Raw genomic sequence first — 102,567 nt, 5'->3', positions numbered from 1 at the left:
GATTTATTTCAAGTGTGCTGGTTTGACTGGCTGGTTCAATAGTAAAAAATTAATTAATGTAATCTAACATACCAACATGCTAAAGAAGAAAACTCATATGATCATATTAGTGATGCAGAAGAGCATATGACAAAATCCACCATTCATTCTATGACTGAAAACTCTCAGCAAACTAGGAAGAGGGGAGAACTTCAACTTGATAAAGAACATCTACAAAAAAACCCTGCCGCTAATGTCATACTTAATGATGAGAAACTGGACACTTTACCCTTATGACTGGGAACAAGGCAAGGATATTCCCTCTTACCACTCCTACTCAACACCTTACTGGAAGGCCTACCTAGTGCAATAGATAGGAAAAGGAAATAAAACCTAAACAGATTGAGAAAGAAGAAATAAAACTGTATTTGTTCACAGAGATGGAATTACTGTTTACATAGAAAGTCCTGAAGAATCAACAAAAAACTTCTGTGAATACAACAACATCACAGCACACAAGGTTAACAGTATATAAATGTGGACTGCTTTCCCATAACACCAGAAAACAATCAGAATTTGAAATAGGGAATTCCCTGGCAGTCCAGTGGTTAGGACTCCGTGCTTTTACTGCTGAGGGCCCAGGTTCAATCCCTGGGGTTGGGGAACTAACGTGCCACAAGCAATGCGGTGTGGCAAAAAAAAAAAAAAGTACCATTTACAATAGCACACACACAAAAATGAAATAATTAGGTATAAATCTAATGAAATATGTACAGGCTCTACATGAGGAAAACTACAAGACTGATGAAAGAAATCAAAGATCTAAATAAATGAGGAGACAGTCCATGTTCACAGACTAGAACACTCAACATTATTAAGATGTCAATTCCTTCCCAACTTGATCTTAGATTTATGTAATCCTAGTCAAAATTCCAGCAAGCTGTTTTATAGATATTAACAGATTGTAAGACTTATATGAAAAGACAAAAGACCTAGAATAGCCAACACAATACTGAAGAACAAAGTTGGAGAACTCATACTCTCAACTTCAAAACTTACTGTAAAGCTACAGTAATCAAAACAGAGTGGTACTGGCAAAAGAATAGACAAGTAGATCAATGGGACAGAATACAGAGCCCAGAAATAGACTTCCACAAATACAGTCAACTGATCTCTGGCAAAGGAGCAAAGGCAATTTAATTAAGAAGAGTCTTTTCAACAAATGATTATGGAACAATTGGACATCCATGTTCAAAAAAACCCTGAAAACCAAAACCCAAAAAACTTTACACAGACCTTACAACTTTCAAAATAATTATCTCAAAATTGATAATTATAGCCTAAATGTAATACACAAAACTATAAAACCACTATGACAAAACATAGGAGAAAACCTAGGTGACCTTGGGTTTGGTGATGAGTCTTTAGCTATTATCCAAAAGCACAATTCATGAAAGAAAAAACTGATGTTGTACTTTATTAAAATTAAAAACTGCTCTTCAAAAGGTATCATTTATTAAGTAAATGGCAACATAAGCTACAGACAGGGAGAAAATATTTGCAAAACACACATCTGAAAGAGGACTGGTATCAAAAATATATAAAGAACTCTTAAAACTCAATCAGAAAACAAACAAGCTAATTAAAATATGGGCAAAGATCTGAATACTTCATCAAAAATGATATAAAGACGGCAAATGAGCATTTGAAAAAATGCTCAACACCATATCGTTAGGGAACTGCAAATGAAAATAATGAGAAACCACTACACACCTGTTCGAATGGCTAAAATCTAAACACTGACAACACTAAATGTTGACGAGGATGTGAAGCAACAGGAACTCTCACTCATTGCTGGTGGGACTGTAAAATGGTACAGCTGCTTTGGAATATAGTTTGGAAGTTTCTTACAAAACTAAACATAGTTTTACCTTATGACTCAGCAATCACACTCCTAGGTTTTTACTCAACTGACTTAAACCTGAGATTCCACAGAAGCTGCATTCAAATGTTCACAGCAGCTTTACTCGTAATAGTCAAGAGATGGAAGCACCAAGATGCCCTTCAGTGGGGAAATGGGTAAACAGACTGTGGCACAGTCACACAGCAGTAAAAAGAAACAACTTAGGATACATTTAACAGATGGAAGAATCTCACATTATGTTGAGCAAAAGAGCCAGACACAAATAAGTACATAGTGTGTGATTCCATTCACACGAAATTCAAGAACAGACAAAACTAATGGGTGTGGGTGGGAGGACACAGGTGTACTTGACTACAAAGGAGCTCCTTCCGAGGTTACAGTAATGTCATGTATCTTTATCTGGATGTTAGCCATGGTTGTGTATGTGTGTCAAAATGCACAAAACTGTAAATTTAAGATTTGGGTATTTTACTCTCTGTAATTACATCACAATAAAACTGATTATTTGGGAGGGAAAAGTCAAGATAGTGGTTATTTTAGGGAGAGGTAGAGCGCTGTGATTGGGATAGAGCGTTTTGTGGCTAGCAAAGTTCTATTTCTTACTCTGGGGGACCATTTCAAAGTTGTTCTTCTTTTAAGAACTTATAAAGCTATACATTTGTTTCATGTACTTTTCTTTACCTGTGCTGTATTTTACTATAAAAAAGTACAAAAACTTAACATCCTTTCAAAGGTGTCCATTTCATCACAGGTTGGGCTGGACTATATAACCTCTAAATAACTTCTAAACTCTAAAACTGTGTGATTCTATATTATTACTATGATAAAACTCAATGAAAATATTCTAGAGCATTTTCTATTTAATGATCTTTTGAAATACCTAAATATTTAAGAAAATAATATGAAAGATTTTCTAGACCAAGCAGATGGATTAAAACTTTTTCCCCAGAGACTTCCCTGGTGGTCCAGTGGCTAAGACTCCCCACTCCCAATGCAGGGGGCCTGGGTTCAATCCCTGGTCAGGGAACTAGATCCCACACACCACAACTAAGAGTTTGCATGCCGCAACTAAAACATCCCGCGTGCCACAACTAAGACATGACTCAGCCAAATAAATAAATATTAAAAAAAAAAATTTTTTTTCCCCCAGATTTAATTTTCTACTGTAAAGAACAGAAACCACATCGACGTCCTACCTCAAATATATTTCTAATTCTTTCTCATCTTTAAGTATGTGAATGATAGTTTTCTGGACCAAGAGCCACTGGGTGTCTGGACTTCTCAGCACTATCTCCTGGTCATAAATCCCTGGAAAGTACAACCAACGTAAAATCACCAATTAAGGTGTGTACTGACATTTGTCCATACAAAGTAGCTGTGTCTGTAATAACCAAAACCTAACAACCTGAATGTCTTTCTACAGGTGAATGCAGAAACAACTTGTGGAAGGAATATCCATATCCATACAATGGAGCGCTTGCTACTCAGCAATAAAAAGCAATGAACTATTGAAATAAGCCACATGAGCAAATCTCAGCATAAATTTCCATTATGCTGAGTAAAAGAAGCCAGACTCCCTCCCTCAAAAAAGAACATACTGTGTGATTTCGTTCAAATGAAATCCCAGAAAATGCAATCTAGAGTGACAGAAAGCAGATTAATCTTTGCCTGGAGATGGGGGGTGGTGAGGCAGGGAGGGGTGAGAGGCAGGAAATCACAAAGAGGCACAAGGAAAATTTTGGGACTGATATCTTCACTCTCTTGATTGTGGTGATGGTTTCATGGGCATATATGTATGTAAGATCTTATCAGACTATATACTTTAAGGTGCTTTGTTTTTAAATAATGCTGTACACACAGATAATTCATCTCCCCCTCCACCCTCTCCTATCTTCTGATCATATTGTCCTCATAAGGCGAGGGAAAACAGAAAACACCACCATTCTAACCTGCACTGACGGCAAAGCTTGTACTGACAATCTTCCTTTGACCAGGGTTATCGAAGTTTTGTTTAAACAGAGGTAACAATACTTTTAGAGAGAACAGGTCTGCAAAGCAGGATCCAAAGTACCTGGGTCCTGTCCTTCAGAGCCAGCACATCACGTATACCTGGGCAATGTGCACAGATGAGAAATGGAGGCAAGGAGCCCTGTGCTAGCACAGGCACTATACTGCACACAACACTAAACCGGCATTGTCTAGTACACAGTCAGTAATATCTTCAGGTTGAAACACTCTAGTGAAGCACCCTTGACTGTTCCGAGGACCTCTTTAGCTTATGCTATGCAGGCCATGTGGCCTAACCGGGGGAAGGCTGAAAGCCTGCTTTGCTTCTCTCTTCCCCAATCCTACAACAGATGAGAGTTTACCATTCCAGTTTGAGGAAGGCTGTCCCAGGAGAGCCAAGGCCATCCCAGGAAGGCCGTCCCAGGAGGGCCGTCTCTGGTCCCAAAGACTGGATCACACTCGGCATAGACTCCTGTCTCAGATCTGTGCAGGTCAAGGCAAAAAGCAAGGCTGGGCTACCTTCCCACTTGAGCTAGTTCACAGGAAGCAACCTTGTAAAGAAACTCCACTCTCCTGGAAGCTCTACCCCTATTACTGCAGCCTAATTGTCCTATAACATGACCAATTTCTATCTGCAGTGGGATACAATGTAGTCTTGTATTTAAGATAACCAAAAGCCAACAGGCTTCACCATCTGTGACATCTTCAAGATATGAGGGTAAGTGGAACTCTATGTGGAACAACAAAACTTTAACACAGTAGACTCAACAACGTGAGAGAAACTACAGTAGGGTAAACACTCGAGCGATGTGCAGTACAGCACTGATTAACTTTATAAAAAGATGTAAACTGCTTCTGTACAAAAACCTCTTTGAGTCCTTTATTAACGTTTGGAGATGTGTGGTACATACAATTAACAGCATCACACCAGCTACAGAAGTACAGATAATCAAGGATGTACTTCAGAACAAAGATCTTCGAGCAACTTACGGTGTTGCCTGCTCCGAACCTCCACAAAACCCAGCTCTGACACACGCAGGACAGACAATATAACAATTTCACTTTGAAATGGTTCTTTAAAAAAATCACAAGAATCGATAGTTCAAACCCTTTAAAGTGAGACGTGGCAGGTCTCTCGGTGCCATGGCACTGCTTTAGAAGGCCAGCGTGGGCATCTGAAGGTCAGAGTAAGGACCGACTGGGGTGAGGGGAAGAGGTTCGGTTTTCAGCGTAGAGAGAGAACAGATGGTCTGAGTGGGTACTTTCAGTCCAGACTCAGTACGGGTCCTGCAGGAATCCAGCAGATAAATACAGTTTATCAACTGGGAAGGCCGAAAAACGCCAGCCAGTCACTTGTGTCACTGATTCCAACTGGGAGACACTGATGCATCAGGAATCATGTACGACACAGTAAGTGTAAGAGGGAGACGCCTGAAAGAAAGCCTGGAGTCCACTGTGTCAGATCAGCTCTGATCCTTCCGTGTCACTGGATGCTATGGGCCCCTCTGCTTTCGAGCGTTGAGTTAAGGAACGCTTTCTTAATTTCAATGTTCTGCTTTGAAAATAACCAAAGCCCTCCCCCACCCCCAACACCATTCTTCATAAATTCTGTTTCCAAAGTCCTGATTCGGGGTCTAGACTTTTTCCTTTCGCTTCAATTTTGACACCTTCTTGACAGTCCCATTCTTATTTAGAAGCTTCAGGACACGATCTTTGTGATCTAAAACCTTAAGCATGGAGTCTCTGGCCTCACTGATTTGATCCATCACAAGTTTACACCTCTGCATATTCCCCTGAAACAAAAGACATGACATCGTCAGTCAGTAATTTTCGAGACAATGTGGCTTTTAAAGAACTTCTCACCTTTGGATTGAGCCATTTTGAGGCTTTCACACAGAAAAAATGTTTTAGTGTTTCTTGATAATGCAGGCTGAAGTAAGTAATAGGTTTTTACTAAAGACATTAGTGGACGAGAGAGGGAAAGGGAGAATAAGGAGAGGGAAAGGGCTCCTTCAAACCTGTATTAGTTCATTTATTCGGTGTAAATCATCATCAGTTGCTGCTTTTTTCTTTGGGATGATCCCTTCCTGTAGGTTGGTGAGTCTTTCATAAACATCGTGTTCTAGATTTGTCTGCAACAAACAAGAGGGAGGGCGTCATGACCTCAGAGATACTTCTGTCAAACTCAGGCGAACAACCCACCCTGAATCACCTGTGTAAACTGGTATCAGATCTGTTTGGGTGATAAAATCATTTCTCCCAATGACTCAGATGCAGTAAAGAAAACTGATCAACAACAATTTACATTACAATTTGCCATAATTCAGAGTCCATCTTCCAGGATAACTTTTTTTTTTTAATTTATTAATTTTATTTATTTATTTTTGGCTGCGTTGGGTCTTCGTTGCTGCACATGGGCTTTCTCTAGTTGCAGCGAGCGGGGGCTACTCTTTGTTGGGTGTGCGGGCTCTAGGTGCGCAGGCTTCAGTAGTTGTGGCTCACTGGCTCTAGAGTGCAGGCTCAGTAGTTGTGGCGCATGGGCTTAGCTGCTCCGCGGCATGTGGGATCTTCCTGGACCAGGGCTCGAACCCGTGTCCCCTGCATTGGCAGGTGGATTCCCAACCACTGTGCCACCAGGGAAGCCCCCAGGATAACTTTATTTATTTGTTTGTTTGGCCGCACCGCACAGCACGTAGGATCTTAGCTCCTCGACCAGGGATCAACCCCGTGCCCCCTGCAGTGGAAGTGCAGAGTCTTAACCACTGGACGGACTGCCAGGGAACTTCAGGGAAGTTCAGGGAAGGGAACTTTTAAATTCTGCCAGGAATTCACAATTCCTCTGAAAAACAAGTCTATAAGTTTCAGAGGGACTTCCCTGGTGGCGCAGTGGATAAGACTCCGAGCTCCCAATGCAGGGGGCCTGGGTTCGATCCCTGGTCAGGGAACTAGGTCCCACATGCATGCCTCAACTAAGAGTTTGCATGCCACAACTAAGAAGCCCACATGCTGCAACTAAGGAGCTGGAGAGCTGCAGCTAAGGAGCCTGCCTGCCGCAACTAAGACCCAATGCAACCAAATAAAATAAATAAACAAATAAATATTTAAGTTTCAGAGAAATATGCTTTTATGCTACGTAAAAAAACTAGCCATGGCACTACTTTAAAAACAATACTCATAAAAGACAATGTTCTTCAGATCACTGCTACTCCAAAGACGGAAAAACTCTGTGAGGTTATTATTTTGATCACTTCCTCTTTACCTTGTTGAAGGAAGGATTCCCGCCTAGGGTTATGGAAAGGGCTGGACACCTAACACGTGGGACAGATGAGATCAACAGCAGTTTACTAGTCAGTATACTCACAGCCCAGGGGAAGAGGACACCGCACACCACGCACGGCCACGTGGGGGTTGCACTCCATGACAAGCAGGGAATGGAGTGAAGGAGTAGGGGCTGTAGGAGGCAGGCACTGTAGTATCAGGAGGGAGTGGTGCCCCCCTGGTGCTCCCGGGAGGAGGTCACTGGCTTATGTGAGTATCGCCAGCTGGCAGAGAACTGAAGCCCTCTTCAGGAAGAAGTGGGAACTGTGCCTGGTCCCCGCGATAAGGAGCAGTGAGGAGGAGGAGCTTACACAGTTAGGTCATCTGGTGCCCCCTCTTTTTCAGATGTCACGGCCACACGTAATACTGAACCTTAATTGTACATCTCACAAACTTAAGTTGTTCAGTACATTTCACTTATGGGGACCAAAACTAAGATATATTTAGATTACAATTACATCCACAGAATAGATAACAGTAATTATAATATCACACAGCACACATAAAAATTCTACCATGACCCACGTTAACTGGGAACGCTTTGGAATCACTCTAAAGAAAATGTTCTATGAACTCAGATGTCTCCACCATCCATCCTTCTTTTCAGCAGGACGTAACAACTGCTAGAGCGCCACCTACCAGCTGCAGCAACTGGGCAGCACAGAGGTGAACCTTCCAGCCTTGGGCACGACACGATACTCCTTTCTGATTAGCTATTTCCTGCAGCATAGCTTTCTTCTCCTCTGGAACCATAAAAAAAAAGAAAAAAAAAGTATATTTCAATTTTTATAGAGCTAAAGTCATTTGTGTTCAAGCCGCTACTTTATTAAGAATTTTACTTAAATATCTTTAAGTCATTGAAAATACAAGTCACAACATGAATAAAAGCTCTGTTTGTCCACACCAGAAGAATTCTTTAAAGACTTACTCTGCTAATCTAGTGAGTTCAAAAGAGAGTAAGTTAGTACTCTAAACTCTTAAATGAAGGAAATGGTCTTTAGTGGGTTGGAGCCTTGCTCATGTGTGATGCTGGCCAGCATGTGGAGAGTTCGGGCATGAAGCTTAGAAGCTCCGTGGTGTCATCTAGATCTTGGAGAAATCACAGGGATCCAACTTGAGTCACATTTAAATGTAGGTAGAAAAGTCCAGTAACCAGCACTGTAGTAAAATAAATATGAATTGTATCATTTGGACTGGGGAAAAAAACTAGGATTGAGGGGCACCTGTCAAAGGTGAGTTTAGCTGTATCTGTGAAGTTTTAATATCACTGTTTAACTAGGACTTAAAATGTAATTACATAGTACATGGATAATTAAAAATACATTTTTTAATTAAAAAACTTATTTTATTATTTTAAAAATTAATCTTGAAAAAAACCCTACCTATATGTTTGTCAAAACCGATACAGTGTACAATGCCAAGACCAAACCGTACCGTAAATGATGAACTTTGGGTGATACTTGTATGTCAGTGTAGGTTCAGCAGATGCAACAAATGCACCACTTTGTGGTGGTGTTGACGGTAGGGGAGGCTGTGCATGTTCGGGAGGGGCGGTGGGGGGGACATGGAAGATCTCTTTCGATATGGTTGTGAACCTAAAACTGACGAGCTTTACTTCTCAGAGCAATTAAAAAAAACCTGTCTACTAGGCAAGTATTAGCATGAATGGGATGAAAGAATTTTAACCTTTTTGAGAGAACTGTAGGTTCACATACAATTGTAAGAAATAATACAGGGAGATCCCGTGTACTTTTTTTTTTTTCATCTTTATTGGATTATAATTGCTTTACAATGTTGTGAATCCTGTGTACTCTTTATCCACTTTCCCTCAGTGGTAAGATCTTGCAAAACTACAGTCAATATCACAACCGTGACACTGACAGAGTCCACTGACCCTATTCAGATTTCACCAGTTTTAGATGGACGTGTATATTTCATTATGAACATTAAAAAAAACTTTTTAGTTTCACAGAAGTTGCAAAGATAGTCTAGAGATATATCTGGTAAGGGACCTGTATATAAAACATAGGAAGAATTCTTACCACTCAATAATAAAAAGACAAACCAATTAAAAAGGGCAAAGGATCCAAAAAGACATTTCTTCCAAAAAAGCATATACAAATGGCCAACATCACATGAAGATATTCAACATCATTAGGCATCAGGGAAATGTAAATCAAAACCACAGTGAAGTACCACTTCCCACCCATTAGGATGCTGTAATAAAAAAAAGAGTAAGTGCTGGTGAGGATATGGAGAAATCAGAAGTATCATCATGCACTGCCGGTGGGAAAAATGTATTTGCTTTGGAAAACGGCCTGGGAGTTGCTAGAATGTTAACTATAGTTATCAAATAACCCAGAAGTTCTATTCCTAGGTATATGTCCAAGAGAAATGAAAACAGATGTTCCCGCAAAAATGTAGACACATGGGGCTTCCCTGGTGCTGCAGTGGTTAAGAATCCACCTGCCAATGCAGGGGACGTGGGTTCGAGTCCTGGTCCGGGAAGATCCCACATGCTGCGGAGCAACTAAGCCCGTCAGCCACAACTACTGAGCCTGCACTCTAGAGCCAGTGAGCCACAACTACTGAGCCTGCACGCCTAGAGCCCGTGCTCCACAACAAGAGAAGCCACCACAGTGAGAAGCCCGCGCACCGCAACGAAGAGTAGCCCCCGCTCGCCGCAACTAGAGAAAGCCTGCGTGTGGCAATGAAGACCCCACGCAGCCAAAAATAAATAAATTTATAAAAACAATGTAGACACAAATGATCACAGCACCATTATTCATAATAATCAAAAAGTGGAAACAACCCAAATGCCCATCAAGTGATGAATGGATAAATAAAATGTGGTATATATCCATAAAATAGAATATTATTCAGCAGGAAAATGGAATGAAGTACTGATACATGCTACATGGATGAACCTTGAAAACATTACACTAAGTGGAATAAGCCTGTCACAGAAGACTGTATAATATATGATTCCGTTCATAGGAAATGTCCAGCACTGGGAAATCTATAGAGATGGAAAGCAGATCAGAGGTTGCCTAGGGTTGGGGGTAGGGAGGAGTGAAGATGGCAGGATTGGGGATGATGGCTAAGGGTTGTCGAGTCTCTTATTGGGGTAATGAAAATGTTTTAAAACTAACCGTAGTGATGGACGTGCAACTGTGAACATACTAAAAATCACTGAATTGTACATTTTAATAGATGAATTGTATGCTACATGAATTATAGTTCAATAAAGCTATTACTGGGGAAAAAAAGATAGTAAAGAGAGGTCAGGTATTTCTCCTTCACCACTGTCTATATCTTAATAACTGTAGTACAGTATCGCACCCAGGAAACTGCCACTGATGTAAAGTGAGTATATGCCATTACATCATTTTAGATTTATGTGACTGCCACCGCAATCGAGATTCAGAACTATTGCATCACCACAGAGATCTCTCCTGTGCCACACCTTTATGGTCACACCACCCCTGCCCCATGATTAACCCCAAAATCCACTAATTTGTTCTCTATCTCTATAATTTTGTCACTTAGAGATTGTTATATAGATAGAATCACATGATATGTCTTCTTTTTTTTCTTTTTGGTATGTGTCCTCCTAAAATTAGCTTTTTCCACTAAGCATAAGCACAATGCCCTTGAGATCCATCTAAGCTATTACATGATCAATAGTTCTTTCCTTTCCATTCCTGAGTAGTATTCAATGGCACTATAGTTTGTTTAACCGTTTAATGTCATTTGTGTTGTTTCCAGATTTTGGCTCTTACCAAAAAGTTGCTATGAACACCTGTGTACAGATTTTTGTGTGAACACAGGTTTTCATTTTTCTGGGATAAATGCCCAGGAGTGCAACTGTTGGGTCATATGGTAAGTGTATGTTTGGTTTTTATAAAACTGCTAAACTTTTTTTTTTCCAGAGTAGCTCAGCAATGTAGAAGAGACAACTGACTTGTGACATGACAGTGTTCTTCTAAGCTGCTTCCCCAGTGAAACTGGGGAAAAATTTTAAGTAACGCTTTAAACCTCTGGGAAAGGTCCTAAGGGCAAAGAGCAATGCAGAAACGTCTACTCAAGCAAATCTACTAAAATGTGCAAAGAACAGGAAGTCTGTGGTACTTAACCCAAGACTGCTCCCTCTCTCCTCTCTCCAGCTCAGAGGCGGCGACTCCCTTCCAGATGGCTGCAGCCCACAACACGGAGCTCCCTCTCCTCCAGCTCCCAGGAAGACGGCTCTCCTCCCAGGAGGGGCAAGACAGTTCTCATCCTGCTCCCTGCTCCCTGCTGCTGAGGCCAAGTCCCAGGCGAGTCTAACTGACATGGGGGCTCCCTTCTTTTGCTCAACCCCACTTGTAGGATGGAGACTGCACCTTAGGCAAGGCGTGCTGAGAACACTGGGGCCCCAGGAGCCCTTCTCCTGGCTTGTTAAATGGTGGCGTCACATTAGGAGAGGCAAACCAAGTGGACAGACCCCAGGCTACTCACTCCTCTTCGCCTACACTGAGTGCTCACCTCCTAGAGCAAGGCGTTACTCGGAGAAAAGGCTGTCATTGTCCCACCCCCACCTCCAGAGCCCTAGGCTCAGAGCTTCTGCCTGGAGGGAGAAACAGGCCATAGCACAGGAAGCTTCTAATCTCTTCCCAAAGGCGGTGGCTCCATTTTCAACAGAGTGCGCAAGTTCAAATGCTCCCAAAAGCAGTGGAGAGTGTAGTGAAGGTGAGTAAGAGGAAACGTGCAGACCCAGTGAACGACGCAGCCTAGACTGTGGGCTGACCAGTTTTCAGGAGAGAACAAAGAGTAAGACAGCTGGCAGGAGCTCTCCTGGGGGAAGCACAAACACCAAACACTGACCTCAGAAGCCGTTCTGGCAAGGAGCTACAATACAGCTGGATTAGTTTGCAGAGGAATTTGTGTTTAAGGTCAAATTCCAGTACTGTGTTCTAGTAGATCAAGTGGCAAGCAAGTAGCGGGGTTTATCAGTTGGATGTGGTCAGGGAAACAGTGGGGGAGAACCCTACTAATGCCACTGTCTTCCCAGGTGACTTGGGCACCCAAAGCTGTGCCTCCCCAAGGAGTAACGTCAGAGGCTTAACACTTGGTGGTGTTGGTGGGGTGCAGGTGATTAGACTTCACGAAAAGAATCCAGCCAGTCACTAAACAGATAAACAAGCAAATAGCAAATAACTATAGTGGGTCTTGGAGGAGATGGGGAGATCAGTACCAAGAGTTGCTACAATATAGTATCTAAAATGTCCAGTTTCTAACAAAAATTATGAGGCATGCAAAGAAACAGGAAAATATGACCCATACACAGGGAAAAAGAAACAGGCACCAGAAACTGCTTGAGAGAGTGACCAGATGTCAGATTTATCAGAAGAAGATTTCAAAGTAGCCGCTATGAATAAATTCACAGAATGAAAAGAAAGCATGAGTAAAGAAGTAAAAGAAGGTATGATGATCATGTCACATTAAATAGAGAATATCTGTAGAGAGATAGAAATAATTTTTTAAGAAAAGAACCAAATGGAAATTCTGGAGTTAAGAAGTACAGTAAACAAAATGTTAAAAATCTACTAGAGGGGCTCAACAGTAGATCTGAATTGGTACAAAAGAGAATTAGTAAAGTTGAAGACAGACCAACAGCACTGAAGAACTGAAGTGAGAAAGAAATGAAGAAAAATGAACAGGGCCTCAAAGAAACATGAAACACCATTAAGAGCACCAAAACATGTATAAGGGAGTACCAAAAAGAAAAGAGAGAAAGGAGGAGAAATATTCAAAGAAAAAATGGCTGAAGACTTCTCACATTTACTGAAAACCAATAACCTATATATACAGGAAGCTCAAGGAACCCCAAGTATGATAAATGCAAAGATACAAAAAGACATATTATAGTGTTATAAAAATGTTGAAAGTCAAAGTTGAGAAAATCTTCAAAGGAGCAAGACAAAACATGATGCATCATTTACAAGATAACCCCAATAAAATCAGTAGCTGACTTCTCTAGAGAAACAATGGAGGCTAGAAAGTAGTGGGATAACATTCAAAATGCTCAAAGGAACATATGAGAGATCTAGTTCCTCTACATCCCCATTTGGCATTATCAGTATTTTTAATTTCAGTTATTTTGGCTGTGCTGCGTGGCTTGTGGGATCTTAGTTCCCTGACCAGGGATTGAACCCTGGTCCCCGGCAGTGAAAGCACCAAGCCCTAACCACTGGACTGCCAGGGAATTCCCTAATTTCAGTTATTTTGATAGGCAACTCAATTTAAGTTCCTCTAATGGCTAGGGATAAACGCTTTTTAAAAATTAAGTTTTACTGCTTTCTGTTCCAGAATCCAGTCAAGATACCACAGCACATTTACTTGTCATGTCTCCGGAGGCTCCTTTTGGCTTGATGGCTTCTCAGACTTCCCTTGTTTCTGATGACCTTGACAGTTTTCAGGAGTACTGGTTGACTATTTTGTAGGATGACCTTCTAGTTAGATTTGTCTGATGCTTTTGTTAGGATTAGACAGAGGTTATAGATTTTTGAGAGGAGACATAGAGAAGCACCATTGTCATCACTGATTCATCACTATTGAAACTGACTTTGATCACCTGGCTGAGGTGATGTTTGTCGCATGTCTCCACTGTAAAGAGAGAGAGACACCCTCTTCCACCACACTGCACACTTTGGAACAAAGACTCTACATAGCCCACACTTAAGGACTAGGATTTATATTCCCTTGGACATCTTCTCAGGTGCTTGCCATCCATGTATCCTCTTTGGTGAAATGTCTCTTCATGCCTTTGTCCATTTTCTAACTGGATTACTGTTTTTATTTACTGTTAAGTACTGAGAGTTCCTAATATATATCCTAGACATGAGTCCTTTATTAGAGATGTAGTTTGCTAATATTCCCTCCCAGTCTATAGCTTGTCTTTTCATCCTCCTAATAGGGTCTTTCACAGATAAAAAAAGGTTTTATGAAGTCCAATTTATTGATTGTTTTTCTTTTAGAGATGGTGTTTTTGGTGTTATGTCTAAGAATTGTTCACCATGCCCTAGGTTTTGAAGACCTTCTCCTAGGTTTTTTTTCTAAAAGTTTTACAGTTTTACATTTAAATCTATTATCCGTTTTGAGTTAGTTTTTGCAGGAAGTGTGAGGATTAGGTTGAGGCCCCCCCCCCCGCCAACCTAACATACGGATGTCCAGCATTGTTAAAGAGACTCTCCTTCCTCCATTGAATTCCTTTTGCATTTTGGTCAAAAATCAGTTGAGCATATCTGTGTGAGTCTATTTCTGCATTTTTTATTCCATTCCGTCATCAACACGTCTATCCTTCTGCAAACACCATGCTGTTTTGAGTACTGAAGCTAAAGAAGATTTGTAAGATTTCTCTTGTTTTTCAAGATTATTTTACCTATTCTAGTCCCTGTGCCTTTCCACATAATGTTTAGAACAAGCTTTACTAAGTTTACAAAAACCTCTGTGATTTTGGTAGAAATTGTAGTAAATGTATCGGTCAATCTAGGGAGAACTGACATCTCTGAGTTTTTCTAATCATGAATGCTGTATGTCTCTTCATTTATTTAGATCTTCTTTCATTTCTTTCATCAGCATTTTTCAGTTCTCAGCAAACACGTCCTGTACATGTTTTGCTAGATTTGTACCTGAGTATATCACTTTGGGGGGAATAATTGTAAATGGCATTATGCTTTTAATATGTTTCCACAACATTCCAGGTATCTAAAATTATAATTGATTTTTTTCATGTTGATATTGTAGCCTGTGACCTTGCTGAACTTATTTACTAGTTTCAGGGGTTTTTGGTAGAATCCTTGAGATTTTCTATGTAGACAATGATGTCATTTCCAAATAGAGAGTTTTATTTATTCCCTTCTAACCGGTATAGCCTTCTATCTCTTTTTCTTACTTTACAATGTGGCTAGAACTTCCAGTTCTATCCTAAGTAAGAGTGGTGAGACAAGACAGTCTTATCCTTTTGCTAATCTCAGGTAGAAAGCGTTCAGTCTTTACCATTAAGTATAATGTTAGCTCTAGTTTTTTTGTAGACTTTTTATCAAGTTGAGGAAGTCTTCCTCCTTCTCTATTTTTGAGTTTTTATCATGAAAACGTTTTGAATTTTGTCAAATTTTCTGCATCAATTGATATGATCATGTGATTTTTCTTTAGCTTCTGTTGTGGGTTGAATTGTCCCTCCAAAAGATGTTTAAGTTCTAACCCTTGGTACTTGTGAACGTGATCTTATTTGGAAGAGGGTCTTTGCAGATGTAATCAAGTTAAGAAGTCATACTGAATTAGGGTGGGCCCTAAATCCAAAGAGTCAAGAAACACAGGGAGGAGTGCTCTGCTGGAGATGGGGGCAGAAATCGGAGTAATGCAGTAGCAGGCTGAAGAATAACTAGGGTTTCTGGCAACCACCAGAAGGTAAAAAGAGGCAAGGAACGATTCTCTTCTACAGCCTTCAGAGAGGGCATGATCCGGCATATACCTTGATTTTGGACTTCTGGCCTCCAGAACTATGAGAGAATATATTTGTTATTTTAGGCCATCCACCTTGTAGTACTTTGTTATGGCAGCCCTAGGAAATTAATATAGCCTGTTAAAAACAGTGAATTACAAAACAGTGAACTACACTGATTTTCAAATGCTGAACTAACCTTGCATAGCCGTAACAAATCCTACTTGATCAAGGTGTAAAATTCTACTTAGATATTGCTGGATTCAATTTGCTAACATTTTGTTAAGGATTTTTATATCTACATTCATTAAGGAATATTGATATGTAGTTTTCTATAGTTGTACTCTCTCTGTCTTGTTTTTGTATCAGGAAAATATTGGCTTCATAAAATGAAGTGTTCCCTCCTATATTTGAAAGAGATTGTGGGAAACTGGTGTTGATTCTTCTTTAAACATTTGGTAGAATTTCCCAGTAAAAGTATCTGAGCCTACAGATTCCTGTTTGGAAGCTTTTAAATTATGGATTCAACTTATTTAATGGTTATAAGACTATTCAGATTGCCTGTTTCTGATTGAGTTTTGGTAGTATGTAGCTTTTAAGGAATTGGTCTACTTCATCTAAGCAGTTGACTTTATGAGCATAAAGTTGTTTGTAGTATTTCCTTATGCTTTTAATGGCTGCACAGTCTTAGTAATATCCTGTTTCCTTCTTTTTAAAAAATTTTTATTTCATGTTGGAGTACAGTTGACTAACAATGTTGTGTTGGTTTCAGGAGCACAGGAAAGTGATTCAGTTATACATATACATGTATCTATTCTTTTTCAAATTCTTTTCCCATTTAGGTTATTACAGAATACTGAGCAGACTTGCCTGTGCTATACAGTAGGTACTTGTTGGTTATCTATTCTAAATACAGCAGTGTGTACATGTCAATTCCAAACTCCCAATCTATCCCTCCCCCCCACTCTTCCCTCCTGGTAACAGTAAGTTCGTTCTCTAAGTCTGTGAGTCTGTTTCTGTTTTGTAAAGAAGTTCATTTGTATGTTTTTTTCCCCCCACATATAAGCAATATCATATGATATTTGTCTTTTTCTGTATGATGTACTTTGCTTAGTATGATAATCTCCATCCATGTTGCTGCAAATGGCATTATTTCATTCTTTGTAATGGCTGGGTAATGTTCTATTGTATATATGTACCACACCTTCTTAATCCATTCCTCTGTTGATGGGCACTATGGTTACTTCCATGTCTTGGCTATTGTAAATACTGCTACAATGAACATTGGGGTGCATGTATCCTTTCGAACCATGTTTTTCTCCAATATATGCCCAGGAGTGGGACTGCTGGATCATATGGTACCTCTATTTTTAGTTTTTTAAGGAACCTCCATGCTGTTCTCCATAGTGGCTGTACTAATTTACATTCCCACTAATAGTGTAGGAGGATTCCCTTTTCTCCACACCCTTTCCAGCATTTATTGTTTGTATATTTTTTGACAATGGCCATTCTGACTGGTGTGAGGTGGTATCTCATTGTAGTTTTGATTTTCATTTCTCTAATAATTAGTGAGGTTGAACATCTTTTCATGTGCCTCTTGACCATCTGTATGTCTTCTTTGGAGAAATGTCTATTTAGGTCTTCTGCCCATTTTTTGATTGGGTTGTTTGTTTTGATGACACTGAGCTGCATGAGCTGTTGGTAAATTTTGGAGACTAATTCCTTGTGAGCTGCATCATTTGCAAATATTTTCTCCCATTCTGTGGGTTGTCTTCTTGTTTTGTTTATGGTTTCCTTTGCTGTGCAAAGCTTTTGAGTTTAATCAGGTCCCATTTGTTTATTTTTGTTTTTATTTCCATTACTCTGGGAGACGGATCAAAAAAGATACTGCTGCAATTTATGTCAGAGAGTGTTCTGCCTATGTTTTCCTCTAAGAGTTTTATAATGTCTGTTCTTACATTTAGGTCTTTAATCCATTTTGAGTTTATTTTTGTGTATGGTGTTAAAGAATGTTCTAACTTCATTTTCTGACATGTAGTTGTCCAGTTTTCCAGCACCATTTATTGAAGAGACTGTCTCTCTTCCACTGTATTGTACTGTCTCTCCTCCATTGCCTCCTTTGTCATAGATTAATTGACCACAGGTGCATGGGTTTATTTCTGGGCTTTCTATCCTGTTCCATTGATGTGTATTTCTGTTTTTGTGCCAGTAACATACTGTAGTAATGACTATAGCTTTGTAGTATAGTCTGAAGTCAGGGAGCCTGATCCCTCCAGCTCCATTTTTCTTTCTCAAAATTGCTTTGGCCAATTCGGGGTCTTTTGTGTCTCCATACAAATTTTAAGACTGTAGATTCCCTTGGGTGGTATAGTCATTTTGAGAATACTGATTCTTCCAATCTAAGAACACAGTATATCTTTCCATGTGGTTGGGTCATCTTTGATTTCTTTCATCAGCATCTTAGAGTTTTTGGAGTACAGGTCTTTTGCATCCTTAGGTAGGTTTATTCCTAGGTATTTTATTCTTTATGATGTGATGGTAAATGGGATTGTTTCTTTAATTTCTCTTTCTGATCTTTTGTTGTTAGTGTATAGAAATGCAACAAATTTCTGTGTATTAATTTTGTATGCTGTAACTTTACTCAATTCACTGATGAGCTCTAGTAGTTTTCTGGTAGCATCTTTAGGATTTTCTATGTATAATAACATGTCATCTGCAAAAAGTGAGTTTTACTTCTTCTTTTCCAATTTGGATGACTTTTTTTTTTCCTTCTCTGATTGCTGTGGTTAGGACTTCCAAAACTATGTTGGATAAAAGTAGCAAGAGTGGACATCCTTGTCTTGCTCCTGACCTTACAGGAAATGCTTTCAGCTTTTCACCATTCAGTATGATGTTAGCTGTAGGTTTGTCATATATGGTCTTTAGTATGTTGAGGTATGTTCCCTCTATGCCCACTTTCTGGAGAGTTTTTATCATAAATGGGTGTTGAATTTTGTCAAAATCCTTTTCTGCACCTATTGAGATGATCATATAAGTTTTATTCTTCAATTATTTGTTAATATGGTGTATCACATGGATTGATTTGCAGATATTGAAAAATCCTTGCATCCCGGGGATAAATCCCACTTGATCATGGTGTATGACCCTTTTTAATGTGTTACTGGATTCGGTCTGCTAGTATTTTGTTGAGGATTTTTGCGTCTATGTTCATCAGTGATATTGGCCTGTAACTTTCTTTTTTTGTGGTATCTTTGTCTAGTTTTGGTATCAGGGTGATGGTGGCCTCATAGAATGAGTTTGGGAGTATTCCTTCCTCTGCAATTTTTTGAAACAGTTTCAGAAGGATAGGTGTTAGTTCTTCTCTAAACGTTTGATAGAATTCAACTGTGAAGCCATCTGGTCCTGGACCTTTGTTGTTGGGAGTTTTTAAATCACAGTTTCAATTTCATTACTTGTGATTGGTCTGTTCATATTTTCTATTTTTTCCTGGTTCAGTCTTGGAAGATTGTACCTTTCTAAGGATTTGTCTTTCTTCCAGGTTGTCCACTTTATTGGCATATAGTTGCATGTAGTAGTCTCCTATGATCCTTTGTATTTCTGTGGTGTCAGTTGTAACTTCTCCTTTATCATTTCTAATCTTACTGATTTGAGCTCTCTTTTTTTCTTGATGAGTCTGGCTAAAGGTTTATCAATTTTGTTTATCTTTTCAAAGAACCAGCTTTTAGTTTCATTCATCTTCGCTATTGTTTTCTTCATCTCTATTTCATTTATTTCTGCTCTGATCTTTATGAATTCTTCTAACTTTGGGTTTTGTTTGTTCTTCTTTCTCTAGTTGCTTTAGGTATAAGGTTAGATTGTTTGAGATTTTTCTTGTTTCCTGAGCTAAGATTGTATTGCTATAAACTTCCCTCTTACAACTTTTTTTGCTGCATCCCGTAGGTTTTGGATCATTGTGTTTTCGTTTTCATTTGTCTCTAGGTATTTTCTGATTGCCTCTTTGATTTCTCCAGTGACCCATTGGTTGTTTAGTAGCATATTGTTTAGCCTCCACGTGCTTGTGGTTTTTGCAGTTTTTTATTGTAGTTGATTTCTAATCTCATAGTGTTGTAGTTGGAAAAGATGCTTGATATGATTTCAGTTTCTTAAATTTACTGAGGATTGATTTGTGACCCAAGATGTAATCTATCCTGGAGAATGTTCCATGTGCACTTGAGAAGAATATGTATTCTGCTGCTTTTGTATGGAATGCTCTAAAAATATCAATTAAGTCCATCTGGTCTAATGTGTCATTTAAGGCCTGTATTTTCTTACTGATTTTCTGTCTGGATGATCTGTTCCTTTTTGAAATCAGGGTGTTAAAGTCCTATGTTACTGTCAATTTCTTCGTTTACAGCTGTTAATATTTGCCTTATATATTGAGGTGCTCCTATGTTGAGTGAATATCTATTTACAACTATTATATCTTCTTAGATTGATCCCTTGATCATTATGTAGTGTCCTTCTTTGTCTCTTGTAATAGTCTTTATTTTAAAGTCTATTTTGTCTGTCATGAGTATTGCTACTCCAGCTTTCTTCTGATCTCCATTTGCATGGAATACCTTTTCCCATCTCTTCACTTTAATTCTGTATGTGTCTCTAGATCTGAAGTGGGTCTCTTGTAGACAGCATATATACAGGTCTTGTTTTTGTATCCATTCAGCCAGTCTATGTCTTTTGGTTAGAGTATTTAATCTGTTTACATTTAAGGTAATTATAGATATGTGTGTTCTTACTGCCATTTTGTTAACTGTTTTGGATTTGTTATTGCAGGTGGTTTTTCTTCCCCCTTCCTCTTTGTTCTCTTCCCTTGTGATTTGATGTTGTGTTTGGATTCCTTTTTTGTGTATCTATTGTAGATTTGCAGTTTGCGGTTACCATGAGGTTTTGATATAGCAGTCTATATATAAATCAGATTGTTTTAAGTTGCTGGTCTTTTAATTTCAAATGCATTTCCATTATCCTGCGTTTGTGCTCTCCTCTTCTCACAATTTTGCTGGTTTTGATATCATATTGTGTGCAGATGATTTCCTACCTTTACTGCATGTTTGCCTTTACTGGTGAGCTTTTCCAATTGTAATTTTCTTGTTTCTATAGTAGTTTTCGTCTCTTCTTTTTCACTTAAGAGAAGTTCCTTTAGAACTTGTTGCAAAGCTGGTCTGGTGGTGCTGAATTTTCTTAGTTTCTGCTTGTCTGTAAAGCTTTTGATTTCTCTGTCGAATTTGAATGACAGCCTTGCTGGGTAGAGTAATCTTGGTTGTAGGTTCTTCCCTTTCCTCACTATAAATATATCTCACCACTCCCTTCTGGCCTGCAAAGTTTCTGCTAAGAAATCAGCTGATAACTTCATGGGAGTTCCTTTGTATGTTATTTATTGCTTTTCTGTTGTTGCTTTTAATATTTTTTCTTTGTCTTTAATTTTTGTCAATTTGATTACTATGTCTCAGCGTGTTCCTCTTTGGGTTTATTCTGCCTGGGACACTCTGCGCTTCCTGGACTTGGTTGACTGTTTCCTTTCCCATGTTAGAGAAGTTTTCAGCTATTATCTCTTCACATATTTTCTCAGGTTCTTTCTCTCTCCTCCTTCTGGGACCCCTATAATGCAAATGTTGGTGCATTTAATGTTGTCCTAGAGGTCTCTCAGACTGTCTTCATTTCTTCTCATTCTTTTTTCTTTATTCTGTTCCATGGCAGTGATTTATACCATTTTGTCTTCTAGGTCACTTATCCATTTTTCTGCCTCAGTTATTCTGCTATCGATTCCTTCTAGTGTAATTTTCATTTTAGTTATTGTGTTGTTCATCTCTGTTTGTTCTTTAGTTCTCTTGGGTCTTTGTTAAACATTTCTTGCATCTTCTCGATCTCTGCCTCCATTCTTTTTCCGAGGTCTTGGATCACCTTCGTTATCGTTATTTTGAATTCTTTTTCTGGTAGGTTGCCTATCTCTACTTCACTTAGTTGTTCTTCTGGGGTTTTTACCTTGTTCTTTCATCTGTGACATATTCCTCTGCTGTTTCATTTTGTCTAACTTTCTGTAATTGTGGTTTCAATTCCGCAGGCTGCAGGATTGTAGTTCTTGCTTCTGCTGTCTGCCCTCTGGTGGATGAGGCTAGATTAGGCTTGTGCAGGCTTCCTGATGTGAGGGACTGGTTCCTGCCCAGTGGTGGGTGGAGCTGGGTCTTGTTCCTCTGGTGGGTAGGGCCATGCTCAGGAAGACTTTAAGCTGCGTGTCTGCTGAGGGGTGGGGCTGTGTTCTGCCCTGTTGGTCATTTGGCCTGAGGTGTTCCAGCATGGAGCCTACAGGCTGTTGGGTAGGGCTCATGGTGGCCTCTGGGAGGGCTCACGCCAATGAGTACTCCCCAGAACTGCTGCTGCTGGTGTCACTGTCCCTGTAGTGAGCCATGGCCATCCCCCACCTCTGCAGGAGGCCCTCCAATACTAGCAGGTAGGTCTGCCCGTTGCTTATGGGTTCACTGCTTTTTACCCCTGGGTCCTGGTGTGCATGGGACCTTGTGTGCACCCTCCAAGATTGGAGTTTCTGTTTCTCCCAGTCCTCTGGAATTTCTGCAATCAAACCCTGCTGGCTTTCAAAGCCAGATTCTCTGGGGGCTCCTCCTTCTGTTGTCAGACTGCCAGGCTGGGAAGCCTGATGTGGGGCTCAGAACTTTCACTCCTGTGGGAGAACATCTGTGGTATAACTGTTTTCCAGTTTGTGACTTGCCCACCTGGCGGGTATGGGATTTGGTTTTATAGCGACTGCGCCCCTCCTACCATCTCACTGTGGCTTCTTCGTCTTTGGATGTAGGCTACCTTTTTCGGTAGGTTCTAGTGCTTTTTTTGTTGTTGATGGTTGTTCAGCAGTTAGTTGTGGTTTTGGTGTTTTTTTAAGAAGGGTTGAGCTCACATCCTTCTACTCTGCCATCTTGAGCTAATCTCTGACACAGAATATCATGTGTCAAGCACTGTCTGTTGCCATGCTTGCATATGCAGTAAGCGTACGGTTGTTGTCTGCAGATGTTTGCAGTGCTGTCTCTCCTGTTTCCTTCTTCATATTCATGATTTACGTTCTCTCTCTTCTACCTTCTTCAGTCTTGCTAGAGATTTATTTTCTTGATTTTTCTTTTAAAGAATTAGCTTTTTCATTTTATTTTCTGTTTTCAATTTCACTGATTTCTGCTATCTTCACTGTTTTCTTCCTTGTACCTGCTTTGAGTTTATGTTGTTCTTCTTTTTCTCGTTTTTTGATGTAGAAACTGAGATTGAGATATTTCCTCCTCTGTTTTGATATAAACATTTAGTGCTATAGATTTTCCTGTTGGCACTGCTTTAGTTGCCTTCCACATATTTTGGTATGTTGTTTTTATTTTCATTCAGTTTTAAGTATTTTTAGAAACTTCCCTTTAGACTTCCTCTTTGACCCATTATTTTTAGAAGTGTTTTGCTTAATCCATGGCTTGGAGGTTTTATCTGTCACTGGTTTCTAGTTTGATTCCATTATGGTCAATGAAGATACTTTATATTTTTCTGTATGACTTCAATTCTCCCTAATTCGTTGAGGTTTATGATCCTAAATACGGTCTGTCTTTATATGTTCTGTGTACACTTGAGAGAATATGTATTCTGCCGCAGTTCGAGTGTCCTATAATGTCTACTAGATGTTGGCTCGTGGTGTTCACTTCTTGTATATCCTTGCTGATTTTCTGTCAAGTACTTCTATCAACTACTGAGAAGAGGGTGTTGAAGTTCTAAGTATGACTGCACATTGGCCTACTACTCCTTTCAGCTGTTTTTGCTTCATATATTCTGAAGCTCTCGATTTTTGTTGCCTATATATTTTTAATCAGTATGTAATGCCTTTTTTCATTTCTAGTAATTTCCTTTCCTCTGAAGTTTACTTTTATTCGATATTACTATAACTACTCTTGTTTTTTGATTAGTTTTTGCATTGTACATATTTTTCCACCATTTTACTGTCACTCTACTGACTCACTGTATCTGAAGTTTCTTACCGACATAATATAGTTGGATCTTTTTTTTTAATCCTCTCTGCCCATCTGTGTTTTAATTGGTACTTTCAGACTATTTACATTTAAGGTAATTACTGATATGTTAAGGCTAAGCCTGCCATGTTATTATTTGTTTTCTGTGCTTCTTATTCCCCTATTTCTCTTTTCTTTCCTCCCTGTGAATTACCTGTTTTTAGTACTCCATCTTTATTTCTTTGTATGAATATGACTTTAAAGCTTAGGCAAAACAGTTCAATTAAAGTTTAATAGTCAAGAGACTTGGCACAAGGTGATTAATATGTACATATCCAAACAGAAGATTTAGGAATCATCAGTATTTTCAGCTGTCAAATAATCTTTCTTGAGATAGCTTTTGAAGAGTGAGTTCCAATAAGCAATAAAAATCTTTTATGGCTTAAAATGTTACCAGGGAAAACTGTAAATATTTTCCTGCTACGATATGGAATTCCTGTGGTGTGAAGAAATGTTTGGTGGCTCATATCCTGCTTCCACCAAAGGCCAACATTCTCTGATTTCTCTTTCGAAATCTCACCCTCTTTTCAATCCTCAGGGTGTACTTGTGAGGAAGAAAAACTGGGCAGTGCAGCCACCTCTGTACTTCCATTCAGATAGTGAACTGTCAGGACCTTCACTCCTGCTGATAGGCATTAGTCAGTACCATCCAACTCAGACTCATCTTGAGGCTTCAAGGAAGCTTCCAAGTAAAGTTTATTTGAGGGAATGGGAAATATGACCAATTCCCTGAAAACTTACACTTCTCTGTGCCATGATTATACTTGAGATTAATGACACAAAGTCTATCCATAGAAATATTTGCAGATATTTGCAAAGTACTATCAGACATTTTTATTATAAGTGGGTTTATGAGAATGTTATTGTCAAGTTCAAAACCACAAAAACATTCACTGAGTGCTTGCACTGGACCATTCCAAGAGCTTCACATATGTTGAACAAAAGGTCTTTTGGAAAATACACTTCCTGGGGCTTATCACACATGTATATCTGAGCATCCTGGAACTACTGTGGACCATGTCCAATAACAGTCTAGTATAGCTCTTCCTCAACTACTTTGAGGGCTGAAGAGGTCATCTGTGACCACCTGGGGAGTGGCAACACATGCTGTCATTTATTCATTAGACTGTGTTTCCAGTAAAGTACACATAGCTTTCTGAAGCAAAGGATAATTTTCCAAATTTTATGCTCAACTGTATAGTCTGTCTAAGTTAAACAATAAAGTCTTGAGATTTTATAACAAAAACTTATGGTTCTTTTTGAAACTGGGAAACTGTGATTCTGTTTTTCTATTCTACTGTGATTTCAATATAGCTGAGTGAAAGACCCATTGCAAGTGTTAACACCGAACATTTCTGGGGAAACTGACCTTTGACCCGGACGTCACTGTACCGCTGAAAGTGGTGGTATGCAGCTTTCCAGGGGTTCCGATAGTGACGGAGCAAAGTAATGGGAGGTCTTGGACGCACTGGGACATACCTCACACCTTCTTCATCTATTCAAAAGAGAAGAAAAAGAAGACATTAAATAGCTTACTATCTATTTGCAAAAATCTTCCTGGTACAATTCCTGCAGGTGAGCCGTAAGTGAAATCTGGCTATGTAAACAGCCTCAGGGATGGACCCCTGACTTAAGTGGGAAGCTTCTCGTGACAAAATTTAGCTCAAGTGAGCATTACCGATATACTCCTTGGGAGGAGACTTGCGCTTCTCTGCCTTCACCAGAAGACTCTTGGCAGTGGACTTCTCATCATCAGTGCTGTTTGTCTCCATCATATCCCCTTCTTCTGTTGAAATCACGTGCTGCTGCTTCCGAGGCTTTTTCCTTGGCGAAGCACCGGGTGGTAGGTCACTTGTAGGCATGGACAGGTTGTTAGCCAGCAATGCAAGAGACGGAGACACACTGTTGGTAGCCAGGGGGGGAACTGCTGTCATAGGAAAAAGGGTGCACACATGCATGAGAGCCCAAACACAGTGGAAAGTGTCACTTGATTTCCATCAGTGAGAAAGATGAGGAAGACAGGAAAGAGAGCTAACATTTATGGAGTCTTCTGACATGCCCAGCACCATGCTAAGCACTCCAACTGTGGCAGAGGCTGCCAACTGCTTTCTAATACCGCACATCTTCACCTCCCTTAGCACGAGCACCCCTCACTTTGAAATGGGCACACTGTCACTTGGCTGGAAGACCATATTTACTAGTCTCCCTTACAGTTCATTGTGGCCTTTTGAAATGAAAATACAAGTGCTCTGTAGCACTTTTAAGAAGTTTCCTTAAAAGAAAGAAGGCATGACCCACTCGTCTTCTTCCTGTGACCCTGGAACTCAGATGGGATAGCTGGAGTTCCGGCAGCTATCTTGAATCAAGAGCATGAGGGTCAAATGCTAGGGGTGATAGGAGCCTGGATCCCTAATGATTTTATGGAGTCCACATACCATGCCTGGGCTGTCTGCCTCAGGATTCGCTTCAAGGGAGACAATAAAACCTTACATGTTCAAGCCACTGTTTTTCAAGCCTTTGAGCATTGATTTCTAGGAGATAACCCATTAACTCATATAATCTTAAAAGTAATCTGAGTAAGTAGGCATTATATTATGCCCCAAGTTAAAGATGAGAAAACGTGGCACAAATCACACAAGTAGGAAGTGGGACAGCTGGGAGCTGACAGAGGCAGTCTGGCTTCGGAGCCTGGACTACTTGACTACCACAGTCCACTGCCCCCAGATAAGCAGCATGCTTAGTACAAAGTTAACATCATTTGTCTGGGCTTGTATGGATCATGTACCTGGGGACTCGCAAAGCATGAGAAAGTTCTCCTCAACTCTTCTATACCATATATCCTTGGCCTATCCTTTCCCTCCACCCTTCCTCAGCCACCCACTCTCAACAGTCATACCCTTCACTCTGTCATCACATCTCAATTTCTAGCACCTGACTTTCCAGCCCAAAGATAGCCCAACTATCTTTCTAGGTCACTTCTCTTAGTAACTTACCTCCAACAATTCCTAGACCCCATTAGGAACTATTATCCATTAATCATACCACTTATTTGCTGTCACTCATCCCTCAAATGTCCACTCTCTCGTATCACTGGGTTTTAATTCTCCCATCAATTTTATTCACTTTATTCATTTATTGTCCTTTCTTTTGCTTCATTGTACTCACTGAGCAAAAAGCACAACAGGCTAAATCCAACTCTCCAACCAGTTTGCACCTGTGCAGCTGAGTGTAGCCAGAGAAAAACACACAGCAACGGGCACAGGTGTCCTGTTAGCATGCTCGTTGGCCTCGAGCAGGCCCTTGCTGCTGGACGATCCTCCCGCATCTGCCAAGTCCATTCACCCTCAACACCTCCTATACCACCCTGACCCTCAGCTATGACCCTGCTTTCTATCTTACTGGAAAACACAGAAATAATCAGAAGGAAATGTCCATAAATTCCCACCAGCTATACCCACGTACATGCATTGTGACCAGGCACTTCCTTTCTCTCTGTGATTTCAGCAGACACAGATTCCTTCACATACACAATAGGTCCCACCCACTCTCACCTCCTCAGACATCGCTCCAGGAAGTCATCTCTTTTTCCTGCATCATCACTTCTTTCCCCTCTATTGGATCACTCCCATTAACATACAAAACTCACTTGTCCTGTCTTAAAAGTAACTTCTCCCTGGCATCATTTCCCTTCAGATATTGCCCTTCTTTTTTCTAGCGCTTTATAACAAACTCTTCAAGTGCTGTTTATACTCACTGTCTCTAATAGTTATTTCCCAGCTTTCTCTTGAACCCACTCCCCATCATGCTGTGGCCAATATCATGACGTGGAAACTGCTCTTCTCAAGATCTGCATGACCTTCGTATTGCTAAATCCAACGGTCCTGCTCAGTGCTTACCTTACTTGATCTCTCATCAGTCGTGACCCTTGTCCTGGCTTTCTAGGACCTCATGCTCCATGCTTTGTCCCGATCACTCTGGCCCCTCCACTTAGTCTCCCCTTTGCTAGCGTCGGCCTCCTCTCCCTCCTCAAGATGCTGCAGTGCCCCACGGCTCAGTTCACAACTGCTTCCGTTTTTTTATCGGCGCTCATTCCTCAGATGATCTTATCCATTAAGATCTAACTTAATGGATAAGATTAAAAACTAACTCCTCATGTCTCCCTACACAATGGAGTCCCCCTGCACCCTCCCCTACCTCAGCTGCCAGCAACGCTATGCTTCCATACACTAAGACCAAAAACTTTATAGCTGCCTCTGATGCCCTTCCTCACACACAACATTCCATCTTAATAAAGAAATCCTCTCAGTTCTACTTCAATAATATATCTAGACTCTCACCACTTCATACTACTGGTACTGCTACTACCCTGGCTGAAACCTTCACTGGTCCCTGCAATTAACGCAGCAGCCTCTAAACACACTTCCCTAATTCCACCCTTGTTCCCAGTCTTTTTCCCACAGAGCAGCCAGAGTGGTCTGTTAAAAATGGAAGTGAGCTCAAGTCTCTCTTCTGCTCGGAACCCTCTAATAGCTCCCACCTCCCTCAGCAAAGCCGAAGGCCTTACAGTGGCCCACAGGCTCTCACGGTCTTGACCCTGTTTCTCTGAACTTGTCTATCCCGCTCCCCTCACTTACTGAGCTCCATCTACTGTTGCCTCTGCTATTCTTTGAGCACACCGGGCTTTTACATTTACTGCTCTCTTGGCCTGAAATGATCTTTTTCCAGATATCCTCATGGCCAGCATTTCATCTCTTTAATGTCTCTGCGCAAATATCATTTCCTCAGTAAGGCCTTCCCTTTAAAACGTTCTTAAAAATCACAGCTCCAGCCCTAACTTTCCCTTATATTTTGTCTCTACTTCATTTTATCATCTGTCGCCCTTGCTAGAAAGTAAGCTCCAACAGGATGGAGTTGTGCTTGTTTTGTACAAGGTTGTATCATCAGTGCCTGGTGACGAGCCCTACAGGACAAAGGCCGGTGCAGAGCCTTACAGTTTGAGGAAGGACTACTGCCAACTTCCTAGTACCGAGAGGTTAAGAGGAAGTATCCAGAACGTTGAAAGAGCAGATGAACAGCAAAAGTGAGACCATTTCCTTTCCCCTCCAGGGTTATCCACAGTACCTTTCAACTGAAGTGCTGAGGCTAAATATGGGTGCCATAGAAGGATATTTCCTGGCATAATAAAATGAAAATAAATAAGCAAATAAATACACAGCAGGTTTAAAAACTGTAGACACAGCATGACCACACCTCATAACTGAACAGATGGCATGGGAGATGGGGGCCTTCATGCCGAAATGGTAGGAGAGTAATACTGGGTAACTATGGGACAAACTGACTTGTTTTCCACTTTGGCTTTGTATGAAATTTTATAAATTTCATACACTGAATGTTACTTTTGTAGTCAGGAAAAATAAGATTCCACATAAGTTATTAAAATAACAGAAAACCAAACAAACAAAAAGAAAACTTTTATAGTGACCTGCCTTCTACAAACTAGAAGTTTAGAGTTGAGAAGAGGGAGGGGGTAATGGTAGTTTTGAGATTTTACTAATCACAAATACATTTATTAAGAGACTACTTTCTACAACACAAATCTTACTTTATTGCATACACAAGGCAACAAAAACTGGCAGGGAATACACTGTAAACTAATCAGCACTTAGCTATGATTGTATTGTGAACCCCTTTTACATGGCAATATTTTCTTAATGAATACAAGAAGCTATGTTTAAAGATATTCTTGGGGAAATAATAATCTTTTTCATGATTTTGGTTAGAAAATTAACTACAAAAGGGCAGCAATGTGGTTTTAGTTTTCAAAAGGAGCGTAATGCTTTCTTCTATTTATTAAAAACTAATGAAATACAAATTTCAAGTGGGCATCAAGGTGTCAGGCTTCCTGGCTGAGGGTCACACAAGAGTTGGGACTCCGAGGAGAGTTAGGGAAAGGGGAAGAAGCAACTGCCAGCAAAGAGTATACTGTGAATGAACTTACCAGACACTGGCCTCATGATGTCCACTGGTTCCACTTCTTCTTTAACTTTTATCTCAGGTACTGGAGGGCCCAGAACAGAGGAGAGACTGCTGCCCACAGCCACTGGCGGTGGAGGGGCAGGGGCAGTGGCGGTGATGGGCGGAGTGACGGGAACTGCTCCAGGAACGGTTGGAAGGGCGACCGCTGGTTGTGACGGGGGGCTAGCTGCTGCAATCACGGTCGGGACGGCTGGTGGAGGCTGCTGAGCGGTGGGTGGGACTGCAACGGCGGGCTGATCGTTGCTGTGATGGGGCGCGGTCTCCACAGACACAGTGACTGGGGTGGTCATCGATGCGTGGGTCTCTGCCTTGGGTTTGGCACTGAAACACGAAAGCCAAGATGATGCGGCAAACACAACAAACTGCCTTAACCTGCACCGTCTCAGAAGGTGAGTATTTGTCCAGCTCGTTTTGTACAACACACAGCACAACTAAAACTCTACGCCTTGATTTTAAAAGTCGAACTTTAAGGTAACTTTTAAAGGGAATTCAAAGTTTCAGAACCATCCCCATCGTTTTTATAGGCAGTAATAAAATTAACTTAGGAAAAAAAAGAACATGTTAAAGAAATCGAAGCCACATCACTGAAAGACAACCAATTTTCATTACATGAGTGTATTTTTCCCTCCAAGAATTCATTACTGCGTATGTTGCCTTAGGAGGTTTTTTTTTTTTTAGTAACAACTATACTCACACTTCATATGTCATTTGTAAACCTACTTCTTATAAAACAGGAAACTCATGCACATGGAAAAGATCGAAAAGAATACAAATTGAGAATAACTCCCCTCCACTTCCAACACCCAGCCCTCTACCCAGGGTCACCACAACATTCCAGTATGTTTTACCAGAAATACTCCAGACATCTAAAGTAACTACAAATACAGTCTTCAAAAATGTATATTCTACTTTTTTCAGTTTTATAAGAAGTCATCGATGTCATTACAAATTCTTCTCAAACATTTTTTTTAAGTAAAATATTTCATTTGACAGCTGTAAAGCTTTACTGATTTATATTGCTGCTGCTGAAAATTTATATACTACTGCTGAAAATTTAGAATATCAAAAGCAACACAAGACGATACCCCTCAAGTTCAAGGCCCCAAGCAACAGGACTTATATAGGCAAAAAATTCAATATTGACCAAAACCTCACACCATATACAAAAATGAACTAAACAAGGATCATAAATCTAAATGTAAAAATGTAAAACTATAAAACTTTTATGACTGGAGTTCTTAGGTATGATACCAAAAGCACAAAAAACTGATAAATCGGGCTTCATCAAAATTAAAAACTTTTGCTTTGCTAAAGACCATTTTGAGAGATTGAAAAGACAAGGCAGAGACTGAAAAATATATCTGCAAAGCACATACTGCATATATCTGAGAATATTATGCTAAGTAAAATAAGCCAATCACAAAAATACAGTCGGCCCTCTATACCCGCAGGTTCCACATCTGCAGATTCAACCAGCAGTGAATGGAAAATATTTAGAGACAAAAAATTCCAGAAAGTTCCAAAAAGCAAAACTTGAACTTGGTGCATGCTAGCTACTATTTACACAGCATTTACGTTGTATTAGGTATTGTAAGTAATCTGGAGATGCGTAGGTTACATGAAAATACTATGCCATTTTATATAAGGGACTTGAACTTCCACGGATTTTGATATATGCAGGGGCGCAGGTCATGGAACCAATGCCCTGAGAGGGTACCGAGGGGTGACCGTACTGTAGGACTCCATTTATATGCGCTACCCAGAGTAGTCAAATTCACTGAAAAAGAAAGCAGAATGGTGGTTTCCAGGGGCTGAAATGAGAGACAATGGGGAGTTGCTGTAAAACAGGTATACCGCTGCAGTTTTGCAAGATGAAAAATATCTGGAGATTGGTTGCACAGCACTGGGAATATGCTTAATACCACTGAAATATACACTTAAGATGGTTAAAAAAACGAAAACAAAACACATATCTAATAAAGGAGCTATATTTAGAAAATATAAAGAAGTCTGTAAACTCAACACTAAGAAAACAAATAATCCCATTAAAAATGGGCACAACACATGAATAATGAACAATTTGCTAAAGAAAATATTCAGATGGCTAATAAGCACACAAGAAAATGTTCAACACTATTAGCCATTAGAGACATGCAAAGAAAGCTTTGATGATACACGACCACACACATACCAGAATGGTGAAAATATAATACCCTATGATACCAAGTGCAGGAAAGAATGTGGAGCAGCTATTTCTACAAAAAACCTTCTAACACTAATAAATGAGTTTAGCAGGGTTGTATAATAAAAGGATCTCCTATGTTGCAGGTATGAATTTTAAATGGTCCAGTTACCCTGGAAAACAGTTTGGAGGTTTCTTTTTTTTTTTTTTTATAAATTTATTTTTATTCATTTATGTTATTTATTTATTTTTATTTTTGGTTGTGTTGGGTGTTTGTTGCTGCACACGGGCCCTCTCTAGCTGTGGCGAGTGGGGGCCACTCTTCGCTGCAGTGTGCAGGCTTCCCATTGCGGTGGCTTCTCTTGCTGCAGAGCACCGGCTCTAGGCGCGGGGGCTTCAGTAGTTGTGGCTCGCGGGCTCCAGAGCACAGGCTCAGCAGCTGCAGCACACGGGCTTAGTTGCTCCGCGGCATGTGGGATCCTCCCAGACCGGGGCACGAACCCGTGTCCCCTGCATTCGCAGGCAGACTCCCAACTACTGCACCACCAGGGAAGCCCTGGAGGTTTCTTATAAAACTAAAAATATACATGTACAATGCAACTCAGCAACTGCACTCTACCCACTACCATCTCTACACAACACCACTCTATTTCAGTATTTCATTGAATCTAAGTTGCCAACACCATACAATACACCAATATTTTGTGAACAACGTAAAAATACATTATTTAATGATAAGATATTAACATGCAGTCAATTTAAAGTTATATATTGATTTCAGAGACGTTGACATGTATATGTTTGATCTTACTTGTATCACAGCGTGTTCTGTATGGTTTTCATTTTGTTTCTTTTAAAATTTTTGTTTACTTTTTTCATTTCCATCCTCTATGCCTACACTGTTTTCTGTTTTAACTGTACTTCATTCTGTGATGGTTTCTTCTAGATCTTTACTGAATTCTGTCCACTCATGTGTCATCTCTTTATGTTTTCTCATTTATTCTTGGGAGTCTTTGTTATTTCATCCTTGTGTTATGTTTCATAAAAGTGGTGGCTATTTTGTTAAGTAATTTCTATTCACAGTCAAATATTCTGTTATAAATTTCACCTGTCCCCTGTAAATGTTTTTCTGGTGAGTGTTCTCAGTGAACCAACTAGTATATTTTGTTGCTTTTTTCCTACTTTTTAAACTTATTTTCCCATCAATCCTTCTGTTATTACTCGTCGGTAAATGAGTTGGGCTATTCCAAGAAACAGCCATTTACGTGAGACTCCTTGGGCGTGGGAGGGTAGGAAAACTGCTCTTTCAGCTGGTTGTTTTTCACAATCCAAATACTCTCTTCTTTCAGGTGCCACAGAAACAGACTGCCAACTGCAAATAAAGGCCAGCCTGGGTGCCTGTGTAGGGCCCACCCCACAGCTTCTCTGAACCATACTAAGCCCAGGAAAGAGTCTGCAACAGCCCCTCCTCACCCAAGTTTCTGCACATTTTGCTCACAAGGGATAAACTTTTGTATTGATACATCACAGTGTGCTCTTCACCTTCATGAACTACTTTTTTTCTACCACTTTAAAAGTAACTCCATATGCTGCTTTGTTTTAAAAAAAAAATCTTAAACAACTGAAAATAAGTGTATTACGTTTGCAAAATTTAATATCTGGTGTTGGCAAGAATGTGCAGGAAATGGGATGTAAAAAGGTAGAGTGATTGGAAATCAGAATTTAAACTGCACGTTTACTTTGACCCATCAATGCTACTTCTAGAAATCTACCCGAGAAATGTTTGCAACGAGGCTCAATGATAGATAATGAGATTCACTGTAGTAATGTTTATTACAGTGATAAATGGAAATAACTTAAATGTTCATTAACTGAGGACTTAATTATGGCACCAGCCTATCTGGGAACATCACACAGTACAGGAATACAGTCTCCTTTTCTGGCTTTGCACTTTCCTGACCTCTAAAGATGGTTATGTCCTAAGGTGTGGTCCTTGTACCACTTCTCTATTTATACTCACTGTCAATGGCAGCTTTTCCACTCTCATGGTGTTAAAGCATACATACAACATACCTCAGAGATAATGCAGGCTTGGCTCCAGACCACTGCAATAAAATGAATATCGTAATAAAGCGAGTCACACAAATTTTTTGGTCGCTCAGTGTATGTAAAAGTTATGTTTACACTATACTGTAGTCTATTAAGTGTGCAACAGCATTATGCCTAAAAAAACACAATATACATGCCTTAATTGTAAAAAATATTTTTTTGCTATAAAAAGCTAACCGTCATCTGAGCCTTCAGGGACTCACAGCAGTGACATCAGAAATCAGTGATTACAGATCACTATAGCGGATATAACAATAACAAAAAAGTTTGAAATACGGTGAGAATTACCAAAATGTGACATAGAGACACAAAGTAAGCAAATGCTGAAAAAAAAAAAAAAAAAAGGTACTGATAGAGTTGCTTGATGTAGGGTTGCCATAAACCTGCAATTTGTAAAAAATGCAGTTATCTGTGAAGCGCCACAAAACAAGGTATGCCGGTACCTGCTTTAATTCCCAAATCTTAATCATCAGCATGGACCTCCATCTTCAATTCCAGAATTGTACATACTTCAGAAATATATATCCAGCTATGCACGTGACATCTCCACTTGGGTGTGTTTAACCACTTGGATATCTCAAACTAAAATATCTAAAAGTAAACTCCTGATTTCCCCCTTGCTATTTCTCACTTCAGAAAGGGTAATTCCTTATCCGTAGTTGCTCAGGCAAAAATTGGTAGCTATCATTGCCTCCTTCCCTTTCTCTCCACTCAGTTAGAAAATTCCGACAGCTGTACCTTCAATACATATTGCGAACCTGAACTCTTCTGAAGACATTTACTACCTCCATGCTGGTCCAAGCCATTAAGAGAGTCTAAGGTTTTATCATCTCTTACTTGGTCTCACTGCTTCCACTCTTGTCTTCTTGCAGTTGATTCTCAGCACAGCAGCCAGAGCAATCCTTTTAGAAATAAGTCAAATCATGTCACTCCTATGCCTTAGCCCTCTGATGGCACTCCTGTCTCACTCAAAACAAAATCCAAAAGATTTTGAATGGCCCACAAAGCCCTGTATACATAATCTGGGTCTTATTGTTATCTCTGAACCATTTTGTACAACCCTGCCCCTCGTTCTAGGCTGCTCTCCCTTGCTGCTCCTTGTTCATTCCTAATACACAGACAGTGCTTACTTCGCACAACACTGATATGTGTGACTTTCACATACATACGTGTAACTGTATTCCCCAAGTCCCCCGCCAACACTGTTCGAATTCCAGTTACTAGAGTATATTTATTAACTGTGAGTAACTTCACAAAGTGCAAACTTTGCTACTAGCTCTTCAGTCCACAAATCACTCTGTAACTCACAGACATGCACATCGCACATCACTTCTTCTGCAGGATGTTGCTGACTGGATGATGACTGCACATCTACTGCTCAGTTCATGCAGACAGCAAAGTGTGTAGTTGTGCTGTCTAGTTTCCTAGTGATAAACCCAGGTGAAATTTTACAAAAATGAAAGACTGAAAGAGAACTGGCCAACAGCGATGAAAACGCAGGAAAAAAATGTGACAAATCTAGAAGTAAAATGGGATGTGATTAGAAGATCTGAAAATGGCAACAGCAAAGATAATTTAGGATGAGACCTAGGCTTGTACGAAGCTATGGCATGGACCACACTGAGAAAGTCCAATGAATATAAAAAAGGTGGTAAAGTCACTTCATACCATCTTTTAGTTGAAACTGCAGTAGGATCGGTAAGCCACTATAGTGAAACGGAGTATTTACTTCCATTTTGGATTGAAGACTGTAAAAAAAACCCCACAACAACCCAATCACTCAGACCAAAGTGTTGAATTAACTGCCACATTGAAAGAAGATGGAAATTACAAGGAGGATTAAAAAAACCAAAGAAACCAAAACCTTTTACAGCCAATAAAGGCTGGATTCATTTTTTCAACAGTCAGCACTAATTTGATTAATGTAAGCTATCCGGTGAAGCTGCGAGCACAGATAAAGATGCTGCCGTGGAACGTGCACCCAGATTCCAAGGATTAGTTAAGGCAGATGGTTTGATAAAAGGATAAAGATGTCCCTGGGAGTGATGCTGGCAACAACCTCACATTAAGGAACTTCTGGAAATAATTTACAACACTGAAAAGACAAAGGATAGGGACTTCCCTGGTGGCGCAGTGGTTAAGAATCTGCCTGTCGGACTTCCCTGGTGGCGTAGGGGTTAAGAATCCACCTGCCAATGCAGGGGACAAGGGTTTGAGCCCTGGTCCGGGAAGACCCCACAGGCCGCGGAGCAACTAAGCCCATGCACCACAACTACTGAGTCCCGTGTGCCACAACTACTGAAGCCCGCGCACGTAGAGCCCGTGCTCTGCAACAAGAGAAGCCACTGCAATGAGAAACCCGCACACCACAACGAAGAGTAGCCCCCACTCGCTGCAACTACAGAAAGCCTGCGCACAGCAACAAAGACCCAACACAGCCAAAAAATAATAAATAAATAAATAAATAAATGCATAAATTCTTTAAAAAAAAATCCGCCTGCCAATGCAGGGGACACGGGTTCGATCCCTGGTCTGGGAAGATCCCACACGTCGTGGAGCAACTAAGCCCGTGTGCCACAACTACTGAGCCCACATGCCACAACTACTGAAGCCCGCGCTCACAGTAACGAAGACCCAATGCAGCCAAAAGAAAAAAAAGACAGGATAAAATGTCAGGGCAGACCCAAACTTAGAAAGGAGTATGACAATTCACCAAAGCATAGAAGGACTCTTGCTCTCTGTATCATAAGTTATTCAATGTGAATAAGGGAAGCACTGTTCCAACTACAGTCGTCCCTTAATATCCACCCCCGCGGATACCAAAATCCATGGATACCTGTGGATGCTTGAGATGTGGAACCCTTAGATACAGAGGGCCAACTGTACTCTTGATTAGCTTTTATTTTTTTATTTATTTTTTCTTTTTCTTTTGGCTATGCTTCACAGCTTGTGGGATCTTAGTTCCCGACCAGGGTTTGAACCTGGGCCCTCAGCAGTGAAAGCGTGGAGCCCTAACCCCTGGACCGCCAGGGAATTCACACTTCATTAGCTTTTAGAAAGAAATTAAATACTTTAATTCTTAGCGCTTCTGATGTTCAAATTCCAGTGTACTAAGTAAATTTTAGTTTTACTATGTTTTTCATTTCCCTATGTATTTTAACTGACAGTTAAGAGAATTTTTGATACTTTCACAAATGTTTTTAAGGTCACAGAACAATTATAAATAACCATGCACAGTTTCCGTTTACGTGGTTATTTGCACATTCCTGCACTAATGCACAAAGTGGTGACTGCAAATACTCCTGCCTCAAAGTCTTAGTCCCTGCTCTTTCCTCTGCCTGACACAGTCTGACATCAGGGAGCATGTGGCTTATTCCTCCATGCTCTTAAAGCCTCTGCTCAGAGAGGCCTTTCTATAAGTCATCACCCCTTCCTCCCATCCCTTATATTCCGTTTACACTGTTTTCTTTTTCTTCACATATTTATTATTTCTCTACACTCACTAGATGGCAAACTTAAGGAGAATGGACACTTTATTTCAGTCACTCGTATATCCCCAGATTCTAAAATGATACTTGGCACACACATGGCATTCATACATTTTTTTTTGAAGCTTTATGAAGAAGTAGATCTAAATATATTAACATGGTAAGCTATTACAGATATAAGTATAAAATGCAGTATATAAAACAATCAACAAAATCCTGTTTTTAAGAATCTATCAACCTATCTACACGTGTATGTAGAAAAAGACGTGGAAAGATGCTTAACAAAACTTTAACCAATCAATATTACTGTGGGGAGTGGGACTGGAGAGGGGGGGTGGAGAATAGGACGATTTTCTCTTTATACCTTAAATATTTTTATATTGTCTCATTTTCTTTTCCAAAATATTACTTTTAGAATTAAGGAGATAAAGAGTAAAGAAAACAGAATGTATTAACTATTGTCATGATGCCATTTTCGATAGCAACAAGAACTGGGTGTTCACTATGAGGCAGGCTCTGTTCTCAGTGGTTTAAATACACAAGGAGCCTATGAGGCAGGTGTTATAAGTATGCCCATTTCATAAATGAGGTAAATAAGGATCAGAGAGGTTGAGAAACGTGTCCAGATCTCATAGCTAGAAAGTGGTTCTTTCAGATGCACACACTAGTGGTTCTTTTCAGAGGCGAATGATGTGAAGTCTGCGACATGTATTAGACTTTTCTGTCCTCAATGATGTGCTCACCCTGCAGGCCTAGGCGACCCAGACGTACTCCGCACAGAGCTCTCCACTCGAGGGCTAGCCACTTCAGGAGGCTGAGGAGGAATGAGGGTTTTCCGAACTGCCACTCTGGAAGAGTAAAGAGACAAACCCAGACGGCATTAAAGGACAAGAGCTACACATTTGCTAAGTGTACCTATGGCTAGGTATTTTTTAATGGATTTTCAAATTTTATCAAAGTAATGAAGGCAGATTATTTAAAAAACCAAATAGTACTAAAATGCTTTTAATAACATACAGCAGATCCCTTCCCCCTGCCTCCCCACTTCCTGCCCGTCTCTCTTCAGGAAGCAACCACTGCGACTCTTTTACCTGTTTCTTCTACCTTCTACCTACACATCTCCTTTGTACTTAATATAAAAATTTAGGGACTTCCCTGATGGCGCAGTGGTTAAGAATCCGCCTGCCAGTGCAGGGGACACGGGTTCAATCCCTGGTCAGGGAAGATCCCCCATGCCGCGGAGCAGCTAAGCCCATGCGCCACAACTACTGAGTCTGTGCTCTAGAGCCCACGAGCCACAACTACTGAGCCCAGACGCCACAACTACTGATGCCCTTGCACCTAGAGCCCGTGCTCCGCAACAAGAGAAGCCACCGCAATGAGAGGGCCGCGCACTGCAACGAAGAGTAGTCCCCCTCACCACAACTAGAGAAAGCCCACACCTACAGCAATGAAGACCCAACGCAGCCAAAAATAAATAAATAAATATATAAAACATAAATAAATAATAAAAAATTTAAAAAATAAAATAAAATTTAAATCTGTTTAGCAGTTATAATCATTATTGTACCTATGTATTTATATTGACCTGAGGAACTGAGTGAAAACAGTTGATCAAGGTAGCCAGTGATCAACTGTGTCACACAGCAGAGAGGCCACGCGTGGCTCCGACTGACAACTAACTACTGGAGCTTAGCAATGTGGCAGTCATAAGTGATCTTGACACGCTTAGTTTTGGCAGAGTGGTGCAAGCAAATGCTAGAAGAGTCGGTCTGAGACAAAATGGCTAGAACATTCCACTTTGCAATGCCAAATCATGAATGGATGCAGACACTGATCATAAGACTGCTAACATCTCAAAAAGGTTGACTTCCACACAGCATACTTCTCCTGATAAAAAGACTAAACCACCAACTTATGAAGGAGTCTTGCCAAAAGGGGAGAAAAAGTGAATTTAACGAAGCCTTTACATTCAAGCAGCAACTTAGAGAAAATGTGGAGGAGAGAATAACAAGTGAAACTAGGCAGTGGGGGTAGTGGGTTGAATTGTGTTCCCTAACGTGATCCATCCGAGTCCTCATCCCTGGCACTTGTGAATGTAAAAAAAATAGGGACTTTGCAAATGTAATTAAGTAGATAAGATCATTCTAGACTTAGGGTAGGTCCTAAATCCAACGATGGGTATCCTTTTAACAGAAAGGAGAGGGAGATTTGAGACACACAGACACAGAGGGAAGGCCATGTGGATATGGAAGCAGAGACTGGAGTGACGCATCCACAGGCCAAGCAACACAAAGGACTGCCAACAGCCACCAGAAGCTGGAAGAAAGGCATGGAGTGGATCCTCCAAGAGTGTTCAGAAGGAACCAACCCTGCTGACGTGTTGATTTCAGACTTCTAGTCATCAGAACTGTGAGAATAAACTTTTGTTGTTTTAAGCCACCAAACTTGTGGTAATTTGTTATAGCAGCCCTAGGGAACTAACAGAATGGGGATGCAATCGACAAAGTCAGGGAGAGAGTTGGGAGGGGAGAGGAAAACTCTACAGGACAGAAGACCAAGTTTCTTCAACACACAAACGGTAAGGAAAAAAGAAATGGAGGTAACATATATTAGAAGAGTCTTAATAGACATATCGACCAATCGTAATGTGTGTACCTTATCAGAATACAGACTCAAATAAATAATATAAAACAAAACAAAATTTGTGACATTTGAGATCACTGGAAGTTTGAACAATGACTAAATATTTGATAACATTATGGGGTTGTTACATTTTTTATAGTACGTATTTCAATAAACACATGCTGAAATATATACAAATATATACAAACAAAATGACGTGTTCCCTATGATTTGCTTCAAAATAATATGGTGGAAGGTGGTGGATAGGCATACAGATAAAACATGAACTGATAAGTTAATAACTGAAGTTGAATGATGGGTATAAATTCAGATGTTCAAATTTGTATGTTTAAACCTTCCACAATAAAAAGTAAGAAATAAACAAAAAAGCAAGACCACTCAACCCCCCATCCCTCAGTACAAACAAGCCCTCCAAACCCCTAAAGAGATACACTACTATAAACCCACAGAATGACCAAACTTAAAAAAGAGTGCCAAATAACAAGCGTCGATGATGATGAAGGCGAGGACCCCACTGCTGGTGAGAGTGTAAATGGGTACAGACACCTGGACAAACTGCTGGCGTTACCTGCTGGAGCTGAAAACGAGCACAGCCCACATCCCAGCAAATCCCCTCCGAGGTGCATAACAGCACTGCATTTATGGATGCATCAAAGGTGATGCACAAAGATGTCTGGGGTAACATTATGGCCCTAAACTGGAAATAACCCAAATATCCATGGTTAAACGATGGTATTCTCAGACAAGGGCATTTTATGTAACCATAAGAAAAGTTACAATTATATGCAGTAACATGGATGAATCTCCCAAAACCAAGTGAAAGAAGACGGACTCACACAAAAAATGTATATGATTCTATGGAAGCTCAAAAAGAGGCAAAACAAATCCACAGGGTAAAAAGAAAAACTGGTTAGTAATCTTTGGGAGAAAGTGCTGGTAATGTTCTGTTTCTTGACTGATACAGCAGTTATACGTTTGTGCTAACTCATTACACTGTACATACATTATCTGTGCAGTTTTCTACACTTCAGTGAAAGTGCTGAAAGAAAGAGAGACTGGAAGAAGTGGAGCTAGCAAATAGAGACAACGCCTTCATTTTCATTGCAAACAGGAGCAAAAAAATGGGTTAGAGAGCGGAGCAAAGTGGAAGAAATGACAACAAGTTTATACTTTTTCATGTGAAGGATCCACTAACAAGAAAAAACTGATGGAGGAGAGAGGCAGAAGAGCTGGGGCACTGTTCTCACGGAGGTGAGACAGGCTGCAATCAGGTGCTTTGGAGAGATGCCCCCAGAGCTCACCTCTGAGTGCTGAGCCCGCCACTGAGTGATGGAGGCGGAGCAGGAGACAGGCAGCCAGGTAAGTATGTGATAGCTAGTTCGTGAACTTCTCTTTTGCTTGTTTCCATTTTCCCAAGAAAACAGCAGAAAGAAAAAAGCAGGCGGCACATTCATTAGCTACAAGTGAATGTGGGAGAGGAGGCGTGGAAGTCTGGAAAGCAGCAGAGGTACACGGGTGTCTGGAGGAATGGTCAAGGAGAGCAGACTGTGCTGGCCCGCTGTGAGGTCCCAGGGGAGGTGTGTGAGGTTAAGCAGGACGAGGCAACACGCTGCTGCACACAGGCAAGCGGCACAACACAACTTAGGCAGAACGTTGGATTTTAACTCTGATTTTGACAAAGTGAAGAGGAGGACAGGGAAGCTGAGGCTGTAGGCAAGGAAATGACTGCAACGGACCACAGACTCTGAACCAGGGAGAGCAGACAACGAGGCCAGGAAAGGCAGTGAGGAAAAGTGAAAGGGTGGTAAGGACCAACAGACTGAAGGCTCCCAGCTGGGTCTGGTTGGGAGTCGCTGCCAGGGACATGGAAAGAGAGGCGGGCTGTGGGACCCTAGGGTACAGAAAAAGCTGCTGAGCTTTTGTGCCGTGGAGTGCTAGCACTCATGGGTGTGCCCTGCTGAGGGAGGGCGGATGCAGAGGATGCGTTCAAGCAACTGAGAGGCCAGAGAGCTGGGAAATCATTTCTGTTTACATTAAAGTTGAAGACGGTATGACACAGCCAGACACTATGTACCTTCTGAAGGACAAACACAGACCCCAAATCAAACCTGAATCTGTCCCACAAGGTAGCCACCAGCCACATGGGGCTACCAAGCACTTGAAAGGTGACAAGTGCAACTGACAAGCAAGATTTTTAACAATATTTCATTTAAACTAATTTGAATTTAAAAACGGTATTTGATTCAGTTACTGGAAAACTTTTCAGTGTGTCTGGATTAACCTGGCTATGTGAAACTACTTTTTCAATTGCGAATTTTATGAAATCTAAATACAGACCAGGAAGCATGTCTGCTGTTGAGAAGGACGGGCCTGAAAGTGGCAGTGAGGCCCAAAGAGGACAGCTACCCCACCTCCAGGCCCAGTGACAGGAAGGAATGGGGAGGGACAGACAGCCACCACCCTGGGAGAGTCGAGGAAGTCGAGACCCCAAAGAGCAGGTTCCAATTAAAGCAAGAAGCCATGCTCAGAGAAGAGGTCAGGCCACAGGGGACTCAGATGATGACAGACGATCTCAGAGGGCAAGCAGAAGAAGGGACTTTGGAGGTGACGAAGCATGGGAGGAAGGGCAGATCTCATTTTGTCCAGTGCTGTGAATTTCAAAACATTTATCTTGGTGCCAGTTTGCATCCATTGCCATCTACTGTACCGAGCATTTCATGGTTCGTTAAATCAGGAAACTCCTACCCTTCGGTTCTGGTGATTTTCTATGAATTATTTTTAAGTCATCCCTCTCCTCTTCTCTCATCTGTCTTGCTGAAACCCCATCACTTGGAGGCAGGATCTCCTGAACTGGTTCTTTAAGTTTTTGGTCTTTTCTCTCCTATTCTCTCTCTTTTTGCTCTACTTTTGAGAGATTTCCTCAGTTTTACTTTTCAAGTTTTCTACTGACTTTTTGATTTCTGGACACATTCTTGTTCTCGGAATGTTCCTTCTGTGGAGCACGGCCTTCCTGTTTCATGGATGCAGTTTTCTTTTGTCCTTTGAAGATGGTACTGACAGTGTCTGTCTCTGTTCATGTGTTCTTATGTTTTGTTTTTAGTTTTATTCTCCTTGCCTAGCCTCTGCATCTTCCAAGCTGCTTTTTTCAGTGTGTTCACTGTGGCTTCTATCTTGCATTGTTAGAAGAACCCTCAGATACCTGATATGCTTGGCTGCATGCTCATGATGAGGAGTGGGGGGACTAAAAAGCTGGTTGGAAGCTCTGAGCTTGTGGCAGGGCTTGTTTACTTTAAGGGCAATCAGAGCCCTGTCCTGAGTGTCCTTATACCCCTACTGTCGGTATCCTTAGCTCTTTCCCCTCGGGCTGGAATGGGCCCTAGAAGGAGAGTACAGCCATCTTCTCACTTTCTGCCAACAGAGTTAAATTCAACTGCCAGGGTCGTGTCAGCCACGAGGGAGAAGTCTCAGCACTCCACACAGGCTTGGTCACCTAATCCGTTTTTGGTACAGCACCATGCCCTTCAATGTGCTGGCTAATCCCAGTGGACCATCTACAGAGCTCACTGGGGTTGGAGAGGAGGGGCAGTGCACCCAACAGTGTGGGTAGAGAAGGAAAGGCAGGGCTCTAACCACTTTTCAGACAGATTTCAGCCCAGTCTTTTACCCCCAGTTCTTCCTGCTCCTGGTCCTTTTGGAGATTCACAATTTAAACAAGGATGGTTCTCAGCGTTCTTCTCTGCAGACTTAATGTTCACCTTTTTCACAGCTAAGGGAGCGAGTGAGCACTTGCCTATTTGCTTTCCAGCTTCAAAGTCGTGTTGCTGTTGTGTCTTCTCCTATTCTCCCCATCCCTGTGGGTTTATAATCTTTTTTTAAAAAAATATTTATTTATTTACTTATCCACTTACTTATTTTTGGCCGTACCGTGTGGCTTGTGGGATCTTAGTTCCCCAACCAGAGATGGAACGTGCGCCCTTGGCAGTGAAAGCGTGGCGTCCTAACCACTGGGCCACCAGGAAATTCCCTACAATCTTTTTAAAAAGCCTCTTTACTAAAAGTTCTGTAGGGTTTTGAGAGGAAGATAAATTTAGAAGTGCATATTCCATCTGCCATCTTAACTACAAGCTCTGCCTTGTGTTTTCATTGATATGGTTACAGTGTCATGGACTTACTATTAAGACAGAGACTCTGGTCTCTGTTATGGCAGAGCACATACCTTCCCACCTATGACCCACCAACTCAGAAGCTTATATGACAACACAGAACACTATTTGCTACTAAATATGACCCTTAATACACTTGGGAAACTGTTTGCCCCGAGCAACAATTCATTTAGGACAATGAGGAAAAAACACACAGCACACATTACTGTGCCTAGCTACACAAGCCTGAAGAGTTCCGTTCAAGCTACTTTAGGGGTTCTAGGATTAAACTCTCAGAACCAGAGAGAACTCCTAAAAGTACGTAATACGCAACACATGCTTACAAACTGACACCCAACTGACTCCTGGATTCTTACCATCCTGCAGTCTGAGCTTGGCAAGGCTCTACTGAATAACCCGGCGGTCAAGTTATCTTGGAGGAAACTGAGTTTGCTATCAGCACTGGATTACTGCCTACTGCTTACACCAATTATATCCAGAAGTAGAGGTGTCATTTGGCACTTCTGGGTCTACTCACCCATCTGTGGCAGGTTTCTTCCGGAGTATACTTGGCCGTGGGGACGAGCCCTGGGCTGGAGCGTTGGTGCTCGCGCTCTGGCTGTGAGTCTGCACCCCAGTTGTTGCTGCCGGAGCAGCACTGAATGGGTTGCTAATAGGGCTGGCTACAATCGTGGCTCCATCTGCCAACACCACTGCTGGAGGACAGGAAAGAGCAATGAAGAGAAGGAAATGGAGGTAACATTACTAAAATGTCACATAAGACAAAGAACAACGATCAGACCACCACAATCAAGAGTATCCATGTTAGGACTGTCCAATGTCAAGAAGATGAGGGATAAGGACAAAAGCAGATGGCAAAGTGGGAGAGGTTACAAAGTCTACTGATGCACCATTAAGAACCTCTTTTCTTTGCTCTACAGTCATAATTACTAATAAGTGAGATAAGATACATAAAATATATAGTATACTGCAAGAAATGTTCTGCTACAGTGTTTTGGTGAAATACCACCACCTCTCAATTCCTAATAATGGTACCAACATTCCAGTCTATCTTTACAGCTTTACAAACAACTCCAAAAAAAATCTTAGGGAATTCCCTGGTGGTCCAGTGCTTAGGACTCCGCACTTCCACTGCCAGGGCCCAGGTTCAATCCCTGGGCAGGGAACTAAGATCCCGCAAACCGCGCAGCACGACCAAAAAAGAAAAAAGAAAAAGAAAATCTTGAAATGGAATGAGAACACTAGTCTTATAAGGTGAATGTACTCTCTCAACTAAGAGCTCTTTTAGACCACTTCTCCCCATGTGCAAATGCATGTTAGACTGTTTATGTACGTAGTTTCTAATGCTTACAAAGACCCTGACAGGTAAGTTCTAAGCAACTCATGTTACAAAGAGAAAATTAAGGCCTAGCGAGCTTACTTGAAACCACAAGGCCAGCAAGTAGCAGAATCATGATTCAAACCCTGTGTACCTTTTCCCTCCACACCAACTTCCATGTAAAAAATTAAAATTACCTGAAGTCTTTCCTTCAGGCTGAGGCTGTTGGGTCCCTATTGGTGCAGGCTGAAGTCCTTGGGTGCTGATTGGGGTTGCTGAGTGAATTCCCTGTGTGCCTATGGGGGCTGGCTGGATCCCTGGGGTCCCAATGGGAGCTGGCTGGATCCCCTGTGTACTGATGGGTGCTGGCTGGATCCCTTGGATATGTCGAGCGTGGGACGCATCCACTGTCATCAACTGCATGGGGTTCAGGTGGACGGTGGACGCCACCCCGACTCCAGTCTGAGCTGTGATGGCAGAGTTTGGAGCCTGAGCTGAAACTAAAAATGATGCAAAAAGTGACAAAAACGTTAGCTTTGATTAGCACAGTCCACATAAGGAGAAAAACACTCAAATCAAAACAATTTTTCCACTGTTCAAGATCTAAACTCCCAGTTTAAAAAAAAAGTGCTACATAAACTCTATACGTTGAGGTTTTTTTCCCCCTACTTCCACCAATTTGATACGATCTCTCTGCAGATTGCTAGAAATAGCATTAAAATGAGAAAAAAGCGATCATTTATTAAAAGCCAAATGTGAGCCAGGCAACTATGTAAGTAATTAATATAAAACTTCTGAGATACATCCATGCCTCCAGGTCAAGACTCTTTGCTTTAATTGATAGAACCACTATCACAGGCACTTCTGAAATACAGTAGTTGCGAATTTTAAATTCCAAAATATGCACTGAAGAGAGAATTAACTTGTCCTTTTATCTATCAGGCAAACATATCATCTATTGTGTATATTAAAAACGAACAAACAACAAAACTGAAAACAAAAACATTCCCAGGAAGCGACAAAAACAGAAGGGATTTCTCACTGTGTGTGGAAAGAAAACAAACAAAAGACTTTTCTTCTCAGTCATCAAAACAATCTGGAAAAAGATATAACGTATCCCCATGTTCACTGCAGCATTATTTAGAATAGCCAAGATATGGAAACAATCTGTGTCCATTAGTGGATGAATGGATAAAGATATGGTATATATATCCATACACACATAATGGAATATTACTCAGCCATTAAAGAAGAAAAACCCGAAATACTGCCATTTGTGACAACATGGATGGACCTAAAGGGTATTATGCTTAGTGAAATAAGTCACAAAGAGAATGACAAATACCGTATGATCTCACTTATATATGGAATCTAAAATGCAGAAAACAAAAATAAACCAAGCTCTTGGATACAGAGAACAGACTGGTGGGTGTGACAGGCAGGGGTGGAGAGTGGGCGAAATGGGTAAAGGTGGCCAAAAGGTACAAACTTCTAGTTATAAGATAAATAAGTCATGGGGATGTAACGTACAGCATGACGACTATAGTTAGCAATACTGTATTGTATATTTGGAAGTTGCTAAGAGAGGAGCCCTTAAAAGTTCTCATCACAAGAAAAACAATCTTTACCTGTACGGTGACAGATGTTAACTAGACTTGTGGTGATTATTTTGCAATATATATAAATATTGAATCATTATGCTGTACATGTGAAACTAATATATGTCCATTATACCTCAATTTTTAAAAAATAATCTGACTGAAAACGTTCTATAAACCATAGAGATAAAGGTTTAAATTATTATTATGCATAAGAAAAGTATAGTGAAAAGTTAGTACATGTAAATTTATAGCCACGGTTTATAATTCTTCCTTTGTAAAATACATACATACACAATTTCCAGAGCGTTATAGCTTCTTCCTGAGAAGTGTATCTGTGCTATTTCTGTTAAATAACAGTTTTTGGTCATTTGCCTGCTGTTGAACCTGCAGTCTAGTCACCACTCCAAGCCTTGTTAAGATCCAATCTTATTTCACACTTTGTGTTCTCACTCACACTATGCTCCTGCCCAAACCAAACCACTCTGCTCTGACCACATAGTCTAGCTAATACTTTATTCACAGACAGAAAAGTGCTTTTCTCCAAACCCACTACGGCTCTGCCCTATACTTCCTGAAAGATGCTTTCCAAATGTCACTTCCTTCAGGAAATCACTCCTGACCTCCAACCCTACCTCCTCAAGTAGAAATAACCTCTTACCTCAGAAGCAGCATGGCTTTGCTCAAGCCCCTCTTTTGAGATTTAGCATATTATAGTATCTCTTCATGTCTAATCTTCCTACTAGACTCTAAGCTTGTTGAAAGCTGTTTAAAAGTCAACTTTAAAAATAGAGCCTAGCATAGGACCCTACATAAAGTAGGGTTTCAATAAATATTCAATAGGATACTGTAAGCTGGTTACTAAATCATTTTTTCATTTGTGTCCATCCATGTTTAGATTCACATGTCTGAGAGATAATATATTACCTCTCATCTGCACCAACAATGACAGTTTGATCCTGGAAGAAATAAAGTATTGAACGTACTATTCATTTTTCTGTGTTAGTATCTCTCAGGGCTACGGCAGTGATGAAAGGAGAATCATGTAGAGAAACAGATGACAGGCAGGATCCCCAACACTTGAGACAGTGCTCTTATGAATGGATTTTTACAATAAAGGTTTATATAGAATGACAGTGTCTGCATAGTTGATTCTAGGTCAAGAGAGACTCTGCATGCCCTTTTCAGCTGGCTAGCATTCAGAGAAATACACAGTGGTCATGAATGACCTTCTCCAGAAAAGCAAAATGACTGCACTGTTATACAAGTTATCAATTGCCCAAGGTAGTAGATGAAGGAGAGAACCTGAAGGCAAGTGCTGTTACTGATACAGAAGACTTAAGAATTTTCAGCAATTAGTGTAACACACACACGCATGAAATTTACTTCCTAATTGTCAACATGCTTCTATGATACTTTTTGCATCTTACTTTTGGCAACAATCAATTAAACATTATTCTACTTTATAAGACTGTTAATAAAAAACCACTGTTATGGGCTTCCCTGGTGGCGCAGTGGTTGAGAATCTGCCTGCCAATGCAGGGGACACGGGTTCGAGCCCTGGTCTGGGAAGATCCCACATGCCATGGAGCAACTGGGCCCGTGAGCCACAATTGCTGAGCCTGCGCGTCTGGAGCCTGTGCTTCGCAACAAGAGAGGCCGCGACAGTGAGAGGCCCGCGCACCACCATGAAGAGTGGCCCCCGCTTGCCGCAACTAGAGAAAGCCCTCGCACAGAAACAAAGACCCAACAACACAGCCCAAAAATAAATAAATAAATAAATAAATAAATAAAACACCATTATGAAGTTCCTTTAAAAAGAAAGTTTTGAAAAACAAACACCCCCCACCCCCGGCAAAAAAAAAAAAAAAAATCAAAACACACACATAGAACAATGTAGAGATGGAGGAACCTATTTTCAAAGCTATTTAAACCTCAGTATTGGGACTTGCCTGGTGGCACAGTGGTTAAGAATCCGCCAATGGAGGGGACATGGGTTCGAGCCCTGTTCCGGGAAGATACCACATGCCGTGGGGCAACTAAGCCCATGCGCCACAACTACTGAGCCTGTGCTCTAGGGCCCAAGAGCCACAACTACTGAAGCCCGCGCACCTAGAGCCCGTGCTCCACAACGAGAAGCCGCTGCAAGAAGCCCGTGCAGCTCAATGAAGAGTAGCCCCCGCTCACCACAACTAGAGAAAAGCCCGCACACAGCAACGAAGACCCAATGCAGCCAAAAATAAATAAATAAAATAAATAAATTTATATATATATTTTAAAAAAACCTCAGTGTTTGAAAGTTTTAGACTAGCACTGTCCCAACGAAAATATAAGTCATACATGCAATTTCAGATTTTCCAGTAGCCACATTAATAAAGTAAAACGCAGGCCAAATTAATTTTAATGACATATCTTGTTTAACTCAATATATCCAAAAATTATCATTTCAAAATATAATCACTATAAAAGTTATTAATAACATACTTTACATTCTCTTTTCCATATTATGTCTTCAAAATTCAGGGTACATTTTACTCTTAAAACACGTCTCAATTCAGAGACTAAATTTCAGAAATATTCGATTTGTATCTTGATTCCATAAAATCTACAATTTTGGAAAAAGTAGTTGCATATCACTAAGTTGCTCCAAACATATTTGAAATTTCTCTCATTTTAATTAAGTAAAACAAAAAATTCAGTTCTTCCTTTGTGCCGGATCCCCTTCAATGCTCAACGGCCACATGTGGGCGCAGCTGCAGTCCTGGACGGCATAGCAGACAGGCAATGGCCACAATCTGACAACCTGGCTTTCTTATGCCTGAAGTGAGCTGAGGGTCTCACAGGAAAAGACTATACAAACCCTGAGGTTTAAGTAGTATTGTTTATTCTGGATTGGCAAAAAGAACACTATTCACCAAACTGGATAGTGAATTTTGAGCATAACTGGACTAACATTAAAACACAACAAATAACCCACAAAACAACAGAAGCCCCATAAGAGTACAGCTTTATTTGTTTTTAACTGCACTTCCATTTTAAGGGATAACAAAAACTGTTAACATAATTATCCTCTGGGTGGGATAAAATCATGCTACTATCACTAATAAGTAACAACTTTTTTAGATGTCAGGGATGGTGATTTACAACCTTAAAGCTTCAGATTTCAGCCTTATCTGAATCTGAAAATAGAAGCTAGAGTAATTAAATCTATACTAGAAATATTCACTGATCAATTTCTATCTCATTGCATGCAAAAATTAAAATGTTAAAAGTCATCTTAACAGTGGGGCTCATACCTGGATATTGTCGAATGGTGGACACAGAGCTGGTGATCGGGGTGTAGGTGTGAGCAGCCAGTGGGTATGCAGAAGGTGGGTACGTTGGCAGAAAGTACTGGAACTGAACAGGAACAGATGGTCTATAGATGGAACACAGATAATATGAACCACAATGGTTTTTCTTCTTTCCCTTCAAATGATCCCATCCCCTACAAACTCTTTTTACTTTTAATTGCCATACTAACGTTTCCCAAATTGCATCCCAAACAATTATATCAAAGGATACAGACCTAGAGAGAGTAATATTTTAACATGGATGGACCTAGAGATGATCATACTAAGTGAAGTAAGTCAGAGAGAGAAAGACAAATACTATACGATATCACCTACAGGTGGAATTGAAAATATGACACAAATGAACTTATTTACAATACAGAAACAGACTCACAGACACAGAAAACAAACTTGTGGTTACCAAAGGGGAAAGGGGCAGGAAGGGATAAATTAGGAGTCTGGGATTAGCAGACACAAACTACTATATATAAAATAGATAACAACAAGATCCTACTGTATAGCATATATATATATAAAAAACTGAATCACTTTGATGTATACCAGAAACTAACAACATTGTAAATCAACTGTACTTTGGTAAAAAAAAAAAAAAGAAAAGAAAAAAACTAATAAGTATTTTTATACACCACAATAATCAAACAAGAATATTTAAAAATGATCCAATTCTGAAATTACTTCATGTGCACTCCACCAGGTTCTCACTGTGGGGTGGGAGAAGGGAGATACAAATACAGAATGGGGGAGGTAATGGGGCTGGACCAGAGATACCAGAATGTACTTAGTCTTTAAAATGTTATATACTTCCTACCTCTGCCTGCTGAAAGGGCCTAGAAGAAGTGACAATCCAGTAACAACAAACAGAACTAATGGCTAGATCTTAGTTTCTAAATGATGCAAAGGAACCAGGGCTCCTTGGAGAAATGGCAGATTCCAGGGCTCAGAGGGACCAAGTTCAGGAAGAGTTTCAAGTATCTTAATGTGGTGAGAAGTAAGGAAGGGCTAGAATGACCAGGACATAGCAAAACCCAGGAACTAGTCTGAAGGGGCTCCCAAGGACGAACCTGGAGACAATTTGAGCATCGAAATAGACGACAGTAATAGATTATAATTATGAATAAATAAAACCAAATCCATGAGCCCATGCAGATGTTCAAAAATAAAATACACAGCAAAATAAATAAATGGGGATAGATGAACTTTCTTTACATCAGAATGTCAACTGATAAATATCAACGAAATGATCGAACAAGTCACTATCTTGCAACCATCACATTGCAACCATCAACTGATTCAGCCAAGAATCGTCAATAGAAGCAAAACTACTGAGTGAAAGCTTATAAGGACACTTACAGTCTCAAGGTATTTCCACACAAATTAGTTATTTACAAAAAAGAAAAGTACACCTTTACAACAGAAAAATCTGCCATAACCTTCATTAAGTAATTAATGTTGAGATAACTATTAATGGGACAAAGGGAGAGCATGAGCTCTCTGATGTAATAACAGTGAGAAGAACATATCACCTACTGGTATTCACCTCAAAAACGCACAGCCTCAATCTAACTACGAGGAACAATCCGACAAGCCCAAACTGAAGAATATTCTGCAAAAACAATGGCCTGTCTATACTCTTCAAAAATTTCAAAGTATGAAAGAGAATGGAAAGCTAAAGGATCGTTTCAGATACCTGTACTGTGGTTAAGTAAGAACAGCTTTGTTCTCTAGAGATGAAAATGGAAATACTTAGGGATAAGGGGTCACGATGCTGCCACCCTTACACTCAAAATGGCTCAAAATAAATTAAAAAGAGAAGTACACAAGTCAAAAAAAAGATACTAGAACACTCATCAAAAGGAGAATGAATAAATACAGCACAGTTTCATAAAATTAAAGAAATTACACAATGTATTAAGATTTTCAGGGGGAAAAACTGAAAATAAGGAAATACATGCCATATTTGTGGGACAACTGGTTTCACTGAAAAATCAAAACAATTCGTGCCACGATGGGGCACATTCCCTCCTACCTGTTGTCACTTCGGGTTTCCATAGCCACAGGATTTGGAGAGGCTCGATGTCCGGAGATGGGAATCAGGCTACTCCTCTCTGCAGGGTAATCGGGTTGGATCCGAGGAGAAGTATGTGTGATTTGCTGAGGCACCACCTTAGCTACAAAAAGTATAATCCAATTACATTACTGCTCATATGCTTTCACTGGCATGCCAAAACATTCTTGGCCAGCAACAATCTTAAGAATGCAAATAGTAATAAGAAGCCTGGATTTTTAGTTTTCATCAAAATAAAAAATGAAAAGATGAGTACCTATGGTTCAACTGAATTATTTCAATCCAATAATCCACTGATATATTTACACTGCTATCTGTTAAAGCAGGGTTCAACATTAATACTTCATCAAAAACATCAGCAACTAGGCCCTTTTCCCCTGGCCTGGCTTCTTGGAGACCTTTTTTTTTAAAGGAGAAAACTTAAAAAAAAAAAAAAAAAAAATCAACAAAAATTTGAATACAGAAATGGCAAATACCTTAGATTCTTCTCAGGGGCCCATAACTAATTAGTAATTATGTAGCTAGTAAGTAATGAGAAGGTCATTTTAATTTCCAAGTCTTAGTCTCCTCATCTATGAGGAGGCCTTCTCTAAAAAATCACTTAATTTCTAAAGTCTTCTGAGTGTCCTGTGACTTTGCATAATATTTTACGGCAAAATCAAAATGATCATACAGTTTTCAAATTTAATTCTATCTGTAAAGACCCAAGTCATACGAATGGCAGGCACGCAAACACTGGAGACTGGGAGGACGCCACCACGTTACCCAAGGTGCAGCACACTGAAGGCCAAAGGCAGGCAGCAACCCCCCGGGCCCAGATATTTTCTGAGGGAGGCAGCTGGAGAAGTGTCTGCAGGATGGTGGGTGAGATGCCCAGTCCGACCAGCGAGGAGGGCCTCTGCTGGCTAACGCGGAGAGAAGCTGGCATGATGTATTTTCCATCAGTAGTCAGTCGAGAGGGTGCTGAGGGAAACGTGACTAAGCCTGTGTTTTCACTGTGCCCGTAAAAGGTAGGAGAAAATTATGCTTCCAATAAAAAAGCAGCTGTGTTTGGCAGAGTAGCTAAGCATCAGATGGTAACCACACACACACATGAATCATACCTTCACTTTTTCCTAATTAAAAGGGCCATACATCCTCAATTATTTAGAAAAAAAAAACTTCAGGAAAAACATAATGCAGAAATCATAAGTTGGGGCTATTTTCAAAGATAATCCCTGTTTTCTGTAGGCTGCGATCATCTGATTCTGCTTTTTATAATTCTGAGACCACTGTCATGTGTGGAGAAAATAAGGGTGGCATTCTATTGGAAACGGGCATTCATTGCAGGTGAAAACCCTATGCTTGGGGTTATCAGGCTTTTCCCCTGATCCAACACATTCCTATTAATAACAATGGGTGAATTCAGTATCTCATCTCACCTGGAGAAAGCAAGTGACACTTAGAAAAAGCCACTTAGGTGATTTTAATATAGCTCTTATGCCCTCAACTTGAAAATCAATGCTCTAGGGTTAATATCAGGTTTCCCTTCTCAGCTGAGGCCTTTCTGTACAGGGATCCCATTATGATGTAACAAATATCTGGGTTACTACACAAGAGGAAAACAAAACTAGAGCATAAACCTGATGGAACTTCGACAAAAGCAATCACACTAAGTAGATGTTTAAATCTGTATGGACACTTCTGTCAAATGATTTTCATATCTAGAATTTAGTAAATGGTAAAAATTCAAAGATAAATGAGCTGCGGAGTTAGAGAACACAGCAATACAGTAACTTAGGACAGGTAAGAAGTTGGTAGTTTTAGCCAAATGAATGAACATTATTTGTCTCTTGCTACTTTCAGTGAGTTTACTTCCACAGTGTTACTCTTAGGAAGACACAGCGACATTAACAAGAACTGATCTCTAAATAATTCTCCACAGAGAGGGTTCAAGACGCAACCAGACAGCCCCGTAGGGTACGCTGCCCCTCTTTACTGGTCTGATTTTCTTCATAGCTACACATTCCCTAGTGAGACTCTCGACTATAAAGATGAAAAGAAGGGGCTTGGCTCTGACTTGACAGCACTGCGGATAACTGATGACACTGTTAGGTACAGCCAGAAAACAGCCTGAAATGACAACATGGAACAATCAACGATCTTTTTCAACGAAAGTGCTGTAATGCCGAACCCCTACCCCCACCGCCAGACTTCACAGAAGTGAGATTAAATTCAGAGGGTGTGACAGAAGTTTGGTTTCTCCAATGCCAAGCTGGAGTGAGCAGTAACGTGAGAAAGACCACAGTTATTTTCTCTGCTAAAAGCCATCTGTGGGGCTGAGTACCAATTTAAGGGCTGGAATGGCCCAGTTATTTAAAAGAGGAGCAAGGGTTTCCTGGGTCCTACCGTTATTTTGGAAAAGTGCCCTCCAAGTTTGCTAGGAGGGCTGTGGAAGCTGCAGCCTGTCACACATGCAAAGGAAGGAAGCAGGGAGGGAGGGACCACCCCAGTGCTGGGACACAGCAGGTAGGGGGGACACTTCTGTGCCTGGTCACCAGATTTCTGACCATCGAGTATGTCAGTGCATCCTCTCACAAAAGGCAGACTTACTTCTAAAAGTACAGCAGATTAAAAATATGGCAGCTGTCCCACATCTCTGGAAGTGAAGGAGAGTAAGATGGCACACTCACTGTTACAGAACCAAGGCATAGGTAACACTAGAAACTAAAACCTGTGACTTGTGGGTTAAAGAAGGAAGTGTTCTGTCTCATAGGCCACAGCCTCTGCTTTGGAAGCTGTGACAGTGAGCTATCAGCTCTGACGATAGGCGTCGACAACTTGCCGGCCAAACCTTGCTGATGCCTGTTTTGGCCCATGAGCTAACAATGGGTTCACACTTTTAAATGGCGGTGGGGGGGGGGGGGGGGGGAAAAAAAAAGAAGACTATTTTGTGACACCTGAAAATGACATGAAATTCAAATTTCTGTGTCCATAAAAAAATCTAACTGAAACACAGCCACACCCATTTGTTTACATATTGTCCATAGCTAGGTAGTTGCACACACCCACGAGGCCTGCAGAACCTAAAGCACTTACGATCCGGCTCTACGGAAAAAGCTTGCCAATCCCTGCTCTTGATCACTAAAGTCTGGCTGCCAGAAACTTTTCAAAGATGTTTTAATACTGAAAATATACACATATTTAAAAGGGGAATAAACAAAGCCTGGAAGGAATTTTAGGATGGTCATGAAGTACCTTGGGTGGCACACAGATAAGAACCTCGGGGAAGTGACTTGAGGGTTAGCATTCTTCCCACTGTTGCATCACCCAGAGATTTTTCCTGAACAATCTGTCAGTGTACAAGGTCTCTTCACTCCAGATCTTTGCTTCTTTCTTGCTTTTCCTGTTGTTCTTGTCAAACTTTTATCAGTAAAGTTAACTTACTTTTTTAAAAGGTAAACATAGAAAAGGTAAAGGTTGATGAATAAGTCAAAAGTGGAGTTTAAGTAGTTTACTTTGAGCTCTCAGAGATGGTTATCTTCTTTTTTCTCCCCCTACCATCAAAATGCCAAATCTGTATATGAAATAATACTCAAAGTTAAAGTCAGTGTTGCTTTGAAAATTAACAATTAAAAAAAAAATCAACACTAGCCAGCTGTATGAAGACCTGGTCAGCGGGGCTGAAAAATTCCTTGTAAGCTTCCGTCTGCAGGCTGCACGCAACTTACCAACCGGGATGTTCGAGGTGGTCACTGCTGTAGCATGGGATGAATGTGAGGGCATTGTCATGGTAACAATTGTACTCGTGGGAGCTTGTGTGTGTGACACCGATCCTGGAACAGGAGAAGAAGGGAAATTCTTCAACAATGGCCTCTCTGCACACATTACAGACTCTCAAAAACCCAAGAAAAGCTCTTGGGGAAAAGTAAGAGAATTTTTCTAACCTAACTCTTGTTCTCTGCCTGAAGCTGAGAGATAAAACATGAACCCACGCCTTACGCCTCCCTCTTCCCCGGCAGGAAGAGCAGGGCTGCCGACTTACCAGCCGTGGTTGCGGAAGGAATGGTGTTGGTTGCCAAAATAGGTGCTACCGTTGCTGCAGCCACCGGTGTGCCAGTGCTGAAGATCGTTTTCTGTGGGGGGGACACCCCACAACACAGTTAGAAACAAGAACATCTCCCACCCAATCCCGCTTAGACGCAATCACTGCCTTCGATATTGCCAGGCTTTTAGCGAGTTCTGCACAGTTCTGGTTTTAACCCACAGAGTAAACAGATGGCTCTTCATCTCTGGTTTTACCTGAGCCATGGTATGGAGCTGCTGTTTTGGCGTCCCTAGCGCAGGGTGAGATGGCAGTGTGATTCTTGTCGTCACATCCCGCGACTGGGCAGGACGCTGAATACTAATCGCTGCAGACGGTGGATGCTGGAGAGACAGAGCTGGCCGACTGGGAAGACAGAAAAGACATTACGATCTAGGACTTGTCTCCAGACGCAATGCAGGCAGTCAAGGCCACTTACTGTCTGGTGCTGGGTCACAGTCAGAGTTTTATTTTTCACAGGTCTGTGAAGTCCACAGGTGAACCAATGAAGTTAACTGCCCATCGAGTTTCTCTCCTGAAACTGCCGTAAGCCTCATTTTAAAAGGTATCAACATGTACCATGAACCAAATAAATTAACCCTTAGTCATACTGAGTATCCTCGATATAATTAATCAACACTCTCTGACCATCTCGAGTAAACATTACTATAACGAACACGTTTCACTCTGTGAACAAAGCTGAAGATATGAACTAAGGTTCTAACTGTTATGAGGTAATATTACAGAAAACCTTGATTAACGGAAGCTTAACCTGTGACCTTGAAGCACTGACTTCCTTCCCCCAATTTTATATCATCCTTTACCAGAAGATAAAGTTACAGTTATGACTGCCTCATAATTGAAAGGGATATCAACATAGACGGCATGTCAAATTAACCGGGAAGCATGCTACTGAAATTGCAAAAATGGTAAGAAAACTTGACAGTGTATCAAAGTTGACATCTCAAACAGAGGGGAGAGAATGGGCTATTTAATAAATGATGCTAGGAAGATGACATAGCCATTTGGAAAAAATAAAATTAGACCCATACTTCACACAGTACACCAGGATAAATATGAAAATGATGAAAGGTTTAATGGAAAATAAAGAAGTACATGAAGAAAAGATAGAATTCTTTAATAGCCTTGGAGTGGGGGAGAGCTTCCTAACAATTAAAAGCTCTCAAAATCCGAAAGCTATAAAAAAATCAAGAAATTTGACTTTGTAAACCAATAAGCAAACCTCCTAACACAGTAAAACACACTACAAGCAAAGTAAAAAGACTCATAGGGAGCTTCCCTGGTGGCGCTGCGGTTGAGAATCTGCCTGCCAATGCAGGGGACACGGGTTCGAGCCCTGGTCTGGGAAGATCCCACATGCCGCGGAGCAACTAGGCCCGTGAGCCACAACTACTGAGCCTGCGCGTCTGGAGCCTGTGCTCCGCAACAAGAGAGGCCGCGACAGTGAGAGGCCCGCGCACCGCGATGAAGAGTGGCCCCCACTTGCCGCAACTAGAGAAAGCCCTCGCACAGAAATGAAGACCCAACACAGCCAAAAATAAAATATAAAAAAAAAAAAAAAAAAAAAAAAGACTCATAGGTGAAAGTGTAATCTTAATATACGAAGAGCTCCTAGAAATCCATGAGAAAAATAACAGCCCAATAAAAAAAAACAGGCCAAAAAAAAAAACAGCCCAAGGATATGAATAGTCAAGTTTGCGAAAACGAAAACACAGATGGCCCCTTAACAAAGGGAAAAGACTAAATCTTAATCAGAGGAAGAGAAATGTAATTTAAAAGACACTGATATATCATCGTTCACCTATCAGATTGGCAAAAATCCAAAAAACTGACAGGGTACTCTGTTGTTCAAGCTGTAAGGGAACAGGCACTTCTAAATATTCTGGAGGGAGTATAAATTGGTACAAACCCCATGGAAGGCAATAAGACATAGGTATCAAAATTACAATCACATATACCCTCTGATCACTTTTGGGAATTTATCCTACAGATATTCTTGCACACATGCATAATGACAAGAGTATAAAGTTATTCACTGCAATATTATTTATGATAGTAAAGTACAGAAAACAACCTCAAATCCATTTACACGATGGGTCATCATACTACTGCTAAAAGAACAACGAAACTCCACGTACTGAAATGGAAAGCTTTCAACATACGTTGTTATATGAAAAAAACCCAAAGAGGAACATACGAATCATGAGACTGACACACTGCTGGCTGCAATAAGAGGGCAGCTTAGGAATCTATGAATTAAACAATTTTGGGGGTAAAAAGGATAAAAGTTAAGAATTGCATCTTAACAGTGAATTAAGATGAATTACAGTGAATTCGACTGTATTTAAAAAACATTGGAAGGATACCCCGAAAGCTATAAACATGTTACTTTACAAAGGCAAAGGGAAAGGAACATAGGAACTTGGTAGACGTGCGACAGGGGAGTGATACTCCCTACTGAATACCTTTTTATGTTTTTGTATTTTGGAACCATGTGATTATAAATCAGGAAGAAGAAAACATGAAAAGTTGAGCCGTAAGAGTGAAATGTGATTGGGACCTCACATATCCAAACTAACCAATGGTTTCATCACAGGGATCCTCTCTCAAAATGCTTTAAGATCAGACCTGATCCTAGGTGCAACTATGACACTTGGTGGAACTTACTGAGGAGAAAGCCTACTATTGAAGATTGGATTTTTAATAGTTGATGACTTAGGTCACCAGAGTACAGTGAAAGCTGCCCATTCCCAGCATTTACAATGAAATGCATTCAGAGAGATACGTGAATACATAATTAAAATAATCACAAATTTTAGGATGGAGGAATCTAATTATGGGAACAATTCTGAAGATACCTGTAACAAAGAAGAATGCCAACAGAATCACCCGGAAAGGATCTCCTAAATTCAAACTTAAACGTGCTCATATTTTAAGAGGTCCAGCTCATACAAAAATATACCCCCAGAAGAGCATTTTCTATTAAGTATTTAGATATGTTAAGTGTTTCTGAAAGCATAGACTATACTAGTCTTTGATTTTCATTTACTCTAATGAAAAATAACAAGTGTTAATACATAACAAGTGTTAATGACCATTACATGTCAGGCATGTATTAAGTACTTTATATATTAATATTAATATATACATATTTACATATTAATATTTATATATTAACTTCCATATCAAGGGAGGTAACATTACTGCCATTTTCTAGGTGAGGAAATTGAGACATTTACTCTTTACTCTTTCACCTAGCACTCCCACTTCCAGGAATACACCTTGAAGGCACACCATCACAAACATGCAACATATGCCAAAATGCCCGTCAGTACATCCATTAGCTAGGAAGTCAGACATTAGGAATTTGTCACAGTTATAGATAATTTAAGTAGGAAAATCATCTGATCATTAGGGTTTTGCCTGTTTAATTCCCTAGTGTATTTCCAGTGCCTAGAGCAGTGACTGGCACAGACGAGGCACACAATAATATTTGTCACAGGAGTGAAAATACAGTTATATGCTAAAAATATATCTGACAAAATCCAATATCCATTTTTTAGTAAAAACAATAAACTGGAAAAGATAATTCAACAACATGGTTTAAAAAAAAAAATAACCCTCGTTTTCACTGTAAACACATTTATACCTTTTGAATTTCATCATACCATCTGAATATATTAATTTTTTGAAGGTACTATAAAGTTAACATGAATAACACAGTCTATTTTATGTTGGGCTGTTGTGCCTCTTTGTACCTCCGGCAATATTTTCAATTACCGAGAAGTAAAGTGTCTTCATTTTATTGAAGAGGGAACTAAGGATCAGGGAAGTTAAAAACACTTGCCTAATGGCACACAGCTAGTAAGTGACAGAGCTAGTGGTTAAAGTTAAGTCCTAGGCACTACTCTGCACTTAAGTGTTATTTTCTTCAGAGCTCTGTTCTGGGCCCTCTTCTCATTGTATTTATTCCTGCTGGGTAGACTCAGATACCTAGAGCGTTAACTGTAGCCCGCGTTAATGACTTCTCAAGCACAGACATCTCTTCAACTACCTGTTGCCACAGACACACTCAGTATCACAAAACTTAACCTTCTCTTTAAAATCTGCTTTCGGGGCTTCCCTGGTGGCGCAGTGGTTAAGAATCCGCCTGCCAATGCAGGGGACACGGGTTCGATCCCTGGTCCGGGAAGATCCCACATGCCGCGGAGCAACTGGGTCCATGAGCCACAACTACGGAGCCTGCGCTCTAGAGCCCGTGAGCCACAACTACTGAGCCCATGTGCCTAGAGCCTGTGCTCTGCAACGAGAAGCCACCGCAACGAGAAGCCCGCACAGCGCAACGAAGAGTAGCCCCGACTCGTTGCAACTAGAGAAAGCCCGCGTGCAGCAACGACCCAATGCAGCCAAAAATAAATAAATAAATCTGCTTTCTTCCCCTTGTTTCTTTTTCATTTACTTGGTCAAGCAAGGAGGAAACCAAGGAGGCATCTCAGACTGCTTCCAACTGGTAGACAAGTCTTCCGGAGGGTCTCTAGTTCCCGACAGCTCTGTCCTCCATGCCCTATCCCCCTGCTTTTGTCCAGTGAATCACTTCTTGTTCATATTGCCGAAGGCTCTTTCCCCGGCACCCGCATAATCGATGGCAAGCATCAAGAAAGACCACTGGAACACTGCATGCTCCCGGCAAGACTCTCACGCCACTGCCTTCCCCAACTTTCGCAGCTTCCCCAGCACAATACGCTTGGGGGTCGTGAGGACAGATACCTTGATGTCTTCATCCCTGATTGTGTCACTCGCAAGAAGCATCAGAGACCATCCCTCATCGACCAGACTCTCTCCCTGTATGGCTCTGTAAATCTCTTAACTGTACTGGCTTCACTTCTCAACCACCCAACCTTTCTACTATACCCTCTGGACTCACAATCCATCTTTAGCAAAATCTCCTGTATCCTCAACCTCTTCTGTGAATATATCCACTATCTTCCTGCCCTAATGAATCTTGGTTCTCCCTGAGAACGCTGCTTCCCTCGACAGCCCTCTAAACTGGGAGCCATCTTCTCTCTCATAAACCTCCTCCCCATCTACATTGCCTTCCTAAATCACCTCCTCCCAAACTCTTCTGTGGACTCCAGACTCATATATTAAGCCTTCTCAACATCTCCACTTGGGTGCTCAGAAGTCAGCACAACCTTAAACATGCCCCAAACCAGAGTCTGGAATTCCTCCCCAAACCTACTCCTCCCATTCTTCCCCATCCCAAGTTTAGGCAACTCCACTCTCCCAGCTGCACAGCCAACCGGCCCTAGCATAAGCCCGACTGTTCCCATTCTCTAATAACCCCGTACGTGATTCCTCAGAAATCCCCTCCGCTATCTTCAAAGTTCTATTCAGAATCTAACCACATCTTTCCACCTCCAACGACCATCTCTCCTGGATTCCTGCCATACTCTTCCCAACAACCTGCTTCCAACTTTGCCTCCCCACAGCCTACTCTCTCCAGCAACCAGGCTGATGCAGCTACTTCAGATCATGGCGCTGCTCTGTTCCAAACTCTGCTAAAGCTTCCCATTGCCCCCCCAGCACAGGCCAAATCCTCAGAGTGGTTCATAAGGCTCGGCATGACCTGGGGACCTTGCTACCTCCTAAAATAATCTCTGGCCACTCTCCTACCATTAGCCTCTTGCTGCCCCTTTATGTGGTAAACATACTCCTGTCTCAGGGCCTTTGCACTTACTGTTCCCACTGCCTAGAACACTCTTATCCCAGACAGCCATATGGCTCATTTCACATCTTTCCATTTTCTGTTCAACTGCATTCTTATCAACGAAGCCCTTCCTGATCACCTTATATGACACAGTAAGCTCCCCGCACTGCCTACCCTGTCACTCCAAATCCCATTTGCCCTACCTAATTTTTCCCCAAAGCACTCTCTGCCACCTAAAAAACTATATATACTTTTATTGTATGTCTCCAGCCACAGTTCCTACAAACAGAAACTCTATGAGGGCAAGAATTTCTTTTCATTTGTTCACTGCTTTACCCTCAGTGTCTAGAACACAACACAGCCCATTAAAAAAAAGAAAAAAGCGCTCAATAAATACTTATTGAGTCGAATGAAGGAAGGAGAAGAAAAGGAGAGAGAAGGCGGGGGTGGCAGGATGGCTGATCTCCAAAGCCCCGAACGTACCTAAGTGCGGAATCAGCGGCATGGGCTGCTGTTGTGGTAATGACTGGAGACTGAGCTCTGGTGGCCGACACGGTTGCTACCACAGCAGGCGGGATGGTATTAGAGGTGGTCACAGGTGGACGAGACTACCAAGAGAAGAGAAAAACATATTTCATTGAAAACAAAAGCAAAATATAGTATGCCAAAAACACTGCAAGTATAATTTGAAAACTGGGCCTAGAAATAAGGGCGTTTATGTCCAAACGAAAATAAATTCTCACCATTCTCATTACCGAGTTCTCTTTCCAGATAGGTTGTTAGAAGTCCAAGAGCCAGAATTATCCCAAAAAATCCAATTCTGGTTGGACAGCACACAAGCCCCTCCTTTTCGAATATGACCAGACTCAAAATTCTGTCCTACGATTAGTACAGACTGGAATCTAGCCCTTCAGCTCTAGTTCCCACAGAGCTGTCGCTGGTCCTAGAGCAGACACTTTTCATGACGACACAACCTAGGGCTTCCCACAGAGGGCCTACTCAGAACTGGATGCTGGCTCTCACGCCATCTGAGGGCAAAAAAGGCAAACACGTGGTAACAGCATTCTTTACCAGCGGAAGGTGCAGCGTGCCCAGATGCTTTCTAGATGTTTCCATATGGATACACTTCCCTTACCCCTACATCTGTGTGTTAAAATCTTCACCTGACAAACGAGTTCCACACTGGGCTTCACCCGTTTGCCCACTGTCAGATTCTCCAGTCATCTGAGCTCTTCTGAGTAGTCCTTCTTTCCTGCTCCTGCCACGTGCAGGTTAACTCAGCAAACTCTGCCCATTCTTGATCTGTTTCTCACCTGCAGACCTCGTCCCCCTGGCGCTGCTCTCACAGCCTGTCCTCTCACACTAGGACTGCTGTGCTGTCCTCCTCACTACTGAGCTCCTGACCTTGGTTCTCCTCTTTCTCCAACCCTTCCTACCATTATACTCCTGGGGCCCTAATCACTCTCCAAATGTGTTTTATTACTAGCAAGGTCTTTTATTTTGTTTAATGTGAAAGCTCCAGGCTAGACATATCTTACCCTGCGTCCCAGTCAGCACTCTTCCGTAGTACCTTAAACCCAGCTATTTCATACATGCTACCAGTCTGGCCCCAAAGGCACTGAACTTCTACCTTCTGTATGCAATTCAGCTAGATTAATCTTTCAAAGAGATTTCTTTGACCATGTATCAGTATATTCCAAAGATGCAGTAGCTCTCTGCTGTGCACAAAATCAAGTTTACAGTCTTCATCTTAGAGTCCCGAATTTAGAGACAGACACGGTATCACGCAGTAACACGATATACTTCAGTAGTACTGAGGCCACAGATTTCTTTGAAAAAAGTTGAAAGGCATGGACCGTCTTCCTCAAAAAGCATATATATGTGCATAAAATGTTTAGGGGTTCACACACCCCGATCCAAACTAGAATCCCTTAGTTCTAACTAGTCTTTACTCCACATTGTGTACAACCACCACTATCTTCCTTGCCTTGTTCAGAGGGCTGCCCCCCTTCACGTGCCCTTCACGTCTCAGAATCCCCACTGCCACACCCATCCCAACCAAAAGCCTTCCCTTACTACCTCTCTCCTAAATTCCTACAGCGGATCACATGACACTGTATATAATTCAGCCTTCTCTACATCTTGGCAACTAGATCCAAAGTCGCTTGAGGTTCAAGGACTCGCACAGTGCCAAGCAGTGAATAACTCAGAGTAGGCGCTTAACGCTTGCCGGCTGGCTGCCCACAACCCTGGCGTGCCTGGATTGGTTGGTGAATGATGTGCTGCACTGCCGGCTGAGCTGCAGCAGCATTTGGCAACTGGGAGGTCGGCCTCAGGACCGTCGTTACTTTAGAACTGGACATCACAGCAGCAGCTGCTGCACCTGGAAAAACAGTATTTTTTTTATTAGTATGGCTTCCGGGCTCATGATTTAAATAGCTACAATTATATTCCCTATAAGCTCAGTATGTCAGTATTCAGCTTAAGTGCTTTATGTATACTTCCCATTTCATCATATAGAAAATTAAGAGAACGTGCACTCAAGGGCTGAGATTTCGTAAGACTGATAATCTGTATTGCTTCTTCAAGGGTGTTCTTAAATGAAACTGGCTTTTTTTTTTTTTTTTTTTTAAAAACTGCAAGTATGTAGCAGTGAAGCACAGCACGGTGCTGCTATTACCCTGATTCAAGCCAAGGCTGCAGCAGTTTAACCACCAGTGAGAGTTCACTTGAACCACCACTGCCTTTGCACCATCAGTGCCAAATCAGCACTGACAAAAGGGCACATGTCTTAGTTTCATCCTCACACAGATCCCCCTGCAGTCTGTGAACCTCACTCTGAGAACCACTAAGTTACATTGAGAGAGAGTATCCGTTCGCCTGATTTTGCCGACAATAATTTTATCCTCTCCAATAGAAGGTAACAATTTCTGATCAAGTAATTGAAAAAACTCATTAAACTGAATACCTTACAACCTATCAGAACTTAATTGGAAGAATAAATTCATCTTATTGCCATGTGAATAAAAAGATTTGACTAAGCATTTTCACTAAACTTCAGAAATACTCAGTATTAACATTTGTGACTTATTTATTAAAAATGAAGCCCATATTTACACTACCACAGCTTTCAGGAGTTCCTTAGTATAAAGGACAATTTTTAGACCATACAGAAAATTTGAATTGCTCTGAGTTTACACACATACACATATGTGTTGCAATACAACTATAATAAGCACCCGTTAGGCCACACTAAAAATGTGCATTAATCTAAGTTTATTTCTGCTGTCCTGCAGCTTTAAAAAGCTCATTCTGGATATGCTTTGTGTTACTGTATCTTCTACCAAACATATACCTGTCACTGCATTTCAATAGTCTGAAGAAAACATGCAGCCTTTACCTCGAGGTAAATGAGAAGCTCCAATGTGAAGAGGGGGCCCAGGTGCGTTGCTGCGGATGATAGACATCTGTACGTTCGTGGTCATGATGTGATGCAGGTTACTGGGATGTCCCTGCAAGAAACAGGATGCGACGTTATTTCCAAGTGCCTGGTCTTCGCCACGGGTGCTTAGCCATTGCTTCTAGGAAGTCAGCTGCCTCCAAATGTGGGTCATGTTGTTCCTCTTAGATAGTGAGCACCCCAAGGGAAAGGACATTTAGTTTTCTTTTCACAGCGCACTGCACGATGCCCTGTGCCAGCAGGCATGTGGTACAGGACAGGGAGGACCCGTCAACTGCCTTGAGTCTAGCTAGGTGTTAGATTCCTGTCACTGATGACACATTTGACTGTCCACTTTCAGACACTCTCATCTTCAATATTAGTCTTTTACCCTTGTTTTCTTTGTCTTGGCCTATAGCTTATTTTTTCTTATTCTCACTACTTCCTTTACACGCCACTGCACTCATGCATTCTTTATGCTAGCCAGGATTTCTAAGTAAATTCAGTCAGCATCCAACGGGCACTCCCCCGTCAGTTCTTCAGCTCACCCCTAAGTGTCCCTTCCTCACACCTGCCCAACCCTGGTGCCAGTGCTTCTCAGGTGGACATTCCAGCACTTCTGGGAGGACTCAGCAGTATGACAAAAGGAAAAAAACCACAGTGCATCTTTTTGGAATACCATTTTTTTCCTAAAACCTTGAAGGGAGTGAGTTGTGAGATTCAGTTTTCATTGGTAAGTAATTTAAAATATTTAAATAAATCAAATACATATTATGGAGGAGGACTGCAATTTCAAAAAAAAAAAAAAATTAAGTTACAACATGAGACTTTAAAATAAATGTTCACAACTGGCAGGCTGCTGAGGGAACCTGCCAGTCGCCCAAGAGGTACACATCCCTCTCCTCAGAGAATAAGCTTAGAGAAGCACTACTGCTGCGAGGCTGCTCTCAGCCCACGAGAGTTCTGGACCTGCAACCCAGCACGACCGGACTCCTGTGCTCCTCAAGGTCATGGGCTGCCTTATCTAGATCTGCTTCTCACACTGCAGGTGGTGCCTCGTACACAGCAGACACTCACTACGTACGGGCTAAATGACAAGACCACGGTGCATACTGGTCCTACTCCCGATGCCATCCTTCTCTGTCCGCTCTACTCTCGTCCCCTTGCAGATACCAGTGACCAGTTAATTTTTTATTTAGTCCAGTGCCTAATGTACTGCTGGCATTCAATAAATAATGATCAACAGTTTGGCATCTCAGTTTGAAAATCAGCAAATTAAGAGGAAAAAAACCTGTTGTCCACTGATTGTTGCCACAGGAATGGCTGAAGCTTGAGGGATGCTACTCTCCATGGTAACGGTAACCTGCCCTGGAACCTTGGGGGGAAGTGACAAGGTAGAAGGTGGAGCAGGAGCAATGGGACGGCTAGGCATGGTGGGCTTCGGGGGCGGCTGCAAACAGAAAACCACACGAAACATATCAACAGCTTTTTACTAGTGATGCATTTCATTCTATATACGTACACAAATCAAACCTGGGGAGTGCCAGGAAAGATGCCAGAAGCCTTATGTATTTTACCTCTTAGCATCACAGCCTTTCCATTGAAGTGCTAGCATTTCCATGTTACAGATGTGGAAACATACAAAGCAAGGCTAAGTCACTTGCTTAAAGCCACACAGACAGTAAAAACTAGAACTGGGAATAAAGCCCAGATCTGTATGGCTCACAGCCCACATTCTTTCTTCTATACCGTGCTGCCTCCCAAGTTTGGGTGGAAGTAAACAAAACTCCCAGTAACTGACACATATCCATATGGTTAATACACAAGGCGATATTCTGATACACCCAAATTAGCAAGCTATCAAAACAAAACCTTGGAGAAGAGTGCCACTCCAAGATAAAAGCTACACTAGCATGCCCATAACTTGAAATAAAATCAACGTCAAAATGGGTACGAGAAAAGATCCTGTGATGCCAACTGCCCAGCGGCACGAGACTAGGCACTGCAGAACAGCGGCACTCTGAGTTACAGAGAGGCGCTGAACTGATAGGTCAAAAAGAAAAAGCTATGATCCTAGGATACAGCCTAAGACTCTGTGAGCACTGTCAGAAATACTAGCCAGTCTTTAGCTGTCGTTCAATGTGAAATTTTAAACCTCTCCATTACCTTCATAAGTCCCTCCGAAAATGAGAGTGGCACTGCTGGCGTCAGATGTGCTGGTGGGGCTGTCACTGTGACAGGTGTGCCCGATGCAACAGCATGGTGTGTAGACAACATCTGCACCTGTGGATAGGGCCTTACCACGACAGGCTCTTGCTTCTCTTCACGGGGCTGTAGGGAGCTGCTGGAACCCACGTGCTCCCTGGCACTGACTTCAGCATCTCGACTAGATTCATCGTTGACTAGTGAAGACATGAAGGGTGAAACAGCGTGTCATGCCCTTCCGATATCAAATAACAGAACAGCACATATAAGAGTGGCACTTGCAGTTAAGTTTCAGGGTTGATAAACTGACCATTTCCTTGTGAGATTTTCTTAACAAGGAAAATTTGGGCACCAAATTCCCCTGATGGATAGCAAACTGGAAAGTCACACCTATGGAACATGGGACTTGTTTTAAATATTGCAATTTCCTACTCCTATGAACAAAGGGCCTGAAAACTATCTAGAATGACCTAAAATACTTGAAATTGTAATATAAGATATAAGACAATTTCATTTAAAATATTTAAAAAGTTATAAAAACCTAATATTAAAAAGGTGACTTGGGGACTTCCCAGGTGGTCCAGTGGTTAAGAATCCATGCTTCCACTGCAGGGGGCATGGGTCTGACCCCTGTTCGGGGAACTAAGGTCCTGCATGCTGTGTGGTGCAGCCCAAAAAAAAAAAAAAGGTAACCAATTTCTCAGTCCAAATCCCTACAGAGTGAACAAGTAAAGCTCTATCATTATTACAATGCATGCACCCTTTGAGACTTAACAATTCCACTTGCATGACTGTACCCTATAGATACACAGCATGTGTATAAAATGACTCAGGTACAAGTTATTTGTTTCAGTATTTTTATACTAGCAAAGGAACCGAAAAACCTACATGTCCATCAATAGGGGACTGGTTATATAAATTATGGTATACTCACACAATAGGCTACCATGCAACTATAAAAATAAAACAAGAAAGCTTTTTAGGTACTCTTATGGGAAAATGTATAATATATATATATTATGAAAAAAATATATGAAAATACCAAGGTACAGAACAGAAAAAAAGTAAATAAAATACACACAAATACAAATACATTTGTATTTGTATATGGATAACATATCTGCAAAGCATCTTGGTTGCCTGAAAGGAAAGAAAGTGGATGAGTGGGGGACAGGAAGCAGAGATATTTTTCAGTGTATACTCTTTTTCTTTTGGAATTTTGGGCCATGACAACATGTAACGTATTTAAAAATTAAGTTAAAAAAATCAAGGAACTGGGACTTCCCTGGTGGCGCAGTGGTTAAGAATCCACCTGCCAACGCTGGGAACATGGGTTTGATCCCTGGTCCGGGAAGACCCCACATGCCACGGAGCAACTAAGCCCGTGAGCCACAACTACTGAGCCTGCGCTCTAGAGCCCGTGCGCCTAGGGCCCATGCTCTGCCACAAGAGAAGCCACCGCAATGAGAAGACTGCGCACCGCAACGAAGAGCAGCCCCCGCTCACCGCAACTAGACAAAGTCCACGTGCAGCAAGGAAGACCCAACACAGCCAAAAATAAATAAAAGTAAAAATAAATTTTAAAATGCTGTGAATTCAGAACACACTGATAAAAAAAATTTATTAAAAATCAAGGAACTCATGTAATGAAAGAGGAGAGTCTGTGAAAATATTAATTTGCACTATCATTTTCCCAAAACAACACTGACATTATTTTTCTGAACATAAAGATTATACTTACGTAAAAAATTTTAATTACTTGGAAAAGTATAAAGAAAGTAAAGCTGCTCCCAAAGTCTATCCCCTAAAGGCACCAAGTTACTATTTTGGTAAAATGTCAGACACTTCTCAGCTCTGTAATTTTAGGTGGGTTTTTATTTACTTAACTTTTTATTTAACTATAACCTTCCTAAAGACAAGTGTATAGCTCAGTGAGCTTTTACAAACGGAGAACACGTGAGTTACCAGCCCCTGATCAACAAGCAGAACGCTACTGGTTCCCATAAGCCCCTGCTCAGCCTGATTCCAGTCGCTCTCCCTCCCAGTGACACTCACTGTGCTAACCTCTAAAGCTATAGGCTACTGTTGTCTGTTTTTGAACTTATATAAACACACTCGTAACAAATGTACCCGGTTCTTGTCTCTCTCACTTACAGGTATGAGATCTGTGCGTGTTATTGCATGTAGCCGTAGCTCTTTCATTCTCAGTACAGTATGCCATTGCTTGAATAAATTACAAATTATCCATTTTACTCCCAGTTAGTTTTCAGTTTTTTTTACTATTATGAATAGGAATGCTAGTAATATTCATGTGTATGTCTTTTGGTGAACATTACCATTTCTATTGGATTCCACCTAAGAGTGGAATTGCTAAGTAATATAGAATATACACCGCATTATTTCAAAAGTGCTAAATGAAATTCTATTGAATAGATGTACTATACCTTTTTAAACCATTATATCATTGATGAGCTTTTAGGTTATTTCCAAATTTTTGCTATTGTCTACAACTCTAGAATAAATATCCATATGTACTCTGAGTCCCTGTTCAATGATCTCCTCAGGAAAAAAAATCAGAAATTTTCTCTTGGAGGAAAAAAGTGCTGGGAGAAAAGATTAATATATTTTATATTCTGCTATACATTGACCCTTCTCCTAGGTCATTCAGATTTTTTAAAAATTTTGATTTTTAAAACCACTTTATCGAGGTATAATTTGCGTACAATAAAATGGCTATTCTAAAGAGAGTTCAATGATTTTTTTTTTTTTACATTCTCACCAACAAGTTAGGAGCAGAATGGCTGGGTCAAATGGTAAACTTTATATGAAACTGCCAAAGTACTTTCCAAAGTGGTTGTATTATCTCATGTTCCCACCGGCAGTGCATTAGCGGTCCAGTTGTTCCTCATCCTCACGGATTCTTGACACACAGATATTCTAGTGGGTGTGTACTGGGTATCTCATTGTGGTTTTAATTAACATTTCCATGCTGACTGGTAATGTTGAACTTCTTTTTATGTGACCATAGGCCATTCATATACATCTTCCTTTGTGAAGTATATGTTCATATCTTATCCATTTTTTAATCAATCAGCTTTATTATTAACTGAGGTAAAATTTACATATAAAGTCTACTAATTTTTTGTATAAAACTAAATTTTCACAAATGTATTCAGTACTGTAATCACAACACAATCATGACATAGAACATTTCCCTTACTCTAACAAGTTCACTCAATGCCCCTTTGCAGTCAATTCCCTCCCTCCCACCCCTACTCCTTAGAAACCACTGATCTACTGATGGTTCTACCACCACTGCTTTGTCTTTTCTGGAATTTCATAGAAATAGAACCACACAGTATGTGGTCCTTTGGGTCTGGCTTCTTTCTCTCAGTAAAATGCTTTTGACATTCATCCACGTTACTGTGTATAATGCTAGTTTGCTTCTTTTTACCATTGAGTAGTATTCTACTGTATGGATTAAACCAAACTTTGCTTATGCAGTCACCAGTTGGTAAAATCTGGGTTCTTTCCAGGGTTTGGCTATTATGAATAATGCTTCTATGAACACTGAAGGAGAAGTCACTGTATGTATGACACACATTTTCATTTATCTTGGGTAAATACCTAGGAACGAGACAGCTGGGTTGTGCGGTAAGCTTACGTTAAATGTTTTAACATACTGTGCCAAACTGCTTACCAAAGTGGCTAGATTACTTTGCATTCCCACCAATGCATGGGTTCTGCTTGCTCGACAAACACGTCAAAACTCGGTATTGTCAGTCTTTTTGTTTTAGTCATTCTAGTGGGTGTATAGTAGTTCCTCACTGTGGTTTTAATTTGCATTGTCCTGAGGAGTAATACAGTTGAATATCTTTTGTGTTTATCTGGCCTTTATATAGCATCTTTGGTAAAGTGTCTATTCACATATTTCGCCCCTTAAAAACAAACAAACTAACAACAAAAAAACAAGTTGTTTGCCTTTTTTGCTATTGAGTTACAAGTTTTTTATGTATTCCAGATGTAAGTCCTTTGCTGACACATTTATCACAAATGTCTTCTCCCATTTGGTGGCTTGCCTTTTTATTTTACTAACAGTGTCTTTTGCAGAGCAGTCATTTTTAATGTTGATGAAGTACAGTGTATTAGTTGCTTCCTTTTAATCAGTGTTTTTTGTGCCCTAAGCAATTTTTACTTACTCTAAGGTAACAAACAGTTTCTCCTATATTTTCTTTTTTTTAAAAAATTATTTATTTATTTATGGCTGTGTTGGGTCTTCGCTTCTGTGCGAGGGCTTTCTCTAGTTGTGGCAAGTGGGGACCACTCTTCATCGCAGTGCGTGGGCCTCTCACTATCGCGGCCTCTCTTGCTGTGGAGCACAGGCTCCAGACGCACAGGCTCAGTAATTGTGGCTCACGGGCCCAGCTGCTCCGCGGCATGTGGGATCTTCCCAGACCAGGGCCCGAACCCGTGTCCCCTGCATTGGCAGGCAGATTCTCAACCACTGCGCCACCAGGGAAGCCCAGTTTCTCCTATATTTTCTTTTAGAAATTTTAAGTTTTATATTTAGGTCCATAATTATACATTTCAAGTTAATTTATGTGCATAGTGGAAGTAAAGGTCAAGGTTTATTTTTTTCATATGGATATTCTGGTGTTCTGGCACTATTTTGTTAAAAAGACTATCATTCCCCTATTGAATTATCTATGTACTTTTATCAAAAATCAATTGACCATTATGTGTGGGTCTATTTCTGGATCCTCTAGTTTGTACCAATGATCCAGTGATTTATTTACCACATTGTCTTGATTAGTGCAGCTTTATACCAAGTCTTGAAGTAAGGCAGTGGAGTCCCCTAACTTTCTTCTTCTTTTTTGTCTAAATTGCTTTGGCTATTCTAGGTCCTTTGGTTTTCACATAAATTTTAGATTCAATTTTAGATTCAATTTTTAGAAAAGTACCTGATGTGAATTTGATTAAGATTCATTTGAATCTACAGATCCCTTTGGGTAAAGGAAAATACTGAGTTTTCCAATCCATGAACGTGAAAGATCTTTTCATTTATCTAGGTCTTTAACTTCTCTCAGCAATGTTTTACATAGTTTTCTAATCCCAGGTCATACACATATTTTGTTAACTTACTCCTAAGTATTTTGTGGGGTTTTTTTTTTAATGCTACTGTAAATGACATTTTTAAAATTTCACTATTCATTACTAGTATTTAGAAATATAATTGATTTCTGTACACTGAACTTTTATCCTGCAACCTTTAGTAATTTCACTTATTAGTTCTAACAGCTTTTAAAAAACATTTAGTATTTTCTGTATACGTGATGCTTGTGAATAAAGAGTTTTACTTCTGTCTTTCCATTATCAACTGATTGTTAACCTTCCCCACTGCCCAGATTTTCCCCTAATTAAAAGTTTAAAGGAACTGGACAATTTCATAACTTTCCCCCAAACCTATCTGTCCAGGAAGACTTTGATTTTTGACATTTTCATTTAAGATATAAGGCACTGACCATTTTCCACTAAGCTCTTTTTGCAACTATGTATCATTTCCTTCTAGGTATTTGAAGTTGTTTATTTTTATCAGAAAAGAACCTTGAAGCAGTAGTTAAGAGAACTGGTTGTAATCTATACTTCTGTACTGTGAACATGTACTTGAAATCCTGACATGCGTAGAATCCCAAATTACTTCTTCCAGTAAGAGCAACAGGAAATATAGAAAGACATCTAACTACTTAAGGAAAACTTTTATTTTCTTTTTAGAGCAACTGAAGGAAACAACATACACATTTCAGAAGTAAAATTATAGACAATTTTGGTCTAAGTCAATGATTTCCTTCTCAACAAAGTCTGAGGGCAATTATTGCTAATTGATACCCTGTTTAATGAGCAGTATAATTCTTGCAAATAGATGTTCAAAAATATTCTCTTTAGCTATGCTCCTTTAAATTATTCTGTTGTGAGGATTCCCTGGCACTCCAGTGGTTAGGACTTGGCGCTTTCACTGCTGTGTCCTGGGTTCAATCCCTGGTCGGGGAACTAAGATCCCGCAAGCCATGCAGCTTGGCCAAAAAAAAAAAAAAAAATTCCACGGTGAATTCATACAAAAGATAAAACACTGTCAAAAATCTTTGTTAAGGGGTCAGGAACTTGAAGTGGCTCTATAAGAATTTGTTGACCTCTACCCTGTAGCAAGGATAGCACATACAAAGGAGCATGGACAGAAAAGTCCTGGCCTTCATTCTAGGAGGAGGCCCGACCTTGAGTTGCAGTGGATGATGGGAGTCAGTAAAGACTTCCCAGAGAAAGTGACATCTGAGAGGAAACTTCAAAGAAGAACAAAGAGTTAGCCAGATAAATAAGTGTGCAAAGGAAGAAGAAAGACTGTGGCAAACAAAACAAAACTGGACTGTGTAAAGTCCCAAGGTCAAGAAGATTGAGAACTTATCATCTGTTCAGAAAATACGAGCAGCTACTATTAAGCAGGAGGAATAAAGTAGCTTAAAGTTACTTCAAGTCTAAAGAGAACTAAAATAAATTTGTAACAAAAACTAGGTTGGCAGGAAGGAGGCGAAGCAATAGGAAGGAGGCCACAGCTCACAGGTGAGAGACAAAGACAGAACAATTAAACACCATGCCTGAGTTTCTGGTTTGAGCAATAAGTAGATGGTAGTACCATTTACCATAATGAGGAACATAGAAATCAGGCAGTAAAGAAAGGAATAAAAAAACGAGTACCTTACTTCACTTGGCAACGCCACCTTTCCACTTGATACACAGAATACAGAATTACTTGAAGGAGTAACTCAACTTCAGCACTGCTGACTGGACTAGGTACTCTGCTGTGGGGCTGGGGGCTGTCCTGCTAAACGGCGTGTACGTAGCAGCATCCCTGGCCTCTAAATATCCGATGCCAAGAGCACCCCCTACTTGTGACACCTAAAAGTGTATGGAGACATCGCTAAATATTCCCTGGGGGGCAAAACCATCACCAGCTGAGGCCACTGATCTTCAGCATTCAAAAAGTATACAACTAAAAACCAAATTGCGTATATGTGCGTATACACATCTTTTTAAAATCTCTTTTCCTATACAGTAAGCTCCTGAAAGGCAAGACCTATGCCTTACACACCTTTGCATTCCCTCATGGCATTATTATTACACCTCTGGGCCTTAATTAAATAAGAACACATTAATACATTAAAAAAAATAGTTCCTGTAGGCGTGCTTCACTATAAGTTTCATGTACACTCTGAACATGTGAATCAAGTGGTTAAAACAGGAAGAAAGAAAGCCCTATTTAAATTAGGACTGTAATATATCCTTTTTTCAAATTTGATAATCTAGTATTTACTAAAATCCCACAAAGAATTTGCTTATTTTTAAATTAGAAAACTGGCAATATTTTTAAAGCAGGAAGCAATATAGAAAAATATCACACATCTCACCTGTTGCAGCTGGGTTTATCAATCCTGCAGAACCACTGTTGGCTATCTGTGAAGGAGCCTGGCTTAGCCCGGTGGAGGGGGTTCCTAACCGAGGAAACTGTTGAGAACTCATTTCCACCTGCAGTGCATAGGCATATGGTCATTACTGGATTCTGATATTAGAATCAATAAGGAGAAAGTAAAGCATTTTTAGTACCTACATCTTCCCTTAGAAAAGCAAATGTAGCATCATCTATCTAAAATGATACTTGTATTCAACATACAGTGCAGAAATGGTGTAAGCTGTTTAAGTTTTTGATGTACACAGGTTCAATTAATGGTAAAATCGTTTATGTGCTGCTGGGGGATATTATGACACCGCCCCCCAATAGCTGTGGATTGCCACAAGAAAAAGTCGACACTACATTGTGTATAACATCCACGTGACAGGTCTTAACACAATATATATACTTCTGTGTAAAGTTTCATGACAAATGGCATGTGCCTTTGAAAGACTTAAGCCTCACACCAAGGTGAACAGAACTGTCATCAGTGTGTCACAGGAGGAATCGGAGGCAGATGCCCTGTCCTAAGAAGGGATCAGAAACCTTCCATCAAGACCTGATCCGAAAAGAATTCTCGAACGCTTTTCTGCACAGGCCTCCATTGACGGATTTCTCCCCCGCCCCTTTCACAGAGCCCCACTGAGCCAAAGGGAACCGAGATCTTCACCACTTTCCCTGAAACCGACCCCCACTCTTCCCTCAGGAGCCGATATTCCCGATACGCCCGCAATCCTGCCCCCACCCTGAAGCCCCCCGCTGAGATCGGAGAACACAGGTCTCCAGACACTCCGGGTCTCTGAGACTCCATCCCTGGGGAGGGGGGCAGGCGTTCTGAGGAGCCCCGGGACCAGTGTGCCCTTTACCTGCCGCCGCCCGCCGCCCGCCGCCCGCCCCTCCCGATTCCACCTCGCCGGGCTGGGGGTGCCGCGGAGGACCCATCTCGGTGGCAGCGCTGGGCTCCGAGGTCGCGGGGACGACTCATGCCGCAGCGCGCCTCGGGCCCGCCGCTGTCCAGCCCCGCCGGCCCCGCTCACCCCCGCCGCCCGGCTGCCGCTGCGCTCCAGTCCTCTTCCCCCGAACCTGCCCCTACCTCCCCCGCCCGCCCATTGGCCCCACGCCGGGCGCGTCAGTCCGGGACCCGCACCAATCCAGCGCTGCCTGCGCGCTGAGATCCCGCCCCACCCTCCCGCCGACTGCCAGCCAATCAGGCGCGAGCCTCGCCGGGGCAGCCCAAACCTCTCGAGGCTGAGCCAATGGCAGAGGCAGACAAGCTCCGCAGGCGAAAGGGGCGGGGAGCTCGGAGGCCCCGCCTCGGTCAGGGTCTGAAAGCGGCGGGCGCAGGGCCCGGATGTGGAGAGTCACTTTAAACTGCTCCAGGAGCCAAACTCCCTGGGCCGCCCGCCCGCCCGCGCTCCCCCGGCCTCTCAGCTTCCCCGCCAAGGCCCACGCCCGCCACGCCCCCACGCCCGAATCAGCCCAGCCCTCCCGACGCCTCTCCCTTCCTTGCCACAGGACACCCGGCCTCTGCCGCCGGCCCAACCTCCGTGCTCAGCTCGGGAAAGAGCCCAGGTTTGCGCAGCAGGAGACGAGGGACCGCTGCCCTTCCCCGGGGACGCGCAGCGGGAAGGACGCTGCAGCCCGGCTCGGCCGCCCCGCCCCCTCGTCTCCTCCCCTCTCCTCCCCTCCGCTCCCAGGCGCCCGTCCCGCCATTACCTGAGTGCTGCGCCGAGTGGCCGCCGCGCCGCCTCGAGCTCGCTCTCGTGCGCTCTCCGCCTGTGGGGCCGGCGTCCTCGGGCTCCCGGACCCGCCGCCGCCGCCGCCGAGGCGCTAGCACTCTGCCCCCCACCCCTCAGCCCAGCGCCGCTGCTTCCGCCGCCGTAACGAGCCTCTCACCCATTGGCTGGGGTAGGCCCCGCCCCCCTCCGGGGAAGCCAGTCACCGCTCAGTGTGAGCGGAGAGCGGACGGGCCTGCCCCTCGGGGCCGCTGAGGCCTCTGGGAAATGTAGTCCCCGGTGCCGAGAGGGCGGGCCTGGGCGGGGCGTCCGGGCGACCGGGCCGGGGCAACACACCCCTTTGCTATGTAGAGTCGGTTCTGCATTTTCTCTTTGCCTAGTAAAAAGCTCATACCCTTTTGCCTCAGCTGACGGCACAAGGTTTCATTTTCCCGAGGGCGGTGCGGCGCGGGAAAAGGTAATGGAGGCCGACTGCAGCGGGCCGAAGGGGCTGCAGGCTGGGCCGAGGGTTTTCCTGACTGTTCTTGATGTCCCCACAGAGGCCACAGCCCGCAAAGCCTGAGCATCGTGGGAGGATCAGGTGGGCGGAACTGAAGCGACCCTGTCGGGTTTGCGCCCGGCGCGCTGCGTCGGGAGCTGCACACCAGGCCGGACCCTCTCGGGAGCCGAGCACTTTCGGGTTAAAGCCGGCTCGGAGAGGGGTCTTTGGCGCAGGACTCCGGCACGGTGCACCTGCTCGGTTTTTCCAGATTACGAAGAAGCGGAGGGAGGCGGTGGTGTTTTGTTGTTTTGTCTGGGGTGGAGGGATGGAGTTTGTACAGCTGCAGTAGACTTAGCCAAAGCTGCCGGAGCAAAATCTGAATCTGACAATAGAGATGATGTCCCCCTCCTCCCTTCCCTGATGGTAATTTAGATCTGGAGTTTTGTGTTAAGAAATAAATGGGGCTCGCATCCCTTCTTCCTATCGTGCTGTGTTCTTGCTAGGAAAAGAGTAGCTTGTGGCTACAAGAATGTCTCAAATACCCCCTCTCCTTCCTCAAGGCACTTTCCTTTCTCACACTCTTCCCTTCTCAGATTTCCCCTAAAAGTAACTGATGTGATATACCTTAGCCTCCTTTCTCCTTAGGCAGAACATTCTGCTTCTGCCACTCTTCTCAAACTGCTCCCCAAAGTTGCCAGTGACCTACTCACCTCACCCGGTGGTCCTTGCTTAGGTCTCATCTTGTCTAGTTTACCAACAGTAATTCCTCCTTAAAATGTTCTTCCCTATGGGAAAAGAATCTGGAAAAGAATAGATATATGTATGTCTATAACTGAAGCACTTTGCTGTACACCTGAAACTAACACAACATCGTAAATCAGCTATCCTCAGAAAAAAAATTCTTCCCTTGGTCACCAGAACCACACTCTCTCCTGATTCTACTTCTGTCCCTATTAAGTTGCTTTCTACTTCTTCTTTCTCACGTGTACAGCACTCTCCAGCCCTCTCTCAGCGCTCTACTATCTTCCTAACTAGTTTAATGCACTCTCACAGTTTCAAATACTGTTCTCGAAAATGACTCAGTATTTTGTCTGCGTGGTGATAAAGATAACTCAAGATAACTCTCTCTCGAATTGTATACCTACAGTCCCACAAATATGTCTTACAAGCCCCTGAGACTTAACATATCGGACACCTTCATTGATTTGCCTCACCTGTGTACTCCTCCCCCTGGTTTCTGGGTTTGGTTAATGGCATCACCATCTTCTCTGTCTTTGTTTTTTTTTTTTTTTACAGAAAACTTTTTTTTTTTCTTTTCTCAATTTATCCATTTATTTATTTTTGGCTGTGTTGGGTCTTCACCTCTGTGCGAGGGCCTTCTCTAGTTGTGGCGAGCGGGGGCCACTCTTCATCGCGGTGCGCGGGCCTCTCACTATCACGGCCTCTCTTGGGGAGCACTGGCTCCAGACGCGCAGGCTCAGTAGTTGTGGCTCACGGGCCCAGTTGCTCCGCGGCATGTGGGATCTTCCCAGACCAGGGCTCGAACCCGTGTCCCCTGCATTGGCAGGCAGATTCTCAACCACTGTGCCACCAGGGAAGCCCTGCCTTTGGTTTAATTCTTGTTGGTTTCCACTCTTCCATCCCCCAGAGTCACCCTATGGACCTCTGCACCTCCTTTCCAGTTGCTTCCATAGCCTCGGCTCAACCTTTCATTAATTCCTGTCTGGATTATACTAACACTGCCTCACTCAAATCTCTTCCTACCATGAACCTGTCCTCCGCAGAGTTCTTTTTCTAAAGCATTCCTCTGAATCTGTTCTTTCCATCCATGATGTTCCAATGACTTCAAAATCTATTCCAAACCCATAAACCCAGTTCAAAGGCCTTAATAATTCAGTCCCTCGTACCTCTCAAGTATGGTTGAGTACTCTCTCAACCATAGTTTCCACCAATTCTCCACACAGCTTGGCTTCCAGGGTTTTGCTCAAGCTTTGCCTTATATAGGCCTCACTCTTCAGCAGACATGTAGCAGAGTGCTGCCAATTCTCCAATGCCTAACTGCAAAGGAAATGATTTATCTTTTCCGAGAAGCCTTCCGTGAAATTCCTCTCCTTCCCCCCGCCCTACAGGATACTTCCGTGGATACTTCTTCGGTCCCTCTATTATAGCACTAATCTATCTACGCTGTATTCTTCCTGGATTAGGCGGAGAGAAAAATTATTCATCTTTATATCTCCCATCAACAGGAAGGATTCAATAAATGTTTGCTGGGTATAATCACAAACACATCCGTAGTACATGAATGAAATCTGAATTTTCCTTAGTTACTAGAGACAGTCTCTGCTTTATTCACTTATGTCTCTAGTCCCTCATGTAGTGGATACTTCAAGGAAAATAGATGTTTCATCCATGGTTGTGTTGCTAGGATTTAGGATTCCCATCCCCTGAGCTTGGCATGTTGAAGACAGCCTTCTTGTACCCCAACCAGGGTGAACCTTCCACACTTCTCAGGTCTTCAAGCCCCCTCTGCCAGTTGCGGGGGCTTATTAGTATCTTGGGTTCTTGGAGATAGTGTGCACAGAAGAGAGTTTGGATGGATTGAACAAAGACACCATCAGGCACAACATCTGCTGGGTGGTTACCAAGAGAACAAATAACTACTGCCCTCTGCCAACAAAGAGAGTAAGTTCTCGATGCAAGTGTCCTGTGGTGGTCAGTCAAACGTCAGTGGATGGTCTGCAAGTGTGGGTGAAGCTCTGTTTGGTCTCTGCCACTGAACCCGGATGGTTCTCAGCCTGAGCCTGGGTTGTCTAATGATACTGACTCTTTGGTTCCTCTAAGTCCAGATACTCCCCTTGGCCCAACTCCCCAGCCAGGGAAATATAGTCCCCTCCAGGTAACTCATCTGTAAAATGAGAGCACCATTACTTATCTCAATCTTATTGTATAGGTTAAAAGCTACACGCGTAAAGAACGTGAAGCTTTTGAGCTCACTCACATTCATTGTTTTTATTACCTTCATCTGGTTTATTACCTAGGCCAAACTCAGACTCTGTCTCCTCCAGAGTATGTATGGTGGACAGACTCTAGGATGACCCCTCATGATCCCCCTCTTGGTGTTCATGACCTTGTGTAATCTCTTTCCCTTGAATGTGGCAGGACCTGTGACATTCTTCTAATCAATAGAATATGGCAAAGGTGAGGAGATGTCACTTCCTTGACTGTATTATGTTATGTTTAGTTTTTAGCTAAATTTTAAACAATAGAGAAACATGATTTCGACACATTCAGGATGTTTAACGAGCCAAGTTTTTCAAACTTGTTACAGCAAGTTAAAAAAAATAGTGATTGTCATACGACCCAGCAATCCCACTACTGGGCATATACCCTGAGAAAACCATAATTCAAAAAGAGTCATGTACCACAATGTTCATTGCAGCTCTATTTACAATAGCCAGGACATGGAAGCAACCTAAGTGTCCATCGACAGATGAATGGATAAAGAAGATGTGGCACATATATACAATGGAATATTACTCAGCCATAAAAAGAAACGAAATTGAGTCATTTGTAGTGAGGTGGATGGACCTAGAGTCTGTCATACAGAGTGAAGTAAGTCAGAAAGAGAAAAACAAATACCGTATGCTAACACATATATATGGAATATAAAAACAACTACAACAAAATGGTCATGAAGAACCTAGGGGCAAGACGGGAATAAAGACGCAGACCTACTAGAGAATGGACTTGAGGATACGGGGAGGGGGAAGGGTAAGCTAACCTGCTGACATTTTCATCTTGGACTTCCATTCTCCAGAACTGTGAGAAAATAAATTTCCACTGCTTAAGCCCTACAGTCTGTGATATTTTGTTATGGCAGCCCTAGCAAACTATGTACTATACGTATACTACATATAGTAGAGTATTGTTTTGTGAAATTTTAGTTTCAGTTGTGTGTATGTGCACTGGGTCTCAAAGCAAGATGCATTTCTTATTATGGGTTGTAGGTCAAAATGTTTGAAAAACATTGAGCTGGAAGAAATGAAGGATTTTGCCTCCCAGTTCTGATATAAGCCAATTGAACTAAAACCTTATACTAGGCAAACCTGGAGAAACCGTAGCTCCACTTTTCCTGGGTAGGGCGCTAAGGAAAAGAAATGGGTTCCTTATGAAAATGACTCTAGAACAGTGTTCTGGAGTGGAGTCTGTGGACAGAATTTACAGGGGTGTGAACTTGGATAGGAAGAAGGTACATGTTTATTTTCACTAATGTCTACCTGAAAATTACCATTTCCTTCCACTGTAAATAGAAGTAACAGATTTTGGTAATATTAGCAGTACTTGTAACTTTGTCACCAATTAAAATCACGTATATTTTCATATCACATTACACAAACTCTATCTCAAAACACAAATTGCAACCATTCCTATATTGAAAGTATATTAGTTTGTTAGTTAATATATTAATAAAGGAGCACATGTATTACGATGCACAAATTTGTTTTTTTAAATATATTTTTATAATAACCATGTTTGTATATAATTTCTTTCCCCAGGATCCCTAGGTATTTATGCATTTAAGAACATTTTTCTGAGAAGGGTCCATAGGCTTCACAAGACTGTCAAAGGGGGTCTGTGACAGATAACGGGTTAAGAAAATCTCTACAGGTATATTTTTATAGACTCAGGTCCTGCCTCTGCTACATTTCATCTGAGTCCTTTCTTATCTGTTTCTTTCCACTTCCACTGTTTTGGTTATGACCAAGACTCTCCTTCTGACCAGTTTCTTTTAACTGAGGACTTCTTTGGTTCTAACTTTGACTTGACACCTTCCCAAAGGCTGCCTCTGTGTTTACACCTCTGCTCTTGCAGTGCAGCCCAAGGACAGTGGCCCTACCCTGACACTCGGCCCAGGAAACTGACCCACAGGGTTACAACTTCTGGACTGCTGAGGACCGGTGGGAAGAAGGTGTCTTGGCCACCCAAGGCCACCCGAGGAGGTTGTGGCCATTAGAAAACCAGCTAATAACATCAGCAGCACAGAATGGGAAACCTTCAGTCCCAGGCCCTGTGGTCCTGTTCCTGCCTCCTGAGGATGTTTGGCTTACTTTTGTGACTTCCCTCACCGCTTCATTTCTTATTTAGACTTCCAGCCCATGACCTGAATTTGTAGCCCCATACAAGGCCCTCCAGACCCAAGAGGTCCACATTTCCGTTGCCCACCGTCAGTGGCCATATGGAGCATGTCCATTCCCCACAGCGTGGAGTGTGCCAGTTTACAGTAATTGGAATCTTCACTCGCTTTGTCTTCCACGAGCACACAGCACTCCCATTTTGGTTCACCCACCTGACCAACACTGGGGGAATTCCACACTCCCGCAAAGAAAAGAATGATACCTTCCAGGCGTGGGCAAGGACCATACTAAATCTCCTTCCCTCCCGCCCCTTTATGGGACAGATCATCCGCCTTGTGCTGCGGGCCCCTACTTGGCCATCGTGTCAGTAGCACACTCTGGCCTCTAGAGGGAGCCCCGTGAATGACGAAGAGGAGGAGGAGGAGCAGCTCTGAGACTTCAGGGAACGGGGGGCTGGAACCTTGAATCCCCAGCTGTCCTGGGGAATGGGGCTCATGTCTGGGCCACATAGCCTAAGTTCACTGATGACCTTTAGTGTCCTTTGGGCAGGAATGCCCTACTTAATTTACTTTGTCTGTTCTGGCTCCCCACCCATCTCTGCCCACTGCCAACATTTATCTATTTGGGGGTCATGATTCTTTTCTTTTAAAAATCATTTTCATTTTTATTTATAATCAGAAAACAATTAGAAATTAAAGTGGGAAGTTATTTACAAAAATAAATGCTGGAGAGTGTGTGGAGAAAAGGGAACCCTCCTACACTGTCGGTGGGAATGTAAATTGATACAGCCACTATGGAGAACAGTATGGAGGTTCCTTAAAAAACTAAAAATAGAACTACCATATGAATCAGCAATCCCACTCCTGGGCATATATTCCAAGAAAAACATGGTTTGAAAGGATACACGCACCCCAATATTCATTGCAGCACTATTTACAATAGCTAAGACACATCAGCAACCTAAATGTCCATCGACAGAGGAATGGATAAAGAAGATGTGGTACATATACACAATTGAATATTACTCAGCCATTAAAAAGAATGAAATAACGCCACTTGCAGCAAGATGGATGGACCTGGAGATTATCATACTAAGTAAAACAAGTCAGACAAAGACAAATATCATATGATATTGCTTATATGTGGAATCTTTTAAAAAATGATACAGATGAGCTTATTTACAAAACAGAAACAGACTTACAGACTTAGAGAATGAACTTATGGTTACTGGGGGTGGGGGGAGGGATAGATTGGGAGTTTGGGACTGACATGTACACACTGCTATATTTAAGATAGATAACCAACAAGGACCTAGTGTAAAATAAATAAATCATAAAAAAGGAAGAAAATAAAATAAGAAGGTATCATGTTTTACAACAACATTTTAAAATCAAATGTGATTAGATGGCAAGATTTATACTCCAAATATTATAATATGACGTTGAGAGAAATTAAGGAAGACTTAAAGGAGGTGCATGCCATCTCCATACACTGGAAGACTCAACCTGAAAACCTCTATTCTCTCCAAAGTGTTAGAGACTCACTACCATCCTGGTCAAAATCCCAGCAGGTTTTTTTCCCCCCTGTGTGTGTGTGACTACAACAAGCTGATTCTAAAAATTTTTTTTTGTTGTGGTAAAGTATATATAACAAAATTTACCATTTTAACTGTTTTAAAGTATACAATTCAGTGGCATTAAGTACATTCGCAGTGGTGTTTGGGTAGGTTCTTGACTGCTCAGGCTAGCCTGGCCTCACCATCAGGACCCAAGCACTCCCTTAAAGGAGACTCTGGATTTTAGCAAACGGGTGCAGTGGGTGTATCTAGAAAGCAACCAGTCTGGGACAAATGTATATATCTAATCGCATCCAGGCTTCTGTCTAGGAATAAACAATGCTCTGCATCATGGTTAGCTTTAGTTTTTCCCTTTAAGCTGATTGTTGGAAGCACTTCACCACTATGTTATTTTTTTCTCTCAGTTTTTTATTTAGGAATATTTCAAACACATAGAAGAGTTGACAGTATTGCATAATGAACAGCTAGATGCCACCCACCTAGATTTAACAATTTGTGACATTTTGCACAACAATTTTTAACATCTGCTTTCTTTATGCTCTCCCCCATCCTCTCATGTGTGATTGTGTTTGTCGACACCCACTTTTTTCCTCCTAGACCATTGGAAAATAAGTTCAGGCATCAAGACGCTTCACCTTAAAATGCTTCAGTATGAATTTCCTAAGAATAAGAACTTTCTCCTACAAAATTTTAATACCCCAAGTGAGAAAAAATATTTTACATATAGTAGTGCGTATATGTCGATCCCATTCTCCCAATTCTTCCCACACCCCCCTTTCCCCCTTGGTGTCCGTATGTTCGTTCTCTATGTCTGTGTCACTATTTCTGCTTTGCTAATAGGTTCATCTGTACTATTTTTCTAGATTCCACATATAAGTGTTAATATACGTTATTCGTTTTTCTCTTCCTGACTTACTTCACTCTGTATGACAGTCTCTAGGTCCATCCACATCTCTGCAAATGAGGGAGCCTCTGTTCTTTTTTTTTTTTTTGTAAATTTATTTATTTTATTTTATTTTTATTTTTGGGTGTGTTGGGTCTTCGTTGCTGCACGCGGGCTTTCTCTAGTTGCGGCGAGTGGGGGCTCCTCTTTGTTGCGGTGCGTGGGCTTCTCATTGCGGTGGCTTCTCTTGTTGTGGAGCACAGGCTCTAGGTGTACGGGCTTCAGTAGTTGCGGCACACAGGCTCAGTAGTTGTGGCTCGCAGGCTCTAGAGCACAGGCTCAGTAGTTGTGGCGCACAGGCTTAGTTGCTCCGCAGCATGTGGGATCTTCCTGGACCAGGGCTTGAACCCGTGTTCCCTGCATTGGCAGGCGGATTCTTAACCACTGCGCCACCAGGGAAGCCCAGGGAGCCTCTGTTCTTACAAAGGGGTTTCCATGGAGACTCCTGACAAGTACCATCAATTCTGTCTAATATGAACGACAATCCTTTCTAGTACCAAACATATTCCTAACAATACAGTATTGACACTGTCTCTACCCAGCACAATGTGCATCATATTGAAAAGTACCCCTTCTAATATTAGAAGTAATAGGCAGCCCCTATACCCCAGAGCCTGCTGAAATTATTCACACTTGCAATCCTAAACGTGCTTAGCCTGCTGACCCTGCCTCGCCCATTCCTTCCCCTGGGAAGCACAATAAAAGCTCTTGCCCATATTATACCCTTGTTCTCTCTGCCTCCTGGCTGACCCTCCTGCTTCCCATGTGGCCCTGCATGGTGAGGCATGCCCCCTCCTCTGGGAATAGTGAGAAACCGTCTTTTCAATGGCAATTGTTTCCTGATCTGTTGGCCTCACCATACCTGAATAATATTTAAACCTACATCTGAAAACAATTATGCAGTTTACAGTTAAGGGAAGGTATGGTAACATCTCAAATGAATGTTAAACCTAGAAGTTGCATATCTGTGTAGGTGAATCAAGGGAGAATTGCAATGGCCTGTCCAGTACTAGATTAAATTAAGTTAAATTCCTCCCAAGACTAAATGGCAAAATGAGATTCAAAGTCAATGACTATAATACATGCTGATTTATTAGGTAAAGAGATCATTTAAAAGAGAAGATGCAGAACTAATCATTTGATTTCTTTACCTGTAAAAGGGACATTTGACTATTTCCCCAGCAGTCTTCAGATTTTCCTTCTGTTAAGAGCAGTACAGGGACTTCCCTGGTGGCGCAGTGGTTAAGAATCCGCCTGCCAATGCAGGGGACATGGGTTCGAGCCCTGGTCTGGGAAGATCCCACATGCCGCAGGGCAACTAAGCCCATGTGCCACAACTAGTGAGCCTGTGTGCCACAACTACTGAAACCTGCGCGCCTATAGCCCATGCTCCACTACAAGGGAAGCCACCGCAGTGAGAAGCCCGCGCGCGGCAAGGAAGAGTAGCCCCCGCTCGCCACAACTAGAGAAAGACTGCACGCAGCAACAAAGACCCAGAGCAGCCAAAAATAATTAACTAAAAAAAAAAAGAGCAGTACAGAGCATGGCATCTATTTCCATCCAGAAATGTGTGTCACTTACAGATTCAACATAATCTGTATCAAAATTCCAGCTGGCTCCCCCACCCCCCAAAACTGACAAACTAAAATTTATACGGAAATGAAAGGGACTCAGAATAGCCAAAGCTATCTTAAAAAGAAAGAAGTAGGAGGACTTGCACTTCCTGATTTCAAAATTTGCTACAAAGCTACAGTAATCAAATAGTGTGGTACTGGCATAAAAATACACATATTGATCAATGAAAAAGAATTGAGAATCTAAAAATAAACCCTCACATTTATGATCAATTGATTTTGAAAAAGGGTGCCAAGATAATTCAATGGGGGAAAGAATAATCTTTTCAATGAATGGTGCTACAACACTGGATATCCTCACGCTAAAGAATAAAGTTGGACCCTTTGCTTACATCATACACAAAAATTAACTCCAAATGGATTATATACCTAAAAATAGAGCTAAGACCAGAAAACTTTTAGAAGAAGGAGTCTAAGAAACGTAGGAGTAGGTCTTCATAACATTGCATTAGGCAAAGTCTTCTTAGGTGTCCATCAAAAAAGTGAAAATACAAATCCACAGAAAGGGAGAAGATATTTTCAAATCATGTAGCTCTTAAGCAACTTATATCCAAAATATACAAAGCATCTTATAACTCAATGACAAAAAGACAAATAGCAATTTAAAAATAGGCAAAGAACATAAAGAGGAACGAAACTGAGTTATTTGTAGTGAGGTGGATGGACCTAGAGTCGTCATACAGAGTGAAGTAAGTCAGAGAAAAAAACAAATACCGTATGCTAACGCATATATATGGAATCTAGAAAAATGGTACTGATTAACCTAGTGGTAGGGCAGGAATAAAGATGCAGACATTGAGAAAGGACTTGAGGACACGGGAAGGGGGAAGGGGCAGCTGGGATGCAGTGAGAGAGTGGCATGGACATATATACACTACCAGATGTAAAATAGATAGCTAGTGGGAAGCAGCTGCATAGCACAGGGAGATTAGCTCGGTGCTTTGTGATGACCTAGAGCGGTGGGACAGGGAGGGTAGGAGGGAGGCTCAAGAGGGAGGGGATATGGGGATATATGTATACGTATAGCTGATTCTCTTTGTTGTATAGCGGAAACTAACACAACATTGTAAAGCAATTATACTACAATAAAGATGTATAAAAAATAAAATAAAATAAAAATAGGCAAAGGATATGAACAGATATTTCTCTGAAGATATACAAATGACCAATAAGCATTTGAAAAGATGCTCAGTTTCATTTGTCATTAGAGAAATACAAATCAAAAGCACAGTGAGATACCAATTCACACCCAGTAGGATGGCTATAGTAGAAGGGACAATAATAAATGTCAGTGAGCAGTTAGTGTAATTGGAAACCTCATGCCCTGCTGGCGGGAATGTAAAAGGGTGCAGTCACTTTGTGAAAAGTCTGTCAGTTCCTGAAACATAGAGTTATCATATGGACAGAAATTCCACTCTTACAGATATACCAAGAGAGATGAAAACATATGTCCACACAAAAACTTGTACATGAATGTTCACAGCAGCATTATTCATAATAGCCAAAAAAATAGCAACAACTTAAATGTCCATCAACTGATAAATGGATACATCCAATGTGGTACAACCATATAATGGAATATTTATTCAGTCATAAAAAGGAAGGAGGTATTGATACATACTACAGATGGATGAACCTTAAAGACATTATTGTAAGTGAAAGAAGCCAGTCACAAAAGGCCACATGTTGTATGATTCCATTTATATGAAATGTCAAAAAGAGGCAAATCCATAGGGACAGAAAGTAGATTAGTGGCAGCTGAGGGATAGTGTGAGTGGGGCAGTGTTTGGTGGGAAATAGGAAGTGACTGCTCACGGGTACAGAGTTGTTATTGGGGATGATGAAAATGTTCAAAAATTGATTGTGGGTGATGGTTGCACAACTCTGCAGTGATTCTAAAAAACAATGAACTGTACACTTAGTGAATTGTATGTTATATGAATTGTGCCACAATAAAGCTATTTTAAAAGTGTGTAACTGACTTAATTTAGATGCATGAATGGTATATTCACACCAAGGTGCACCATTTCCATTGCATGATGGAAGGAATGTTTCAAATTCAAGGTAGCCTTTAGGCTTCCATATTATTTTGCATTATATTTTATGACATAATAGATTATTACATGTAACATACTGTTTTACTTTATTATCCTGTAGTTGAGAAAATAAAAATTAGAGTTGCTTGAAAAAAGTTATTTCCAGTAGCCATTTAGTTTTTTCCAGAGAAATTGAACCCCATAGAGCTTAGAGTCTACCTAGTCCAAATCCATCAGAGCGAATCATTAAAACACAGAGGCAACAAAAGCACAGGTACCATCTCCCAAGCCTCAGGCAGGCCTCTTCACTTAGAATATTATGCGTGTTTGCTTCCCCTGGATCATCACTGGCTTGGTGTTTTCCCATTTTTGTCTGTATTAACTGTCTTACTCTATTACAGTCTTCTATGCTAAATTTAAACCATCTTCTGAGAGATATAGGAGGAGGAAGCTCTGGAGAAGGAAAGTCTAAGACAGGAATATTGGCTATTAGAATGTCCTTGAGGGACTTCGCTGGTGGTCCAGTGGTTAAGAATCCGCCTTCCAGTGCAGGGGACTTGGGTTCGATCCCTGGTCGGGGAACTAAGATCCCACATGCTGCAGGGCAACTAAGCCTGTGCCGCAACTACTGAGCCCGTGCGCTCTAGAGCCTGTGTGCCACAACTAGAGAAGCCCGCCTGCCACAACAAAGAGCCTGCGAGCCACAACAAAAGACACTGCGTGCCGCAACTAAGACCCGATGCAGCCAAATAAATAAAATTTAAAATGTAGAATGTCCTTGAATTTCTCTACATTTGCTGCAGACTTCTTCCAGGGAACTCTTTAAATTTGTGATCTTGGTTGCCCCTCTTCTTTATTTAGTTTTTCATTTCTCAGGGTTTGCCTTCAGTGTGTGGTGTTGGTGCTCATTTTTTTTACGAAGCAAATATAGTAGTGAGTCTCAAGTCCCTTTCAAAGAGTCTAAGACTTTTCTGGCAGGTATTTATCTATAAAAAGGCTGTACTGCTGAGAGAGAGAGATGCCTAAACACCAACAGCTTTGTCCTTGACCACGTTCTTCTGGGCTTTCTTCTGTGGCTCTGCGTTGCCCTTTTCCTGTACCTTCCGGGCTCTGAGATTTTATTTCATTCTCTCTCCAAGCTAGTACGTTGGCCTGTTCCTGTTTCATGGGTGCTGGCGGAAGTTACCAGACTCCTGGGTCAGATTTCACTGCGTGGACTTTATTACCCACAGCACAGGAAGCAGCATCAACATTATACATGCATGGTGTTTTTCTCACCACTGCCTCCACAAGCCCCATGGGGGTGATGCAACGCGGGCCTGACAGTTTTTGTGCACACAGTGAGTTTGCGTCACAGCTGGGAAACACTGAGCTTGGGGAACCTCCTGTTTTATGGCAAGCAGTATGCAAGCCTGCTCTTTGCCCCAGGATGAAGCATTACCACATCTCTCAAGGCTGCTTGTTGCAAACACAATCCTGAGAAATGGCCAGGGGGAAGGGTGGTCAGGGACTTGCATTCTTGGCATACCCAGCAAGAAATGAGAGACCCATGGAGAACTGTCTCTCCCAACACACCTCTCCTATTTCACCGTGTGTTGACCTCCCCAAAGGGCTCCCCTGGGCGATCCACCATCTAGGAGCTTCCTGTATAGCTGTGCTGATGACAACCAACAACAAACATAAAAGATAAAACGTTATTAATGCTCACACCAGTGGGGACTCTCAAAGTAGATGGGGCTTCATCAGCTGGCGGTAGGTGATGACAGGGTAATGGGAGAAGTGGCCAGATTACAGAAGCAAAAGTATTTATGCATTAATTAAGGGTGGGTTAAATTTTATACGAGGTGTTATCTGATTGGTTGGATTTGGATCCTAAGAAGCTTTCACAGATGCCGCCAAAAAGGGAACATGTTAGCTCAATACATGTGAGGTGCTGGGGTGTCAGTGAAAGAGTGAGGATGTTGGGGACATGCAGATGGGAGGACATTGGTGGGGCATCCCAGGGTTAAGTGGGACTTATACCAAGCTGTTGTCACTCAGAACAAACTGATGGGCCTTCCTCACTACAGCATGGCCAGCGGAAAATGTTACACAGATATTCTAAGATCTCACTCTAGTTATAAATCCTTCTGAGCAGTCTGCTTTAGTCTCCTGTCTTTGGAATAATACACATCTGCCTTTATCGACACCTCTGTAAATGACAAGAAATTGACTCTTCCGATTTCCCTGCAGCTCACAGGTGGTCTGCTCTCGTGCTCTGGTGATAAAGGTGGAGGGATGAGGTGCTTCTGTCATTTTTGGAGACCTTAGGCATCACTCCCTCCCCTCTCCAGAAAGGCATTAAGACATCAGGACATATTCACAGAGTTATGACTGTCTAATTTCCAAGATTTTGCAACACCATTGATTGTCTAACTATGTAGTGCCACATCAGGCACTTGGCTTATATCCTGGTCAATTAGTAATTTCCTCCAAGCCTGCCTGTCTATCATCGTAGTAGGCATGTCAGAAATTCCTTTTACAGTGATAAAGTGGCCCAATGATTACTGCTGTGTAAGCAGGCTAAAGGCAGTGAGGGGGCAATTCTGGGTTCCTCCAGCCTCACGTGTCCTTCATCCCACGCAGTTTGCTGAGACCGCTGACGTGGTGGGGGGGGCCCTCAGAGGAATCAGGTGGGCGTGGGCAGGGGTGCAGCTTACACTGCTGGGTCTAGGCTGCACCGCTTTACAGTTGAAGTGAGAAGAACGCAAGTGAGAAAAACTTCGGCCAAGCCTGGGTCAGCCTTTGTAAACTGGCTGGGGCTCAGCCACGTGTCACCCAGGATCCCGGGCTGAACAGAAAGAACAGAAGAGATACCGGGAGTGCTCCGATGCTCACCCCTCACGCAGAAAGATGACGGGGACACGTGGCTTGTGACTGCTCTTCTTCTCACGACTGTCTGTGCTCACAAACCCAAATTACCTTTTTTTCCTTTTTTTGGCTGTGCGGCTTGCCGCGTTGGAAACGTGGAATCCCAAGCACTGGACCGCCAAGTAATTCCCCCAAATTACCTTTCTTAATGGCAACGGTGGTTCTCCCTGCTGCTAGTTTCCAAGGGGCAGAGGCCAAGTACAGGCCAAAGACCATTAGAAATGGAATCATAATTACACGGTGCGCAGCGAGCATGGATGGGGCAGCAATCAGAACGGTTTCACTCAAGATATCCTTGCTGGGCTTCCCTGGTGGCACAGTGGTTGAGAGTCTGCCTGCCAATGCAGGGGACACGGGTTCGAGACCTGGTCTGGGAAGATCCCACATGCCGCGGAGCAACTGGGCCCGTGAGCCACAATTGCTGAGCCTGCGCGTCTGGAGCCTGTGCCCCGCAACAAGAGAGGCCGCGATAGTGAGAGGCCCGCGCGCCGCGATGAAGAGTGGTCCCCACTTGCCGCAACTAGAGAAAGCCCTCGCACAGAAACGAAGACCCAACACAGCCAAAAATAAATAAATAAATAAATAAAACTTTAAAAAGAAAAAAAAAATAAAGCAAATAATTAAAAAAAAAAAGATATCCTTGCTGATGGCTTAGGGAACATGTAATGAGGAATAAAATATATGAGAACTCCACGAAAGTTTTACTCGATGTTAAGAAGTAAAAGTGTTCTAGTTGTGACGTCCACAGACCTGATTTGAGCTATACATTGTAGGGTCATTGCCCGTCACCTGACTCTCACACCTGAGCCAGTTTACAGCCCTAGGGCCCCTTAAATTGAAGGGAAGGGGAAACTCCCTGAGGAAAGACCCTGCAACTTGGCCACTCTTCTTCCTCACCTCCCACACGGGATCTGTGGCCATTTACCAGAGTGATTGTGTATTGTGGGGAGGAAAATACCCAGAATTTTCAAGGATTACTGGATGGGCTGAATAGTTCCTCTCCCGAAGTAGTTCACTTCCTAAGCCCCAGAATGGAACCTGTGAATAGGTGACTTCGCAGATGTCCTTAAAGATCTTAAGATGGGGAAATTATCCTGAATTATCCAGATGGGACCAATGGAATCTTAAGGGTCCTTATAAGAGGGAGTCAGGAGGGTCAGAGAGAGAGGAGATGTGATGAGAAAAGTGGAGGTCAGAGTGTGCTGAGACATGATCCAAGCAAAGTCGGAGGCCTCTAGGGGTTGAGAAAGGCAAAGAAACGGATTCTTCCTTAGAGCCCACAGAAGGAATGCAGCCCTGCTGGCCCATCTTAAATTTTGACCCTTAAAACTGTAATACTTTTCATTTTACTAGTCAAATGGGTGACTTACGGAGTCATATGGTACATGGAGTTTTCGTCCAAGTCTGTCTCACAGTAGGTCTAGTGGTCTGTGAACTCACTCTGTATATTTTTCTCTATACACACTGATTGGTAAAACCCCACAGTGGCTCTCCGACTCATAGAACGAAGGCTGCTATTATGGTAGGAAGGGCCAAGTGGAAGCCCAGGAATTACCCCACACATCACAAAAGAAATATAACATCCCCTGGGAAATTTCAGAGATCAACATCACCAGTAAAGAAAACAAAGATGCAGGGATAGTGATTCCCCATTTATCCTGCCTATTAGTTTTGTGCAAAAGACTGATTTCAGAGAACAAAGGATTATCGTAAATTTAATTCCACTTGCATCTGATTTCATGTCTCTTTAGAGCAAATTGACCTTTCTGGTAACTGGTTTTCAGCAATCAGATCAATTGGTAATTGATCTGGCAAATTTTTTTTTCTAAATACCAATTAAAAAAAAAACTTACCAGACTTTGTTTTCCCCTGACAACAATAGCAGTAGTATACCTTCATCATCTTTCCTCAAAGATGTTGAATCTTTGGCTCTATGTCATAATCCAGTCTGCAGGAAACAATCTTTCATCAGGTCATCATCTTGGTCTATTACACTGACACTGTTTGGATCTGATAATGAAGATGCTTCAAATACCCTAGATTTCTTTTTCATACACTTGCATGACTGAGAATGGGAGATAAACCTCATAAAAATCCAAAAGTTTGTCACTTAGTTGATGTTTCTAGAGGTTCTTTGGCCTGGGGTATTTTGAGATGTCCCCTCCCGAATGAAATGAGTTACTGCAGCTTGTGCCCCTACCACTAATAAAGAGGCATAGCTTTTTGGTGGGTCACTTTGGATTCTGGAGGCAACATATACATTTGACACATTTACTGAGTAATACCTAACATTTCAGTTTTGAGTGAAAGCCTGAGCAAGAGAAGGCACTGCAGTAGATTCAATGGTTCCAAAGCATCTCTAATATTTTGATGGCTATGATGGGACTTCTGGAAAACCCCAATAGAGAATCTCAGCTCAGACTTCTAGGATTTTGGAGCAAAGTAATGCCATTTTCTGAAGACAGATATTCCCTTTTTGAGAAACAGCCCCTGGTTTACTCCTCAGTGCTAGTAGAGACCAAAGGGAAACTAAGTTATTATTTGACCTCTGTTGGTTATCATGATCTAGGTGTTTGTCATTGGATCTATGAAGCTATAAAGTTGGTCATGCATACCACTAATTCTACATCAAGCGGAAACAGTATGTATAAGATTGTGCATGAACTTGTCCTGAAAACACAAGTGATTTGTGTGAGCAAATGGCTTAGATCCCATGGTAGCCCTTCCTGCTGCACTGACTCTGTTCTCTCACACCGTGGCCTCGTGGGGAGTTCCCTATGACCAACCCACTGAGACAGACTAGTTTTTCCCTCAGGCTTGGTTTATAGATGGTTCTGCATGATATGCTAGTACTGACCTTATTTGTTTATATTAACCTTATAATTTAGACTTCAGATTACAATGTATCAAAACTGGACTGTAAAAAAAAAAAAAAAAAACAAAAAAAACTGGACTGTAATTGATCTAGAAAAGAAATGAACATCTACTAGAGAGAGACTTTTAGGGCTCAGGGTCTCCCCGTCTTGGCGAGAGCACAAGAGCCTCTCTGATGGTGTGAGGGCCAGTATCAGGATGCTAGGCAGAACCGGGATGATGGAATTATTGTTGTTTGTTGGCATTTTACATATGAGTAGCAGATTATGTACGCATGCCAAGTCTTTTGTTTTGAAAAAACGTAGACTCAGAAATTTGTGAAAATAGTATAAAGAGTTCACACATGTTCCTCACCCAACTTCCCCTAATATTAACAACTTGTAGGATCATATAAGTGTATGATTATCAAAATCAGGAAAAGAATAATGGTACAATACTATTAACTAAACCACAAACTGTCTTGAAATTTCACCGGTTTTTCTCTAATGTCCTTTTCTTTAAATTTTTTTTTTAACTTATTTATTTTTGTCTGCATTGGGTCTTCATTGCTGCGTGCAGGCTTTCTCTAGTTGCGGCGAGCGGGGGCTACTCTTCGTTGCGGTGCGCGGGCTTCTCATTGCGGTGGCTTCTCTTGTTGCAGAGCACAGGCTCTAGGGCACGCGGGCTTCAGTAGTTGTGGCTCGCAGGCTCAGTAGTTGTGGCATGCAGGCTCTAGAGCTCAGGCTCAGTAGTTGTGGTGCACGGGCTTAGTTGCTCTGCCGCATGTGGGATCTTCCCGGACCAGGGATCGAACCCGTGTCCCCTGCATTGGCAGGTGGATTCTTAACCACTGCACCACCAGGGAAGTCCCTAATGTCCTTTTTTTTTTAAAAAAAAAGTTTTTTATTGAAGTAAAGTTGATTTACCATATTGTATAAGTTTTAGGCGTAGAGCACAGCGATTCAGTTATATATATATATATATATATTCTTTCTCAGTTTCTTTTCCCTCATAGGTTATTACATAATATTAAGTATAGTCCCATGTGCTATAGAGTAGGTCCTCGTTGGTTATCTATTTTATTCTAATGTCCTTTTAATGTCCCAGGAACCAATCCAGAATCACACATTGCATGTAGTTTTTGTACAGCCTTGTCTCCTCCAACTTGTGTTTCCTTATTCTACTCCAGTTCATTTCCTTGCCTTTCATGACCCGGACATTTTTTTTTTTTTTACACTTTATTTATTTATTTATTTATTTTTGGCTGTGTTGGGTCCCCATCTCTGCGCGCGGGCTTCCTCTAGCTGCGGCGAGCATGGGCCACTCCTCATCGCGGTGCGCGGGCCTCTCACTATCGCGGCCTCTCCTGTCGCAGAGGACAGGCTCCAGACGCGCAGGCTCAGTAGTTGCGGCTCACGGGCCTAGTTGCTCCGCGGCATGTGGGATCCTCCCAGACCAGGGCTCGAACCCGTGTCCCCCGCACCGGCAGGCAGATTCTCAACCACTGCGCCACCAGGGAAGCCCGACCCGGACATTTTTGATGAGTATCGGTGAAGTATTTTGTGGAATATCTCTTAGTGTGAGTTTGATATTTTCTCATGATTAGACTGAAGCTATGCATGGGATGTTGTGTTGTGTACTTTGTGCATCATATCAGAAGGTGAATCTTGATCACTTGGCTAATGTGTTATTTGCTGGGTTTCTCCAATGTAAAATTACTAATTTTTCCCCTTTGTAATTTATAAATATCTTCACATTTACTCTGAGATTATGCTAATATCCTATTTGCCCACTGATTTTAGCATCCCTTGGTGAAACTTGCCTCCAACAATTGTTGCTATGCTATTTGCCTGGTGGTTATTTTACATTTCTCGTATTCCTTCTGTAAGATGTTATGGAAACATGAACAAACTTTTTGGCCAACCCAAATACTTATTTATTTAATTTAGTTGCGCCGAGTCTTAGTTGTGGCTCGTGGGCTCCTTAGTTGCAGCTTGCGGGCTCCTTAGTTGTGGCATGTGAACTCTTAGTTGCGGCATGCATGTGGGATCTAGTTCCCTGACCAGGGATCAAACCGGAGACCCCTGCGTTGGGACTGCGGATTCTTAATCACTGCGCCACCAGGAAGTCCCCCAAATACTTTTGTAACTGGTTTTCTTCCATAAGGAAAGGTTGTCCCTTCTCTCCAATTAATTAATTTATTTATATCAGCAAGGAATCATGGATATTTATTTTATTCTATGAATTATCGTCCATTACTATTATTATTTAGTTTATTTCCCAAATTGCTTGAGTTTTGGCCATTGAGAACTTCTGGTTGGCTCTGTGTCCTTTCGGCATTCCCCCATATTTGTTCAAGCACTTCCTTATTTTATGGCATCCAAGATATTCCAGACTCATATTTTCCTTTGCACAAGGTTTTTAAAAAATATTTCTTTATTTATTTATTTGGCTGCGCTGGGTCTTAGTTGTGGCACCCGGGATTTTTGTTGGGGCTTGTGGGATCTTCGCTGTGGTGCGCAGGTTTCTCTAGTTGTGGCTCATGGGCCTTTTTCTAGTGGTGGCACAGGGGCTCTAGTGCATGTGGGCTCAGTAGTTGCGGTGCGTGGGCTTAGTTGCCCCACGTCATGTGGGATCTTAGCTCCCCCACCAGGAATCGAACTCGTGTCCCCTGCGTTGGAAGGTGGATTCTTAACCACTGGACTTAACCGCTAGTACCCTTGCTCAAGATTTTGAAGGCAGAAGAGAATCTATGGTGGCAATTTCAGATGCAGAGTAGAAGTTAAGTTCTTTGCCATGTGCTGTAGACAGCTGAGACGGTAACAGCCTCCTGGACAGTCATTCCTTGAGCCTTCCAATAATTATTGTATAAGCTCTCTATTACTACAAAACAAATTACCACAAACTCACAGCTTAAAACATATCACATGTATTATTTAGTTTCTTTGAACCAGGAGTCTGCTCATGGCCTAGCTGGGTCCTCTGCTTCAGAGTTTCTCACAAGGCTGAAATCAAGGTGTTGGTCAGGGCAGGAGCTTCATCTGAAGGGTTGAGTGGGAAAAGATCCATTTCCAGGTTCAAGTGATTGTTGGCAGAATTCAGCTCCTTGTGGTCTGTTGCTGTGAAGGTTCCCAACCGGATGCTGCCTGAAGGCCACCCTCAGTTCTGTGCCACGTGAACCTTTTCAACAAGGCTGCTTATGTCATCAACACGGCTGCTTATGTCATCAACACAAATAGAAAAGGCAGTAGAAAGAGTCCACTAGCAAGATGATGTCACAATCTCTTGTAACCTACTCACCAAGGTGACTTCCTCTGATGTCCTAAAAGTACAACGTTTTTGTTGCATTCTGCTGGTTAGAAGCAAGTTGCTAGGTCATCCACACTTATGGGAATGGGATTACATGAGGGTGTGCACAGCCAGCAGGAGAGAGGAATCACTGTGGCCATCTTAGAGTCTTCCCAGCACAGTTGTGTAAACCTCTAATTTTTTCTGGACTGTCTAAAGTGGCTTCTGTTTTTGTGATGAAGTCATGATCGACCCAGCCATCCTCTCGGGATTGCATCTGTATTCCTTCTGTGACTTAGGTGACTGCTCTCTGGCCGAATCAAAACCACAGAGACTGTAAAATCTTGTGGCTCCCATCTCTATGCACCCAAATAATCTTCGCCAACAGACCGGGCTGTTTGGACATGCTCTCCACTCTGATACTACTCAACTCTAAGTGGTGCTAGAAGGTTAGACTCAGGCGTTTGCTGAAGCCAGTTTCAACACCAGACACTATGAGCAGAGTGCAGATTAGAGGAACTCTTCCGCTATATCTTCATGTATAAGGATTTGTGAGAGATTGGCTAAAGAGTGAAAAATGCTTAATTGCTTGAAAATGGTTAGCATGGTAAATTTTATGTTATGTGTATTTTACCACAATAAAAAAATTGGAAAGGAAAAGTAGTGACTGCAAAGGAAGGGACAAAGATTTTTTAAAATTTATTTTATTGAAGTATAGTTGATTTACAATGTTTTGTTAATTTCTGCCATATAGCAAAGGGATTCAGTTGTACATATATATACATTCTTTTTCATATTCTTTTCCATTATGGTTTATCACAGGATATTTTTTTTTTAATCACAGGATATTGAATATAGTTCCCTGTGCTATACAGTAGGACTTTGTTGTTTATCCATTCTCTATATACTAGTTTGTACCTACTAATCCCAAACTCCCAATCCATTCCTCCCCCACCCCCTACACCTTGGTAACCACAAGTCTGTTCTCTATGTCTGTGAGTCTGTTTCTGTTTTGTAGATAAGTTCATTTGTGTCATATTTTAGATTCCACATATAAATGATATCATATGGTATTTGTCTTTCTCTTTCTGACCTACTTCACTTAGTATGAGAGTTGATAATCTCTTTGTCCATCCACGTTGCTGCAAATGGCTTTATTTCATTCTTTTTTATGGCTGAGTAATATGTAAATATTTATTATTTGTAGACTTTTTAATGATGGCCATTCTGACTGGTGTGAGGTGGTAGCTCATTGTGGTTTTGATTTGCATTTCTCTAATAATTAGAGATGTTGAGCATCTTTTTATGTGCCATTTGGCTGTCTGTAAGGAAGGAACAAAGATATTTTTATTCCTGGTGAAGCCTACAAGTGTTTTGCATGGGAGCTTGGGGTCGCAGAGCTATGAGATGTCAGCACACATCTGGTTAACAATTTACATAGATGCCTGTGGGTGCCCCAGGACCTGCGGGACACGTGCACGAGTGCAGGCCAGCTGCTGAGGTCTGGCTGGTACCTTTATGGGGGCACTCCCACAGTTTCAGCTTTTGCTCTGGAAGAAGTTCAGTAGAGAGATGGGCTGCTCAGAGACAGAGTCTGACAACTGCATACAATGACCACTGAATTAGAAGTTAAGAGTCTACAGCTCATGCAGCTCTATGTAAAAAACAAACAAAAACAAAACAACAACAACAAAAAAACCACAAACAACCCAATCAAAAAATGGGCAGAAGATCTAAACAGAGATTTCTCAAAGGAATACAGATGGCCAAAAGAACACATGAAAAGATGCTCAACATCACTGATTATCAGAGAAATGCTATTCAAAACTACAATGAGGTATCACCTCACACCTGTCAGAATGGCCATCATCAAAAAGCCTACAAACAATAAATGCTAGAGAGGATGTGGAGAAAATGGACTCCGCCTACACTGTTGGTGGGAATGTAAATTGGTGCAGCCACTATAGAAAACAGTATGGAGGTTCCTTAAAAAACTAAAAATAGAGCTATCATGTGATCCAGCAATCCCACTCCTGGGGATATATCCAGAGAAAACCGTACTTCGAAAAGATACATGCACCTCAATATTCATTGCAGCATTATCTACAGTAGCAAGGACATGGAAGCAACCTAAATGTCCATTGACAGCAGAATGGATAAAGAAGATGTGGTACATATATACTATGGAATATTACTCACCATAAAAAGAACACAATAATGCCATTTGCAGCAACATGGATGGACCTAGAGATTATCATCCTAAGTGAAGTAAATCAGGCAGAGGAAGACAAATATCATATGATATCACTCATATGTGGAATCTAATTTTAAAAAATGATGCAAATGAACTTATTTACAAAACAGAATCAAACTCACAGATTTTGAAAACAAAGTTATTACCAAAGGGGAAACATGGGGGAGGGATAAATTAGGAGTTTGGGATTAACCTACACACTTTACTGTATATATATAGATAACCAACAAGTACCTACTGTATAGCACAGGGAACTCTACTCAATACACTGTAATAACCTCCATGGGTAAAATCTTAAAATGAATGAATATATGTATTTATATATCTGAATCATTTTGCTGTACACCTGAAACTAACACAACATTGTAAATCAACCATACTCCAGTAAAATTAAAAAAATACTTACCACCCTCCTATATTCTATTTATTTACATCTTTACTGATTTATTATCAGTTTTTACGCTCCAGGAGGGTAAATACATTACCTGTTTCATTCACTGCTGTGTCCCAAGTGTCTAGCCCAGAACCTCCAAATAGTAGGTGCTCAATAAATGCCTTTGGAATTCCAAAAAAGAAAAGTTAATAGAGTCTAATGTTAATGAAATTTATTCATATTAAAAATACCATGTATTTGCCTTCTATTGGGCAAATCTAGGGAAACCCTCACCAGGACTGATAATTCTTTTTTTTTTTTTTAATGTTCAAATAGATTTTTATAGGTAAGGGTTCTTATTTACATTGAAGTACAATAAACTATACTGTGACCACAAAACACTCAAGGAGAGGGAAATAAAAGTCAGGGAAATTCATTTGAACTAAACAATCATCACTTTGAAAGGCAAAAAGACAAAGATTCAATTGGCAAGTTACCCTCATAAGAAAAGAACAGAGGGAAAAAAAAAAGACTAAGTAAATGAAGACATTACATTTTTCAAATCGGAGAGAAAGAAAAATGAGGACTCTCAACATAAATACCAGAGGAATGATAAGAAGAACCATACCATGCCTTTAAATGAAGAAATCTTTCTAGTAAAGTATATTTAAGCTGGATGTTCATTCAATAAAAATTTTATATCTACTTCAGGCCAAACAGTTTTCTGGGCACAGGGAATATAGCTATAAACAAAACAACAAAATCCTTGCACTCAGGGAATTTAAATTCTTAGAGAGAGCAGGTGGAGACAAATATATGCTGTCTAGAGGAAACCCAATTACTTTATTTATAACATTACATTTCCAGGACTTATTTATTTTATTTATTTATTTATTTAAATTAATTTTTATTGGAGTACAGTTGCTTTACAGTGTTGTGTTGGTTTCTACTGTATAGCAAAATGAATCAGCTATACCTGTACATATATCCTCTCTTTTTAAAAAAATTATTTATTTATTTATTTAGGCTGCACCGGGTCTTGGTTGTGGCATGCGGGATCTTTTAGTTGTGGCATGCAAACTCTTAGTTGTGGCAGGCATGTGGGATCTAATTCCCCGACCAGGGATTGAACCAGGCCCCCTGCATTGGGGGCATGGAGTCTTACCCGCTGGACCACCAGGGAAGTCCCATCCCCTCTTTTTTGTATTTCCTTCCCATTTAGGTCACCACAGTGCATTAAGCAGAGTTCCCTGTGCTATACGGTATGTTCTCATTAGTTGTCTATTTTATACATAGTATCAATAGTGTATATGTGTCAATCCCAGTCTCCCAATTCCTCCCACCCCACCCCTCCTTCCCCCTTGGTATACATACATTTGTTCTCTAGGACTTATTTATTTTATAACTGGAAGTTTGTATCTTTTGACCACCTTCCCTCATTTTGCCCATCCCTCACCCCTGCCTCTGGCATCCACCAATCTGTTCTCTTGTACCTATCAGTTAGTTTTTTGTTTTTCTAATTTATAGCCATATATAAGTGAGATCACATGGTATTTTTTTTGCTTTGTCTGACTTATTTCACTTAGCATAATGCCCTCAAGGTCCATCCATGTTGTTGCATGTGTCAGGATTTCACTCTTTCCTTTTTTTTTTTGGCAGAATACTAGTCCTT

The 102,567-nt window shown here is 41.6% G+C and overlaps 1 protein-coding gene across 9 annotated transcripts; it reads right to left on the bottom strand.

The window, feature by feature from the left end:
- Nucleotides 1–4,769: 4,769 nt before the first annotated feature.
- On the bottom strand, nt 4,770–77,564 carry SAP130 (Sin3A associated protein 130). Of its 9 annotated transcripts, none has more exons than XM_036857795.1 (21): nt 77,393–77,563; nt 75,636–75,753; nt 68,140–68,375; nt 67,265–67,423; nt 65,935–66,046; nt 64,793–64,917; nt 63,018–63,142; nt 57,025–57,172; nt 56,768–56,858; nt 56,454–56,558; nt 52,705–52,846; nt 50,622–50,743; nt 45,925–46,227; nt 44,927–45,104; nt 38,344–38,448; nt 29,784–30,142; nt 25,464–25,709; nt 25,155–25,280; nt 7,868–7,971; nt 5,929–6,042; nt 4,770–5,703 (listed from the first exon to the last, which is right to left on the bottom strand). In XM_036857795.1, the coding sequence occupies exons 2-21, from the start codon at nt 75,745–75,747 to the stop codon at nt 5,545–5,547; spliced, it is 3,171 nt and encodes a 1,056-aa protein (XP_036713690.1). In that variant the 5' UTR covers nt 75,748–75,753; nt 77,393–77,563; the 3' UTR covers nt 4,770–5,544. The 9 variants fall into 9 exon arrangements, with proteins under 9 accessions (XP_036713690.1, XP_036713688.1, XP_036713686.1 ...); XM_036857793.1 differs by having other exon boundaries at nt 25,464–25,712; nt 75,636–75,787; nt 77,393–77,562; XM_036857791.1 differs by having other exon boundaries at nt 25,464–25,712; nt 77,393–77,562.
- Between the last annotated feature and the right edge of the window lie 25,003 nt (nt 77,565–102,567).

The sequence above is a fragment of the Balaenoptera musculus genome, chromosome 7 (genome assembly GCF_009873245.2).
Source record: "Balaenoptera musculus isolate JJ_BM4_2016_0621 chromosome 7, mBalMus1.pri.v3, whole genome shotgun sequence".
Taxonomy (NCBI): Eukaryota; Metazoa; Chordata; class Mammalia; order Artiodactyla; family Balaenopteridae; genus Balaenoptera; species Balaenoptera musculus.
This window is presented reverse-complemented; position numbering and strand designations above follow the sequence as displayed.

What these genes read in the sequence shown, in the direction of transcription:
- SAP130 (XM_036857793.1), bottom strand. Translation starts at nt 75,747, where the DNA reads ATGAGTTCTCAACAGTTTCCTCGGTTAGGAACCCCCTCCACCGGGCTA. An exon ending in CAACAATCAGTGGACAACAG is followed by an intron (nt 66,047 to 67,264) that starts GTTTTTTTCCTC and finishes TGTTTCTTGCAG; the next exon opens with GGACATCCCAGTAACCTGCA. An exon ending in CAGTGACGTCCGGGTCAAAG is followed by an intron (nt 7,972 to 25,154) that starts GTCAGTTTCCCC and finishes TTATGGTTCCAG; the next exon opens with AGGAGAAGAAAGCTATGCTG.